This window comes from Amblyomma maculatum, chromosome 1, assembly GCF_055883805.1.
Source record: "Amblyomma maculatum isolate TAMU_Amacu chromosome 1, ASM5588380v1, whole genome shotgun sequence".
Classification (NCBI taxonomy): Eukaryota; Metazoa; Arthropoda; class Arachnida; order Ixodida; family Ixodidae; genus Amblyomma; species Amblyomma maculatum.
Genome location: NC_139344.1, coordinates 16,708,411 through 16,852,589, shown reverse-complemented (window position 1 = coordinate 16,852,589; position 144,179 = coordinate 16,708,411). Strand labels below are relative to the sequence as shown.

The 144,179-nt window shown below is 47.0% G+C and overlaps 1 protein-coding gene across 1 annotated transcript; it reads left to right on the top strand.

Annotated features, from left to right (window-relative positions):
* The first annotated feature begins 31,512 nt into the window (after nt 1-31,512).
* On the top strand, nt 31,513-143,951 carry LOC146201839 (uncharacterized). Its single transcript, XM_084587796.1, has 6 exons — nt 31,513-31,624; nt 82,899-82,964; nt 137,887-138,216; nt 139,353-139,796; nt 140,393-141,184; nt 141,713-143,951. Exons 3-6 carry the CDS (start codon nt 137,893-137,895, stop codon nt 141,914-141,916), a joined length of 1,764 nt encoding a protein of 587 aa, XP_084443922.1. The 5' UTR covers nt 31,513-31,624; nt 82,899-82,964; nt 137,887-137,892; the 3' UTR covers nt 141,917-143,951.
* Nucleotides 143,952-144,179: the final 228 nt, after the last annotated feature.

Below are 144,179 nucleotides of genomic sequence, written 5' to 3'. Positions count from 1 at the left end.
ACCCTAACAAATAGAAATAATACAACGAGTACACGCAGTTAGCACGTGTAACCGCTCTTGAATGAGCTAAATATAAAGGTACTCTCACTTTGGAGAACTAGCTGACGCTCCAGTCTGATTGCCTCTTGAATCATCATCGAAATAGAATGCAGAGCTCGAGATGTCGATTTCAAATTGTTCGCTACTGCTGTCTTTCGGGAAAACCGAAGTTGAAGCAGTCGAATCACGCGAATCACGCTGAATTCGTAGGCCATCAAAAGGCGATTCTGACGCCATTTTTATTGATATTTGAGACCGGCCCGCTGTGATAATCGCCGTGCGCCCCTTTTGCTCTTAGGTGATTAGGGGATGCCAGTATAAAGACGAAATCTCTGGGTGGAGCGATCTATTCACAGGCGCTGTGCTAGTGTGTGAAACTGCTTATCAGGGTGACATTTGTGGGCCTTGTACTGCGCGCTACAATTTTTAAAAATAAAATTTATTTTCGTGTCTGTACTGCCTCCTACCTGGTGTCCGTCGTAGCCATCAGTATATATAGCCCCGGGGCTAAAATAAATCTAAAGCCAATTACCTTTCTCTTAAAATGTTGGGCCTTTAAAAAAAAATACAAAGCGGCCGGTATAATTCGAATGCTGCAAGTTGCAGCGCCGCATTGCCAGTCCGAAACTATGTAAAGCAAGTTGCACTTTACCACGGCGAGCTGCAAAACTGGCAGCGTCGCGTTTATAACTGTAGTTCTTTGAACTGTGGAATTAAATAGGTGGGACTAGTTATTTCCATGTGAAGCAAAGGTTAGTGAAAATATGAAAGCGCAGGGGTGCCCCTTAGTGTGGGAAATGGTTTACAAATGTTTCCATTGACATTAAATGCTGCCAACCTCCGTCCGACAACAGTCACGAAGGACGAAGAGGGTGTTTTGAGGAAAGGAAAGTGTGGAGCGGGGCTCTTGCTCGGAGTGCGTGCTTTGTTCGTTCAAAGAAGGGAAGGAAAAGGCGAAATGGGTGAAAAATAGGAGGGAAAAAAGAGTGCAGACATATACCGGTCTCGGCAGTCTGTATACGTATGCTGGCCGCCAGGTTCATCGTAATTCTCTTGGTTTGATGGACTTTCAGACGTTATCATTACCGACCGAGCTACCAGTCACACTTTTTTAAAAGTGCTTTCCAGGCTATCGTGGTTTTCCTGCGTACAGGAACACACACAGCCAGCATTGAGGGCCCACCAGCTACGTAGCCTCTAGAAGTGGAATTCTCTTTTCTTCCCTTTTACCGACCGTGTCAAGCTCCTCCTAACTAATTTTGCGCCTTTGGTAACAGGTCCATTTACACGGCGTTTCACAAGACTTAAGCTGAAGGTTAAAAAAGAAAGTGGGAAACCGAAGATTAGTGAACCAAATAACATACCTTTTGCCGTCGTTGGGCTATATACTCATAGCATTCCTTTTATTCTACTTAATTACCTTTTTACCTGAGATTGTGCAAAAATTTCGATATTTGAATAAGTACATACAACCACGCGAAAGAGCAGCAGGCAAAGGAGAAACCAACAGTAATCACTACCTAACCTGCCTTTCTCTGTTATTTTTACGAAATTTTTGATATTCGCTTTAGTGCTGAGTTCGTTATGTCAAGTTTTGTGTGCATGTGTGTGTGTGAGGGGGGGGGGGAGGTTACAAACAATTAAGTGATACAGTTTTTCTGGCAACTTGCCTCCTGCGTCGCCGTTTTTTTTTTTTTTTCTTCTGAAATTTAAAAAAAGTTTGCGAAATATTACACACACAAAAAAAAGTCAGCCTTGACTGTGCTGACGCGCTACCATATTCTAGGAGTCCCAGATCTCCCAACTGTCTCTTGAACAAATGGCCGCCCGCCGCTCAATCCGTAGGACTGCATAATGATACAAATATCGGAGGTTACCTTAAACTGCGCAAATGCCCTGCTTAACTGCTTTAGTTCACTGATTCACAGCGCGATCATCCTTTTAGGTAACTCAATACAATGAGGTGTATACAGACCGCGCGATCGCAGCCGGACACACCCCGAACATATCCTTTGCAGCAAGATATGTTGTTCCTAAGCCGAGGAATGTATCTCGTACTCGTAATCAGCAAAGTTCTAAATATTTAAATCAACATAATTGTGCTTCAAATTTTTTTTTCAGAGGTTTAACGTGCCTAAACCTAGTATAACATGAGAAGTTATCTTTGGCAAACACAAAGGCGACGAACTTTATGATCAAAGGTCAAGGACTGAGATTTCAAAGGTCCAGGCTTCCCACATACCTCCTGGTTTTCCCGTAAAGTAGTCACTAGCAAGTTAGCTACCAGTATTCACAAAATCGCAGCTACAAGGCGAAAGAGGAAGTCTTGTAGCTTTCACAGAAACTTAGTGCCTGAAGCAAAATGCATCTGTGGGCACTTTAACTCCGCCTTTAATTGCATGTCGCGTCAGTATTAATGGTGCCCGTTACAGGCTCATTTGAGGATCCGCATCATGAGGATCCGTACAGCAAAAAAATAATTTTGGAATGATGAATTTACTTAAGACGTTAATATAACAGAGCTCTTACACTTATGATGAGAAATTTGTGTAATATACACAGGCGCCACAAATGCAAACGATTATCATTCCCAATAATTACGCATAAGTAAGTTATCTAAATAGGCGATAGCTTGAGGCATGTGCTGCGCTCTTGCATTATGAATCTGGCAGCGCTGAAGCTTGCTCCGCGGCTCTAACTGGGGCTTGGAATGACTAATACTTCATCAGCAAAACAAGCAAGTTTTGGGTACGCGGCTTCTTTATTTCTTCAAAGCTGCACTAGCTCGAACTCTGGGGGGGGGGGGGGGGGGGGGGGGATTCTGTGGCCAAGTATTCGTTGAGCTCGTCCCTCAGGCTGTGTGCCTTTCACGGCGCCGGCCGTTGCTGAAACGCCTGGGATGAGAAACAAGCGGCAGCTCAAGTACGGTGGATGTTTTGACTATAGGCGCTACGTCCGGCGTCCGCCTAGGCTATATCGAGGTAAGAACAAGCCACAACATAGGCGCGTGACAGGCCACAGTGCGGCACGAGTCTCGAAGCGGATACCTAAACACCTGCACCGATGTTGCCGAAGCGAGAGACGCGAAAGTCGGAACTCAATAACCTACAAGAGACCCTCCTGCTACTCACTGACGGGCCACGTGCGCATTGAGGAAAGGAGGATTGATGTAGGAAGAGAAGTCGATACTCTCGCGCAGGAAGGACACAGGAAACTATTCCTGCTGTGCATTTGACGCGTCCAGTGCACTAGAGTCATGTCTGCGCTTTCGCAAAGTTTTGTGTACTTAGTTTAAGGTAGCCCGGCAGACTAACGCATTCCGCAGCATCAACTGCGCGTTGTGGGGAAAAATCCACCATTTAGGTAGAACCTGAGCTATGTGTAACGCAGCCGGTGCCAGAGTTGTGCAGAAGTATAACGAGTCGGATCTTTAATTGCGAGCTGTGCATTGCTAGCGCCTGTCTTCATAGGTCGTTAAGTCGCCACCCATCACAGTTGTCTTAATATTGCCTTTCTCGTTCGCCGCATAGCGTGTCGAACCTTGGAGATTCACCCATAAGGCCCAGTTAACATCCATCATTACGATCCAAAAACGGCCATTAAGAATTACTGTGAACTTTTGTTATACCGATTCCACAAAACCTTTATTCGAAAAGCTTTAGATACTTCTATCTTAACTTTTGCGCTATAAAAACATAAAAATACGCCTGAATGTGTACATAATGCCCTAAGGTATAACCTCTCCTTCCGTAATCATCATCATCATCACACCCACTTCAGGGTAAATGCCACTCCCATATCTATCCAATTACCCGGCCAATATATAGTGGTCCTGTCTTGAAAATAGTCTGGAAGTAGCGAGTTTAAAAATAGAAAAAAAAAAATATTTTAGAAACAAACTCTCGCCGCTGCGGACACAATATGCTGCAAAACTCCTTCAGTTATCTAGCTAATTAAATAAACCTCACTAAATAACCACGGCTTCAGTGAACGAAATCAGCTGTGGCTGTGGCTCCACTGCCCCTTTCCAGCGGCAGGCCGATATGTCTGCGCTGGTTTCTTGGTCCGCTTCAGGCAGTCGGCGGTGCTAGCTCACCGCGCTCCCTGCAACCATCGCCAACATATCAGCCTACCGCTAGAACTCGGCTTTCGAGTCTTTGCCGCAGCTAATTTCGTTCGCTCAAACCACGAATGAGAGCACAACATTCGTGGCGCGCGAATGCGTAGTCACGTGATTTTTTTTTTTTTTTTCGCGGGCTTTCTTTAGAACTTGGAAAAGAATACACGTGAGGCTTTCTTTATCCGAAATTAATGGAATGGGAGTTTTAGAAGGGTGCTCTCCAACTTTGTAAATCACATTCAGTGTCTAAAGGCAATAGTTAGTGATTTAGAGAAATTACCTTAATTACTGACTAGTTAATAGCAAAATAAAAAATTGCATGTGGTGCGCTAGATGGCTGGCAGTTGTAGCAAAGGTTTCTCTGGTATACCTCAAATGTTCTATTTTTTAACCCTTGGCTAAAATTAATTTGGACACCCTAAATATATATATAATTTCTTTTCAAACCTTGATCATCGGCAGTGTTCGACAGAATTCTTTTTTTTTCTGTATTTAATTAAAGTACCTTTCACTCGTAAAAATTATTACAGTGCTAATATATCAACAGCAGAAATTAAGGAACAAAACAAAAACAATCCCTAGGCCCTATGCTTTCGGTGGCCTCGCTGACTGCTGGCTTCTTTCATTTGTATAAGACCATTTTATTTAGGAGGTCGCCATTTTGAAAATGTGGCGCCGTCTATGTTCTGTTTTTGTCCCTAGAGCCATGCTGGTATGCGCGCACACATTTGTTGTATACCCACAGTGCAGGACGGCGGTGCCGCATATAGACGTTTCTGTTCTGGTTTTGTCTGTGTTTGCGTTAGAAAAGCTCCTGGATTACGGCAAAGCATTTTCTAGCAGTACTGACGCCGTTTCGTGGAGCGATGGCCGGAACTTCGGCAGATGACGGGGCCGGAGGCAGTGGCACCGGCGTTCCGATGATTGACATAGGTAAGCGGATTTTGTTGAGTTTGTGAACTAATGCAATACAATTGTCGCACTACTATCTACGACGGCTGTCGAGGAAGCGACACAGACAGCGCCAAGCTTCTTTTATGCTATTTAATTGCGTTCGATAGGCTACGATTGCCAGCCAGGATAACACAGCTATTTCATGAATGTTTACGTTAGCGGGACTTCACTTTGCTTGAGTACACTTGATGTGTGTATGCGATTTTTATTGTTTGATCAGTCCCGATACTGAACTCGTTTCGTGAAAGCTGACCGGTATACAATTCATGATTTCGAACACGTACTACAGTGCACTTCTCGACGAGATACGTGTCGTGCCAAAATCAAGCGCTCGATCCTCTGTGCGCTCTGTGTTTCAGCGCGTTATCAATGAGATAAATACTCACTAACGAGCAGATCCAGTGATCGGTACGAGATTGTTTACTCAGCTAGAGCGTGTAGACACCGAGCGAAGGCAACGTCTACACTTGTTGGCGTCGCGTATGTCACCGTCGATAGTTTGGGGATTTGGCCACTGAGCGATCAATGACCGTTCTCTCTGCCTCGTTTTTTTTTTTTTTTTTTTTTTTCTCGTACGTAGCGTCCTCTTTTCACTTGATGAAAGAGGAGTGTTTCGGCCGTAAATAACTCACGCTGAACAAGTCAAGTTAGATCACAGGTTGCGCAGCTACTAGCTACGCGGCAGTAGAAATTCGCCGCGCCTCCCTTTCTTCTATTGTGTTTTGGCGAGCACTTAGAGCGCTTGCAGTCCTCTCCAAGTTACGCTTTTTCACACGAGTTTTCTAGGCTTTGGTATCTAGACTGGGGCAGTTAGCGCACTCTTGTTTTGCCAAGGCCCATTGTTTGCGGTAATAACCTTGCTGTTACATTGCTTCCTTGGCATGTAATTAGGTGATATAGCATGCAACGAGAATTTTGAAGTGTTTTTTTTTTTTTTCTGTTTCTCTTCGCTACTTCCTTCCATTGCTCTGATTATGTGCCCTTGATATTTGTCTGCAGGTGACAAGCTGTGCAGCCATCCAACTGTTGTCACTGACTGGAGTGACGACATAAAGAAGTGACCGCGCGTGCAGATGCCACACATTATTTTTTACCTCCTTGAGAAGAAAGCGTGTGACCTCAAGGAGGTGAAATCATTCAGGAGCATGCAGTCGTACTCGTATTTGCAGAGTGGTTGGGTTGGGATGGTGCTCATGCATACAGTAGATGAGCAATTGACATTGCTGAAATGCCAGGCCTCACAGTCAGTCAAAGTTCTTCACGAAACATGGGTGTGTTGCACAATAAACCTTCCGTTCATAGCCCAGCTTAAGCATAGGTATGGAGTTCATGGCAGTACGTTGTCCACCAACAAAGTGTTCCGAGCACACACGAGAGGCGGTCGATGGCACAAAATCCTTTCTGTTGACGCTAGCCAGCCAACGCCGTCGCTCGTCTTCATCGGACGGAAAACGATGCAGTTGAAACAGATCGCACCCGCACTGATGCCGCGGCTGTTGATGCTGTGCACATGGCTCTGCGCCTAGTTTTTTTCGCTTACGATAGTTGTTGGAGCAGCCAACAACGGCGCAGGGGTATCCTGATGACCTCGGCTCACGATTCATGGTCACAGTTTGCGTGAAAACCAAGCAAAAGCTGTTTTATCGCGCAAAAAACAGCACGAAAGGCAAGTTCTCAATGCAAATGCTATGGCCAACTTGCCGCCCGCGCATACCAGCGAGAAAGGGGAGAGGAGGAGCGGCTCCGCGCGCGCCGCTTCGAGGCTATTTTCCTCCTCGCGGCGAAAACGGTCTATAAACTTGACTCGTAAGAAGGGCTGTCATTCCCTTTTTTATTGTTGCGGTCAAACGTATGCGTATTGAACACTGTGCCTGCTGAATACTGACAATAGAACCTCAACTAGCTTGTGGGTATTGGTCCGAAAAGTGCTTGAAGATTTTGTAAATTTTCTCAATAAAATAAAATCAAGCAATAAAAAAATTGAGCGGTTTCACCTTCTGCACCCTTAGGTATTTCCAGCGCGCCGGATCCAAGCTGATGGCGGGGGCTTGCCGGACGTTAAGTCATGAACACTCAGGGGGCACCACGCGAACTCGAGGCATTTCTATCAGCAAAGTTGGCGACCGATAAGCAAGAACAGCGCAAGCTGGAATATTGGCAACAGCCTCCCTCTAGATGTCGAGTTACATTTTAAGACCTTGTACGCCCAAAGGCTTGTTGAACGATACGAAAGCAGTTCAGACGTAATGGCTTCCGACTGCCGGCTTCCATTGCGGATCCTCGTTCATGTATTGCTACTCACTTATTCTCTAATCAGATAAGCTATGTCTATATTCTCTCTCACGCACCCATTAGCATAAGTCGTAAGATACCGTGCTATACGAATGACCACGCGACCTTGTTATAAATACCCGCTTTAATCAGGCCACACGTATATGCCTGCGTGGCCCAGCAGTAGTATGTCCAACTCGGAATCAAGGATCCTGGAAGGATGCTCTCCGATCTCACCCTCCAATCTCAAAGGCGACGTCCGAGTTGGCAGCGCCTGATTAATCGGCCATGTCACGTGGTCTCGCGACGTCACTCATCCCAACGACCAGTAAGTGTACGGCTATGTCACCTGTTAACTAGCACCCGTCGTAGACACGTCCGTGATTTTTCGCACACAACGCCGACGCCAGATTTTCAGGATAACGGGGCCTTCAGCGCTATTGCATCCTGCTAACATCCGGCTGCAGTTTGATCCAAGGCGCACACCGACGGGCGACGAAAAAGGAAAGCAGGCGAACGCCGTTTTACCTTAAGAGAAGCTTTTGTGAGCAATAATCAGGGCGAATATGAAGGTGTATAGCGGGTGTTCGATTTTCACTCTAAGGTGACGCACACGATTAAGGGCACTCTCACTTTCAGAGCAAGGTGTGGAGAAGGATAAAAATAACTAGTTTTGTTGTTGAATGTTTCACCTTTGATCCTCTGGATGCTGTTGTAAAGCCACCTTTAAGTTGTAAGTATGGGAGTTGGGAGCAGCACGGCGGTTCGGATTTCGAAAATGGCCATTCAACCACAAAGTGCCAGTAACTGAGAAAGCGGATTTTAAGGAAACGTAATGTTTAAAGGCAGCGAATATATATGAGTATACGTACGGCGAATCAGTCTCAGCGGTAGTTAAAAACTGGAATGTTAAATTGTGCGTTATTTCATAAGACTTCTTTTGCTGCATTTTTTGCGTATTGTTGCACTCTGACTTCTGCCTCTTTCCCAGGTAATGCATTAATGGCTTGAAGGAATGATAAAGAAAACTTAGAAAAATGAAATTCCCATAAAGTGACTAAATGCGTTCTAATTCGTAAGCTTAAAAATGACAAGAAAGAAATGTAGCCGCAGTAAATAAAGAACTGCCTAAGATAAATATTCTTGTAAACATACTTTTGAGGGAAACACGATGCAGCACGTGAGGTAGGTTTACTCATTGAAAGTCAAAGAAATACCAAGAGGCCGGTCTAAATTATTTATTATCGCATGAGCGCTTGAATCCCCATCTTGAAAAAATATGTCCGTCCGTCTGAAGCTTCGGATGGTAGGAAGAAGCGTGGAGAAGCATGATACCCTCTTCACTTTTAGAGGGGAGGAAAACGGGTGATGGGAGCGCACATACAGACAAAAAAAAAAAAAAAGACTAGGAACAGTGGAGAGGAGGCACGCCATGTCATACCGTGATTTCTGGTTTGGTTTGTCGGGAGAGTAGGGCAGCGGACGCGCCAGTGCGGTTACTGGACCGCATCGCCCCACCAGCGACCCTATCCGCTACTCTGGATCGGGGAAGGGCCACAGGCGAAACAGCACTTCTAGCGCTGCATTGTCCATCTCTCTCTCTCTCTCTCACACACACACACACACACACACACACACACACACACACACACACACACACACACACACACACACACACACACACACACACACACACACACACACACACACACACACACACACACACACACACACACACACACACACACACACACACACACACACACACACACACACACACACACACACACACACACACACGCACGCACGCACGCACGCACGCACGCACGAGATTGCAACAAGACCTTCACACCAATGATGCGCCCACTGCTACCAACTGGCTATATGTGTGGTATGCAGAAAAAAGCATGACACAGAACAAGGAAAGGAAGGGTATAGGAAGAGAATATAGGAGCCGCAAGCTCGTCCTGGCAGCAATTCGGAAGCGAGCAATCAGCGTCCTCTTTGGCGATAATGCCATAATTGGGGGTGGAGTTGACTGGATCGCTTCCTTGCAAGTTGGTACCCGCACTTCGAAAATAAACGTTTAGTTTCGCGGTTTCGACGACGTTCCTTCGATGTAGCGTTTGTTGTGCTGCTTCAAGGCTTGAGCTGTCTTTAACTGCATTTTCTGAAATAACAGCAATGCTTAGCGACGTTACAAATCGCAGAGCACAGAAAACAAAAAAAAAAAAAAAAAAAACAAAACACAGGGAATCCTCGAGCTCGGCCTTTAAGGACAAGGCGTGATAGCGTTAATGGATCCGGTACGCGCCTCCTCTTGCGATTTCTTCGTTCGAGTGCCTGCAGTTGTTACTTATGCTTCTAATATTTCATACATTATTATTAGCACAAAGTACTAAGCTACCACCCAAATCAGGCCTAATGTCCCGCTTTAACCAGACCGTATGAAATCGGCATCCAAGAGCACCGGAAAGTTGATTCTTATCCCACCCTCCTACCTGCAATGAGCAACCCGAGATGGCAGCTCGTTTCGTGTGATATGGGCTCATTAAGTCACACAGCCCATCGAAGCCGTGTGCGTGATTTGTAGCTCACAACGCCGACGCCGATTTTTTTTTCTTTTTTTTTATTTTTTGCAGAACAGGGCCTTTAATGATATCGCATTGAAACATTCAGTGCTAAAGCAAAGATGGCGCGCTGACCGCGGTGGTCATGCAACGTTCGTCTGTAATGCAATTTTGCACGGTGCCTGCCACTTATAATGCAAAAAATGAAAGATAATGACGTTTACTACCTATGCGATACGGCGACACTATTTATCTTTTTATTTTTTATTTACAGATACCGCTATTTGGAAGCTGTGGTAGAATTTTGGAACAATGGATAGCAACAAAAATGCTTGCTTGCAAGAATCAAAAGACAGCTGATTCTAATACAACAGAGACGTAAACGCGGGCGTCATAAATGGTTACGCTAGAAATATACATGTTCATGCGAGAAGAAAACAGAAAGCAAGCATTTTGCTAAAGAAAAAAAAAAACGTGCATTGAGCTGTGCACAGCAATCATAAGCACTGCTTACTTTACTTCATGGTTATCTTTTGAATACAAACATAGAAAGATTGCCGATAAATGTGGTGATCGATGAGGAATACAGAAGCGGGGAAACAGTTCCATTCGCGAAATGCATACGGAAAAAGGATTAACGGAACGTATTGATGTAGAACCTGCGTTCCTCCAGGTGTTTGTTGTGTTTGTGCCTGGTAGCTGCTGTCAATTTTGAGTGAATTATTAAAGAGCTGATAAAAAAGCTTTAAACATAAGAACTTGGCCTGCTCGCTAATTTTCGGTCACCCAGCCCATTGCCAGGAGTTCTGAAGGTGAAGTGTACCGATCATATTTGGCGTAAATAAATCTGACAGCTTTGCTCTGAACGCTTTCCAACTTAGTTTTACTTGCCTTAGTATATGGGATCCAACATGCTATATCATACTCAAACACCGGTCGGACCAGTGAGAAGTACCTGCAAATAAAAAAAAACATATACGAGTTATGTTAATCCCATTTCAGGTCTTCAGGGAAAAGTTTACCAAGATATTTAAGTTCGGTGACATTCCTTACTGTGGAGTTATGAAGATCATAGTGGAAAAAGATAGGCTGTTTTTTTTGTTTTTTTTTTTAGCTTAGGCATATAACATTTTTACCGGCTTTTATGACCAGATGCCATGTCTCGCACCAAGTTGATATCTGAGCAAGCCTTTGTTCAGAGCCTGTTGATACTAGGAGCTATTGATTACCTTATAAACGATGCAGTCATTGCAAACATACGGACAGAAGCATCAACATTATGTACGAGGTCATTAGCTAAAAGTAAGGAGAGAATTGGAGCCAGAACTCTACTTCGACGGATACCAGAAGTGACCACTGTTAAGTGAGAGAGATGAGCTCCTACAGATACATATTGGCAATGGCATGAAAAATAATCTTTTAGCCAATTTTATATATGATTAGTACCAAGAAGTATAACCAATTTTTAGAAAAACTTGGGATGTGAGACGGGATCAGATGCCTTAGATAAATCTAAATGTATGTCATCCACCCGTCCATGATGGTCTAATGCGGAGGCATGGATAGCTTCAATAAGTTGTGTTACTGTGGAGACGCCTTTTCTAGAGCCATTTTAGTAACTCTGAATTAAGCTATTAGTTTATACAAAAGACGTGATATGTTTAAATATGATGTGCTCCAAAGTGTTGCTTGTAGTCCATAATAAAGAGTTTGGTCTGTAGTTAGACAGAACATTGACATCACCACTTTTAAGGCGAAAGCCTTTAATGTCTCATCGTTGTCGTGGACAAAATGTGTCCCGCTTTTGTGGCGGCTCTGATTGGTCGAGACGTGATGACGTCACCAGCCACCAAATTCGAAGCGACCAACCAGAAGTCTTATGCCCAATCACCATTGAATCAATACTTAAAAAAATAAATTAATAATCCTTGTCTCCGACCGGGGAATCAACCTCCATCTCTTAGATCCCCAGCCCAGAGCTTTACCACTGCGCCACGCCCCGGATCGTGAAACGCTCTTTATAATTCCCCTTGTCTGCAGTGGGAATGATAACGCGATTCCGCGATTGACAGATACTGCGCCTTTCCTTTCCTGTAGACGAATTATAGAATGCCGGTGAACTAATTTAATGCGTTCAATGAAATGCTGGTTGGGTTGGACAAGGGGCGCGCGATGTACCGACACAACAGGTCATGACGTCACAAGGCGATTCATGCATATACGAAGCTGACCCCACCGGGCGTCCGATGCATGAACAAAGCAACAAAATTCCCATAAATATAGGTGTTAGACAAGGGGACACGGTCTCCCTAGTACTATTCACAGCTTGCTTAGAAGAAGTATTCAAAGACTCGGAATGGGAGCAGATAGCGATAAGGGTTGATGGAGAATACCTCAGTAATCTGCGATTCGCTGATGAGATTGCCTTGCAAAGTAACTCAGGAGATGAACGTCAAAGAATGCTTGATGACGTAAAGTTCAGCAAGGCTGTCGACTGGGCGAATTGGTATTGGTTCATAATAGAAACCAACCAAAAGACGATAAACAGAAAAGGTGCACACAGGACGAAGGCTGGACTACCAACTGATATTTTATTGAAAGGGATAAAAGAAGACTCACACAAAGGTGCGCGCGCACATGACCCCCGAGCAGTGAGAGAGCGGACATCGAACTACTGCTTGGCTATTGCCAAGAATTTTAAGAAGGTAAAGGTAAAACCATCATCATACAGGAAGCAGGCTATTGCGGGGCTCGAGGACAATAACCTGAAGGCATTGGGCTCATGGGTAAAGGCTGCCCGAGAGACGCATCTAGATGTCTTCTTCACAGCAAAAACACACAAGCCAGGTGTTTCGTTCCGAACCATTGTCTTCGAGCGTCATACATAGCAGCACGAGATCTCCGGATTTCTTCAGAGGCACCTCAAGGCGCTGAAGGTTCGGGATCCGTTTTCGATTCCAAGTTATACAAAGGTGACCAAGTTTCTCATGGACAGCAGCTCGGGAAGATGTTCTGCTATGAGCATCGACGTAGAGGACTTGTTCTACTCACTCCCGCAGGACAAACTTTTGAGGTGCGTGCAAGACTGTATCATTATAGACAACGATGATGTGGCGTTTACAAGTCCCTGTGGAATTTCCGTTGCTAGCTTCATAGATCTGTTATTTTTTTACCTCAGCTCAACCGTTGTTAGTTGGCAAGACGCATTCTACGACCAGAAATCAGGTGTATGCATCGGTTCTCAGGTCGCACCTTGGCTCAGCCACATTTTTCTAGCTAAAGTGGACACTGCAATACAACCGTGTTTGGAAGCCTTCGGCATGGTAGCATTTCGTTACGTCGATGACTACTTGAATTTTATGGGTAAGGGGGGCTCAGACATTTCGGCACAAGATGTATTGGACATCTTTAGGGCAGAAGGTCAAGGCCTGTCTTTTACTTCAGAGCTACCTAAGCGGGACCGAATCCAGTTCCTGGATTTAAACTTGCGATTTGAGAGGGACCATGTGCGTTGGAGCTATAGACCCAGATCGGAGAAGCCTCTTCTTGGTTTTGATTCGGATCACTTAAGGTTGGTGAAAGACGGGTTGGCATTCGGTATCATCAAGTTCACTTTAAGAAAGTCATGTCATCACCGTGCTGAGGAGGCATTCTCGGGGAAGATTACAAAGTTAATGGCAGCCGGTTTTCCGATGATGGTGTCGCTCCACAGCATCAAAAGGTGGTCGTGATTCCTTATCTGCATGGTATTTCTCACCACCTTAAGAAAGTTGCGAAAATTTTTAATGCTGATATGGTTTTCACAGCTAGAAACAAGATTGGCGGTCTTTGCGCTGCCGTCAAGAGGAAGCTGGAAAAAACCAGGAGATCAAGATCGCAGTGTACAGTGCCCCACAAATCTAGATTCACCACATGCAATAAGAACGTAGTTTACCACATTCCGTTGAATTGTGGTAGAAACTACTACGGACAGACAGGCAGATGTCTAAACGCGCGCCTTAAAGAGCACTCTAACTCTTTGGCGGGGAAGGCCAATTCCATTCTGACATTACACTGCCAGTCTCGGGAATGCAGGTCGGATGGCGACGCGTCTATGTGTACACCTGATGTGCATGGAACATCAGTTGTGTATAAGAGCAATCAACAAAGCTACCGAGATATTTTCGAGGCTTACTATATCAATAAAGCGAAAGACACGTGTGTAGCGAAACCGTCGGTTAATTTTCTCAAGAAAGAAGTTGCATTCTTTGATAATGTGTTAGAACAACGGTGAACAATGTTCGATGTCCGTCCTCTCACTGCTTGGGGGTCATGTGCGCACGCACCTTTGTGTGAGTCTTCTTTTTATCTCTTTCCTTCAATAAAATATCAGTTGCTAGTCCAGCCTTCGTTCTGTGTGCACCTTTTCTGTTTATCGTTTTTTGGCTGGTTTCTATTATGAATGATTGATGACCTAGACAGGAATAGCAGAAAGGTAGGCTTGAAAATCAATATGCAGAATACTAAGGTAATGTTCAACAGCTTCAGGAAGGAAACGCAGTTCACAATAGCTAGCGAAGCACTGGGAGTGGTAGACGAATATATCTGCTCAGGACAGATAGTAACCGCAGATCCAGACCATGAAAGGGAAATAACTTGGGGAATAAGTTGGGATGGAGCACAGATTATGACTAGCAGCTTACCAGTATCGCTCAAGAGTAAAGTGTACAGCTGTTGCATAATACCGGTATTCCTCTATGGGGCTGAAACGGGGAGGCTAACGAGAAGGTTCTACATAAATTGAGTACAACGCAGAGGGCTACGGAACGAAAAATTGGCGTAACATTAATAGATAGGAAGTGCGAAGGGTGGATCAGAGAAATAAAATTCGAGTTACTGACATTCAAGTGGAAATCAAGTAGAATAAATGGGCATGGGCGGGACATGTAGTGTGAAGAGAGGATAACCGATGGTCGCTTAGGGTAACAAACTGGATTCCAAGGGAAGGAAAGCGTAGCAGGGGGCGGCAGAAAGTTAGGTGGGCGGATGAGGTTAAGCAGTTCGACGGACTCAAGTGGATGCAGCTAGCACAGAACCGGGTTACTGGGATAAATATGGGAGAAGCCTTCGCCCTGCAGTGGGTACCGGCTGATGATGATTATGATGATGATGATTGGGGTTTTAACTCGCATGGTGTCTCAGTGGTTGTTTAGATTTTATTTGCTTTTGAGCTTCCTTAGCCTTGCTCTTTTACGCTTCAAATGAATAATGTCTCGAGTTATAAGCGAATTAGCTTTTTTGGTTCTTTTTTTTTTTCTGAGGTACGTAAGATGATAGACAGCGCTCGAACAGGCTTTAAAGGGATACTGGAGCTCATTTGTAGCAGCGAATTTTTGAAAATCCCCAAAAGAAATTTCAAACGCATCGAGAACTCCAACATCATCTGCTCTTGCCCATCATAAACACTTTATACTGAATTCGTTGTGTGCACTGGTAAGGATAGGGGTAAAGAGCACAATGTAGCAATATAACCAGGTAGGCCTTCTGTGACCTGATATGAAGTCTGGAGTTACCGTATCATTTACAAACGTCAAGTAAGCTGCTACTGGTCTCAGCGTGATACGTGTGGCATTTTGAGCAATCTACCTTACATTAAAATCAAACGCGTCTTAAAGGAGCGGCTCATCAAGCATAATTTCGCGGGGAATGTTTTCGAGGTCAGACCAATTTAATCCAAGCAGATTGAAATCGCTGGCTAAAATAATTTCTTTGTAGTCACATAAGTGCGCTGGATGTATGCGTGCCAATTTTTCATTGCTTCGGAGTCAGCATTTGGCGTACGGTATACTGTCCCGACGTAGACACAACACTGTTCGGTTTCAATTTTACACCATGGGTGCTTTGCGTCAGTGACGGTAGGTAATAGAGACATGTGCGTACGTTCTTTAGTTAAAATAGCTAAGCCTGCACCGCCGTGCAGGCGTGCAGCGGTGGTGCACGGCGGTGCAGCGCCCTAAACACCCCACCGCCGTGGTGGTGCAGTGGTTAAGGCGCTCGACTGCTGTGCCCAAGGATGCGGGATTGAATCCCGGCCACGGCGGCCGCTTTTCGATGAAGACAAAAAGCAAAGCGCCCGTGTGCTGTGCGGTGTCACTGCACGTTAAAGAACCCCAGGTGGTAGAAATTTCCGTAGTCCTCCATTACGGCGTCTCTCATAGCTATAGAGTCGCTTTGAGATGTTAAAAACTCCATAAACCAAATCATGGAAGCATCTATCCTTGCGCAGTACTTAGTAACCAAGAGAGAAAACGCTACTAATGAATATATTGAGAGACATCCGTGTTTCACTGATTGTAACAATGTCGGGGGAATGTTCAAGAAGAAAGACTTCCAGCTCTACTGCAAATAACAAATGTAGTCTCACGGAATCCGAGGTTTAACACTGATGACAAGGATATCTTATTTGCATACTTTTATTGTTAACCTGTCGTTAAAGGGCGGCCGCCCGTGCATGCACTTTTATAAGTGAGGTGATTCCACTTTGCTTATCTCGCCGTACTTGTAAGCTATAGGGTAAAACTATGAATGGCTAGCGGCGCTATCGCGATCTCGAAGGAAATGTAGGATAAACGAAAACAGCTGTCAAGTCCGGTCAATTGATCTCTACAATGAAGAAACTGCGCGAAAATCACGAAGCAAAGAAATATTGCGAAGCGACACTCACACGGTGCTGAAGGCACGTCACTTCTTCTGCGGTGTTCTTACGTTTTGTTCGGGCGGATCCAAACTTGAAAATTTTCCGAAAAAGCTAAGTATATTTTTCCTTCCGCTCGTAATATGCTTCTTTTTTTTTTTTTTTTTTTTTTTTCCAAGACATCTAGAGAGTTTCTTGTAAAGCTAAGGATAGCTCCTTTGCGTGGGCACATTTTCCTATCGCATATGTGAAATTTGATCTAAAAAAATGGTGATTGTAACTCGATCCTACCCTTCTCTGCAGTTCTGAACACTCCCAGCAGTAGGATACTGGTGCATGCGGCGTTATTCGTGAACGCGTACTGATTTGATCTTGCTTACAGCAAATGTTAAGAGATAGGAAGCGCGCAGAGTGGGTCAGAGAGATAACTCGAGTTAATGACATTCTAGTGGAAATCAAGGAGAAGAAATGGGCATGGGCAGAGCATGTAGTGCGTAGAGAGGACGACCAATGGTCGCTTAGGGTAACGAATTGGATTCCAAAGTAAGAAAAGCGTAGCAGGAGGCGGCAGAAAGTTAGGTGGGCGGATGAGGGTAAGAAGTTATCAGGGGTGAAGTGGATTCAGCTAGCACAGGGCCGGGTTAATTGGAGGAATATGGGAGAGGCTTTCGTCCTGCAGTGGGTATAGGCAGGCTAATGATGATGATGATGATGTTGATGACCGCGAATTTTTTCATGGCCCCATGCATTGTATATCCTGGTCCTTCGTTTTAGCAGCTTTTTGAGCGTTATCTCCTTGACACACGGAACCCCCTTTGTGGTCAAGAGTTTTCTCAATTTTTCTTTATCGTAAAGTATAGCCTGACTTCCAATAATTTAGTGATGCTAATTACATTTCAATACTTTTTTTATGTCTAGAAAGGAGAATAGGTTTTAGAAAGCAATAAAATAGCGATGAACGTCACCAAGTTTCACGGCACGCCTAGGAAATGATATCCCACGCGGTGGAAAGGACACTGCTGCCGGGCTTTAAACCCAGAAAAATCTGTTATAATGAAAAAAAAAAAAAGAAAAAGAAACTCTTGAGGCATAATTTTTTTTTTTTTTAAGAACAAAAAATAAGGTTACCATCCCGTGAACGTGTGCAGCGCCAATTTAATTTCCACAGTTTTTGAGGCATTTGTTATTTCTTTTAAATAGGGGTCTTTAAGTCTACACACACATTTTAAGATTTTTTTTTTTTTTATCGATAGTAGGACATAATGCGATTTTTTTAGGATTATACCAGATACATTGTTATGACGGTTGGATACGCTATTCGGCTGCCAAGTAAACGGGGACAAATATTCGGTCGTTTCAGCGGCCTCTTTTCGAAGCAGCGAACTGATCCCGAAGTTGGGGACTGCAGTGGTTTAGAGCGAGCAGACGCGAAAAAAAAAAAAAAAGAATATTTTTGCTTTTTGCTGCTGCATGATGAACGAACCGATGAATGCTCGACAAAGCAAGCATGCTGTTCTCACCACCATGGAAAGGTACAAAATACCGCCATTGAGTTGGCTGTGCTGGTTTATAAATGTGTTTCGGACCGCCGACCCGCGTGCTAATTATCAGCGAAGCATCTTGTTAAGGCCACGAGCCGCGTCAGCGAATTCCTGGTCGCGAATCGAATTAATGGGGGCTCAATATTACGCCACAGCAGCTGCGCGAAAGAAGTGCATGCAGCCGAACACTAAGCATGATGTGCAGCATATTGGGATCTTTCAAGGCGGGCGGACGTGCAACAGAAGGAAACCTTTCCTTCATTAGTTCCCGCGTCTACATTTTGCTGCATTGGAGCTGTGATCGTAACAACTGTCATTCAGATTTAGTCGATTATGATTAAATTTAGCTTTCTGGCCGTACTGTGGCTGCGATATGACATGAACTACACGGATTCCAGAGTTGCGTTTTCGTTTTTCGAACGTGATGCGCAGTGGTTCTAAAAAAAACGCAAACATTTTAAGGTAAATGTCGTCTCGTTTCTCTGCCATATGTAGTGCGCAACACACTTCGGGGGCTGATTTCGGCTGCTCCATTCAGCTCAAGTGGTCCTTTGGTTACTGCTTCAAACAACGGCGTTCACTGCATATACTATATATATATATATATATATATATATATATATATATATATATATATATATATATATATATATATATATATATACTTGGTATAAGAGCAGCGAGTAGTAAATACACTTAATCGCCGCGAAGGAACACGCCGCTGAAGATAACGGAAATTTCAAAGAAACAAATTCAGTTGAAGGTGTTTGTCGCACTTTACTGCAACAATTGCATTAGCTTTTGCGGCACTTGCGAACTAGAGATTCTACGCATGCTCATATCAATGAAAATTTATTTAGAGTCTCTAATGCAGGAACATCATGTACAGACTTTTTTTTTATAACTGATAATGCCTTACTGCTGCCTATTTAAAGGCTGAATCTCATACGAAAGATGACACAACGTCAAGAAGCAGCCCCTCTTCTAAAGACGTATACGCTCTACGGCAGCGGCGCTACCACCGGCTCGTCCTACATGTCGTACGGCCACCGCGCACCACCCATAGTATAGTAGCTGGAACGAACGACAGACCAAAATAAACCAATAGCTTGTTTCGTTTTGTGGGGTTTAACGTCCCAAAGCGACTCAGGCTATGAGAGACGCCGTATTGGAGGGCTACGGATTAATTTCGACCACCTGGGGTTTTTGAACGTGCAATGATATCACGCAGCACATGGATGGGCGCCTTGATTTTCGCCTCCATCGAAAAGAGGCCGCCGAGGCCGGGATTCGATCCCGCATCCTTGGGCACCGTAGCGACTGCGCCACTCCGACGGGTGAGCCTTATATTTCTAGACAGCGAGTCTGCGAACGAACAGAATATACAAGAGGAGAAGAATAAGCAGCACAAAGGAGCGGGCCATGTGGCGTTTATTTCAGCGTACCACGGTGTTGTATCGCCGCCTGGTGCATCTGCAGACAGGGGCCCCTGTCTGGCGCCAGCAGAATCCAAGGTATTAGCTTCGCATTGAATTCAGGCGTAGAACAAAAGACGCGCCGCCGTGAGGACGTACGGAACGAGAGGGCGCAGTTTGCCCGCGCTGAGCCAGCCCTCTAGTTCGCACGCACCTGCACTAGGCGGCATGGTCGCGGCACTGACGAGGCTCTACTTACATTACCGATCGCGTTACCTTAGCAGCACTTTTTTTTCTTCTCCTTTTTGGCCTGCTTGCAGTGCGTTCTGCGACCGGGCCAGCAGACGCAGACAACTGAGCATTTAATACTCGGACAAGTCTAATACGTGCACACAACCAAGAGCGCAAAAAATAACAGACACATCACGACGTCTGACCATGCTGGCGCGTGGCTATAGCGATACAGGAGCTCTTGTGTTTAGCTTTTTTTTTTTTACTCTACAGCACGAGCAGAAGAGGCTGTGGCACGACGTATACGACATGCTGGCGAAGGAGGATGTTCGCAACACGAGCATGTTTTTGTATTCAGGCGTACGCATGACCCCAGCGCTAGTGGTTTGCCAGAGCTGCCAGACACTTCAAAGAGAAAAGATTTCTAGAAGGGCAGCCCGCGATTGGCTTTATTTCCGTTTTGTTTTCAGCTCTGCCATTCCTCTTTTGACGCACTATTCCCCTCCCCGTCTGCTCAGTCTGCAAATTAGGCGACTGCCATAATTTTTAATCGGCTTTTTAGGGCCCACTGCCATTCCTGCTGAATATGTATTTAGAAACGATGGCGGCAAAGAGACCGCCCGCAAGTCAGCGTATCCCTGTGTCATTCTTTTAATTGTATAGTTCTGTGTTTTGTATTCCACTGTGATGAATCCATCAACAAGCCCGACAGTGCTCCAATTTATTATGAGACGCAGTCTGACGCAAATGTAAGATATCCCCGAGCCATTGTGCATTCCATGCTGAACATAGTAAATCTGTTGGGCGCCGAATCGAACGATTTGGAATTATACATATCCACGTGAGGCGCCCATCATGTGAACGGTAGGCCTCTAAGATAAGCCGTATTTATAAATAAATAAAAAATAAATTCATGGCCAACCAATATTAACTCGCCCCGCCGCGGTGGCGCACTGGTTACGACGCCCGATAACAGTGCCGGAGTACCATGAGTTCCAACTCGACCACCGGCGGCTGCGTTTTAATGGAGGAGAAACGGAGTGGCGTTCGCGTGCTGTGCGATGTCAGTGAATTGCGAAGAACCCCAGGTGGTCGAAATTTCCTGCGTCTCTCATAGCCTGAGTTGCTTTGGAACGTTAAAACTCACAAACCAAACCAATATCAGCTGAGGCTTTGTTCCTGAAGCCACACAAGTATTTGAGGAGTATCACGATGAAGGGCTAGATAATAATGCATGAACTTGAAGTAATTTATGTTCTTAAATTCGATAAAGGCGCAGTTCTTAGTGCGCATGCGCAGTGTTCTCGACGAAGGATTTAGGCTATGATTCAATAAGCAGTTGCAAGTCCGCGCCCGTCCTGTCCACGCCTTCCCCCTGTTTCGTCCTTTGCGTGGTTTTCGTTCTAAGTCTACAGAGACATGTGTTAAGGAACACTATGATCAACACTTTATGAAAGGTCATAACTCTAGAATGCAAGTTGCAATTTGTTTCATGAGTATATCATGAGTTTCCAACTGAAACTTGACGGAGTTTGGCACATATGAATGGCTGCCCTTCTATCAATGAAAAGCAAAAAAAAAAAAAAAAAAAAAAAAAGCACTTCTCTGCACGGAATTGGTGGCACGTCGCCTGTAGCAAGCGATAAACTGTAATTATCGGCCAGAAAACCGCTTGTATCGAGCTGCGTGAGTAGTTCCGGCCACGTGTCAACGGTGAGAAACAACTGCAGGGTAACCATGCGGACTAGTTGGTGTGTATAAAACACGATACCAGGAGCAAAACCGGGAACGGGACGCCGTCCTGGGCGCTTCTTGTTGTGTTACTGGTATAACGGCGATAGCATTAAGCGTCCCGTTCAATAGACAAGCCAGCGTGTCAAGACAATCAATATTGATCGAGCGACTACACGAGGAATCGAAAGTGAATAAAACATCAAATAAGCAGTCTTTATAAGGTTCCAACACAATTTAAACGTCTTTATGAGATTCAAGAATGCAAAGTAAATAGTTGCGCTGAAAAGTAGGGTATTTAGATGGGAGTCGAACCTGTGCCACGCCACCCCTAAGCCACCGACGTGTACGTTCGTGCCATTTTATTAAAGACAGGCCTCGTGTGCCTCTCGGTTAAAAAAAAAAAGAAATAATAATAAAAACAGTGTCCGTGTCGCGAATCGATATGCCGAGAGGACCCCAGGCCTCCGAAGCGACCCATTCTATCCCATGCTATCGCGTCATACCCTTAAAGGCGGTGCTAAACTGTTCCCTAATTTTTGCCGCTTTTCTGAATGTGTATCATATGAGGAGGGCGCGGTGCTAACGCGCGCGGCACAGAACGCTATAAACGGGGCCTCAGTCAAATGCTGCTGTCACGTACGTCGCTGAGATTGCAGTAAATCTCACCCACACGCATGCAGAATTCATCCAATTCATTGTAGCTCTTCCTTAACAGCCGTTACGACGCATAGATTTACGATTTTATGATCGTTCATACACAAGGGCCCAGTGATTAAAGTCAGGGGGTCTCGGGGGGTCTGAGATCCCTCTCCAATATTTACAAGGGGTCTGAGATCTCCCTCGCCAGAGAGTAGAAAACTGGGCAAGTTGGTATGGACTCCCTCGCCAGGATGTTGGGATGGCAGGAATCCGAAGACCATTTCTTATTCCTTCTTGTTAGTTGTGGTCGGAAAATTTCCTCTCGATTGTTTCGTAAATTTCAGTGTGATTTTCAGTCAGAATCATTGAATGTTTTCCAAACCCTGGGACGGAAAAGTAAAAAGTCGACAGTGGTACGCACAGGCTGCAAAGGAGGAACCCGGGCCCTCACAACTCGAGTAAGCCAAGAGCTAAAGCTATAGCCATGCAGCTCCAATGCTGCGCAACCATTAACAGTCAGAAACAAAACGAAAAGTCTCCACTCTGCAGTCTTCACGGGTAAAAGTTTCTAAAAATCTACAAAATGACTTGGAGCCATTTTGCAGATGTGTGGAATCTTTGTGGAATATTCAAAATGGCTTAATCGTTTTTGAATAGATTTCATATTGAGATTCAAATGGCTCAAGCCATTTCAACTTTTCTCCCACTTCCCGGGCTAGATTAGTTATGTTTCTATAGTTTACACATTTGTCTAGGTAGATTTTTTTTTTATTCTAGAAGTTTGCTTTCAGGCATAAGTTAAGAAAGGGGAATTAATTGAATGCAGGAGATAAAGAGTTAAAAGAAGGAGTGATGTCCAGTTTCGCTCGAGGTAGTCAGTGAGAGGTAGTCAGAAGGTGAGAGATAGGCAGAGGTCGGCGGTGTACTGGTTGTCCATTGTCCACTTCTCATAATCACATTCGCTGTTCCACCGCAGGCCCACCTTCATAGTTCGTTCACAATCATGCTGATTCGGTAAGTACTGATACTTTTAAAACGACTAAAATACTGCAAAATTGTGCTTTCACGAATAGTATTACCATCCCCGACGTTTTGTATCACTGTAAGGTGTTTTAATTCAGTAACGGTCAAGCACCCTGGTAGAGCGTGCACGGATTGTTTGTTCTAGGTCTGTGTCATAAACTCAACAAAATATTACCTGTAGAAATTAAATCTCGCTTTTTATGAAACTATGCATAAAACAGGCTGCTATTCGATTTGTCTCCATCCTTTTATTCCCCTCTCCACTTGTGCTCCAACCACTAGAAACCCCCCTGCGATTTAGCCAGGCTTTAAGCCCTGGGAGGGCCTCGACATGATTCAGTGGAAGGTTAGTATGCAGTGATTCAGGACGTCGACGCCGCTCAAGGTGCCGCGGCTATCTTAGTTCGAGTCTCCGATGGGTATGGATGGAATATAGGAGCGTCCACTTTCAAACGGGGTGGTAGCAGTTGCTATTATGCTCGTTTTTCTCCCTATATCTTAATTATATATTGTTTTAGATCGGTTAACTATAGCATCATTTCATTTATTGAATTTTTGTTTCTACATCACTAACATTATGTTATTTTTCTGCCCACCAATCTTTCAATCGTTTTTTTTGCTAGTTTCCACCGCCGGCTTATTCACCCGGCCACTGGTATCTCTAAACCCCAGGGCCTCAGGAAGAGTGTTGCGCCTGCATCGACTTCCGGATGGATACCATCACATTCGAGTATAAGATGATTGTTTCTATGGATTTACCACATACTGCCCATGTGTCATCTTCATGGTTAAATTTCTTTTTGTAGCTGCGTGTTCTAAGGCACCCTGATTAGCCTCAAAAAAGTAGGGCACTGCCTCTTGAGTTATCAAAGAAAACTTGCTTCCTGATCTATCTTTTCCACTTTCGGCATAGTTCCACACTGTTTCTTTTTCATATAATTTATCCAATTTTTACCTTCTGAGTGTTTCACCTGTTCCTTAACGCTCTTTATTTCTTCGTCCTTGTTACCAGCATACTTACTGGTTAGTTTCCTAGTTCAACTCGGAAGCTCGGCGCACCATTGACTTCTTCGCTTCACAGACCAACTTGAGAGCGTGCTGGGCCACGACACTCTTGAAGCCTTCTTGCTGAGGCAAACCCCCGGGTTTATGAAAGGTGCCCTTCATTTTTTGCGCGACCAGCCACTTCAGACCAAAAGGCTTTCAATTGCTGCTTCCGAATGAGCTTATGGGGCTCAAGAGACCAGTATCTGGTATTCTTGGTGAACCTTGGAGAGTTCGCAAGGTGATTTCTGTGCAGCCAAAGTTGTCGATGGAATTTTCACCACACGACTTAATAGACTATTTCAGAGTGTCATACAAAAGGAACGAATTCTTCGAGCACACTGATGACGTATTCAGGAAGGATTTTTCATGGAAGCCGAAGGCAGGAGCACGTCGATCACTGCCGTGATGAGGGACACTAGCGCTTGGATTACGAACAATGCTGAATTGGAAGAGCCAGTTGATCAAACCGACGCTGAACTGACGCAGTTACGTCAAAGGTGATGCTACACTTTGTACTTCGATGATCTGCCGAGTTAGTCGAGATCGACTTTTTCCAATGATACGGCACTGACTAAGGAACGGAACACAGTCGCGACACTTTCTGCGCGGAATGGCTAACAAGCCGCCAGACGAAATATTTACATTGTTGTTGTGTGCGCAAAGCTTGTCATTGAGGCAGCGCCCAGTGTGTCCCACATATTTCTTGCCGCAAGTCAGCGGATCGAATCACGGCCTCGGCGGCCGCTTTTCGATGGAGGCGAAAAATAAGGCGCCCGTGTGCTTTGCGATGCCAGTGCTCGTTAAAGAACCCCAGGTGGTCGAAATTTCCGGAGTCCTCCACTACGGCGTCTCTCATAGCCTGAGTCGCTTTGGGAAGTTAAACTCCGTAAACCAAACCAAACTGCAAGTCAGCGGGAAGCAATAAGCAAAGCCAGTGTCGCACTCGACGTATACTGTTCGGCGCTTTATGCCGCTCTAGTTTGAAAGAAGCGTGGCAATTTTTAAGATTAAAAAGCTTATTAAGCTCGGGTGGAGCAGTGAGCAAAAGCTTCACGACGACTTTCTTTTTCCTGTCTTCTGGAAAATTGATAATTGATCCCCGTGGAACACGGCTCCTAGACGCGCTTGACTGATTCCTCCTGTTGTCTGGTGAAGACTTCCAGCGTGGACCTCCAGTCACCATCTCAAATAGAGGGCCTCATTACTTCCTCTCTAAGTGAGAACACTCACTATGTTTGTGTGCCGATGTCAGTGTCCAGCATCGACGTGGAATTCGAGCGGCTTCGCGCGATCCGTCGGCGAGCTGAAAGGAAGTACAGAAGAACGAAATCCGCGCAAGATCTCGCACTTTCTCGCAAAGCTAGACGACACGTTCTACGCCACCTGGAGAGGTTAGGACGACAACGTTGGAGGCAGTTCTGCTCATCACTGGATCCCCGTAAGCCCCTGTCGCGTATCTGGCATGTTGCGAGAAGCTTGCGCACACCTCCGCGAGAAAGGCACCCTTTTCGTGCCCTGGCCCTTTATCAACGCCGCAATGAAGTTGACGTAGCTGAAGATTTTCGTAAAATGGTTGTGGGCACAAACCAGGCACAGTTACCAATTTCAGAGTTTTTGCGCCACCTTCGCCGAATGATCAATACGACGTGCCCTTTGAATTAGACGCCGCTCTTGCTTCTTGTCGGCATTCATCTGCACCTGGTCCTGACGGGATTACTTATTCAACCTTATCAAACCTAGGCAAGGATGGTAGAACTGCGCTACTTAATTATTTCAATGATATATGGGCTTCTAGTACTGTTCCTGAACACTGGAAGATTAGCCGCCTGGTTGCTCTTTTGAAGCCTGGAAAGCCTCCTGTCGAACTTACCTCATACCGGCCAGTTGCCCTAGCAAGCTATGTTGGAAAAGTTATGGAGCGAATGGTGCTGGCAAGACTTGAGTGGTATCTAGAGAGTAATGATCTTTATCCGAATATGATGACTGGATTTCGCCGCGGACACACTTCATGCATTGACAGCGTCATCGACCTTGTGGCGACAGTAGAACACGAAAAGCGTCATCGTCGACTAGTAGCTGCTGTCTTTTTAGATATAAAGGGAGCTTACGACAACATCCTCCATGATGCTATTCTTGATGCACTTGACGACGTTGGAGTTGATGGCAGGCTGTACTTGTGAATTGTAAGCTATCTCAGCGGCCGTTCTGTTTACATGACTACGCCTGAAGGAGATACTACCCGCTTTCAGGTCGGTCATGAAGTTCCACAGGGAGGAGTCCTCAGCCCAACTTTATTTAACCTTGCGCTAATTGGCCTGGTGAGTGAACTGCCAACTAACATCCACATAAGTGCATATGTTGACGACATCTGCATCTGGGCCTCTGGTTCGACGCGCCCACAACTACGTGCGAGATTGCAACGAGCTGTGTCATCGACATCGATGTACTTACGGCGTCAAGGTTTATTCTTAGCGGCAGAAAAGTGTGCAGTGATTGCGTTTACGGGAAAATGTGTCAGCCGCTACCCGATTACCCTTCATGGAGTCGTAATACCATACGTCTCCAGGCACAGATTCTTGGGAGTAATTATTGACCACCGACTATCTTGGTCGAAACATATTACTATGGTGAAGAAAATGCTGATTAATTTTTGCCATGTACTTCGTTACATAGCTGGCATCAAATGGGGTCCAACTGAGGGGTCCCTAATACGACTTTACGGAACTCTGTTTGTTGGCTACATCCGTCTTCCAGTACTCTCTAGTATGAACATTTCATGCTTGCGGACTTTAGAGAGCATGCAATCGCAGGCACTGAAAATATGCCTTGGACTGCCTAGATGCACCTCTAACAAAGGCACAATTGAAGAGGCACATGCTCGCCCAATATCCATATACTTGTCACACGAACCACTTCGTGTATATTTACGAGCACTTACAAGACATAGTTTTCACCCACTCAGCAAGATTCTGAATGAGAGGCCGGACTGCAGTTTTACAAGTGCACTCCGCTGCCATCAGTCGCAAGTACCGACAGGATATGCCCTCCCATATCGTCCCGCCCAACCACCATGGACGATGGATAAACCTTTGGTGCACCTTCGTGTTCCCGGAGTACTAAAGAAATCAATGGTGCCACTTAGTGGACTCAAACAACTTACTCTGGCGCAGATATGGTCAGAATATCCGAATTATATTCCCGTATACACCAATGGATCTGTGTCAGCACAGGCATCCGCTGCAGCTGGGGTCATACCAACTCAGAAAACGAATCTGCATTTCCTTTTGGGACATACCTCTACATCAACCGCTGCTGAACTTGTAGTCATTCGGGAATCTATTCGCTACATATGTGGGGAACCACCTCAAAAATGGTGTATATTCATGGACTCAAAGACTGCATTACATATTTTGGAAAACTTCTTACGCCACACTGCCTATCAGTCCCTGGCAATAAACATTATGGAGCTCCTCACATCTTCCCAGCTGCAAGGCCACAGGATAAAGTTTCAATGGATCTCTACCCACTGCAGGCTCCATGGGAATGAACAGGCCGATGTTGAAGCGAAAAGTGCACTCATCAATGGCCCTCAAACAGCTGTGCCTTTTTCAAGAGCGGTCACGACGTGCCTTCTTACGAGTTGTATGAATAATGCTACAGCAGCTTACTGGGCCCAGCCAGACGCCCGACACATTCGTCTAAGAAGGCTCGATCAAACACTAAAATTTTGTCCCGCGTGATATTCCGCGTCATCAGGCATGCTTACTACATAGACTTCGTTTAAACGGCTTTCAAGCACAAGTACTTACATTTAATTGGACAGATGGACTCGCCTGGATGTTCAGCTTGTGGCATCCCAGAGACTGTGGACCATATATTATTGGTGTGCCCAGCGTATGCGTGCGAAAGAAGTGTGCCAGCCGCTTCCTTGAAGCGTAGACAAGAGGCCTCTGTCGGAGGAACTGCTGCTGGGCGCTTGGCAGGACAAGAGGAAGGGTGTCCAGGCAGTGCGTGCTCTTTGCCGTTTTCCTGCGCCAGCTGACTTGATTCGCGCTTGTAAAACAAGCTACTGTGTCAGTATATGTATTTCATATGCCTTGTCCCACATCGTCACCCATCATGACCTTCTTTCTTCTCTCCTTCGCCTTCCCCAGTGCAGAGTAGCAGGCCAGATTTGAATTATTCCGGCCAACCTCTCCGCCTTTTCCTTTCAATAAATCCATCTACCATCTACATCCTTCTGTTGTCGTTCTTTTTTTGCAGTACACTTTTTGCGAACTATATACATATTCTGTAATTGCAAATAAGCAATTGCGGTGTCTGTTCTTTCTTGGCTGCTTTATTATTATTTTTTTCGAGATGCAGAGTCAAATATCTCAGCTGCTTGTATTACTGTAGGCATTAAAATAACTTATTTTGTAGCCGGGAAGATAAAAGAGCTAGACCTCTGGTTTCACAAGTATTTGCTATTGGATAGGCACGTATTTTGTATAGTACAAATTGTGTTTAAACTCTTTCTAATTTTGGAGTCGAATACCTTTGTAAGCTTTCTTTATTTTTTTTTCTATAAGTAATTATATCGCAGAAAGATTTGATAGTAACATACGAAACAGTTTAACAAAACTCATATTATTAAATAGTGTTGTCGTTGGCTTCATATTGATGCATACATGCAACTTTAAACCGCACAGTCGTTAGGGTAAAAACACATAGAGCCAATCTTTTTCCATTCATTTAATCATTCATTCATCCTTCATCTCATACCCTACTGATTGATGCCCTGAGGCCATATATATCGACTAAAAAAAAAAAAAAAAACATAGAGAGAACTTACAAAATACTTTTATTTTTTTCCACGTTATCTAAGAGTTAAAACGGAAGGACTTTACCCATGTGCGCTGCAGCCGTAGGCCAGCTTGTCCACCTTGCTCAATTTTTTTTTCAGTTGTTTGTTTTAGTCTTGCGCAGTGTTACACCGGGTACACTTTACGCCAGTCTTGTGTTGAATGACCGCTAAACGAGAGCGCGAATTACAACCATTTGTTTTATCTCCAGCCCGTAGACAACGTCGAAAGGCAGCAGTTCGAGCACTTCAGCAATCGACATGGTAAATTTACGACCACGTGGAAGCAGCGAATTCGTTTCGTGAGACGGAGCAAACTTACACCCCGAACTGGCACGATGCTTCGCATTACGCGCCTGGCGACAGCTGATGCGCTCCAGCCGCTCTTCGCAGCCACGTCACCGGTTTCACCCCCATAACGTTCCCTTGCCCCCAGGACGTTCCTATTTTTCCGTTCTTTTCTCGGCCCAGCCAGAGCACATCGTCGTCGGGCAGCGCACCGTGCGTCAATGAAGACAACAAGCGATGGTCCCCGAAGACGCGGGGCTCGCGCGGTAACAAAGCGATTACCAGGCCGGCAACACGGACAGCGAATGCAATTGACACCGTTCCAGAAATTACTTTGCGTGCCGGACTCCCTGCGGCGGTTGTCCCGCCGAGCCACGCGCGCGCTTTCCCCCTCCGGCTGAGAGCACCGCCGCCGAGCCGCAGCCCTTCCCCGGCGCGGGAAAGCGTGGGAAACGGGACTGGAGCGTACGCGACGCCCTCCCTCCTGATGCCCACATTGTGAGGGGGGAGCAGAGGCTGCGCCGAGCAAATTGGCAACTCTCCTCCTCCCCTCTCGCGGGCGGAGTTGACGCCCCGGGCGCGGGGCTGGGGTCCTCCTCTCCCCGCGTGCCGCCTGCCACACGTCTCCGACTTCCCCATTGTTTCCTCGACTTTGCTTTTCTTTAAAAACCCTCGCACCCACCAATGCTCTCGTTGGCTCCTGCTCTTTTCTTTCTGGGTGCCTCGTTTGGTTTCTTTCCTCTGTCCTCCGGGGTTTTCTTGCTCCCTCGCACTTTGTCTGGGTGTCTCACTGTGGCGTTTCCAGCATCTTGATGAGCCGCCGCTGCCCTCGTGGAGCTAACTGAAACGTTGCTCGTCGTGCATTCAACGACAGCCCTAGACATACACCCCCCCCCCCCCTCCCTAATTTGCGCTTTTGCCTATGCTAGTTTTTTTTTTTTTTTTTTTTTTTTTGTCCATTCGCAATATCAGGGTGGGGAAACTGCTTTGACTTCAGCTTTCTGAACACGCTACTAACATCGGCTTTTACGGCTGTGGGATTCTGCGTGAGACCGTAACGAATTATTTTCGTGGTCGATGGAAGCAACTTTTATCAGTGTTGTTTCTTATAACACCGTACTAGCATGTTCTTTCTGATATTTTGAAGGTAGCTTTAGTGTTTGCTTGGACTTGGGCATCACATCAGATAGCCGTCCGAGGTAGTATACAAAAAAAAAAAAAAAAAAAAAAAAAGGTGATTGTACTAGTGCAAAACAAAAATATGTCAAGCTGCCTGGGCAGAACAGCGTGATCCCGGTGCGACCGTTCATGATGTTAAATATGTTTCTAAGCAACATGGAATAGGCAACGCGTAACTGAACCGCCGTAAGCTTTCCGAGATAAACACCTGCAGGCCGAGTAGTGATCGGATATCCCAGGTATTAGACAACGCAGTTTGACTCTTCGAATACTCTAGACAAAAGAAGGCACAGCAAATACTAGGGAATAGGTCAATACTTCGGCCGATATTTTGTGGTCGTAGTTAAGCGAAGTTAAAGCAGGGCACTTCTTTCCAGGCGTTTATCGAATTAATTTCCTACAAGACAAGAAACAGCTCTAGCATGCCATTTCACTTTCGATTCACTAGTTTCGGATGCTGGAAAATCAAGGGCATCATGATTTCACTATTACTTCGGGTTTTATCATTTTCTTTAAGGCGCAGCTCGCCTCAGTTCAGTAGTGATGAGCTGCAGAAGTCGTTACCCTAACTCCGCTGTTAAAAAAATGTCAACGAAGGCTGAAGGTCCTTCGTCCTCTTATTGAAGCAACCGTAGACGCTGACGCACTTGTTCATTCCAGCATAAGGGCGGTATACCTGCTCTCGCGTACGTGTCTGCCGTGTCCCGTCGCTGGGCGCCCACAAGTTGTTCTTCGTCGGCCGGTATGTCGCCGGGGCTCCACCCTTGGCCAACTCTCACGCGGCCTGAGTCCCCGAAATCATTGCCTCCCTCCCGCGGCCCTCCTTTGTTGTGCGCTCCTCCGGATGGAGAGAGGGCGAGAAGGGGCCGTCCTTTCTCCGCGCTCCCTCTCCTCCGGCTGCGGCGTGATCGCGCACCGCGTGCTCCTCCTGCCCTCAGACTGGCAGGCAGACGCGACGCGCTCGCACGGCCCGGGTGCGCGCTCCGGACAGTTCCCACTCTCACCTCGCCGCCCGCCCGGACCAGAGCTGACTTCGCGCGCAGCTGCATTCGTCAAGGTGAGTTGGCATTGGTCGTCTTCGTCCTACCGGCTGACAAATCTCGCAGTGATTGGAGTCCGTTGTAGCATTTGTCGGGGTGGCGTACAGGGGCCGTGTGTGGGAACACTTTTCGAATGCGCGAAGTTTCTCACGGCGGTTGGTACCCGTCATTATGCTGGCGAAATCACCGCCTCGGATTGTCAGTGGACACGGGGACACGAGCTTGGTGTGAGTTTAACAGTTTCCGATGGCTGCGCGTAAATTTTTTTATGTGTTTGAAAACCAAAAAGCCCGTGCAAAAAAAAAAAAAAAAAAAAAAAAAAAAGAAGAGTCGGCCAGTGACAGGAGAAACAGCAACACATATTGTGATCCACACTGAACCCGCATGTATTCTGGAAAGGTAGCAGCGTCCCGGTGCGTTTGTACACGCAGGGTTATAGACCCATGCCGACGTTCGGACAAGGCAGATGCCGTGACGAAGTCCTAAGACAAAACGACAGCACCGTTGAACTGTGGCGGTTATGTGGCTACTTTAATAAGAAAAGGTAAAAATTGGGGGGGGGGGGGGGGGCGGATGGAGTTATGCAGTGTTATGCCGATGTGGAACATATCAAACGTTTATGAAGAGAACCACCCTCGGACATCGTAATTGTAGTTCTCTGGGGCTGCCTCATGCCATAGCTGCAGTGTTACTTTTCTTTGGCTTAAAGGTGGTTGTGATATACGTGCTATTGACCACGTGTCAGCATTCAATTGTGTAGCCCCCTACACAGTTCCATCGTGTGCTGTCAGGTACAGCTCTGCTGTTGTGTTGTGCGGTAGTGACAGATTTAATACGTGTTTTTTCATAAATACACGACTAAATCTCGAGTCGCAAGCGTACAATCTTGGTGGAAAGTCTTCAGGGCAAAGGCTTTTCGCTTGAGGCACATTATGCAACCACTAGGACCCCATCGAAGGCCAGAGGGCCTCTAAATAATTAAAAAGGGGCTCTCTCGAGGTAAAATAGCTTGCTGATCGACGTGTGCTTTGAATGCTGGCTTGCACGGAGCATTCAAGGGACATTAATTCCACTGCAAAGTGGGTGGGGTAGCCTGAAAACTTTTTACTTTCCTTTTGGGTAACGTTTGCTTCTGAAGTAGTTGCGTGATGGTGCGCAGATTTTTTTAATGTCAGCTTTTAATGCTTTCATATTGAAATTTATATTTATCACCAGATTAAAGAGAGCAGACAGAGGCCGTTATAAACTGCGCACACAAGCGTTTCCTCATACGATAGAGTAGTTTGCTTTTTACTTTACCAACAAGGCCGCTTTTATCTTTGCTAATTCAGAACATCTGCCTCCCCTCATAAATACCACAAACAGGAAACAACCCTTGCAAATCTTGTTTGTAATAAACGCGGGCGTCTCCATACGTGATAACTATTGTTTTGAATTCTTGCTTTTTTCTTTTCCTCCATCTCCTCCAAGACATTCGCGACGTCGCGAAAGGTTTTGCTTGTGCGAAAGAGATGCTTATACATGAAATGCACCCGACACTTATGTTTGGCAGCCTCACGGGCATTCCTTAGGTGCAGTGATGTAGAAATTTAGTCCTCGCATCAAGCTTGTCCTGCGCGATGGCTTTGGGATTGGGGCACTCGATTGCTGAGCTGTGATTCCGGATTCGATACCGGCCGCGTTTCGATTGAGGCGAAGCGCAAGATAATATGTATGGTGCTATGTCAGCGCACCTTAAAAAAAAAAAAAAAAAAAAAAATCCCAGGTGGTTGAAAACTGTACTACAACGCCCCACAAGTCGGCATTCAGTTGGTGGGACTTCTGCGTCCAGGGTTATGAGACAAAAAAAAAAAAAAAAGACACTTTTTTAGCATTACCGAAAAGCCAGGACACATAGTCTACGCATGCATAATTTTGAATTGGCCGTACAAATTACTGATTGACAGTTAGCAGTTTCTTTTTGATGAAAAAAGTTAAGGCCCACGTTCTAATTTTTTCCCGCAAATCTTGAACGTACCCCTTAGGAAGTCAGCCTCGCTGAACGTCTATTCATGCTTTATAGTTCATAAATTTGAACCTCAGCTGTCGCAACTGTTAATTTGTTGCATGCCTTTCAGGTTCACCGTCTGGGGGGGTTCTCCATTTGTTTCGCGACATTGCGATGTGCACTGTGCGAGGCTGTTCACTTGCACGTACAGCGGCAAGATCCGTGCCATCATATTCGGTTAGTTTTGTTTACGGGGTTTAACGTCCCAAGGCGACTCAGGCTATGGGAGACGCCGTAGTGGAGGACTCCGGAAATTTCGACCACCTGGAGTTTCTTAACGTAAACTGACATCGCACAGTTCGGTTTCTCTTTTTGCTTGCTATATTTATTGCGATAGCATTAAAGGTCCCGTTTCTCAGGAAATCTACGAAGGCGTCTTCGCTGCACTTAGTGATCGAAGGGTTGCGCGATGTCACGTGACCGCGTTATAACATGACCAGTTTGGCAGGAGCTGCGAATTCGGGCTTCGCCACTGAGACTGCATATTGAGAGGAAAATCCAGCCTTCTTGGAATCGGGTTAGGACACGCTCGTGCTGGTTGGTCAAAGCTTGGATGTAGTGCTTCATGTGCCGTGGTGGCTTGCAACAGCATGCTAATTAATGTATGTGAGATAATAGAGGCACAAATTAAGGTATTAGTGATTAATTGAGTGGCAAAGTGCTTTAGGCGAACGGAGATCTGACAAAAGGGCACCATCAGTGCTGTCAGGTCATACCCACAAAGGCAGAGCTGAGTCCCCATCATATATATATATATATATATATATATATATATATATATATATATATATATATATATATATATATATATATATATATATATTTAATGATACCGTTTACCTTCGCTTGAGGGTTGTTACATGGAAGGTATATGCAGTACAATGTACAACAGACAAGATTAATATCTCAAAGCGTCAAGTTGGACGTCCTCGATCGACACAAAATATTAACGGCGCGCTAGAATTCATGCACATCTGGTTGTTCGGCAACTTCAACGGGCAAATAATTTCAAGTTTCAATCCCGGCCACGGCGGCCGCTTTTCGATGGGGGTGAAAAGCACGACAGACGACAGCCATGTGCTGCGTGATGTCAGTGCATATTAAAGAACCTCAGATGGTGGAAATTTTCGGAGCCCTTCACTACGGCGTCTCCCATAGCCCGAGTCGCTTTGGGTGTTAAACACCATAAACCGAACGTTTCAATCACATCGGGGAAAAAAGAGTAAAGGAAAACATCAACACGTGTATCATAGGGCTTGACTGATCTTGTGTGGTTTGTTTTCGCGCTATGTTTTCCCGGATACTTTTTTTATTATTATCATTGTTCTTGTTATCAAGTAACTCGAGCCCACATGAATTTAGTATCTCTGTCACCGAGTCTATTCTTCAGTATCTTGACGAAATATATATAATTGGTTCACTGCTCTGTGGACACCTGAACCGCGCCGTAAGGAAAGGGAGGAAGGTGGAAGTGAAAGTGGAAAGAGAGAAAGGGGAGCCATAGTGAGGGCTACGGAGTAATTTCGACCACATGGGGATATTTAACGTGCGCTGAAATCGCACAGCACACGGACGCCTCTTCGTTTCGCCTCCATCGAAACGCAGCCGCCGTGGTCGGGTTCGAACCCGGGAACTCCGGACAGTAGTCGGGCGTCTTACCACTGCGCCACCTCGGCGGAGCTGACGAAATAAAACGAGCCCTCATTCCTTGAATTCGTTCTAGTTCATCTTTTAAAACGTTTTGGTGGGGGTTCCAGACAACAGAGGCGTATTACAAAGATGGGCAGATGAATGTTGTGTAGGCAATTAATTTTACATCTCTAGTTGCATATTCTACGTTCTTCCTCAGAAAGTTAAGTTTTTGAGAAGCTGGTAGGGCACACGTATTAATATGTTCAGCGACAGAGTAACACATCTGAGTGCGCTGCCAGTATCTGTTTCTGGATCACTGTTTCCCTAACAGACCGATCCCCTCACTAGTTTAACCACGCCGCCGCTGCCACAGAGTTCGTAGCACACGTTAAACGACCAACCGGTTGTTGGGGACGCCGATTGTTTTAGCCATGAACGACTTTAGCTTAGTCAAATTGAAGGCCTTTTAGATAAATTTTTAATTGAAACTACACTAATTGCGCGTCGCGGTTTCTCGCCTAATTTCGCTAGTACAAAACAAAAAAGCACTTAACATTTAATTACTTTCTTGCTTTACAAAACACTTCTCGATAGGTCCCAAATAGTTGCACCAATGGGACAGTGATCCGTTCCGCCTAACATAGATTCCTCTAACATAGACAAACAACAATATTGAAAGACAAATTGAGAATAACTAGTGCAGGTATTGATGGTCGAATCCAGGCCTTTCGAAATTACGAGACGAGCACCCTGCACAAAGGCCACGAAGGCTCGTTGGCTTTCCGTATTAGAAGGGGGCCCGTTGAATGCGTTGAGGTCTTTGACTTCGTGGCGTGTCTTGAAGACGCATATACGGATTCTAATTGTAATTAGGATCCATTAACGCCGTCGTTTTCCGCTCCGCCGCGGTGGCGCAGTGGTTAAGGTGCCCGACTACTGTGCCACAGTACCCGGATTTAGATCCCGACCGCCGGCGGCTGCGTTTCGATGCTGGCGAAACGGAGTGGCGTCCGTGTGCTGTGCGATGTCAGAACCCGTGGAGGTCGAAATGTCCGGAGTTCGCCTCCACTATAGCGTCTCTCATGATCTGAGTCGCTTTGGGACGTTAAACCCCACAAACCAAACCAATCATAATTTTAAGAAATAAGTTTACAGACGGTAGAAAAAAAGCAAATAAAAAATTAGGGAGACATGCATGTCGCGGCGACGTTAATGGCTTTTGTTTGCTGGCTCCTCTTGCGGACCCTTTCTGACGTGCATGTACAGTCTTTGTCAAAAGTGTAGAGTCCAGGGTGTCTGCTTCTAAGCCGAATAGTGCCGCTGATTTAGCGTCAGTGGAACACCTTCCCATTGGAAAGGGTAGGACAAAAAAATCTTGTTATCAAGAAATTCGGAACCCTGGAAATGCATTACAAGCCGCACGAAGTGGCTCAGAAGCAGACCCCCTGGGCTTTGCACTTTTGACAAAAACTTTACCTTGCTACTCCGTACATCAGCAACCTTTCAACTTTGTGTCTCTGTTATCTGACACATACTCATTAGCGTACACTCATAAGCTGCCACATTTCGTGAAATACCACCCGAAATAGTTATAAACCTTCGCTTTAACGAACCCACCCCCAACGCGCCAACGTGGCCTATAGGGGCAGCGTGTCGAACTCCGGATAAGGCTGGATTCCGATCTCACCCTCTGACTCCAAAGGAAAAGCCCGAGTTGGCAGCGACTGCGTACTAATAAGCCATGTCATGTGGTCTCGTGACGTCGCACAACCCGACGAGCAGTCAGTGCATGGCCTGATACGTCGACGTAGGATTTTCGGAAGAGCGGGGCCTTTAACGCTACTGAACTAAAATCACCCTATTGGAGTAAATTCTAACGATTCGGGAGGTGTAAAGGAAGCACGCCATAACCTCGTGGGACGCCATCACTTGTCTCCCGGAGGGCGATTCGCACCAACCATGCCGCAGTTTCTTTAAAATATTGCACTTTATACGAGCAGGACAATGCACTTGTCGCCTAAATTTTACCTAATTTCACGAGGCACCGCATTAATAATAATTGGTTCACAGGAAGGGAAAGGCACACTTGCCATATCTGTCACACTTGCGCTGTGGACACCTGAACCGCGCAGTAAAGGAAGGGAGGAAGGTGGGAGTGAAAGTGTAAATAGAGAAAGGAGAGTCGTAGTGGAGAGATACGGAGTAATTTCGACCACCTGGGGATCTTTAACGTGCGCTGACATCACACAATACACGGACGCCACTTCATTTCGCCTCCATCGAAACGCAACCGCCGCGGTCGGTATCGAACCCGTGTAGTCCGGCACAGTAGTCGAGCGTCTTACCACTGCATCAGCCCGGCGGGGGCACCGCAATGCGCCGAATCGAATACTGTTCACGATGTCTTTGTTAGAGTTGTTTTTCTTAGCAGTTCGTTACCATATACGACTCGGATTTTGGATAGTTTTGTTTTTAATCCATAGTGTCCACATTAACCAGCATAACAGTATGTTTTGTTGCAGCGTTACTACAGCAGTCTTTTCCGATTAACACACCCAGTGCTTCCCTTTGATGGTACTTTGACCGATGAAAAATTAAGGCTAGTTAGTTGGTTCAATAGCATCATCGGCTATGAAGGACGTCGTAGTGGAGGGCTCCGACAATATCTGCAACCTGGGGTTCTTTAACGTGCACTGACACCGCAGAGCACACGGTCGTCTTGCGTTTCACTTCCACTGAAACGCGGCAACCATGGGCGGGATTGAACCTACGCTCTCGAGTTGAGCAGTCGAGCGCCTAAACCCCTGAGCTACTGCGACGAGGTACAAAATTAACATTCCTACCCAGGCGTTAATTCAGCAAAACTCAATTTACAGCTCGCACGTTACCAGGCGGTCACTTTACTCGAACGTTCACACGGAGTAGTCCTCGAAGAAGCCGGGATAAGTTGATCGCACACAATTTCAAACTAAGCACGCACTGGCCGCCCATCGAGAAGCTGCACATGTGCGAAGACGGGCCGAGGGATTCTGACCTTCGCGGCACACTGCCATCGCCCAAGCGGTGTACTGCCGAGACTGTACTGTTTAAAAATGTCGATTCAAGAGAAGCTGACGCCCATACGCTGTTATGAGCTGAGATCCTCCTTACAGCAGTCAAAACCTCGCATGTTCCACCTCGCACCGATCATTGACATGAGCGCAGTATCATTCTGTGCAGTGCCTAATCCTTGCGGAATTAATTCCTTGCACGTGCTTCACGCGTCTTAAGCACATTTTCTTCTACAGCGCAACTATTTGTGATGCTGCATTAGTCCGCTCTTTTGTTTTCACTTCAGTATGTCGACTTGCCACTGTGCAATGTGAATTTCCATTTCTTTGCAGTTTCTTTTTTTTTTCTTCGGTTCGGTGTTGGTTGAGGAGACGGCGTCACTTATCCGGTACCAGCAACTACATCTCTGCCTCATTATGAATGCAGCGCCAAAAGACGAAAAAAAAAAAAATACGGGGAACCGCGACTCTGAAATTTGGAACGCATCATTTATCGTTTCTCCTTTTTAATTTTCAAATTGTTTCGGTTTTTTTTTTTCTTTATTACACGCTTCGGTGCGCAATCCTCTGTCGCCTTGGTAAAATAAGGATAAATAACTTAAATGGGAGGTTATCAAGGACCTGTAGCGCAGCTTGAGGAGGATTTTGCGCACGGGGCTAAAGAGGAGAGCGCGGGCAGCTCTGAGCGGGCAGGCGCCTGAGCGGGCCACACATGCACGCAGCTGGTCCGACGCGTCAGCCCGACGCTGCAGCCATTGTCAAGATCAGTGGCCATATTCAGCAGGCGGGCAGGTCATTGCCGTGTTTACCGTGGCCACTTTTTGTTTCTTCTTTCTCCCTTTCTCCCCTTCTCGTTCTTTTCTATTTATTTTTTTTTTTTAACGGCTACCACGCTTTTTACGGGACTACCCAAAAGGGAAGTCGCTTTGTTTTTCGTGCGATTTAGTTTCCGTGCTCTTTAAGTGGGCCGATGAGTGCACTCAAAGTTAGCGCAAGGATTTATCGGTCGCTATCGGGTAATTGCGATCATCGTTAGCAGGCGCCTGTGAGTAATTTCTATTGCTTCGTTCGTTTTGACTTTACAGCTCGCGTATTAATTAAAGAAGCCGTTGCAAGAGGATTTCATTTTAGTACTTTTTTTTTTTTGCTTTCGTGCAGAGATCACGCGCATAAGATGGTGCATGCATGCGTTATGATGGCGCGCTTTTTTTTTTTTTTTTCGGAAGGTTGGCGTAAATTAGTACCAAGCTGAATAACCTAGTTACTTCAGTCTGAACCGGTAAGGCCCGTCACACAAAGGTTCTTCTCACAAAAATGCGGGAAGACAAAGTCGAATCATGCTAAATTAAAATTTAGTAAGAAGCATTAAGTTACGGAGGTAAAGCGCAACTTACGGAAGACCAAAAAAAAAAAAAAAAAGAAACAGCAAATGCCGTGGAAAGTAAAGTAACTAGTCACGCGCCTATTTTACTTGGGAATAACTGATACTGCGCTCAATGCAGCAAACAGTACCGTCGTAACCGCGATTTCCGCAATCTCTAGAGAGGCAAAAAAAAAAAAAAAACAACACAAAAACATTTAACTCTGGGTAAACCGATTACGGCGTCTGAAAGCACTGTTCGGCATGGATTGAAAAGATTTTTCTTGGCAGTTTAGCATCAAGAGACTGGCACAAGAGTTTAACAAAGTGTTAAACGTCTTCAATTGGTTTGATTTGCTTGGGGGGGGGGGGGGGGAGATAAGGCGCAGTATCTGTCTCACTCCTCGGTTGACACTTACATTTACAATTATGGCATACAAGTGGAGATGCATAGGTCGTCGGTTCGAACTCCTTTCGAAAACTTGCCTAGCAGATGGATGCCAAATGGGGAGCGAAATGATTACGTCACCCTGAACCCTACACAAAGAACTTTGGAGTCACACTTTCGATACGAAATCACGTTACAGTTTATCACACAAGCGTTAGACGATTTTACTAGGCAGTGAACCTCCGGATTGTTGCTTTCGCGCTAACGAGAAATGTGGAAAGACGTTCGCGACAGCAAACAACTGTGTTCGCTGCCCAACGAGGTGTTTGTCCTGTCGGATGCGGTATGCTCGATGAGAGGTATATAGTACCTGCGATTCTGCGCACACCTGCGCATGACACGCAGCCTGCGCTCGCTGTAACGCATGGCGAAGAATTCTGGTAGCCGTAATGGCACGACGAGAGCCTCACGCTGATTGCCTGTTTTCTCTCGTATGCATGTACAGCAGTGTGCAGACCTCTAACGCCATTGGTGAAAGATTATGGTGTATCTTTATGTACTGCTAAATGTTTATGTCCGAGAGCGACAGTGTGGAACATGGTGCGTACCGTTATAGTGGACGGCTGCAGCTTAAGTTGGGCCACCTGAAATATTTTACCGTGCTCCAAAATCTCAGCACACTGCTTCTCTGCATTTCGACGAGGTCGAACTGCGGCTGCCGCGGGCGGGATCCAATCTGGAACTTAATGATGGTCCCTCCAAGGGCGTAATTTTTACGGAATCAGCCGTAAGTGCAGTAGATTGCGCGGTAAAAAAGCTGGCTTTAGGCTTATTCACAACATCGATACTGAGATAAATTTAAGCCTTCGAAGGATATAATCTGCAGCCTAAATCTTTGAAACAACTTCTCCGACCCTCGACCAAGTGGCGAAAAGCTCCATGTCCGCAGAACCCCGTGCACGAGAAACTGGCTCCCGCAAGTGTAGTTGCAGGCGTTCGGGCGACACGGAATGATTTCGCTCGTCTCTAGTTTTGTTTGGTTTTGTAACGTCCTGCGCTCCAATCGGATTCCTCCGCGTGCTTTTTTTTCTTCGTTGAAGCTGTTTCCAATGGCGTCGATGCGTAGTGCAGTAGCACGCAGCGCGCCGCACCAGTTGCAAACATAGCAGGGCGGCTCCGCACCGTCTAGCGCGAGCACCCTTGGCCCCCATCGCTTTTCTTTGTCGCGGAGAGACTTTGACGCATCGCGCGGTGCACCCCCGTAACGAGCCCGGCACCTCGCTCCGCCTTCGTTGACACAAGCGTGCGGTATGTCTCCTGTCGCCGCGGAGCGTGGTCGCTTTTGTTTTTAGAAAAGAAGAGAACACGACAGCTGGACCGTTGATGGCTGAGCGACGAGTCGGCTGCGCTTCGTCGAGGGTTGCTCTCCGAGTCTTTTTAAGTTGAGCAGCCGACTTGGGATTGTATAGTGGGATCTGCCGCTGAGGGGAATCGGGGAAAAGCGTGCACTCGGGTTGCTCGCTACACGCGGGTGGTGACGTTAACGAAGAGAAAAAGGAAAGAAGGGGCGGAGGGAGATGGGTTCTGCCGATTATTAAAGCAGGAATACGCGGCATGCCGCCACCGTTCTGCGTGTGCAGGGATGTATGCGCGACGAGTGAGAGCCCGCCAAAGGCGTGAGGGGCTCGCGGGAAGTTTTCCAGACGCTAGCAGTTCTTTATGCGCGCACTTCTTTTTATTTCTTGCTAGAGAGCGCGAAAGGAAAAAAAGAAAACGGAACTATTTCAGTGAGAACGGCAAGGAACGGTCGGGACGGGTGGGAGAATCGTCTCTCCATCGCACGCGCGTCGAGGAGCGGCGACGGACGATCCCAGTGAATCGCTTTCCGTTTTCTGGCCCACTGGACAGAGCTGCCCATCGATTCAGAGCGCGAAAGCGGCGACTCGTGTGTGCCGCTCTGGAGTGGTGCATATCGCGTTTCGCAGTAAATATACGCGCGTTCTCACAGAACCCGCGGATATCCTTGGAGAGCGCTCAACGTCTGCTGCGCTGATGCGTGCGGCCCTCTTTTCGCCACCTGTCTGTCTGCGTCTGTGATATACGATGCAGACGCGCTTTTGGGCTGCGGTGCTTTGAACTTGAACGGCCTCTAACCAGCTACGACCGGTTGTCTGGCTTTCAGCGAGTAAATGTCCGGTCGAACCACACGGCCCAACTTCAAAATTATGATAAAAACAATGGCAGGATGCAAGGGATGGCAGTGAGGTGAAAAGTTTTAGCCTGTATTATTTTTAATGTAAGTCAGTTTCAGCTGCCTATTAGTGCGATTCGCAGCAACAGAAGCAGACGTATTCTTTTCGACGTGTACTTATTTTTATCAGCATCGCTTAAACTTGTGCACAGGCCCACTCTGCGATTTCTTCGTAATGGATACAGTTATTCAAGGCCTGCTTGCTTGAAGGTACGCGAAGAAACTGTTGACCATTTAAGTTTCCTAATATTGCAGCGCCTGCCACCAATAAATCTTGATAACGGGGAAAAAAAACTAAAGCTTCTGTGCAAGCCTGTTACCGAACCCCACTGTTGCGAAAGAATCAGAGACATCCGATGTACCGGCGAAACACGTTTTCGCACTTTAACTTTATTTCCTGCTTCGCGGCGACCTTAAAGGCGAACCACGCGGAGCCTGGGGAGTAATCTTAAATTTGTTTTTGTTTTTTCGTTTCTCGTATTCGTAGTCGTTTCTGCGTATTTACTCTTTAAACCCCTTCCGCTCCGACGACGTGCTAAAGGAATCTTCGGGCATTTCCGCAGACTTGTTCGTCAATAAGAAATGGAGTAAGGATGCAGCCTGCTGTGTACCGCCATCTTGTGCGATTTAAATTTGCAACGTATACGGAGCCATAAACTGCCTGCGCTCACAGTTACCGCTGGCTGATTCATCCTGCGCGTTCTACAAAATTTCTAATACAACTGCTGGATAACGAAAGCTGAGAAATGAGCGCAATTATAATGGCGCCAAATGTATTTAAATGTTTTATTTGCACATTGAGAATGGTTGGTCGGGAAGGAGCTGAGGGGGGCTTTTTGTATTATGCAGTATCCTGTGCAGAACCGCGCCATCCGCACGAAACTGGAAAGTTGTGTATTACAGTGTTTCCTCCAGCAGTTATGCGCAGCGGTGGTACTTCGAAAAGTTATGGAGCTGATGTGTTTCTTGTTGAATTCTGCTGGCGACCATATAGTCATCATGTGGAATATGGAATTTTTTACAAAACGCGCAGAAAAAAAAAAAAAAAAAGAAAACGAACCATGACCAGTAATCTGGCGAAGATCAGTCGTCTGGCTGAGACACTGGCTAATGCACTGATTCTCCCTACTTGCTGCTCACTTTGGTCAGCCGAAAAAAAAAATCCACCTGGCAATTCAGGCAGTATTTACTATAACGCATAGTTTCAGATTTGAACTTCCAAAGATGACGCTGCAAAATGGTCAGCGATATATAGTGTCGGAATGGGGAATGTCGGTAACTGTTCAATGTGTCGAAAGACGTTTACAAAACCACCGCAGTGTTTCACAAACAACATTTCCCGACTTGTTTATGGAAGAGCAATAAATGTGTTAGCGGGCAGAGGTGCGGAAGGAGGACTGAAACGTCACTTACTGCAAAAGCTAACCATATCCAGTAAACAAAAATTTAAAAAAAAATAATAAAAATGGCATTTGAACAGGCGCTTTGTTACATCAACTGGCTGTGGAATGACCCTAGTTTTGGTTTTTGTCATCATTTACCTTGTTTATTCCTCCTACTCGGTTCGGGAACCTTGGCGCCTTCAACTCCCACTGAGGCGGTTCACGCTGTTGATGTTGAAAACGTCCGACCACCAGAAGAACGCACGAACATGAGCCGCCACTTTAGGCGTTGTCCAAAAGCACGAGTGTCCCAAGGTTCGTGTGATGGAATTCGGAAGAGAGGAGTGATGGGGCGAAATAATACGACGTCAGCAACGGCCAGAAGCCCACGCTCTGCAGATGCACCGAACCTTCCCAGAGTCTTAATAAACATTTTGGTTTCAACTCGGCATTCAGATGCGCTGTAGCCGACAAGATTAGGACCATAGTTTTATATTAAAGGTAGTAATGACATAATACTGAAAGCTACTTTAATTTGACATTCTCACTAACAGGGAATTTCAAAAGTCATTCTGATTTTGGCGCCAGTGACGATGGCGCTTACTTCTAGCAGCAATGAATTGATTCGCTTGAACGGGAATTAGTTTGTTTATAGTCTCATAGTTATTTTTCTATTTTTCGTTGCCATATTTTGTAAATGCGTTTCTCCTTACTTTTTTTTTTCAACGAACATTTTTGTTAAATCTCGCCCGTCTTTACTTTTTCCTGTCGCATATAGCATGTCGTCTGTCAGCCACCGCAGCGATTCGCCCGCCGTACGCAGTTGTAGATTGGCTAGAGAGGAAGAGCGAGCGAGGAGAAAAAAAAAGTAGAAAAGAGTTGTGGAGATGAAATAGCTCGCAGCAGGAGATGAGCGAAAACTGCTTATCAACTTTCGACGCAGACCGGCCGTGCGCAAGCATACGGGCAACGTGTCATCAGGCGGGAGCGAAGGGAGGTGCGGCGAGTAAACGTTTTCGGAAGGGGGATCCATCCAGGAGACGGTCTGAAGTCCGGAGACAACACCATCGGCGGATCGCGGACGCGCGCGCGCGCGCATTTTCCGCTTCAGTCGATAACGAGCAGTCGTTAGGCTCGGGTCGATCCCTCCCCGCCCAGCGGCTGTCCCCGCGCGCTGGCCCTTCCGCGGCGCTCCAACTGGGGCTGACCAACGCCGCCGTCGGCTACGTAAACAACGGCCGCCAAACAACCCGCGCGCCCGAGACGGCTCCCGATAATTGCACCTTCCCATCCCCGACTGCTCTTCGACCGGGAACAAAAGGGCCAAGAAGCGCGGGAGCAGCAGCGGCGGCGAGCACGTGCGGCCGCACGCGCGCGAACGGCGCCCTTCCGGCATACAACAGGACACAGTCGTTTCGTTTAGCTGCGCTCACGGTATACGACACTGAATCTGGCGGCACCCGAAGATCTCAAAAGGGAGTCAGTCTTCTCCTCGTTGGCCGTACTAGCGAGTTAGAAAGCTTACTGCAAAAACTTGGAGTTGTTTTTAGGCAGACTTATCGTTCTCATACGCGCCGGGGGCTCTTAATTGAACATGAGCTTGGCAAATGCGAATCCCTTTTCGCGTGACGGTTCGAGTGAAAGTGCATTTCTCAGTCCTATTTCTACTTAAGTATCTTGTGAGATGACTAAAGCAGGACGTCGCGGCAAGACGCTGCTCAGTACGCACTGGGGGTTGATATACGCTGATTGATAGTCCATCTACTTGATCGCGTGGCCAGTCTTTCCCCGCACGGTACAAGCTCGGTGAATAAGTTTGTGCCAAGCAAGTGCCAATGGCTTTAAGGCATACAGGTCTCAAAGTTTAAGGTCAGCGGCAAATATATCTGAAGTTTCGTCCGTTTGACGATGCCGGTTCCAGCCACAGGACAAAACCCAACGCAAAGGAAGTCGCTAGGGGGCAACAGGCGCACTCGTAGAAAGGCCGCAGTTCATCAACTGTAAAAAGCAATTTGTGCACTCTCTCCTCTCAGCTATACTCTGGAAGTTGGGGCGTGACGTCAGAGGAGCTATATTTTAGACAGGGGCGACCAGCATGGTGTGGTTTGGTTATCCTTCGAAGTCTGCACGGCGCAGATTGTTCAGTGCTTTCTGCAGTTCGAAGTAAGGGCAATGTCTCTCAACAATTTCGAGACGCAGGGGAATGAAGCTGGCGCGCCAACAATCGTAAAGTTCCCGCGAAGACGCCCCGCGGACGGAAAAAAAAAAAAAAAAGAAAGAGATAGGCTTCGACTGTAGGTTGTGGCACAGGTTTCACGTAACAACGACTACTGGTTTCGTACACATGTGTTCGTTCTCTTGTTCGCGTCTGCGTACGATGGCGTTGCTGAAACGTAGTGGGTGGCATTTGTGGAGCGCAACCGATACAAAAGGAACTCCGATGGCGAAAGACACGGAGCAGCTCGCTGCCGAAATGAGACGGCAAGTTGGGCGGCAGCTGGGCTCGGCAAAAAACATGGCAACATGGCTTGTATAAAGAAACAGCTTGTGTCAGTTCCGCTCACACGGTATCGGCGACCACCAGCACTGCCTCTCGTTCTCCGTGAGAAACCCACGAGCCGCCACGCATGAGGGGTGCAGAACGAACGGCCACGTGAACGAAACGGACGACAGGCGAGCACTAGCGAATACGAGATCAAAAGGAGACAGATAATATTTGGCATATATGAAATGACCAGAAAAAAAGTAGCAAAAAAGAAGTCTGATATTGGTCTTGTTTTTATTCTAGCCTGACATGACCCTTAATGCTCTTTTGTATGACCAGAGCTTGCACCCCGCCCCTCCCCCTCCACAGGTTTACGCTTCTTTTAAATTCTTGTGTACGCATGATTTTCACTCGGGCTAATAACGAGACACTGAGGCATCGGTGCGCATGCCAGCTAATCGTATCTCCATGCGTGTCCACGGTGACAACACCATTTACGAACGGCGTTTCGGTACGAATATACTTGCTACACTGGTCGTGTCCCTTCTAAACAAGGTTCTGTCGGCGCGGTGGCGCAGCCATCTGCCCAGTGCTCTTCCACGCTACCAGATACGTGCACAGCGCGCAGCCACCGGCTTGAAACGAAATAAGCGTGGCCACGGCGGGGCGGCGCAGGAGTGCTTCGATGGCGGTCACGTCCGCCCGAAGGAGCGTGTCGGTGACACAGTGAATGCGGCAGCAACAGCGCGCATGTGACATATGCCGAGAAAGACCGACCACGCGGACAGTGAAGAAGACACCGCGTCCTCCTGGGTTCCGCAGGTCCGCCAGCCCGCTCCGGGGCTCGCGGTGCGTCGTTACCGGGGCACAAGGACGCGTGCTCCTGAATCGTTAATTCCGCTGCCCGCGACCGTTGACAGGCTGCAGCGTCGGTGTGTAGCAAGACCAACGGGCGTGTCCCCCGGAGGCATCGCGAACCGTCGATATGACATGATATGCTGGGCTGCGAGGCCTGCACATCAGGGAAATGGGAGAAGTCCGGTGGGTGAAGCTGCGGTGAGCATCCTTTTCTTTCCATTTTGAAGCAGGTATACTAAAATGAGCTTTGTCTGGAGACTGGAGTTCATCATAGAGACACAATGATATACAATTTCTTCTATTTCTTTTTCACAGAATTCACCCACACATGATGAAAAAAGAAAGAAAGAAACTGCTTGTCTGATCACTAACAACACCTACACGTGCGAACATTCTGACTTGCTTGACATTCCCATACCATTGCCAGCTTTGGCAGATGAAGGGTTGAGATCAAGTTCTGCGAGCATTTGCAGACAGAGTAGTGAAATTCAATGAGGCCAGAGGAGAGGACAGCATCGACTAACTGCTCAAGATTATTGTTTTTTATTCTTGTGTTCGCATGCCTGTAGGTGCTTGTCATACATAAGCCACGTGATAGCATGATGAGAAAACAGCGCGTCGAGACAGACACGATATTTTCGAATATAAGGCTGATAGTGAAATGTACACCATTTTTAAGTCTTCCAATCTGCACCAACTATCCTAAATGCGCCCTGTTGAGACGTATTTCGACGTTTTGTTTGACGAATTCCCCGTTTTCTGAAGTCTGTGTCGCAACTGCCTAAGCTCCGATGACAGAAAAAGAAAAAAAAAAAAAAAAACACAGATGCCGACCAAGTTCAGTAAGCCTCTGGGCCAGAAAGCGCGCTGCCTTCCATAACAGCTACGCCGCAGGGGACGTGGGGAGGGGAGTGGCTCTCGGGCCCCGAGGAGCCACCTCGGCTGCGACGCTGTAGTCGAAGCGGCCAGCAGCGGGGCGGATAACTCGCAGGGTTCCTTAACGGCGGCGTAATCGGGGCCGACGAAGAAGCGTCACGCTGAGGCGTGGCGGTCACGCCAGATTGGGGCGCGCACGACGTTGGCCCTGACTGCGAAAGCGTACGACCCCTGGCGCCCATTAGTGCGCTCCGTCAGCCAAGGTTGCCAGGACGACGCAAGCCCACTGCCCACTTCGGATGTCCGCAGTCTGCAATGCAAAACGGGTTGGAGCCTCGCAAGAGAGTAGTAGGCGTCGAAGCTACAAGAGGCGGAGAGGCGAGCGAACTATTCGCACTTTGCAAGCGAATGAATTTCGCTGGCAAACGCTGCGTGATCTAGCTGTCCTAAGTTCCCGGGACACCCGTGCCAAAGAAGTCTCTCGTTGGGTAATAAAGAGGGAGAGAGACGAGCGTGCCGAAGAAACATGGTTTCCGGTGGTTTCTTCCAAGCCCATAACAATGCTATAGGCTCGTAGGTATAGGGTTGCAATAAGCCAAATGCTCTGTTCTTTTGTGATTATCCGTAAGTGAACGGAAACTCGCATAATACAGCGCATTTATGACGTCTGTGCGATACTTTGAAGAAACAGCGTGGGGGCTGGAGGCGTGAACGGGAGTACATAAATACTCGTCACCGTTGGCGCCTTCGGTCATATATCGCCCAACTCAGCGGCGAACCTGTGCGGTTCGAATGAATCCAGGACAAATAGGGATGACAGCACATGAAGAAAGACGATGTTAAGTTTAAAGTTAACTGCCGCTCTTAGTCAGCTTGTGCGGGAAGGAAGTCGAAGAGTGGGCTTGCGAGGAAACTGAGAGAAACTTTTCTTTTTTTTTTTTTTTTTGGTAAGCATTCCTTGGCATGTGTTAGAACGGAGGGAGGGGATGTCGGATGCAGCCCAGTTCCAGGAAGCATACCACAGAGTCTACATGACAGCTTTCTAATTGTCTCTTATCGCATTCAGATGCAGAATTCCAACGTAGGAGGCCACCTCCCATGCAGAGTTGCCAGAATTGCACCAAACCGGCTACGTTATGACCCTGTGTGGCGATAAAAATTATTTTTGACGCCCTGGATACTTTTTGGCTACTTTGAACGATTTTTTTGGTGCAGTTACTGACCGCTTTTTACTAATTAGAGATGCAATAGCAGACAAATAAAGACCACCCATCATTTCCGAGCTTTGCTTTCGTGGCAGGCGATGCGCGCGCGTCTTCCCCTCCAGCGGGCATGTATAGCGCATCGATGGAATCTTGCGCTCGTCTAGAGAGCCTATACCAAGGAGGTTATATAGAACTTCTGGAGTGGAGGCGGTGCGTGAAAAGTGAAGCTGGCGTCCGCCATCTTGCAAGGGGCAAGAAGGAGATATCGCCAAGGGGCGCTTCCATATATAACATCCCATTTGCGGCTCTACGCTACTTTGCACTTGTCTGGATATCTTCACGCTCTTTTGGATCGCATGGGATACAACTTCAGCTAAAAAGTTCTGAAAAAAAAAAATGTGTATATTAATGAGCAGCATTATTGGATCCTAGGGCACAGAGCATTTATACAATGTGTATAAATGTGCTGTGTTTATTATGCCGAGTATGAGAGCCTCAAGTGTTATGTCGTTGAATAGCTTATGTCGAGTATAATTGCACTACACGTATTGTAAGTCGTAATTGCTATCAATAATAAAATAACATAAATAAATTAGTTCTTTGTATTAAGTTCAACTTTCCGCTACAGCATCAAGTCGTATATCGTTAAATAGCTTGTATCGAGAACGAAATATTGCACTATACGATTTGCTGGTATTAGCTAATGAGCTTTAATTAGGTGATTTCATTAACAATTCAACCTTAGGCTAAAACATCAAGTCATATATCGTTTAAAAGGTCTCTACGAGTAGAATTCAAAATCAAATGGTAAACCACGCAAAATGATGTAAAGCCGAACTAACGCGGGTCTCACTAGGTTAAAATAAATGCGTGATAGAAGCGAAACTGTCTCAATGTTTACAGATTCACAGCACCTAAGGAGTGCTAAAAGGGCTCCCGATATTTTTTTTTTTTTTTTTTTTGACCGCTTGAAAGAAACCAACATCTGGCGTTGGCACGTGCGACCCCTCGATTAGCTATTGGCAGAAACAACTGAAAGAAGACACTCGTTTTTTCCTGCACTTCATAATTTCTGTAGCATCATCATAACACTTTTGCAGCTTGAAACATTTTAATTAAAAGGCTGTCATTTTTCCTCACAGTGCTGCCCAAAATAGATTGAAAGATGTCGCACTAGTTATAGAAGTCGCAGCGTTAATATAGTTTTCAATTGCTAATAATATCATTAAAGTAACAGACTTAGTTGATTCGGCGTTGGTAAAGGAGGCAACGAATGCGGCTCATTTGGACAGAAATTTTTATACTGTCAGCGAAGCATACGTGCCGCGTGCAGATTTGAGGGCATCTTCTCATGCCGAAACAGTGTTCGTCAACTGTGTGCTCTAATTTTGAAACTCAGTTTACGGATGTGTATGTGCGCTGCAGCGCAAGAGTGTTTTTTGGACCAAGAAGCTGCAAAAAATCTGGAGAACATTATGATAGCTCTGCCCCGGTTACATCCACTCTTATCACAATGCAAGGCGTATGAAACAAGAAATTGGCAGTCTATAAAATGGATTTTGACGACAACGTGATTTCATTAGGATTTTCTTAAATTCGCATGCGCGCAAGTGCTCGCGAAACGCGCGCGATGCGCTTTCACTGGCCGGCGCCGCGTGCTTTTTGCCCCTTGCAACATGGCCGCTGCTGGCTCGGCCGGCTTCACCCGCTCGCATTGGCGTCCATGGGGGACCGCCACTCCAGAAGTTCTATATAACCTCCTTGGCCTATACATACGCCCGCGGCACCATTACGCGGCGCACCATCTGGAGAGCACCGTGTATCTAAAGTACTTCCTCCGCGAGGGTCACGCATGCTAAGCCTCGTAAGAACGCTAAGCGGCTACCAAGGGTAGTGGTAACCACCCTAAAATTTTATCAGGCCGCACAAAAATATGCTGAGAGCTTCGTTCGAACCCTGGTTGGGAGAAGATTTCATATCCTCCCGCAGCCTTCATTTGACCATCGCGGATTATGTGAAGCTTTCCCAATTACCTTTTATTGTTCCTTTATGCGTATAAAGAGCCATTTTTACAAAGGTAACATGACTGCCCGAAAGCGGGGCACTTGATGAAACAATTTGAGTTCCTGGCGCGCGACGACATCGTGCAAAGATGCTTGCGTTGAGTGCAAAGGCAACTCCTGGACAAAGGCAACTTTAATATTTTCTCATCGCCTGATGTTTTGACTCCTTTCTCTGAGCCCGAGTTGTCTAATCTGAACTTGACAAAAGCAGAAGTGCGTGGCAAAATGAAAGTAGACATACTTGTGACATTTGTATGACTCAAATCCGATCTATATGGGTCCAAGAAAAGGCAGCGTTAACCTTCTAGCGGAGCTGTTGACCAGATTATGGTAAAATTACTATGGCAAGAACACTGTAAGTATGTGGATGCGCATTGCACGCTTGGCGATGTATCTTTATTTTTGCGATGCCTCCGTGGCGAAGATCAAGCAAAGAGGCCAAACTTTGGCGCTCTTTATGCTCTGGTATTCGGTTACAAATTTGGCGCTAAGGTCACACGACGTAGCTACGTTTGGCTACATTTAGCTTCACTTGAGACACCTTTTAGTATCTGCCAAAGTCAACCCCTCCACCACCCCAAGGAAGTGTACGCGCACAGAAAAGGTAGCTGGGCACATCCGTAAGGCTGGGAACACCCGCAGGACATGAGCCCCTTTGTTTCGTTAGTTTAATCATTCACGGGCCAAAGCCGTCATGCTTGGCTCGCCAGCAGCCAAGTCATTCTAATGCTGACAAGCGGCACCACATCCCGTGTTACAACACAGCGAGCACTAGGCCGAGCGAGGCGACAAACGCGTGTTGCGCATTCAGCTCCATCAGCGCCCCACGTGGCCCGGTCGGACGGGTCCCTCTTCACCGCGAAGACGGGCCACGGGCGCCTCTGTCGCGGGGCGAGAACGCCCTCCTGTCCTTCCGGCGTTGACGCACGGCTTGTTCCGGTCCGCAGTAGAGTTCCGGGCGGAATGCGACACCGACACCGGAAACGGTCGCCAGATGCGAGCGCACCCACGGCTGGCTTGACGCTCGCGGCTCTCGCGAGGACTGGCACGCCGGGCCCACTCGGCGGCTCGCGGCCTCCGAGCGCGCCGACGGGCCCGGGCTGTTTGCTCTCGACGCCGGCGTGACCCCGGGGCACCGACGCCGGCGTGGGACGGCGCACTTCGAAAGAGCGTGCATTTCGGAGCGAACGCGCGTACCCTACGTTCGGCAGAATGAGGCGGACTTCGTTTTGCGTTCCTTTGCTGGCCACGCGTTTCCGTTCTCACTACGAGTACTTAAGCACGTTACATTGACTGCATCTAGCGCCTTGTGCGAAACGGTTCCGCTCTGTTTATTTGTCGGAGGGGTTTGAAGGCCAGATTGGCGAGAGGGGAGCACGTATTTCGAAGGGAAGGGGGGCCATGAAAAATCCGTGGAGGAACCACTCGTTAAATCTTAGGCGCCGAAAGCAGCAAGGTGGTAAATATTTGGACTGGTTGGTGAATCAGGTTTTGAAGGAAGTGCAGCGCAGCAAAAAGGATTGAAGAGAGCCACAGGAGCTCTGCACCAGTACTTATCGTGTGGATTCGTTTTCTGAGTAGGGAAGTAAAGAAGTGTCTGGGTTCCCTCGCTATAACGACCGATAAGCGAATGCACTCTGTTGTGGTGTCCCAGCCAAGCTTGCTTGTTTTTTTAGACGACCTACCGCACGTAATTGTCTTTGCAATCCGAACCCGTCTCTGATTTTTTTTTTTTTTCTTCAAAGAACACGATGTCCACCACTGGAGGAAGACGGGCCGAAGATGCAAGAACGTTATGCTGGGCGGCAAACCCGAGTTATTACAGTGAAGCACTACATCGTTAACAAAAACGGAACAAACAACAACTCTATAGCTATAGGCGGCGTAATCACTCAGGTGACGAGCTGCAATGCATGACTGAGGGCGTTAACAAGCAAAGCAGAGCGATAGGATTCTGAAAATAATGTGAATCAATCTGATGTATTCGTTGAACAGCCTCGGAAGAGCCCGGCGGTTCATTATATAAGCGGCGAAGTACTGGAAGCTGTCTTATGGCAGGTAGCCACCGTGTACTTGGAATCTCTCTAGCGAAATAGTAATAAGCCTGCGGTGGAGTGCATTCGACAGGAACTTCAAGGTCATGAATAGCAGCTCACCAGTGCCAATCAACAAGAAACTATATGCAGTACTCATCTATGGAGCAGAAAGTTCGAGGCTTATATATGAAAGGGGTTCGGAATTAAATTGAAGAGAGCACAGCGAACTATGGTATGAAAAATGACACGCGCAACGTGAAGATATATAGGAAGATAGCGGACTGGGACAGGGAACAGACATCAGTTAGTGTTATCCTATAGTTATATAGTTTAACCGCCGCGGTGGCTCTGTGGCTTCGGCGAAGGCACCGAGCATCCCTGAATAGATTCTTAGAGGTGCCAAGTGCATTAGAGAGCCAAATAGATTGGTCAGATGGAGAAGCCTGCGAGGATAATGAGGCCGCAGCGGGTACGGGATAGGGTTAATTGCATAGGGAGGCCTTTGTCCTGTAGCGAGCGTGTTAGGCTGATGAAAGCGATGTCTTTCGTCTGATTTTTCCGCGTAAAGAGTAACGTACACGCGTGGTTATTTGGCCTTCACATCTGCGTTTACAGCTCTTCAAGTCAGAGATAATTACGCTCGAGCCACAATTGCACTTTCGTTTGTGTGTGAATAATATCTTGGTTAATATGTGAGCAGCCGTGACACTGGTTTAATGGGTACCAAAAAATTTTGCTTTCTAGCGTTCTTTTCTGCAAAAGTTAGCCTGCCTGCGACCTTTGTCTCTGTTCAGGTTGTGCACCGACCGTGATTGCTAGACCGATGGCTGTTATGCGTGTATTTAATCCCCCCCCCCCCCCTGAAAAAAAAAAAAAATGAAGTGCGTTAAAGTCAAGTTTACACGGTGGGAAATGGTTCTGCGCACCACGGGGCATTTGGATGTACTGCCTTAGCCAAGTAGACTCTGGCGTCAGGAATATGTGTGAAGTCTTTGATTATATATGCGCGCAAGAACAATTCATCGCCAGTAAGAGTTCCTAGTTTGATTCAGGAGCTAAATCGAACTTTTTTTTCGTTATCTACAGAATCCCTCTCAACAAAATGCATTGCGGAGCTATAGTTAGTGAAGCATTCTTGCGGCGTCCATCCGTGAAAAATAGCACAAATAGCATAGAATTTCTTCTTAATACTTTTACAAAGTGTTTATCTTTTTTTTTTTAAAACAGTTTATTTGGAGGAAGAGAAGACAGGCACTTTTCTCGTAAAAATTACTTTCTTTCGTCACGTGTTAACCATTTCGTTATCCTTACCGCACGAAAAAGCCTTTGTCAACTGTTTGTGATTTCATCAGCATTATGGGGGCAATTCATTGTCTACTGTTGAGAATGAAAATCAATTGTTCGACTGCAACACAAGGTGTCCGTGGATATCCTTCCCGGGTGAGCAAGGGGAAATAATTCAGTGTTGCATCGCCAGCGGGCTCGCGCAAGAGGTACGCGTACGAGTCGGCGTTCTGCCTCGCAAGATAGGCGCGTCCTTCTGTCGCATCCTTCGGCTTTTCGGTGGTACACGCCACATAGCCCCGAGACGAAATGAGGGCCATTGGAGGACGCAAATCCTCGCCACGGGTGCCTTTCACGCCAACGGGCGCCGCCGCCGAGCCCAGAAAAGCCGAGTAGCGAGTCGAGCGCGAGCCCGGGCGAACGAGCCCACCACGCAAACGCCGCCAAATCCCTGCCGAGGCTCGCGTGCGTGCGCGTCTAGGGGAAAACTGCGAGTGGAACAAGGGAGGGGCAAAGCGATAAAAAAGAAATAATAATAAATAAACATACGCGGGGAAGGGAGACGGAAGAGGGTAAGCATGCTAACTAGGGAGAGGGGCAGAGTTGCGGAAGAGACGCTTTTTTGGAGCAAAAAAGAAAGGAGGGCACGGCGACATCCCGAAAGCTGCTCGGCATTTAAACTGAGGAGCAAACAGAAAGGAGGTTGGTGGGGCCCCGTAAATGATACGGTCCGCAAACAAATGCCTCCTGACTTTTTCCCTTGGCCGGAAAGGCAAAACAAGATACAAATATTTCAGAAAGAGGGAAGAAAGTGGCGACAGTTTTCCTCGCGTCGAAGGCACACGCAAAACGTACAGAAAAGCGGCATTTAAGCTGCGTGAGTCAGCAGTGCAGCAGAAACAAGGCCGCAATATAGCTGCGCGGATCCCGGGCGCAATGCCGGGCAGCCGGAAGCTCGCGCCCTGTGGCAGCCCTCCCCGGACCGTCTTGCTTCCCGGAGCACTGCACCAGGGGTGGTCTGGGCTGGCTTTTGCTCCGGGCCCGGCCCGTCCTGAAGGGGGGGGGGGGGGGGGGGGGGGTCCCCCGGCGAAAACGCACAGGGCCGGCACTCATTCTGTCGCCATCGATTCGGTAATCCCCGCGATCGGGGAGCTGTGATGGATTGGAGTCAGCGCCAAAGGCTTGTCACGCGTGCCGTATGCAAGATTAAGCGAGCCCGGTAAACAAATAAAGCCCCTGGAATGCGAACGCTGCGCCGAATGGACGCGCCGTGAGGAGTAAAAAAAAAAAATGGGGGCAAATGTTGCGCGCTCATTCCATCCTTTCCGCGCGCGATTCTCTCAGGCCGCTTTCGTTGGCCGGCGCTCGAGGCTGCGTAAAGGCTCGCGCGCCCGGTGTCGGTCATCCATCGTGACGACAAGTAGCATGCATTTCTGTCGGAGGGGCCCTTCTCGGAGTGCACCGCTGGCTTTTAAGTGTGGCTCCTTTTCAATCGCGCTTTTCCTACTTCTTGGTGGATTGCGGCTGAATCCTCTAGCAGCCTCGCACCGAGGGGGGCTGGGAGCGTGCTACGGTGAGAAGAAAAAAAAATTAATACACGCATTTCCGGCCTCTGCTATGCTTTAAAAAACTTTGTGCAGATGAAAACATTGTGCGTTCATAGCTTACTGGATTCAATGCGTGTGATGTCAACGTACGTTATCGGAATTCATCCTTTCTACAAACTCGCAACAGAACGCCGCTGCTCGAAAAACAAAAAGCTGAAAAGAAATGGGCCCAACCAGCAGTTCTGCAAGAACGCTAAAACAGAAAAAAAAAAATTCTAAAATTCCATCGCCATTGATTTCGCTGGGGACACGCATGACAAACGCGCACAACCTTGCGCGCGGACGTGCAATGCGTGGAGAGGAGCGGGGATAAATCACCGCAAGTTAACAACAAAAGTTCGAAGGAACTTTAACCTAAGCGTTCTTTCCAAGATCTCGAAGGTTAGCGTGCGAAATTCTGCTTTAAGGACAAGAAAAAAAAAGTGAATTTAGAACAGAGAGAAAGAACACGTCAGGGGCTCCGAGAATTGGAACGGTGGTGGGCGCAGGCAAAAAGAAAAAAAAAATAATAGAAGGGATAATTTGATCTTGTCAAGAAGCGATCGAACCTTGGGAAATGAGTTTCAGATTGAAGTTAGAATTCCGAGAAGATTCGGCTCCCAGTGGCAGACAATTCTGCGGAGCAGGGACCACGAGGAGGAAGCGGGAGCGCGGTCGGCCGCGCATCGGGCGGATATAGAAGGAAAAACACTGTTGCTAAATGCTCACGTAAGTCATCGCTTACTGCGAGGTTGCTCGGATTAATGTGCGCATTTCACGCTGCTTTTCTTTTTAGCATGTTTGGTGGAAACGGCATTACCTCGCGCTCCGTGCCCGTAAGTGCACAACACAGCTCGCTCATGCACCGCAGACTTTCACCGATTCGCACATAGCAAACCTAACTTCATTTAGCCACCTATACCCGGAGCCCTCCACTATAGTACCTTTCTCATCTCTTCCTTCTCTCACTCTCTCCTTCAACCCGGCCGGTAGAGGCGTCCACCGAGATGGCAGTGTCACTGCGCCTTTCCTTTCCTTATAAGCAATCTTTCTCTTCGTTCTTTTTTTAACTTGCTGTGCATTAAGCTAGGTCCCAACTTCATTAGCACTGTGTTGAACAATCGATGTTGTCGGAATGTGCACTACCAGTGCGCCTGTGGCCAAACAGTACCCGAAGCGTTGCATCACTGCTCGTCTCTCGGTTTACGGGCTGTCGTTGCACCTCAGGCCGCGACTGTTTGAGTCATGCGTGTACCGTTAGTGTTACTGCTCAACACGGATGGAGACCTGCTGCCCCTTTTAGCCAGAAAGCGCCATTATTTCGTCTTGTTTACTCCCGAAAATATTCCGGGGAATTAGCGAAGCTCTCCTATATATATATATATATATTTCTCAGGTTATAATACAAGCTTACGGTATAGGAATGCCCACTCAATGATAGCCACACATAAATTTTTATGTGTACTTCGTTTTTTTTTTATGTGAGTGTGAACGTGGTATTTTCTTGATCAGATTTCAATGCAAGACGCATTGTAGCTCCTACTTTGAGGAGTTGGTCGTAAAGGCGGACACAGTTCTTTTTGTTTTTTTTTACAACTAAATTACGTAATGATGAATGTGTGTGTGTGTGTGTGTGTGTGTGTGTGTGTGTGTGTGTGTGTGTGTGTGTGTGTGTGTGTGTGTGTGTGTGTGTGTGTGTGTGTGTGTGTGTGTGTGTGTGTGTGTGTGTGTGTTCGTGTGTGTGTGTGGAGGATGCACAAATTCTAAACAATGCGCGGACGAGATTGAAAAAGGCCTTAACTGCAAGTCATGCGGTCACCTTAGTACGTTGTGACGTGTGCCATCAAACAGATCTCGATTAATATACTGCTCGTTGTCAGCACAAATCTACAAAATCGTCTTTGTTTTCATTTTGAAAACCCAGTTGAAATATAGAGCGAATTAGCCACTCACTTATCCCATACATTGCGAGATTGCCCCGCCGCAGGGGAGTGCTGTCCGTGTGCTGTGCTATGTCAGTGCTCGTTAAAGAACCCCAGGTGGTCAAAATTTCCGGAGTCCTCCACTACGGCGCCTCTCACAGCCTGAATTGCTTTGGGACGTTAAACTCTAAAAACCAAACATTGCGAAATTAAATTATTGTATGACTTTCCTTCCTTTTCTTTGTGTTTATTTGTTGTACTTTACAACACTCTGGTAAATATTATCGCTCCTTTCCCTGAGGACAAAATTTACTGGCCACATTTGAACTATTAATTTGTACCAACGCGAGGCATGCTTCTTTATGCGTGTTACGAAGACCTGTGCTTTCGTCACTCGACTCTCGTCTTCTTGAGACGCGCTTAGCAACGCAGTGGCATCGATACCTTTACAAGCCGCATTGTGGTGTACTGATGCTTCCGTTGTCCATTGTCGCAGTTCCCGACTCGCGCTACCCGAGTTCGCTGGCTCATGCCGCGGTAATGAGGACATCTTTCGGGGGCCGCCATAAAGGCGGTGATGGCATCACGCTGGTCGAAGAGCCCGGCGAGACAAAGATCGCTGACGGCGTTCCTTTCCCGGGGGGGACTTTTATTTTTGGTCTCGGCAAGTTCTTCTTTCAGGGCGAACGCGATGTAACAACTTCAATCGGCGCCTGAAAAGGGAGTCCCGGGAGTTCAATGGTCTCGGCAGCGTCGGGTTTTGTTCGGCGTCGCATAGGCCGCATTCAATGCGTCCAATGGAAGTCCTTTTCTGAACGGCGTCCTTGATGCGACACTCGGCAGCGGGAAAAAGCGCCTGCTTCCACTGGAAAACAGCGCCGTGTATAAACGCCGCTCAGCCGTGATTGCTTCGAGAAGAATGAAATGTGTTAGGGGAACAGAATTAGGCGGAAAGAGAAAGAAAAGGAAGTCGTGGCGGCGATTGATAAACTCGTTTGTTGCCGCCCCTGTTACGAGAGCGAACGCAACGACTCGTCCAAGAGGTTCAAGTGATTTATGTAGCCGAAGGCGTAAAGAGGTGAAGACTCATATGATAGTGTTCAGAATTGGAGGGAGAGAAAAACCTCAAGAGTAGCCACTGCCCGCAAATGTGACAGGGAGGCAGTCAGATGAGATCGCGAAATTGGCTTAACGACTTGCCCCAAAAAAGTACAAAGATGAGGCAGCAAGGCAGGGATAAGAGATGCTATATTCCTCTTCATAATGACTATCATGCAACGAAGATTTGCAGTTGGTACAGTAGCTATAACACACTGCGCGATTTTCGCGCGATCACAGGACGCACGCGTCATCCCTCCATATATTTCAGAAAATGTGCGGAGCCTGTACAGCTCGCAGCTGGGCTGCATTATGCCCCAGCATACATCGAGGGCATGCTAATGACGGGCTAAAATACCAGAGGCGAAGTTGATAAATTTATCCTAAAAGGCAGTTGCGCCCTCTTCCGCGGCTGCGAAGAAGCTTCGCACTACTCAAACACCTTCCGCCGAAAGGTATTCTTCAAGTACAAACTCAGTTTTTTTTTTTTATGTTGTTGTTTATGCCAAAAGCGGACACCTTCAAAACACGACGAGGAGAAGGTTTTTTTTCTTTTTTTTTTCTTTTTTCTTTCTTTTTTTTTTTTGCGATTTCGAAGCCGTCCACTGGAAATCGGTCAAAACGACGGTCATTCATACGCATCGTTCTGGTGGTGGCAAAACGGCTCGCGCCTTTGTGCACGTGCGCAAAATTTGCAAGGGCCGATGATCTCGAAAGCGTCGGTCCGCCACGGCCCTTGCGCGCAAATTCTTAGCCCGACATCATCTTTGTTGCCCTTTGGCGCGGCCAAGTGTTTGTCGGGGGAGTTGGTCCCGCTATGCACGGTACGGTAAGGCGCTTTCCTTTTACGTGTCAACAAACGGCAGCCACGGACTTCCGAGGCGGCAGACACTGCGACGAACTCGACAGACCAGAACGCGGCCCACTCGAAGCCCTCTAGGTGGTCCGCCCAGCGCGAGAGGGGCCGCGCATTCTTGCTCTTCCCCAGGGAGGCCTCGCCTGGGGCCCCGACCGAGCGAGCGGGGACCGGTCCGGGGCTGAAACCTCCCTGCTGTCGCGACAAAGAGGCTGACACAAAAGGGATGTCCCCCTCGCGGCAGCTGCCTGCTCGCGGCGGCGACCGCGCTCTGGTCCCGCGGTCGGTGACACACCTGGGCCCCCGCGTCCGCCCAAGCCTCCGCCGCCTCCTCGCGCTCCCATGTCTTGCGCGGGTGAACAATGGGCTACGTATGAACAAAGAAATTCCGCCCGGGGCGCGGGAAGATGTGCCTCGCATAAGGCGCCGGAGGGAAGTGGAAGCAATGGACACCCTTCCTCCTCGTACCCTCCCGGCTTATGCTGGTATACGTATATAACACGTTAATGCCCCTCGGTCAAGGCGATACCAGCAGTGAGGTGTCGGAAATTCTTCCGCGTGGCGCAGCGTTGGAGGCTGTGCATTTACGCACAAAAGGAAAGCTTTTTTTTTTTATTTTCTTTCTAAGAATGCGATTTTGGGGTGTTATATATAACTGCGAAGAAAAAATAAAATGAAAACTGGTTCAAAATAAGGGGGCGTTTGGAAGAGGACAGTTTGCGAAGACCATGCAAGAGGCCACGCGGCGTTCCCATGACACGCTTTTTGATCGGTGCAGACAGTGACTTAAAATCGGGCAGGGAGATAAGGGGAAGGAACTTATGTTAGCTGGGCAGGCATTTTGTACGCAGTTATTTTGGTCTAGTTTGCCACACCATCAGCAATGACATTAGGAATACGACTTGATAGCCATATGCTTTCAATATTTTTTTAATGCCAATAAAACGATAAAGTGCTCTATCTCTACGTCACGCCCGTCTGCGTAAATAACAAAAGACGTTCTTTTCAGACCAAGAAATAAATTAGCGCGCGATACTGACCTTTCACTTAAAATTGGATCAACATCTTTAGAATTTGTCCCTTTTGGGAAAAGTCGTGTAGTATATTTCGAAAAGAATTTATCTTGGTCAGCACATGTCGATAAGTCTGCTGACAAGTTATCTAAAATAGTTGGCATATTAAGTAGACTGCGTTGTTTTCTTCCGTAAAAAGTAAAACTAATTTTGTATAATTCAATGTTTGCTTCTGTCCTAAATTACTGTTTTACTGTCTGGGGAAATACACCACATTCAAATCTCAGCAGTTAGAATACAGAAAAGAGCAACAAGAGGGATTTCAAACGTCCCTCGCGACGTCACAACTAGACCTTTTTTTTTTAATTGTTTCAAAATATTCAAATACCTGAATTATGCAGTACCAGCCTATTAAAACGTTACAAAAGAAGTAATATCCATCGAAAGTTCTTTCAGACATTGGCAGCTTAAGAACACACTCGTACCATGCGAAATCCCAAAGAATGGTTCATTCCACAGATACGGACTAATTACGGAATAATTACGGACGTCAGATGCTCACCCATGTTTTGCCAAATTACTGAACTCCTTGCGTTATTTGTATCAACATATCTTATGTCTTATTTTACTGTGTCGACGTTTCTGTGCATTACTTTTCTCTTTTCTGTAAACAGTGTCTCGTTCATTATCTCCTCAAGTGAAATGATATCGTCAAATTGTTGCCAGTTAATATAAGCTATGTACCAATACTTGAACCCTTGTTCGGGGACACAGGCGCGCAATCAAGCTCCAAAGTTAGCTTTTTTGTTTGCACCCCTAACGTCTGGATGACGTAAATAAAGATTTGAATTTGAATGGCGAAAATAACCTAATTGGGGCGCAGTGAAATATGAGAATAAACGTATTCGGCAAACGACAGCGCACAGCTGCACTCCAGTTAATTGCGGTCCACGAATTTTGACAAAAAGTGCGGCACACGTGAATGAAGACAAACAGGAATAGACCTACGTGGGTCATGTGACAGCCCATTTTCTAAACGAGTGCAAACCGCGACTCATTAAAAATTTATCTCTTTTTTTTTTTTACGTTCACACTTCACATATTTTTTTCCCAACAATGCATAAGCGTTGCCGTTTCGTATCGAGTAAGATAAGAGAACTACTGAATTTTTTATATATTTCAGCTCTTTTTTTTTTCGCCTGAAGTGCGAACCTTTCTTTATTTTTTAAAATCTTACTGCCTTTGGCGACCTCTATAAAATTTTCTGTCTGCTGTCTGCGATATTTTAAAAAGGTTTGAACTAGAATACAACAAACTTAGTCTCAAAGAAAAAAATGCAAGGACTGCATTTTGTTGTGTATTCGACTGTAAATATCACCTCGAGGTGGTCCGTGAAAAAAAAAGAAGTCTGGCATTTGATAGCCGCTATTATTAAAATGTCGATCAGCGGTTGCTATCTGCTCAGTTTTTGTTTTAGGCGAGAAAAAATATTTACAGATAATCGGTGCGATTCAAGCGACAAAGTATGCGCTTGCATTAGTGTCTCGATGCGCGAGGATGAAGTGAAATCGTTGGCACTGGGACAACGTTTCGGTTTGAGACATCATTTAATGTCCAATTTTTGAAATCGTCCCGCCGTGGTGGCGCAGTGACTACGGCGCTCGCCTACTGTGCCCAAGGACGCGGGATCGAATCCCGGCCTCGGTGGCCGCTTTTCGATGGAGGCGAAAAGTACTGCGCCCGTGTGCTGGGCGATGTCAGTGCACGTTAAAGAACCCCAGGTGGTCGAAATTTCCGGAGTCTCCACTACAGCGTCTCTCATAGCCTGAGTTGCTTTGGGACGTTAAACCCCACAAACCAAACCAAACCAATTTTTGAAATCAGGCAAGCCAGTGAAATAAAGTAAGATGCATCTGTGATCGGAGTGAATGGCGGTTCCGAACTAAAATCAATGATATCTATCGAGAGATGTCTACCGAGAAATGTCTGCGGCACCTTTCCTTTTTTTTTCCTCGAAACCGATTTTCTCCTCCGTCCCTTCCATCCACCACCAAATAAGCTGGTCATTGGGTCACCTTTTCCAGAACTTCAGAGAGCCCACGTTGCAGTGAACAACGCTACGGCAGTGCTGCTCACTTGCGCTCTTACGCATTCATGCTTCGGGGACACCCAAAGCGAAAGACTGCGGCGTGTGGACACTTTCGTATGCATTCATAGAGGAAAAAAAAAAAAAAAGAGCTGTGGTTTAGCTTGTGGTTAAACCTGTAATCATACTCTAGAGCTGTCTGCATGGCTACGCATTGGTCATTGGTTCGGCTTGAAAGTAGACTGGTTTTGCACATAGTAGTTTACTCTATGGTTTCAGTTTTATTTATGCCATACGAGGTACTTTTGACCACTAAAGTGCGATGAGGCGAAAGTCTTTATCGCGCGGTGGTCCGAAGCCCTCCACTACGGCACCTCTTTCTCTCTGTTTCCATTCCCAACTTCGCGATGACGCGATAGCGTAAGCTACCAGCCGACATATAAAGCCCCGCTTTACCCGAGCCGTATGAACGTGCCTGCGTGGCCTAGGGATAACGTGAATGCAAGGGTCTTGGCAGACTGGTTCTGATATCACCCTCCCATATATGAAAGGAGAGGCCCGAGTTGGCAGCTCCTGCCTAACGTAATGTCTGAAAGCTTTACGTACACTTAGTGATCAGCCATGTCAGCTGCCAGCTACTGCCTCTCAGTTCTTCTTTTTCTTTCTTCGCTATTCGGACAGGCACGGCGAAATGGCGAGACTGTGGCAAAAGGCGCATGTGGAGCGAGACCGTATGGTGCGGGAAGTGGCCTACAGGATGGTTAGCTGTCCATTCTCCGACGACATTCCCAGTCTGATTACAGTGTCTCCAGAAGTTAATCAACTGATGTGAAATCTACGTCAGCCCTCTCGCCATAGAGCAGAACAGCGAAAAAGTAAAAAAGAAAAAAAAAAAAAGAAGCCTTCTGCCCGAAGAAAGAAAGTACATATACATACAGCCCTTTGCATGGCCTATAGGCTTCAAAGTCGGCTCCGTTCATTCTCACAACGGTGCCTTGTTTTTGAAACAACGCTTTAGTTCGTTCGGAAGCGCCATTGACTTCAAGTTGCCAAAAATATCACAGAACAGCGAGAATATTGCGAGTTCCTTGTCTCCACAAGAGCAGCGGTTTCCTGGCGGTTGGCTGTCGCACTCTGACTGGGGATACGCAGTGCAACTTGTAGAAACAGTCCCTCATCTCTGACTCCTTTTTTTTTTTTTTGTTCTTATGTAGAAGAATAAAAGGTGTCAAAGCAAGCATTGTTCGACACCACCAGCGTTTTTGTCCACAGCCCGTGCTTTGCTTATAGCCCATAGCCACTTTGACTCGTCCTTTCGCTCTTCTCCACTTTCCAAAGGACAACAGTTACAAAACTAATGCAAGCTACTTTTAAAGACCCCGCAGGAACATACACATGGGGCGCTTCCATACGAACTGCTATAAGAAAGTCCCGGGACGCAAACGCCACCGAGACTCCACCACAACTTAACAACGCATTCGGAGCCCATATGTAATCCTTTTTGCTTTTGTTTCGTTTTTTTTTTCTTTGCGATAAATTTGTTCGCTTGGGCACTTTGACTTCCTTCATTCGGCACTGGGGAGCTTGGCTCAATACCGGCGGCGAATGAAACTGAGTTACTTTGTCGCGCTTTTTGGGCGCGCGTTCTTAAAATATCTATTTCCCCCGACTAAGCGGTGGAACGAGAAGAAAAATGCGGTGCTGCCAAAACAATGGGCTGTCTTCTGAAGTCGACAAGGGGGATGTCGCAGGGGCCCTGGAATGTAACCTTTGCACAGGTGCCGACTTCTCCCTTTCTTTGCCAAGAAAAAAAAAAAAAAAAGAGACCAATAGAGAGAAGAGCAACGAGCGGAACTTTATCCCAAGTTCAGCTGTCGCCGGCACCGCGAGCGAGGATCGCGTCGCTTGCAGCGATTTCGTGAAACGCCCTGTCCGTGCAGGTGATATTGTTAAGAGGGCAAGTCATGTCCCTGCCTGCAATCGATTGCATTCTATGGGCGATGCCCGAGAGCTTGTCGACAATCAAGCATTATACTGCACACCCATTTCAATCCGATTCAGCCTTTGTTAACAGATTCCAGTGCGTAAATTACAGCAACTTTTGTTCCTCGGCAAGCAGTCCCATAGTAATTTTTTTTTTTTTTTTTGGGGGGGGGGGGGGGGGTGATGTAAGGAAGCCCGCTATTAATATTTAAAAATAGGCTTTTTGACGTGTAAACGGAAATTCCTGGGCACGATATTACCAGTGTTGGCGGACATGAGAATAGACGTCTATAATAATAATTAGTAGCCTGGTGAACTAATTTGTGATAATTATCTTTTTAACTATTACAGTTAGGCGTCTGGTCGCAATTATACATTTGTAGCGAGCTATTAGTAATAATCGTACCAGTGTTTAGAATTTCGAGAGCGGGAAAGTTTGGCTATCATCGCGCCGAAAGACGCTCACTTTCCAAAAAACCCGCGCTCTAAGCGCCGCCCCTCAGAATGGTCACTCTATTGCTCAAGTGTAACGTGGCTATCTCTCTCTCGAGCCGAGCTCTGGCATGCACCTCTGTGCAGGCGAGATATTGAGGGTGACGCGGCACTTGCGGCAAAGAGAGCCCATTGCGCCACAGTGCCCATGATGGCCACGTTTTCAAAACTTAAAAACTGATATATGCTATTACTGTTGGCCGGCTGCAAATCTCTAATTGCAACTATGGACGTCTTGGTGTAATAATTGAAAAGTCGAAAATATAAGTAATTAGTTAATCAGCTTAGAATCTAGCAACTTTAACATATCTTTTTATGCATCCGTCAACACTTGTACAATTGTTCCCAGTAAGCCGCTTACACGCCTCAAAAATACTATTTTTAAATATTATGGGTAGGATTCTTTGAAACACATGTGTTCGCGCAAACCAGCGTTGGGCGCATTTAGCAAAAATGTGTATCCACTGCAAGTGGGCTCCACTGTTTATTCCTTTCTTCTTTTCGGGAGGCCGCGAGTGCATCACGATGCCAAATTAGACACAAAGTGTTGTTCTTTTTTTTTCAACAACTATCTGATTCTGTTACGGAGGACCGCAGTGTTCATACCGTCTCGTTGCGCTCCGCGAATCGCCTTCCGCTCACTTCTCTATGTGAGTCCTTCTTTAACCCCGAAGCGGTGGTCTACTGGCTTGAGCATCGATCGCTTGCGTAGGGTGTGCGGGGTTCTGCCCCCAGTTCCTTGCTCTGATGCAGCTCCCATGGGGAGAAATACTTCGAAAACGAGTCTTTGATCCCACCTCAAGCCGGCCGAGTACCTTGTGCACCATGCCGTTCTTTGGCCAATCTCTGTTCTGTTATTCGTTTTTCTCCACCTGTATAGCATAGCCCAAAGGCATGTTTCTGGGCCCAACCTCTTCAACCTTCGTTACACAAAGGAATCCTGCTTTTTTTTTTTTAAGATAACCACTGGGTTTTCGTGAATAAATAGCTGTAGTTGCAGACAACATCGCCCCAAATTAAGATTAGGTAAATAAATACACGCCAGCACTGTGCTGTAGCGAGACTCCAACGTCATCACTCCGCAGTGGCCAATGAAAACACTATTTTCTTTGAAGACACCCAATGCGCCCTTTGGTGAATGTTTTTGGACGCGCCGTAAATAACAGTCGGGTAAAACCGTTACAAATGTGTGGCTCAGGCAACATTTTAGTGAAACAACAAGCCCGAAGCAAGCGAGCTATGTCAATGCCACCTAGATACCATTAAGGCCTGGTCTGTATACTTTGGTAACGGAGGAACTGTAGTCGGGAAAAGTCGCATAATCACATGACCTTGACGTTGACAGTGTTGGCCTACGTGACTGCCCCAAAGTGACATGGCGACCACCAGGCTTAACGCAGAAGTTTGACCTCTACATCTCCATCGAGGTGAAAACCGTGCATACCCGACGGCTCGAACTACCTGGTGTAGAGAAGTTTTCGCTTCAAAAAAAAAACGAGCCTAATCTATAGCATACAACGTCACGACCTAGCAACCTAGCTTGCCAGTATCTTTCTATTATGGGCTATGTCGTTTCGTGCTCGAACGCTGTTAATTCAGTGCTTATTTTTGCGCCGGAAAGTTTTGCGCGCTGAAGCTGCGCTTGTTATCGCGGATGGATGAGTGTCCATTGCATTTTTAGGAATTTCCTGCTTGGCTATTTTGGCCCGAATTTTCTCACAGCAAGCAAATCAACCACGGTTTAGGCCTAAATCACGGATGCGTTGGGCTGTGTGCGAGTGAGTGGCTACGAAAGCGAAGAAAGGAAGATGCATGATATGGGCTCCAGGGCATTAACCACCTTCCAAGTGAGGACAAAAGCGCTTCACTTTCCCGGCGATTGACTGAAATGCACTCCACGTGTTGCTTTGGCTCCTCCTACCCATAGCAAGTTAAAAAGAAAATAAAAAATAAAAAAAGCAGCAGCCGCTGTGTTTGATCCGATTTTAATAGGGAAATTGGCCACATAGAACGAGGAGTCCAATATTATACGGATGCTCAGAGCGTGCAGACCGATTTCCTACAATAAAACGACGATCGCAAAAGTGTCTTTAGTGTACCTATAAATTCTTCCTAGCAATACAAGATTATCACAAGGCTGGCGATGGAGAAAAGAGGTTATTGAGAAAGCATTGTGCCAGAGCAGCAACCCTGATCTTGCTATAGCCGCCGACCACCATTTTTCTCTTTCTATTAAGGGATAGCAGGGCAGCGAACCACTCAAATCCTTCGCTCAGCGGCTTCGGCTCTCCACCACCCGTTATTAACCTCGAAAAAGAAAGTTTTTTTCTTTCCTTCGCTCTCCGTTGAAGGCGCTCTGTTTACGAAAGCCACAGGCAGCAGCGGTCATCCCCCAACACGGCCGTGCCCACGAAGAGACTCGGGAAGCAAAGACGGATGTCCTTTCCGGTCGGAGGAAAACGATATGGTCTTGCATGGAAAGACAAGCAAGCAGAACAAGGGGAGCAAGTGACAAAGAAAAAGGGAACTTTTATTTGGAGATAAGGAAACGGTGATAAGCAAACCAAAAGGGCCCATCGAAAACTGCGAGCGCCGCAGCCATCTTCCGTCACCTGACATTCGGCGGAATTTTTTTTTTTTTTACTTTGCACTCCACTCCTTACGTGATACCCCCAATGAACTCTTTAATGTTATAAAACCGCGTATAGGGTGATGATGATGATGATGATGAGAGCGCTTTTCTTGATCGCTTTCTCATCACCTTCTTTAACTTCATTCAAACTTAAATTAATCTGTTTTCATCATCTTCAGCAAATGCGACACTGGACAAGCCTTTAGACTGATGATAGATACTGGTGGCAGTGGGCAGAGTAGGTAGTTGGGTACGAAGCAGGAGTGACGATAACTGCCGAAGCATTGAACGAAGTCTATTCTTGGACATGGTACAATATCACACGTCTGCGCGCAGGTTACTTTAAATGGCTGTCGAGAGCCGGACTGGACGCTTTCGTATGAACACAACACGCCGCGGCGCACACTCGCAAAGTATCGCAGTCGTATGGGCGCGCACACCACGCACTTTCTGGAGTAGCCACACTTTTTAGAGCAACCAGCTTAAGTGCGACAGCCTGAAGGCTTGCTGAGGACCTAATTTGTCGCCAGATAAAGTGTCTCTCTCTCTCTCTCTTCTACGTCGCAAAAAACGTTGAGAAACGCGAGGAGGACATGTGCCTCCTCCTTTTAGAGCGAAATCACTACTTCAAAAACCAAATCTTTAATTCGGGTTCTCCAGTTCCCATTCCCCGTCAAGTACAAGTGCGAGAGCGCCGCACAAAACTATATACAAGGAAAGCCTTTGAACAATAATACACACTCGCACTGTCCTGAGCGCACAGAAGAGTTTGGAAAAGCACTTCTGAGTCATAAACTACGTAGTCAAAACAAGCAAAAATACAAATAACGCAAAAACAGCAAACATCAGTTACAATATTTACGTCAGCCATTTCACTTATACAAAAATAATTTATGAAACTCACGAGCAGAAAGGGGTATTACGTTAGTACCCATGTGATGAAAGTTGTCCAGTGCTTTTGGAAGTAAATAACGCAAGCTGGCATCGCCGTAGTTGGTTCTGGAATATAGCCTTCCAATATTCTGGATGTCGTGTCGGATATGTGTATGAATTGAGGCGGACGTTCTGCTAATCGTGTTATAAAATTAGCATTACTTTTTGTTTCATTTCGTAGTGACTTGGACAGGCGATGGTTATAAATATTGTTCATTTTGATTAAACCAAATTTTTGAAGTAAAAGAGCTACAGGGTTGTCTGTCGTAGAATTTGCAATCACTCTTGCAATCTGATTTTGATGACGCGTCAACTTCTCAATATTTGTAGAAGTAGTGGTATACGCCATATTAGAAAACAATATGAAATATGCGACTAAAAAGAATGAATGGTAAACTAGAAGCCTTGCTGATACCAACTGTTTTTGCTCATTTATGTAATATCATATCTATGTGTTGAGTATTACGTATAAAGTTTTGATGTTATTAGCTATTTCAGTACCTTGAGTCGCTTTGGGACGTTAACCCCACAAACCAAACCAATTAACTATTTCAATGCTTTTGCCATTTAAATTGAGAGAAAAATTCTGTGTAAGTTATCGGCCTTTTGCTCGGAAAATAACAGCTTTGATTTTTTTTATGGTTGATAAGCAGCCGTTTGCAGGCTCACCAGTCCGGTAGCTTTATCAAAATCCCATTCACTTCACGAGGTCTAACCGTCCCACCACTCTCTGCGTGCGTCGTCGCCCTTGGTTGTGAGTTTTCCAATCCTAGCACATACCAACAGCTCACCCGTAGTCTTTGTACAGCACAGTGCACTCATGTCCATCCAAGTGTCACCTTGACGTGGAGGGCATGACCCTCGAACCCATTGAGGATACTTTTGGCGGATGTTGCCGTGAGACATAGCCAGGAACTCATTGGTCGTCGGGTTGTGTGACGTTACGAAGTCATAGGTCACGGGCGAACTGGCAGGCGCTGCCAACTCAGGTCACACCATTGAAAGGGGAGGGCGAGATCAGAACACAGCCTTGCAGGACAGTTGGATCCAAAGGTAGGCATGCTGTTTTCAGGCTGCGTAGGCACGTTTAGTAAGCCTTGGTTAAATCGGGGGCTTATACCTATGTCGATGATGGCAGGTGACATTGATTGGCACTGAGTGGCCTGCGGTTTCTGTGGAGCCGCCTGTCTTAAAGTTATTTGTCTTTGCGTTTGCTGACGTTAAACATGTGTGTACCGTCAGCAGTGACTCATATGTCACGTTTTTCAACCGCATAAACTCGAGTGATGTACAGGGGGAAATTAGTCCGCGCCTGAGATACGCCGTGCTAAGCGGCGTGAACAACCGCAGCTGCGCTGCTTGACAGGCCAATGAAATGGGCTTCAACGCAATTCGCTTTCACATGAGCACTCCTGGGGCCTATGTACAACCAGACGAATGTACTTAGTACGTTGCACATGGAATACTTCCGCCGCACGAATAAATCAGAAGAAATCGGAGGGAGCTTTTTGAGGTGCGCCAAATAGTTGCGGTGGAGATGCCAGAATTTGTCTACCGGACATGCAAAAAATTAAAACATCGTTCGATATGTACCAAGAAATGACCCCCCCCCCCTTTTCTTTTTTTTTTTTTTAGCTAGAGTTTCGAAAGTTCATTCTCATTTTCTTGGAGCTGGTTTCCAATGCATCGGTTGCACGCATATTCCTGAACAGTTATTACTACGCATCCAATTCAGAGGGAAAGCTGTCGTTTCTTCCAATGAGCTAGCACGGCTGTCCGCACGAAGCCGAGCTGCATCGGACAACGTTGATCTGTCGGAATGGCGTAGTACGTCTGCTGCCTGTGTTCCTGCGAAAGCTCCCAAAGCCGCCAATAGACTCCCTGCTTCCTTTAGGGACTCCCGAGTGCATCGTAGAGTCATGCAGGGCACGAAGTCGGCGGCGACCTGAAGGAAGCTCATCTTGATTAGTCCTCGGGAGACTTCATGCCACCATGGTCGGGTGGCGTGGCTAAACGCACTAAAACTCGGGGGGTCGCTTATCGGTTAGGCTTATCGCGGTGTGGAGGACCGTACCGTGCGCGCTGGGCACGCTGCAGTGCGCATTTGCTGACGCATTCCTGGAGGATTTCGGTCATCCCTAGAGGCAGGACACCGAGGGCGGGGCATAGAAGGCACATCGACGGCCGCGATCAGTGAGGAACTCCGCCGTGTGATCCCTGCCCATCTCATTTTAGATGCGCCTTCCTTCACCAGGGATTACTCGCCGCTCCGTTAGATTCAATCTCGCCAAAGCCTAACTCCGTTGCTCCCTGCACGCTAACCACGATAGGCGATGCCTGCTTCTTTTTGTTTGCCTCACGCGTACCAGAAAAAAAAAAAAAAAAAAAAAAAAAAAAAACAGAAAAGGGAGCAAGGTGAATTGTCGTCGCTGAGAGCCAGATTGAGCCAATTTCCTCCCTTCCGCCAGAATTAAACTTGTCTGTCGGCTTTGCGTAACAACGCCCGAGAAAAGAGCAGCGGTGGAAAAAGAGCGAGAAAATGAGTGGAGCGCGCGCCGTGAAACGGCTGCCGAAAAGTCTTGCTCGCGGAAGAAGCCGGCGCGGCCGGCACTTGCACATAAATGAAGCCGGAGGACATGCTTTCCCATGCATTCTCCTAATTAGGCCCGAGACATGATTTAACCGGTAATCAGTGCGAGGAAGAAAAGAAATGACCCGGATTGCCCGACTGCTAGAACGCGCTGCGCGGGTCAATCAACATCTCATCTCGGCGGACAATTTTCGCCCGGCCTTTACTCCACTCTGCGCCCGGCTTTACAACGTCCCACTATGGGTGTTCAACGAGATTACTGATACTTGACCGCTGCGGACATGAAGTCTCTCACGCGTGCAACCATAGCTTTCCGGTTGGGCTTTACTGTATAACAGAATTTTTTAAATCAACGGAAGATATTATGATCATTCATTCATTTATAAGATTATTGGTATAATTGCTTGGTAACGTCGAGTTTTAATGCCGTAAGGGTGTCTGCGGCCAAACACATGCTTACTGGCCAACACAGGCGTATAATGTATTCATTTATTGATCCGAGGTGATTTCGTGGCATCAGAAAGGCATAAGGCGTCAAGCAGCTAGGGGCTACGAAAGGTTGATTGAACAGATGCATATGGAACTATTTACGTCACTACCGCTTAGGGTGAGATTTAAAGATGTCAGCCATACGCATCCTCGTTGTGGTCAGCCATTCATCTATCATATCGTTTCAAACGTTGCGTTCACTCTATGTTCAAAGTTATACTTTCAGGATTTTTAAAACAAAGGGCACTGTGCAAAAGTTGTTTTTGTGCATGGGATACGCTTCCAGGCGACGCAAACTGTACGGCTAATTGTCATCGTAATATCAGTTATTAACGTAATGAAATAATTAAACATTTATTAACTGTACAATTAGCATGCATGTTTATATTGAAAACTTAGAGACAGTGGAATTTGATGACTACTCCATTTCGTAGAACTTTAGAAACGTGCCTGTATCCTAAGGTATTTAAGCACATATATGTCATGTTTCCTGAGATATGCGTGCATAAAATTTCAGCCCAATGCGTCTAATTACGCCCGCAGCACTTGACAGCAAGCTTCTCCCTGGTGTGACGCAGCTGTTGCGTATGGTGCTTTGCCAGACAAGAACGTGGATTTACAGCCAATTGTGATAACTTTTTCATTCCTGGTAACCAATCGCTTAAAGAAACCACCCTCGCATCGTTACTTATACTCACAGACATGACTTGTTCTCGCTGGCCAAGGACGAAAACTAATCACCGTCGCCTGCCGCTCCACTTTGTTGTCAGTGCACGGGCGCGTCATGCGCAACAGCTGCGTCACACCAGGGAATTAAAAGCTTCCTGCCGACTTCCGCGGTTTCTTCTGCGCAGTTAGACGGACTGGGGTGAAATTTCAAACACGCATGTCTCAGACACTGGCGCGTCACTATAATTGCACAGGATAGAATAGGCATCAAATGTCACTATCCTAAAGTTTTCAGTACAAACATGCATGCTAACAGCAGTGAATACAATTAATTATTGTATTTAGTTAATTACTGATATACAAAAAACAGTTATCCTCACACTTTGCGCCCACATATGCCATGCACAAAACTACATTGAACGCGATAACGTTAAAGGCCCCGTTCACCAGAAAATCCGGCATTGGCGTCGTTGTTGTCGGCGTTGGCGGCGTTGTGAGCGAGAAATGACGAGCATGGCGCTGACAGGTAGTAGCTGTCAGTTGACAGGGCCGCACACTGATTGGACGTAGGGTTTACTGTAGTTCTTTTCAGTTTTTTTTATTATTTATTTTTTTTTTGTAAATCCTAAAAGTCTAACTTCGAACGCTCTGTATACAGGCGCGGCGGGCACGTTTTTTTTTTTTCTCTTTTCTTTTTTTTTTCTTTTTTGCAGCCAATCACTCGTCCATCTTTGTCTCAAAAGTTTTCCGGTCTCGCCGCCGCCCACGTAATGTTTGTGTGCGAAGCATGATTAACGTCGCTTGCAGCGAGGATATGTGCCCGCAGGCAACCGCGCGGCGGCGGTGAGAGGCTTTGCGAGGCCAGGCGGTTGGACTGGTGTTCGATATGCTATGTTTTCTTTTTCTTGGCGGGCTAGATGGAAACGAGGCGGGGAGGGTCTTGACAAGGGATATTGCTGCAAACGTTGTGATGCATGAAAGTGCACGGCGTACCCACGTTGCTTAAACTTTCATCAGAATCGCAGTTTTGCTTTTTTGAAGCGTTATGTATCTCCGGTAGTCCTATTTTGTTCTCCTCGACATTGAGATGCATGCAAACGCTGGGTAGAGAGCCCTCATTGTGGGCTGCACGCAGGAAAGGCCGTACCAAGCCTCTCTCTATTATTTTGTTTTATTTTATGGTATTGCAATCCACAAAAGCGAGCAGAGTGGAAATGTAACATAGCACAAAAGACAATCGCATCCAGCAGAATAAAGCAAAGTGCACTGCCAAGAGTTAGCTTTTTTGTTAGAGAAACGCAAAAACGTTTGCTGCAGGAGTACGAATACATTCTTGCACGCCCTGCTGGAGTAAGGTGTATTGGATCTAATTACTTTTTTAATTTAACATGCGATGCATATTAGGAGTACATTAATACAGACCACAACCAACCAGATGATATCATCAGTTGCCAATTGCGGCAACAATCATAAGTTTTGCTGTCTGTGGTAATAAAAATAGTTGTATTAGGTTCATTATGCACTTTGAATTATTCCTGTCTTGCGGCGCACGTGCCACATTCTTTGCATTGTCTACAATTAATTGTGTGTGTGTGTGTGTGTGTGTGTGTGTGTGTGTGTGTGTGTGTGTGTGTGTGTGTGTGTGTGTGTGTGTGTGTGTGTGTGTGTGTGTGTGTGTGTGTGTGTGTGTGTGTGTGTGTGTGTGTGTGTGTGTGTGTGTGTGTGTGTGTGTGTGTGTGTTTGATTGCGTGCGTGTGTTCGCGTTGGCAGCTTCTGCCAACTCACTCATATCATATCGTCTAGCAACGTCGTACAACGCCCAAAGTCAGCATAACACACTGCCAAACATCAACACGATTACTCTCATTCTTTATTCAGACAGGTAACGACTAGAATAACATACCTTCAACTTGCGCATCCATAAATGACACAAAACGTTTCAAAAAACGCGACAACTAACGTACTGCTCTAGTGTCTTCTACCCTTATTTTCGTTTGAGTGCCTATTGCACCTCATTGCTTGCGCTTATTAGTCGTTGTTTCTTTGATTTTTGCTCTTTGTAGCCTAAAGGTGATTCGCTTACTGACCTCATTGTTTACTCTTATTTTTGTAAATGTTTGCCCCTTCCATCTGAAATATATATGTATTATACCCTGATGGTACCACCAAAAAAAAATTAGCTGGGGCTTAGCTTTAGTTAAGCCCGGTAGGTTGCGAAAGCAATAATAGCATGGCTACGCTATAGTTCAGCTCGTAGTGTAGCCAATTGTGGTGTACCATGTTGACCGTGCGATTAACACAGGACACACATTGGAGTTCACTATTTCTTGACTGCTCAGTTACCACGTCGACAAAGAGTCTTCACTGTTCAAAGCGTCCATTACATTCCATTCGGAGTCGTCACCGGTTGAGGACGATTCAAGAGAAGCGCGACACGCTCATCTAGCTGCATCTTGAGCGCGCCGTCGAGCGAAACGCTGTTCCCGTTCTTCATCTGTCTCTGTAGCCCGCTGTCGTTTCCTGGCTTCATCGAGACGGCGTGACTTTTCTTTCTTTTTATCAGGATGCATAGCGAGTACCTCAGCTGAGCAACCGCGAGCATTTATATACCCATCGTTTTCCTCCTCCTCTCAAATTCGAGAGGAGAGGGGATAGCAGCGCCTCCACTCGGTAGCAGCTCGGCTCCAGCTGCAGCGCGCCGTGCCTACAGACCGCCGTCACCCGACGACTCGACTTAGTAGCCCATCTCTCGCAGCTGGTGTGACGTCACATTGACGTCATAATCTCCGCCGCCACCCGAAGACTCGACTTGGTACCCCATCTCTCGCAGCTGGTATGACGTCGCAGCCATCTGGGATCATTAAAGGCCAACGTGCCTACCTACCGTGGCTACGCGAAGGGCTGAAAATGGAAGTAGTATTGTTTTCGGAATAATAAATAAATAAAATCTATGCCTGGCTTTGTCATCTGCCAGCTATAACCTTCAAGAGACACGCTCGACATACTTCCAGGCGGCGAGGCCGACACCACCGGAAAATTTTTTTCGGCATAACGCTGTCGTGTTAAACGCCCGTAGTAGCGGTCTCTACTCATCATTCGAGATGGTGGCTCGGCGATGCCAGCGGCCGCACCGCTATAGCTGCGCTTGCTCCCGACACTGTCGCCTCGTCGGCGCTCGGGCATTCTTGTCAGTCAGCCGGATCCGCCCCCAAAGGCATCGCACATTCTGGAGGGCTAAGGTCACTCAAGTGCAGGCCGACGTTTGTCGCGAGAACTTCGCTGTCGAGTTTGGAAGCGGGCAGGATCCATGGCTGGTGCAACGAGGCGACGACAGAGGTGGCGGTCGCTTTCATTTCGGATACTGCTAAACCGCGCCGCATGCCTCCCTCGAGCCATCACGGAGTCCGTGCTTACGTCACAATTTGCGTCATCTTTCGCACTGAGTTTGAATTAGAGCGGCGAAAAAAAAAACCAACTTTGAATACAGATATCTGCCTCGGCATCAAATGCCTCTTTTGCTGTTTTACTTTTGAATCCCCTATTTCCTTTTCTTTCTCAGCCTCGATACACTATCGGTGCGGGGAATACTCAAATTACTCATCTACAATCGATTGGAGTCTCACTGAAAATCTTTTGAACGAGTGACATAAAAATCACGAACTGCCGTATTATCGGGTTTCGCTCGCATAAAAATCGTGATAGAGCTGCCCTCAGTGTCTCTTTCAAGGAGGAAGAACAGAATGGCTCAAAGCGGGCGCAGGAGTGCAGCTCTGACGAACGTTTTGCCTGCGTAGAAAGCGCCCTCTATACGAGGCAATCTTGTAAAGATTAGGCTAGTAACGATAGTGGCTTAGTTGCGCCGTAAATGCCCTTATTTAAGCGCGGAAAAGGATCGTGGCAAAATGCGGAGCTAAGGTGGGTGGAGGACGGGGAAGGGGGAGGCGTCATTCTCTTCTCGTCGAGTCTCTCGTGTCATCGGAGGCGCCTCGCCAGAGACTCAGCTGCTCCGAGAGCTGCAGCCCCGGGGTCGCTCCCCCAAATGGGGCGCTTCGAGGAGAAAAAATCCGCTCTTCTCCTTCTTGCTCTGACCGCGAGGCGTATTAGCGGAATTAAACAGTTCACTGACCCCCGGATAACTCGCCCCCTTTCGTGCGAATACCCGGTTTCATCGGACAAGTGTTCCACTATATCGGGCAACTCGCGAAAAGCACGCGGTTCTTTTCTCCCCGCTTTGCTGGGATACAGTTACAGAGGCACCAACGGCTCCCTCGGTGTCGCAGTGTCAGAGGAACACAGAGCTGGAGAATGGGCGTCCGAGAAATGTCCCTAATTTTGTTTATTTCTTCCATTCAAGTCTCCGGGCGAATGGGAAGAAATAAACGGAATGTATACAGTAGCACGCTGTGCGGTCGCAGCACACGGCCACATTACTTGTAAGGCTCAAACCTGACCTGTGCACAACTGTCGACAAGTCTTCGATATTGGGATCTTCGTCAATTCTGACTCATCGATCCCTCTTCGCGCGTTTACGTTTCTCCGAAGAAAAAAAAAACATTTTTTTTTAATACGTTAAAACCCCGCGCGAAGCAGGCCCTACAGTGAACGCGCAGTCTCATTTTCTAAGATTGAAGAAATGTCGTCCTGATATGAGAATAAAAATGCGATTGAAAACAACATGCACGCGTGTATAGATGGACTCGGCAGCGCGCACATTCCTTTCTGAAAAGAGCGAGAAAGCGTTCTAATTTTCCCCATAGATTTGGCACAGATAAACAGGGAAAAAGAGTCGTACGTTTGCTAAAGAGATTGAACCCCAAGAAAAAAATAACTAAAAAAGAACTCAGGGAAAGAGGAAATTGAATATGGCCCTCCTCTGCGAATCTTGCGGCACTTATTCTAAATCGTAATATGCAGAGCTATTAATAGTAATACTAAGGAACATCAATTTCTAGCCGTGTAGCTTCTACGCAGCTGCACAGCGTGGCTACCTTCGCTAACTGACGTTATTAACGCGCTAGTTTGCAGTATTAACAGATTATATGACTCACGCTTCAAAGACAGTGAAATGTGGGCAGCGACAAGTATCGCACAGGTACCGACCGCTTGGTGCGGTTCCGAAAGTCGTTCTCCGGGTCCCGCAACGAGCCGCACGAGACGGTGGACAGGGGACCAGGAGGCACCCCTACCGTGTGTACATTAAAAAAAAAAAAAATAATAATAAAAAAATAAAGAAAAAGAAGAAAGAAAGAAAAGAGAGAGAACACGCTTTTCCGCATGACATTCGGACTTGAGGAAGAAAGAAATCTTCATCTCTCTCTTTCTCTTTTCTTTCCCCATTTTTTCTCCTCGCGCTTCGTGGTGCACGGTCACCGAGGCGGAGAAATACGGTCCGGAATGGCCAGGGTGGCGCTTGGCGCGACCCGCAGGGTAATAAATACGCTGCGCCGATTTTCAAAATGGCGGGCCAAACTCGCAGGCGTCGGAGCGTGTCGCCTCTCCATCACGTCAGGGTCTGGTGCCAGAGCCCCGCGAGCGCCCAGATCGAGGCACAATTTCAAAAACTCCTCGCTCTGACCATTTTTATTCCGCTCTAGCCACGGGCTCATTGCTATGGCCAGAGCGGGCCTGCTCCCACTCGCTCCCAGGAGACCCTCCTCTTTCCCCGCTGTTGGACCTGCCCTTCCTCCCTCCCCGATTTGAGGCGTTCAAGGAAGGAAAAGTGATCTAGCCCGCACGAATGCTTGGAGGGACCCGCCGATGGGGCTGGTAGCAGTAAGCGCGTCCAGGTTGGTTGGTCTCCTGGGGACTCCGGTTTAATGGTGACGGACGCGGCTGCTGAGCCAATGCGCAGCGTCAGCTTCAAGAGCGCCGGGTAAGCTTTTTTCACGCCGCGAACCCGGCTGAAATAACCGACCGCGAGCGGCGCATTCAGCGTTCAACGATTAGGCTTACACCAGCGTCTCCCAACCACCTTCCAAGCAGCCGTCTTCCGCCCTCGCTAATATTCGACAGAAGCCGTCGTTCCGTGACCGCGCTCGAATCGGCCAGGTATCGAGGCACAAATTGACCGAGTCATCTCGCGCGTCCAAGGTTCCTCACAGCTCAAGCCGTACGGGATCCCTCCGGACTACCCGTAATTAGACGTATGCAAAAAAGAAATGAGGAGCGCGCTCTATTTTACATCGTGCGGGCCGTTATCGTTGCAGAACGCCCGCGCTGTTCCTTCCGCGCCCGGAGAGAGAAAGCAAGGGCGCGCATAGCTTTCGAAAATGGAACGCCCCAGAGTCGGCCCGAAACTCAGTCAAGATCCCGTTGCCCCACACGCCGGCTGCCGCCCCGAAGGCTTCTCTCTCTAGTCATCTTTCCCATCCGAAGCTTCCCCCGACCATCGCGGAGTCAATGGCGCGACCAAGCTTCTCTGCCGCGCGCGCAACCAAAATAGCCGCGCGGTGGCAGAGCCCGCGCAAAGGACGCTGACATCGGTGACATCCGTCGCAGATTTGGAAGCGCGCGCAGCTACTAGAAAAATTGCACGCCCAGATGAGCGCTCCCGAGGCCCGCTGCTCGCTCGGTAGAAGACGCGTCGCGAGAGCGGCACGGTTGGCCGGTCTCGCGATGGTCTGCGCGCTGCCGCAGACCGTTCGTCCCTCGCCCTGCCAATTAGGCCGCAGGAATGCTCGCGAGGACATCGCTCCGCCTTCTCGAGACGCGTCCCCAAACCGGGAGCCCCATGCACGAAGTGCACCGCTTTCGGCCTCCCGATTCCATTTGATGGTTCTTACTTCAACTGGAGCGCATTTAGACCGCACGGTAGAGAAGTGAATGTTTCGAGCGATGCTCAAGCGAGTATTTATATACTTGTCGCAGGATCATCAAAACATGCCACGTTGTTGCCAAAAAGTACACATAGCTTGAAACATAAATGAAGAGGGGCGGATGAGTTTAACATTGCGTGGGCGTAAGGAAGTTCTTCGGCATTCCAGTCCATGCCCGTTTCAAGAGCAGCTGCTGCTGTTCGCAGTCGTTCGGCATCGAACCACGTGTGAAGTTTCCTTCTAGAGCCCACCTAGGGCGTGTTGGCGACGTGCTTCATTTGTTACGAGTCATTACCCACCGCCTACGCGCAGCTTCTTCGCAGCCGAGATGGCTCAATATAGCGCACACGTGAGATTAGGAGCGCCTCGTGGGCTTCCTTGCAAAACGGAGTCGCGCGAATGCCGAATCCTTCATCGTACGTCTTTGTAAAGATGTATGTGTGAAAAGTAACCGAGCACGTGTCACGTGCGGCTGTCCCTGAAAGTGAGACGTATTCTGCGCAGCCAAGTCATGTTCAAGCAATGATTCGTGCGCAGCACTGAAATTGTTACTACCGATTGATTCCAGTAAAACTTTACTGCCTCCACTGCGCACCAGTTATATATCTGTTTAGGTGCTGTTTAATGTACTAGTTCAAGGGACCAGTGTAGCTTTATTCGGAAATGTCTACCGGGGCACTACGATGTGGCCACGTTTCATCTACTGTTCCTACAATTGCGATACTTTTGTAAACGATGAAAAGACAAATGATTCGTTGGCTGATCGGATCAGTAAGGCCAGCCGAGAGACTTGCTGATCGCATGTTTAAAAGAGAGTAGGAACGCAGCGCCCTGGGTCTCTGCTCTAATCTTACCATCTGGACGTCATGGACGCTTCGTGGCAAACTGAGTCGCTGTGTTTCCGCTTGTGCTTCATCGGGCTCGCGTTCGAACCCTAGCCCCCGTCATGTGTCGAGGAGCACCCCATCCCTGCCATCTCAAGGTGCCTAGCTCCGGTCTCCTTTCGAACGATAGGCCCTGTCTGTGCCTTTCCGAAAAGGATACCTGCCTGCTGAGGCGTTTGACGGGTGACGCGTCCAGAAGTCCCGTTTCGTCGATCCCCCGGCTCGGCTGCTCTTGGAGCGTAAATGCATAAAAGAATGGAAGCATCAGTGCAGATACCAGTGATTGATTGATTGGTTGATTGACTGACTGGTGTAATTCAAAACATTATAGAAGGGCGGATTTTCTAAGTGCATTAACTATAAAAAGTAATTTACAACCTTCAGCTGCAGTAAGAAGGAAATTTAATAGTGTTGCTTCATGGTTATATCTCAGAAAATCTGAAGGCATATCTTCCCGATAGCGAGAAATTAGCGAGCACTAAAAAAACGTGACATATACACATGAGCATTCCATATAGCCCGAATTTTAGCTCGAAGCAATAGGTTTGAGTTCAGTTTTTTTTCCCGAAAACTGTCGCGGAGTGGAATCTCCTTTCTTCGGTCTGATGTCAATCAAAGTATTTCATGAACAAGTTGGAGGATTTTTTTCTACCGCTCCTATAGGCAACCTGCACTGCCAAGGCGGCGCTGCAATTGTTCTATAGCTCGCTTCAAAAATGCGCCTGTCAGCCGCTTGGTTCGTTTGGTTTGTGGGGTTTAACGTCCCAAAGCGGTTCAGGCTATGATAGAGGCCGTAGTGGAGGACTCCAGAAATTTCGACCACCTGGGGTTCTTTAACGTGCACTGACATCGCACAGCACACGGGCGCCTTGCTTTACGCCTTCATTGAAAAGCGGCCGCCGAGGCCAGGATTCCATCGCGCGCGCGCCCTTGGGAACAGTTGTCGAGCGCCGTAACCACTGCGCCACCCCGGCGGGGCCGCTTGGTTGGTGATAAACGACCGAGCATATTCAGCATTATTATAGATACGCGTGTGACAGATAACGTCCTTGTCCAGGCGCTCTCGATGTAGTCCAGTTGTCTGACACACACCATGTAAAGCTTCGACAGAGCATGCAGTCTGATTCCTGTAATGGCGTGAAAACGCCGCCTCAAAAGTACTTGCTCTTCTTGCTATAGCGTTAGGGCGCGGCGATCGACGCAGCTAACTTAATTGCAGGTTGCCTATAGTGCTGGTGTTGCGATGAATCCTGTAAGTGTATTGCGGCTGATGGTTTTATGGTTAGTTCAGTCCTCAGGTAAATTGAAGTGCAAGCGAAAGACGGTCCACAAGGAAGAGGCAAACACAAGGACAGGCGCTAACTAACAACTGCTTTATTCTTCATGATAAATGCTCAGCCACCATGGCACAAGCAGTTTTGCTCTGCTTGTGTCATGGTGGCTGAGGGCATATATATGCGTTATCATGAAGAATAAAGCAGTTGTTAGTTAGCGCCTGTCCTTGTGTTTGCCTCTTCCTTGTGGACCGTCTTTCGTTTGCGCTTCAATTTACCTGAGGAATAATGCACCAACTAGCCCCAACCGAAATTTTATTATAGTTCAGTCGTGTACCGCTCCTGCTTGGGTCAAATTTAGAGCTCGCAGTATGCGCCAATAAAATTATCTTGCACTTTTCGAGAGCCTTGTCACGCTCACAATGCTCCGCTGAAAAGAGTCCGGGCGCTGTTACGACTGCCACTTCCGTAACCAATGTTCGATTGTTCGCAACACTAGCTGCACCGCGCACACCGGCCGCCTCGCCTGGCGCTCGCTAAGCGAATTACCGAGTCAGGAAAGGCGCTGTCTGAGTCACCACCAGATCGAGATCCCCGCTCGAGTATCGGCGCAGCTCCTGCCTGGAAGCAGGCAGACCGCAACGGCTGCCTGCTCCAGACAGCGATCCTGGTGCTCTGGGCGCACGCTCCGTACCATGCACTAGAGACGGCTAGCGTCAAGCGGGAGCCGGCTGGAATCATTACTTATCCCTATAGATTCACGCGTGCGCGAATTCTGAGCCGCCACCATAGCGATCGCTTTGCAACATTTCCGTGAAGTTTTGATGGAGTGTACGCCGCTTGCGGTTTGCTGCGAGCGCGCCTGTTGGTACGCAGGATGCGTGCGATCTGAGCAACGCACCCAACATATGCTGCCTACTTTAGCGTGCTGTTTGACATGCACTTATTGCGGCTGTAAAACGCCTCTATTTGTGGCTCTATTTGTGCCGTTATTGTGCATTTCTGGTACAGTGGAGATTATATGAATGGTTATTGCCGTGATCTTTTTGCAGGGATACCTGAACCGACGAATCCGAATTATGGTCACCATCAAACCCCGGCGCTGACAAGGCGACCTGGTAAGTTATCATCGAATTATTGCGCAAGGAGGGAATATGAGAATCAATCGTTCAATTAGATTGCATGCATGTCCCGACAAGCACATTCTTTTTCTCTAAAAGAGTATGCTTGTTCGAACATTATAAGCGAACTAGACTTTTTATTCGTTATGTGAAACAAAGCCTCATACTGCCTGAAAAAGAGGCACCTTGCCAAGTGTAACGCGACCCTATCCTTGACTTTGATTTTCTGCATGCACGGCTTGAAATAACTATTGGTTTCAGCGCTCGCAATGTACACAACAATCAATTTGAGCTCAGCGTTGGCCACCTATACCTTTTTGGCTTAGCTCTCTTCGAAGTGACCACGTAAAGGCTACGTACGTACGTCCAAAACGTGGCAGAAAATTAATAAGAAAGAAAGAAGGAAAACAAAAAGAAAGAAGAGGACGAAAAAAAAAACAATTACGAACTGGCGCTACAGGAGCGGCGCGAAGTATCTGGGATCGTCAATCTGTCAAACGCGTTTCTTCGCCTCGTGAGAATGTGGCGCAGACCGAGCGCTGCGTATAAAGAGTCAAAATACAAAACAACCACCGTAAAAGAACACCGCCGACAAACGACTGACGTGGATGAAAAGCGTTGACTTCCAGAGGCAGCGGGCGCGCTGAACAATGGCCTGTCACGAAGGGAAGCTGCACCAGCCGGTCAGACGGGGAACTCTGCTGCGGTGTGCGAAGGTGGTCTTGTCTGCCGCTGCGGCCAAGCAGGGTGGCAGTGCGCGCACACCCCCGCGGTTGTGCCACAAGCGAAATTAGCGTCGCTGATCGACGGGGGTTCGCTGCGCCACGTTAGCGCTCAGCGGTGTGCTCATATGCGCTATGTACGGCAGGCGCTCGATGTAAATAGAATAAAGCAAGGCGGCGAGGCTTTAAAATCGCGGGGTGCTTCCGATGCTAGATTTTCGTGCGCAGACCGTTTCGTCGACTTACACACTGGACAGCATTGTTCTTTCGCGATTTTTTTTTTTTTTTCGGGCCTAGATTCATCGCACTGGCTCCCCACGTCGGCTCCGGTTTACGACGGGGCCGTTTGCTTACGCATTTCGTGAGGCGGATCTAAGAGCTCCTAGAGTAACATACCTGCGCAAAAGTTGGGGCGAGACGCTTTGCCGTCTCCACAGCGTTTGTTTTCCTTCCCTGACACCGTGTTCCCTGCGAACCTAGCGTATACCTGAGCGCGTGACGTCAGCACTGGCATCTGATCCAGCGCTTGGTTTAGACATGCTATCGGAGTCTCGTTACTTGTGTGCAAATTGTGCTCCATGTGTTCGTTCCTGGAGTCCGCTGGATGCCGCGACTGCTTGTCACCAGCGGTCTTACCTTTCCGCTTAGCCATTCTAAAAGTTGCAGTAGCACACACTTCAATCGTCCTCTTGACTTCAGTGCACCAGGTGTATATTCGGAAGCAGCCTCTTAACGCGGTAGCGGAATGACCCCCTGTACGAAAGGTATCGCGGCCGCTAAATGATTCTCGGTGCGAAGGATATCACAGGATATCCCATGGGACTCATACCAAATATCGAAGTGTAAGGCTGGCATTTGCTGGATTGCTGGCGTTGGTCGGCTGGTTACCAATAAAGGTGGAGAGTTTGAAAAAAAAAAAAAAAAGAGGCAGAAAGATCGATTCGAGAAAAGGAGCAGACAGTTTTTATTTTATGGTTCCTGGAGGTACCAGCTTAGGTATACCAGGTCGAAAAAAAAAAAAAAAAGGCTTGGTTTGTAGGGGCTTAACGTCCCAAAGAGACTCAGGGTATAAGGGTCGCCATATAGTGGAAATCTCCGGAAATTTTGATCATCTGGTGTTCTTTAACGTGCCCCGACATTCCACAGTACATGGATGCCTTGCTTTTCGCCTCGATCGAAAAGCGGCAACTGCGGACGGGATTCGGTCCCGTGTCCTTGGGTTCTGCAGTAGAGCGCCCTAATCACCGAACCGGGAAGAAAAACTTGGGACGCTTATGCTCCGCCTAGGAGTCAATGCAATAGCGAAGGCTTTTCTTTTTTTGCTGCTTTAATTTTACTTTTTATTTTTACATTTTCTTTTTGTACGCACTACAACGCGTTCAGCAGGTGCCCCTCTGACGCGTCTGGTACCGCATACTGATCTGTATCTGTGTGGTGTTCTTTAAGCAGACATATAAATAAGATTAATAAAAAGCCCTTCGCGCCTTATGGTTTCGTTGCCCACCTGGCATGCACAGGGTCCGAGCTCGAACCTCAATGGCGGAAAATTTATCTTATTGGATTACATCTGTTTTCTGAAATACCCAATTAGAGGAACCTCCTCTACAATTTATGGTTGCATTTGAATCATCCCTCAATTCGTTCGCTTTATTTGAATGTGGGGTGTTTGAAATTCCTGCGCGAGGTCAGGTACGGTTGTGCGACAATATGACCTTGTAGATCAATCAGGAATTTTTCCGACGTGTTAATTGGCGACCGTTACGGTGACGACTTCTCGGCACAACGTGCCCAATTGAGTAAAACCTTGGGTAGCAGTTAACTAGGGCTATGACTTCGAAGCACTGTGCCACCGCAGTGATGATTCCATCAAAGTGAATAAGGTCGGTCTTTCGAGCACGCGTTATATACCATTTGTGAAAGATCAGTGCACGAGCAACGTCTTTAGCAGCTGCTTATACAATTATCTGAAAGTTCACGTTGTGGCGCATGCTGGCTTGTTTCGACGCATGTTACAGCGAACCGAATATGCTGTCTTTTCCCACTCGAAAAAAAAAAAGAAAAACAACTACAGAACCGTGTAAAAAATACGATAAAACAATTCTGTAGTTCTGACGTTTACGCCAGAAATTCTGTCTTAAATGCCAGAATTTTCCTTAGTTCTGTAGTACCTGCCAGCGGTACTCTTTCTCCGTAGTACTTTTCTGCAGTCTGTAGTTCTGTAGTACTTTTTAATTGAAATAACAAAAAATTCTGATTTTGAAAATTTTGCAAACTGCAAAAAAAAAAAAAAAAAAAAAAATGAGAGAGAGAGAGAGACTAAAAAACTGCGCAGAATTTTTTTTTTTTTTTTTTGTGATTACAGGAAACGCTACTTTAGTAGGCCTTCAGTGAAGCTCTTGAAGAAATTCGTGTCAGCATATGCCCACCTTAACGCGGGAAAGTCGGAATTCAAGCAGTGCTTTCTTTCAGCTCGGTTTAAAGCGCTCTGCAGGTGGAATGAAAATGAGAAAAAAAAAACGCATTCTTTTTTCGTTATTGAGAGAGGCCGTAAAGATGAAATACTTCATTGTGGAAGGAGTACGTGGTTGAACTCTTTAATTGTGTCGTTTTGCTCATGACTACGAGGAAGAAGGACAGAACGGCTTGACTTCAGCGAAAGTGCTTGAAATCACTCGAAACAAGGAAGCGACTTGCATTAACCCCCCCCCCCCCCCCCCTCCCAGTTTTTAGCCTCTGGCGTTCCCGGTGGTAGGTTCGACGTTCGTAATTTCATACCGCGCTGCACAATAACTACTCCTCCTAGTTCTTCACCACCGGGAACTTTGAAACGGTCGGAATTCTTGTCAAAAAATTTCTTCCAGCTTCAAAAGCGCTACCCGCCGCTTATGAAGTATAGTATGTCCAATTGGTGGAGAAAGAGAAATAATTAGTCAGGCGCCACTTGCTCTGGCAGGAATGCTGTTTGCGTCGGTTCTGTAAATGGACAGCGACGAACTATAGGAATGGTTCGTCGCTCTGGAACAGTTCGTTGCTTTCGTTTAGCAGGGCAGATGACCAACCAGAAGTTAACTTTCACCGGTACACTGCGATCAATCGCTAGCTTTTATTCTGTCAGGTTTAACTTTCAAGCTAGATTTTTGTTCGTGGAATGCTTTCGGCCACGGTAAGGTCAGGGTTTAAATTCCAAAGGTCTAGCCAAGCTCGGCATTTGGCCTCGGGCCGACCTTGGCCAGGCTGTCGAAACTTGTCGATCTATTCACGTCGGCGCGGTGGCCCAGTAGTTAGGGCGCTCAACTGCTGTACCCAAGGACGCGGAGTTGAATCCCGGCCGCTGGGGTCGCTTTTCGATGGAGGCGAAAAGCAATAAGGTGCCCTTGTACTGTGCGATGTCAGTGCATGTCAAAGAACCTCAGGAGGTCGAAATTTTCGGAGTCCTTCACTGTGGCGTCTCTTGCATCCTGAGTCGCCTTGGGACGTTAAACCGCGTAAACTAAACTGAACCAAACCAAACCACTGGACACGCGCAGCAGACTTTGCGAGTGGTGCAAAGCGAGATAGCCAAGTGATAAAAGAATTCAGAGCTACGCATTAGGGAACAGCAGTCGCTAGCGCCTTGCAGTTGCCATCATGGTTTGAGTGATTGTGCTTAATAAGGCTACACGCACTGTACAGACACGATCACGTTCGTGTAGACCACTCGAGCGGTGCTCTGCGGAGGAAATGAAGCGACATTCTAAAACAAGCAGCAACTTCCGCTGATAATACTTGCGCTGGAGCTCAGCCCAGTAGATACAACAACCGCACAGCCACCAGCGGCTTGCCCCTATACAAAGTGTGTGCGATAAGATTTCAGCTCATTTCCTTCGCAAAGCACCACTCGAGCACTCAAGTGTGGTCGGATCTGCACTGCACGCTGAGGAGGGAAATAATGTGATTAAGCCGGTTCTATTATATTTTCGGCAGCCAAGGTCCCATCGTTGAAGTGATATGCTCCATCGGTGCAGTTATGAAGTGCCATCTTCAGAAAAAAAAAAAAAAAAAAACTGACTTGTTTGGACCTGGCGTGTTTGGCACAGTGTTTTGTGTTCCGAGAGTAGTGTAGCTATGCGGAAAGGCTTTAATGACACGCAAGAGGCGCGCAAGAAAAGCCCTCCGACTTATGTCGTGTCGCGGGGCCGTCGGATGTGCGGTGTCGTTAAAGGCACCATTGATCTAACACATCAAGGACGCCGAGTAGCAGCCACCGTGAGTGAAACATGCTCCGCGATCGTCGCCTCCCACGAAGCACTCTTCGTCATTCGACCAACAAAAACTTGCTTCTCTCTCGCGGACGCCTCATGAAGCGTACCGCACGCGTGAGCACAATGCGACGAATGCATAGGACTGTATTGTTGCGGCACGGGTGTTGTATAGTGCGCGTGTCATCATTGTGTCGGCTGACACGTGCTTTCCGTTTTACGAAGTACTCTTGCGCACAGGCACGAAACCTTCCTGTGCGAATTTACTCTCGGGAATACGGTATAGTCGAGCTTGTTTCTAACGAAATGAAGGGGTTCCGATACTCGTTCGTTATATCAATTGCTTTGTTATAGCCGAGGGAGAAGTCGGCTACAACTGCTCACGTCAACACGTGCTTATCAAACAACATCCAGTCACTGAGTGCTCAGACAGTCGTGGCCATAGTGCTTGTGTTTTCAGAGCAAGTGAGAACGAGCACCCCCCCCCCCCCCCCTTTATTATTATTATTTTTTTTTTTACTGGCTTAAGTCGACTTCATCGCACAGAGCATGATGGGGCTAAAATATTGGAAGACGTCTTTTCCTTGCCTACAATTTGCCTCGATTTCTTGAATGAACCCGAAGCCGATCGATACGGCCCGAGGCACGGTGGAAGTGGGTTCAGCCAAATGCAGGCGCGCGACAGTTCTGCCCCTAGTGCTTCTGCTGGGGGTGCACAATGCAGTTTCGAGCACACTGATCGGAACAGTTCCACTACGCAGTTTCATTGCAACGCAGCATTTTCTTGTGGAGGAGAATGAATGCTCCAGACCGATGTCAATTAGTGCTTTGATGACGGTCACTTTTTTGGGCCCGGAAATCTCTTTCGTTTCGGCAGCTGTCACTCATCTTGGCACTGTGAAACTCGCAGGCCTTCGGTACAGTCAAGTACGATAAGCACTCTGCGAGATGGTCATATCACCGTGACCACAAACCCTAAAACAGGAACTCAACTGCCGACGATATACCCGGTGAGCATAGCACGCTCAAATTGTTTGTTGAGTGAGGAGGTTTGGAAAATGTATCAAGGGCGGGAAGAGGAAAAAACCTTGGCAACTATTTGTAGGCGAGCGGGAAACGCGCTGCTCGAGATCATTCAGCGGGCGGGCCGCTCACTCGAGTTTCAGCGCAGGCGGGCGCGCGGACTTCAATATTTTGTCTTGTCTTGACCAAAGGATCGTCCATATACATGCTGCATCCAAACCTATCTCGTAGCGGGAAAAATTTTGCTCGTGTATAGTGTGGTCCAGAGTCTGTTATGCGCGATTTGCCTTATCGAATGGCGAAGAACTGTTGCACACCGTTATCTAATCGATATACTCCTTAAGATATTGTTTTACTGTTGTTGGCAAGACTCATAAAACAATGAGTATTGCGAGCAAGATAACATCCCGCGATTAAAGTCAAGTGTATCTTTTGTCAAGCCGCGCTATAGATGCAAACAAAAGTGCATATTTTGTAGCTTCATTTTTTTTTTTGCTGATTTTCAATTAATTTAAGGTGGCGGAGTGCTGTTAGGGGTGGGTGATTAATTGCGATATTACCGTATATATATTCAGAGTGAAATGGCTGAAGTCAATTCGTCTGATGTTCGTTATATTTTTTCGTAGGAAAGCTTTACTTTCCAACAACGAGGCATCAGATATGTGGTCCTCCATCAGAGCTTCCAAAGATAATAGTTATCCCTTTGATATATTCTTTATTTTTTAAAGGTAGTTTTGTTATAGTTTGTTTATAACTATGGTAATGACATAATTATGCCAAAATTTCCTCATTCCCACCCCAAAATTTATAAAAAATGCGAAGTAGAAAGATATTTTAAACCGACATTTAGGTCAAAACCCCTCAACAGAATAAGATAAATAACTTATGGCTTCTCGTTTCTAACATCTGACACTTAATACTTTTATACTGGAAGGCAAAATGTATACAGTTTCTGTACGTGAAACGGGAATCTATTTATGAAACCAAATAGGGGTATGAATTCCTGTTTCATACACGCGTCTTTATGGTGAGAGCAGTGGATATTGCCGCAAGCCATTCAAATCTTTATTCGTTCTTTCTTTCGTCAGCCGCCGGCATGTGGACTTATCACTCTGATTCCGGCGCGCGGATCAATTCTGCATTGTTTGTTTGTTAATGCTCGTTGTCGCGGGACGCAACTTTATCAGTTCCTTTGTCGCCCAAGATGAACCGAAATGTGTCTCGAAGATTCCGGCCACTCGCGTGTGTTTCTGCAGTGTTCCAGGTTGTGCCAGTAGCAGTTTGCGGCTTTATCTAGATGCTTCTTCGTCGCCTTTAAATTAAACGTTGACGGGTGCGACGGACATTCTTAGTTAGACGACCGATGAGCACGTTTGTTATCATCGCCGCTGTCAATTCGCTTAGTTCTTTGGCGGGCGCAAGTCAGCGCAATTAAGAGTTTCATTTAAGTGCAACGCCAGTGGCTTTGTGGCTACCGGGGCTTGTCATCGCTACATGTGTTATATATATATATATATATATATATATATATATATATATATATATATATATATATATATATATATATATATATATATATATGTGAAGGAAAGAAGCCAACAGTCGGCGAGGCCAAGGAAAGCGTTGGGGATGGTACTTGGTCTTTTTTTTTAATTGTTTACTTGGATAATCACAGAAATTAGTAACGTAGTGTTTATGGGAAAGGTAATTAAACACAAAGTAGAAGAAAAAACAACGTGCCGATGGTGGGAACCGAACCCACGACCTCCGAATAACGCGTCCCGTGCTCTTCCAGCTGAGCTACATCGGCCGCTGTCCCCCCTGCTACTTGCTTGGGTATTTATGTTGTCTGTATACGAACCTTGAGAGTGTTCACCAGCGCCACCCTCAACCATAGCGGCGGACGTAGAACGTCCTTTGTTACCGCCAGCGTCACGTAGAACGTGATCAAGAGCGAGGGCGAAAGCTGTGCTAGAACCCTCTTACGCTACCTATGGCTTCAAGACTGCCAGAACCGAGACCCCCGTAAGCTACAAGCAGATCAATTAAGGGGAAATGAGGGTGCTCGTTATAATACATGAAGGAAAGAAGCCAACAGTCGGCGAGGCCAAGGAAAGCGTTGGGGATGGTACTTTGTCTTTTTTTTTTTATTTTTTTGAATTGTTTACTTGGATATATATATATATATATATATATATATATATATATATATATATATATATATATATATATATATATATATATATATATATATATACACACAGAAATGTACAAAATTCTTAAAGGATAACTGCCTTTATATTAACTTCAGCTCTGAGAATACGTTGGGGCTACTGCGGACACCAAATGAGGCGTAATTGGAATCAGTTAATTCGCTATTTAATTAAATACGTTATTTTTTTTTTAATTTTTATTCTGCCCCGCCTTGGTGGTGCACTTGTTATGGCGCTCGACTACCGTTCCCTAGGATGCGGGATCGAATCCAGCGCAAGCACTGAGAGCGAGGGTAGCTATTCAAGTGTACGCATAGTTTTTAGTTGGTGACAGATGGCATTCTCGAGGCATTGCAGATGAAGCTATGTGATGTTAAGAAGATAGTGAGAGACCGGAAAGCGTGGCGTGACATGGTCCATAGGGTCACGAAGAGTCGGACACGACTGAACGCCTGAACTGAACTGAGCTTAAATCCATTGCCTATTAATAGAAACGCTCATAAAATTACGATAAACATTTTAAAACATTGTAATTGTCAAAAAATGTATGAGTAATATGAAGTGCCCTGTTGTCGAGACTACACACTCGCCTGCCGGACAAAGTGTAGTGAGTTCCCCAAACTCACTTTGCGCTGAGTGTGTTCGGCAGCGAGTGTCATTATAGTTCATCGTGTGACACGATGGGAATGACACTAAAGGCGAGTGCACTCGTTGAAAGTGACACTAAACTTGCTCGTCTGACCGGGGTATAAGATGCGAATAAAATACTTCTTCGCCAACGGTGGCTTTGAGCACAGTCCAAGGCAAACAGATAAGCTTCGCTTGCCACAGCATTAGACCACTGCGCAACCTCGGTAGCCGGTTTCGATTAAGTTCCAGTCTTTCACGATCAGCTTCGGGAGCCATCTTCCTTAATCTGTTCTAAAAATGTTACTCGAAAGGCCGGATTGGGTGGTATTCATTTTGAATGTGTGACTGTGTTTTGGCGCCTGGCCTCCAGGTGGCGCATGGAGAGGACAACGTTGGACAAGTGTATAGTATAACATTACTTGAAAAAGAAAAGACGAGAGGAAGTAAGGCGTCCGAGATCATGAAGATTCCGGGCGACATACGGCACATGTCACGGCTCTGGTTTGGATGCCCGGGTCGGAAATGTCAGGGTTTTCCGGGCAGATGCGCTAACCTTTCGGGACATACCTGTACACTGGTTCAATATAGGCTGTTCGCGCCATTCACACCAGTCGCATTCCCGAAGAACTACAGGATGATTTACACAAAGCTCTTCCCAAACTACATCCCACACCGTCACACTGAGGCGGATCCCTGATCATGCTGAAATACCAGGCAATGAGGTAGTGCATCGCCTCGCCCGCGAACTTTAACACTGGGCTTCTGGGATTCCTTGGCCTTACCCACCCACGTGGAACGCTACTCTTCACTACAAATAGAAATCGGTCTTCACTATGACAACATTACAGAAACTCTTCGTACACTTCCACTTCCGGGTAAATCCATCACTGCCACGCCAGATCCTTTGACGCATACACCTAAATACACTCTTTACTCCTGCCCGATAGTTTCACTGCCGCATCAGACATTCTTCCGCGTGACAGAATTGCCCTGAACCCTATGCTAACTTAGAACACTGTATTTTTTCCTGCCCTGCTGCAATTAAGTCACCTTAGTTACTTTCCAAACCTTTCTCCCTCAACGTGGCGGGCTTCGTTAGCCTCTGACCAGCTGAAAGACCAGTTGGCCTTGATGACCCTGGTCCAGGACATTCTCGACGCTTAATACTGCGTTTCATTATAGTTTTTTCCTCCTCCTTCTCCTAACCCATACTTCATTCCACGTATCAACTGAGGGATCAGGCAGGAGTTCTGTAGGAGGTAGATGGGCCCGACAATCCCAAATTATGTGATTTAATGTTCTGTTTCGCAACAGAAGCGACAGGTCGGGCTGATTTATCAGTTAAAGAATCATAAAATGAGTTATGGGTTAGGGAAGGTATAATTTTCATCTTTCCCCCACGGTACCTGTTGCTCTCTGCAGGATAGTGATCTGTGCGCTGGTGGGTAGGTTATTCTCCCGAGTATCTAGTGTGGGGCGTAATCGTGGTATTAGGTGAACGCCAGGGCCCAGGTCCTAGGCGAAGTTCACAGCTCGGTCGGCTTATACTCGAGTGTGTGTTGCCTGGGTTCCCCACGTGTGCTCGCACCCATATTAGATCAATTATATTAGATATTAAAGACAATTTTTGTATGTAAACAAAGGTGCCCTACGCTGTTGCGATGCAGAATACGTGGGTGACCGCCGACACACCTTTGTGGCTCATGTTAAGAAGTTGAATCCATTGAACGTTTTGTCCTCTTTTGTCAGCGTTTCACACTTTAGAGAAGGAGGAGGAGAGGAACTTTCATTGAGGGATGAAGCGGGTGGTTGGAGGAGCAGGGGGAGTTCTCACTCAACGACTCCAGTGGCTATGGCCGATGCTGTGAAGATAGTGATCATCGCCTCCTGAGCTTCCAGGGTGGCTTTGGTCAAGAATTACCTGGAAGTCCCTTTCTCAAGGTTAGGGCTCCCCTGTCACTCCCACTTTTATGGCTAGTTCACACTTGAGCATTCGGCGGCGAGAGCGAGCGAATTCTGCCGCCACGGGAGAGAATCCGCCGGAAATCTCGGCGGAAAGCCAAGTCGGTCCGAGACCGATTCTCGCCGCCGGATTCATCAGCCAATAGGAAGGCGAGGAAGTTGAGCCGGCGCGGCTTGCGACGTCAACCGGTTAGCATCCCTCAGGGGCCAACATGGCAACAGCGTACTCGCCATCGACCCTCACAATTAGTGACGGCCACAGCCGAAATGCTTTCGATGCCGTGACGCCGTGAAGCTATATCGTGTATCTTTTTTCGAGAGTTTCTACGTTTCGTTACGTCTTTCCGAGCGTCTCGAGAGAGACGATGATCGGTGCGGCTGACTTTGTCTCATAACAAATTGGCGATTAACGTACAACTAAATCTGGAATTGAATAATGTAGTCTACATGCACAGCTGTTCTTGAGGTCACTCTAACACGATGATTACTGCCAAAATGTTCACTGCAGGCCTACGCATCAGAGAGCGAGCCCGCACCGTGGCCCAGCATAAACAGCAGGGGGAAAAAAATAGATAAAACGAGGAAGAGAGTAATTTACCGAGTGATGGGCCCATGAAAGAAAAAAAAAAAACAAAACAAAATAGAGTGCTTGTAATGCACAATACTTTACGTGTTTCGAAAGCTTTTGGGCTCCTTCTTGCAATGCGTATAAACAAACCGATCCCTCGGTCATCGCAACGCTTCCCGAAATGTTTACATACAAATAAGATTTAGTTACCAACAAACTAGTGTCCTCGCTGCTGCGCTTGCAGGTTTTGAAGCTTCGTCGCATTTTTTTTTTCCTTGAATGTTTGTGCTACAGCTCCGTGTTCAGCGAAAACTACGTCCACGGTAGCAGAGCATGACCGAAGAGCCGGCGCTCCTAAATTTGCCAGCGCTGTGTAATTCCACATGTTAAAATGATTCCAGTGCACAATATAGTGCGCATATATGGTATTCAGAACATATGTTGCAACTCCTGAGAGTAGGCAGCAAGCTCTGATGGTCAAGAAGTTGCATTTTTTAGAGTGGCAGCAATGGCCTGTACACCTCGAAACGTGAAGAATTCCGTTATAAATGAGGCCTCGACATATAATGAAAAAAACATTTCTTAGCAACTGATATCTCGGCGTGGCCGAGTGGTTAGTGCAGGACGCTACGGAGCAAGAGATAATAAGCTTTGAGCTTAAATCCCGCTTGCACTACAGTTTTTTTTTTCTTTTACAAATTGATTTTTTTAGCTTTTTTTATTGTATTTGAGGGGCTTCGTTACCTTTTAGTTTTTACTTTTATCCGAAGCCCTTTTTCGCCGGGAGACCAGCGCAATAGGCAAGGATGCAATAGGGGAACAATGACATTTGCAATAAGATCGACGCTGTCCTTAAGTATGAGCGGCAGATATGCACCTTTTGTTTACCATGCCTGCTAATAGCACGTTGAAGCTCTTACTGCCACATTACGTGGCTCAAATGTGCCATGATTTAGTGAACAATTGAATGATAATTCATTTTTCCTTCGGCACTTAGCATAGCTGTATGCTTTTCGTGGCATTCGTAGCTGCAGTCGAGCGGTCAGGTCAGGGTTAACGGGTGCTTGCAGTCGAAGCGGCGACGGCGGCGATATGTTGGCTCAGAGGTGTGAACGAAGGAGCGTGTCGGCGGCAGCGTATTTCGCTCATGTGTGAACGAGGCATTACTGTCGTTCGGTGCGAAAGCCAAGGGATCTGTTTTGGTTGTCATTTGTGGAATTTTCATGACTACCTAACTGCATCGGGTGGGTTCACTTGTTATTTCCAAAACTCTTGCAGATGTTTAAAAAACATAGGAGGCCTTTCTTTTGCTTCAAAGCTGTTATGGTTTTCATCATCATCATTAGCCTGACTATACCCAATGAAGGGCGAAGGCCTCTCCCATATTTCGCCAGATAACCTGGTTTTGTGCTAGCTGCACCCACTTGACCCCTGCGAACTTCTTAACCTCATCCGCCCACCTAACTGTCTGCCGCCCCCTGCTACGCTTTCCTTCCCTTGGAATCCAGTTTGTTACCCTCAGCGACCATCGGTTATCCTCTCTTCGCACTACATGTCCTGCCCATGTCCATTTCTTCTTCTTAATTTTACTAGAATGTCGGTAACTTGAGTTATTTCCTGACCCACTCTGCACGCTTTCTATCTCTTAATGTTACCCCTACCATTTTTCGTTCCATAGCCCTCTGCGTTGTCCTCAACTTAAGTAGAACTCTCTTGGTTAGCCTCCACGTTTCAGCCCCATAGGTGAGTACAGGCAAGATGCAACTGTTGTATACTTTCCTCTTGAGGATACCGGTAAGCTGCTAGTCATAATCTGCGAGTGCTTACCAAATGCGCTCCATCCCAATCTTATTCTTCTTGATATTTTCTTTTCATGGTCCGGATCTGCGGTTACTACCTGTCCTAAGCCTACTACTTCCAGTGCTTCGCTACCTAACGTAAACTGCTGTTCCTTTTCGCTGCTGTAAACTCCTGTTCCTCCTTTATTTGACTCTAAATATCCTTCCACGTTTTTGCATCATTGCACTATTTCACGTACCCGCTTCGCGCCCACAATTTTCTTGCAATCGCCTCGGGGAATTTTCTTGAATGCACCACCACACCTTGGTCACTAGCCCCCCCCCCCCCCCCCCCCCCTTACCTCCTCCGTAGGTGCGTACCATATTTTGCAGAGGCTAACAACAACAAACGATTGTGCCTGCTATTTCGCTTTAGCACGGAAGCTGGCCCGGAAGCTCATTTTAATTGCCTGATGTTAAGTGTCGCTGCGCTTGTCGACGGCAACAGCAGCGGGCAAGACGACAACGGCAGTGGAATTCACCACATCGTACGGTTGTGGCTCAGCAGACCAAAGCAATTCTAAACCAGGGCAAGCAGTGCTACTGCACAATATTGAGAGCTTAGCTACGCTATAAGCACAGTTTACCATTTCTTTTTTTTCGGCTGCGACTGCTTGTAGTTACGTTTCCCGTCACTCGCGAGCTCCCATGATAACAAATATTTCCCTTCTAAAGGACTGTAGCCAGTGCAGTCGTCTGCGAGTATACCGTGACGGACATCGATTACCAATTGGGCAGCTTCTTATCAGATAGAGTAGTTACGTAGGATTGGAGCGTGACAACGTGTGACGCTAAAAGCAGACAGCCAACCTCTCAGAGCAGCACGCTCGAGTTTAGCAGAATGAAACGAATGAGTAATGCTGAAACTTCGCATCATAGCGTCACGGGAAGAGCGTCTTCTTTCAAGTGAAGTTTTATTGTGATAGCAATACTGCGCCAGGTTTCGAGCGTCGCGTATCTTTAAACAATCGAAAGTAAGCCTTATGAAAGGTTCGATAGTTCTTCATAAACCACGAGGATTATATTTCTCCCCAAATTTAACAGTTCGTTCGAAGGAAATGGAGTGAAATTCCATTTCCGGCCTCGGTAAATACGCGCATTATATTTCAATTTTCGAAGTGACTTGTGCGCTGTCAAGCGTTGCTGCGCGCGACCGTGAGGAAGATAAAAAAAAAAAAAATCCGCCTACGTTCCAAGTGACTACCAGCGCGACCCACTGGTTTCTCGAGGCGCAACAGAATCGTTAGAATGCGTCTAATGGAAAAAGTCTGTCTCTTCAAGGTTTAACGAGCGCCCGGGGTTCAGCGACAAACCGGAGCGCGAGCGAAGAAAGCCGCTCAGTTCCTTTCGGAGGCGCAAGGATGGACCGCAATGAGCCGCCCTCATTGAGCGTGGCACTGGGCGCCTCATCGATTTGCAGCGAGCGCCAGAGCCGGGCGCACAAAGGAGGGCTGGGCCGCGAGTCAATTGCCACCTACCACGGACCCTGACGATTTCGCGCTGAGCAGTCCGAGGAGCCGGTCGCGACATCTTGCACCGCCAAAAGGGCGCGAGCCATACATCAACAAATGGGTCCCTCCGAAACGGAACTCGCGAAATCGGAGGGGCGGCACTTCGCGGTGTTGGCGGCGTTCCATGAGATGGTGATGGGGGATGGGAAATTCGTCATAATGTGTGAGGTGAAGATATTTGGTCCACACTTGCGATCGCTGGTCAGCTTTCCGCAATGGGCAGTCTGGTTCTCGCTGATGCTATTTTTTTTTTCTCATTACGGAACGCTACAGCTTGTGACAGCCATAGACGTGCACTACCCCAACAGCATGTAATGAAAACTCAAATCATCAGCTTGTTAACTCAGGCCAGTTGGTTACGCTCATTTCGTATGTTGCAGCGGCTCAGAAAAAAGAAAAAACAAGCAAACCAGAAACCAAACAGGTAAACGAGCAAACAAACGTTTCAGTTTCACCTCCGCACTCGAATATGTTTCTTTTCTCCCATTGGGGTAAAATTCAGCGGTGCTTAGCAACTATTTGATGCACGAGCTCATGCAGTCAAGTCCGGATATATCGACCACGGATATTTCGAATTTTCGGCTATATTGAATACACAGATTATTCCTTTGAAAATCTTGTGTAAAAGTATAGGAAAATCGCGAAGGTCGGTCTATCAGCATATTAAAATCGATTTTCGAAATACGAAGTTTCACAACTCTAATTTCGAAATCTCATTTATCGAACGCCGTGTCTCTGTATGGCACTTTCCCTAAGAACGCGGAGAAGCATCGGCTGCGCTGCCTTGGGCACCTGGCGGACGAGATGAATGTGGGGTGCGCTTGAAGGCTACCGTAAAACTCGACTTACGCTATGCAACGCAAGGTATTGGAGCCAGGAGGTCTCAGTGTTGTATATATGTCAGGTGTCCCAGCCAAATGTAATGGAAGATTTAAAGAGGGCGCGTCTGTTAGTATAGCAAAACTAGATGACGGCTATCGAAAGCCGACTCACCCAATATGCGATATTTGTTTCGTTCAGCAAAGTTAATAACTGGTAAATACTAATTAGCTCGCCTTTTAAGTATTGTCACGAGGAATAAAGGGCTGATGTAAAAGTCATCTTGGAAAACAGCTAGCTATGTTGTTCACGCCATGCCAGCGTTTACTTAAAGTATTCCATATACCGGCCGTAAACGGTAGCTAACTCATTAAGGGGAGTTGGTGTGGGTTCACTGTTAAAAAAAAAAAGAAAAAAAAAGAAAAAAAAAAACTGCTCATAAACGACAACAGACCAGAAGAAAGACAGTCACATGAGGAGCGTTTAACTCATAACTAAGGCTATATCGATAAACCTGGGATATATAAAGGAAGAAAGGCATGACACGTGAAAACGAGGAAAACATAAGAAATTGAAGCTCGAAAACGGCCAAGAAACACGAGCTCATTGTCAGATAAAACAACGGGAGGTTTGCTAACAAAGTCATGTTGCAGCTTCGCGATAAAATATGCTTCTGCCACTTCCAGCGCGGCCGGCATGGGCCTTGTGGGCGCATGTACACTTTTGAAGCGAAAGCTTCACTGGACTGGCGGCGACGCCTTTCGCGTACGCCGCAGTTTGAACTTCAGCCACCTTCAGCCGCGTGCCTGTGCCTATCGGCGCGCGGCCTCCTCGCCGCCCACTTCTTCGCACGTGTGGTGCACGCTACTGTTTCGCTTCTTCTTCTACATCACACACCTGGCAAACTTATTATTACCGGTAGATATCGCCGGCCTCAGCGGAGCGCCGCGAGTGTCGTCATCACTTATCTATGCGCCTCACTGCGCATGCGCGGTGATATATATATATATATATATATATATATATATATATATATATATATATATATATACACGATGAGACTGCGGCGAGTTTGTAATGCATGCCATAGTGCTATGATGCCATGTAATGCTACGCTTAGTATAGGAGCGCTCGCTACGCTCGCCTGCAAGCCGAATCTATATCCATCCTGTAGAAATCTCTCGCGGTGAAGAAGCGGCACGTAGGAAAAATCAAGCTGAGAGAACTGAACGAGCGATGGAAACTCCTGAAGAGCGAGAAGAGAGACTTGCAAAGCGACGACGCAAGGAGGCGAAAAAGAAGGTGCGACAAGAATAAAAACAGACAAATGATTCGGTCTCACTACTGCTTTTGATTTGTATATCCTGGCTTAGCTGAGTTAAGACACTAACAATTTTGCAGTTGCACATCAAGGTCGGTACTTACTACTCGATACATCCCCTCGCTGGGAGCAGCTACCCGCCGCCTTTGTATAGAAGGCGCAGTACGACGATAATTCATTTTTTTTTTTAATGCGTAAGCATTAAGTGGGCATGTTTCCAAGCTTGTGTCACCAGAAGTTTGCCCGCGGGATTACGTTCGAACGAAACGCGTTATAAGAAAACGAATGGTTGCACTAGATAGAGGAGGAAAAATCTCGCTGGGGAAGAAATTTGGTGCATGCGGAGTAATTAGTTAATTAGAGCCAAGTAAATCAGACGTCCAAATAGCCAAGGGGGTAATGTTGGCGTCCAAGCGAAGTCACGTGGTAACTAACTTCCATGGTGTGTTACGTCATAATGTGACGTCACAAACCGGAAGGGTCTTCTTCTTCCGTGTCTCTTCTTTCTTCCAGAAAGAATTTGCTTGGGTGCCGCAGTGACCTCAAACGTTGATTATTTTATCCTTAGTTGTGATTTCCGCGCTCATCCTGTGTCCACCGCTCTTCTGGTCCGCAGCCTTTTATGCAGTTTTTTTTTTTTTTTTTGCAGCAATGAACAACAACAACAAAAGAATTTTCCACGTGATGGCGGCGCCATTTCAAAGTCTCCGAGACGCTTCTCAGATAAAAAATAATCCGCTTTTCTCCGGAGCGCTGTCTCTAATGAAGCTTTGTATGCGCCCTGGGCGAACTACTTAGGCTAGTAGCTGGTTACATGACAGCTTTCTTTTTGAAGGACAATAAATAAAGTTACATATATCGCAGTTTAATGAAACGAACATAGCTGGCCGTTTTTCGAGGCTATCTACAACGTTTTGCATTGACGCTTTGTTCATCAAACCAATAAATAAAAAGTTAGCTGATTAACCGTTAGGAATTATCTTTGAAAATAGCTGAGATATAGAATAGATGACTGTCAACAGCTCTCAGTTAATTTCACTTTGGCTCCGGCACACTGTAGTTTTCTTTATATACATATATATATATATATATATATATATATATATATATATATATATATATATACAATATCGGCTACATTTAGCTGGGATATTGTTGGGCTCATGTGCTCGCCAACGGTCGGTTGCCCTCTGCATGGTCGAGATAAACTGCCTGGAACCGAGAAGCGGAGGCGCAAGCCGCTGTTCACCCAAGACCGACAGCGAACTGCAGGGGTTTTGCCTTCATCCGGTTATGCGGTGAAGGTAATCACCGAAAGGCCTTTTGTTCGCTTTACTTGCAAAAGCGCTGCCAAAAACCAACTGCACCTTAAATTTAATTAGTGAAGTAGTATTTACTGGTTGTTAAATACCTTTCGATTGACAATGGCCACTTCCAAAGCATCGTCCGCAGCTGCTTCGCTGCGAACCAGCTTAGGCGAGAGCGATGCGCAGCCAGCTCGCTATAGCGCGGATGAATGTATTCTTGCTTCTAGGTTGCAGACAAGCTTATGTATTGCCACTTCTATATATATATATATATATATATATATATATATATATATATATATATATATATATATATATATATATATATATATATATATATATATATATATACTTGCCAAATTACTAATGTATTTTACTTCGAGATTTTCTTCCTTCGGATTCGATATATTCTGGTTCGGCTGTCACAAACCTCCTGCGGCGTACCGAGAGGGAGCGAACGTTCCCTTCCAGCCCTTTTTCTCGGCAATGGGCGCAAAGGTAGGGAGGCTTTAAACGTGTCACTCCGCCGTGTAGTTCGAGCGCGCGGCTTTCGGCCTGCATGGATGTTGCAGATCATTTTCTTCGTTTGCTTCGACAGCCAACGTCTCTTGAACTTGACTCGAATCTTGTCTGGTGAAAACGCTTCCAACCCTTGCGGAGTAGACGACATAAACAACCGGAATTATCCGAACAAGCGGCTGTCGCCATCTTGTTTGTAAAGTCGGCGAGTCTCGAAAACCCGCGACAGACATCAGACGACAAAACCCGGTGGGACCAAGAAAAGTGTTTTGGGCATGACAGCTTCATCTCGGAAAATTGGTTCCGTGATAAAAAAAATATACCGTGAATAACTAGCACTATGATTTCAATTTGTTTTTGCAGAAATTGCTCACATAACTAGGGACTATATTCAGCTGCGCAGGAGGATGATTCTTTTCGACTCCGTAGCTTTTGGCTCCATTGTCAAGAAAAAGTGTCCCCGAGTAGATAAACGGGGAAGATCCCGGAGATCCCTCCACGTCGCGGCAGTTGTGTGGTTCGACACGTGACGTAGTCTGGGCCATCCGCGAGCTCCAGACCTTACCTCAGTTTTCTCGGGTCGCACACGCCCATTGGGAGTGTGACATTACCGGTCCCTAACTCCGACAGTCTTTTCAAGTCACGATAGCACGAAACATCGCTTCCGCATAGACGGGCGGCGGCAGTGTGTAGGTGACAGACATTAACAATGGGCCAAACGTGACAGAAAATACATTCTGCACGCAGAATTCTCCATGTTCGAAGGCCACGTAGGATGACGCTCGTTCATTTCCGATACGCCGGCGAGGAGAGTCTCCCCGCGAATGTCTTTCCTGGGAGACTTTACAATGCCGCTTTTCTTCTGAGCAGGCCCATCCCGAGAGCGAATAATTTGTGGGTGGCGTTCAGGCTTTCGAGGCTGTTTCGCAATTCCACTATGAATCGCCCCTTCTTTCGTCATTAACGCTCTTTTTAGCAGCAGTTTCATTCTCTGCCGTAAGGCCCATAGGAGGAGCCGCTGCTCGTCCTGAAGTATACGTGCGCCGAGGTTCTGGCGCTGACGAAACTCTTCGCTGTCCCGCCACGTCACGCAAGCTATATCGTCTCGCCTTAGACGAATTTTGTCACGGACACCGCTTCCCACTCGCAGCACGCCATCCTGGGTAGTTAAAGGGACCGTGAAATCGTGATTGATATTCGAAAGGCGATGCACTCACGAATACTACGCCCCCTACACACTACCGACTTCTGAGGCAAAAAAAAAAAAAAAAAAAATCCCGGCAACCTGTACCTCACTCATTTTATTATTGTGCTTTCATAAGGTCGCATTTACTACACAGGTTAAGCTTAAGTAAGTTCCCAGGGCTGTCTTTAAACCAGTACAATGGACTCGTAATTCCACGCGTGCGATAATTTCCTTTACCTCTCTGCACTTCGTGAAAATTGGCCTAGATTCAGCTGACACGCCGTGTTAGGAAATACGACGTTCCGGTCACTGTGTCAAGCAAGTAGCACAAGCCCGGCGCTCTGACCATAGCTCCCTCAGCGGCTGCTTGTTGTTTAACTCTAGAAAAAAAAAAAAAAAAAAGATTGGAGGTACACTTCAGTTCATACCTTTCAAGGTATCATGCGGCACTTTGCTGCTCGCTCATTTTATTAAAAAAGCAAAGCAAAATTAGCTTTGCTTTTTAATGAAGGGGGCACTTGAGTGAGCGCAAACTTTATTAAAGCATGCTGAACACTCTTGAAAGAAAATCGGTTATTTTTTCACGAGATGAGGTGGACGTGGTGTACTACACTGATAATGTCAGCGTTTCGCCGCTATTATAGTGTCTTCAATTTGTTTCATGTTATCTTCAGGGCCATATTAAAATTATAAATCCTGGTTCTTCGGTCCCGTCCTCATCCCTTAATCCACTATCTCACCCTCGCATCTCAGACAAGCTGCCCAGTTTGACAGCGTCAGCCAACTCGGCCATGTCACGTGGTCTCGCTACGTCAGACAACTCGACGACCAATCCAGTGTCCGCCCATGTCGGCTGCCTACTATACCACCTGTCAGAAGCATGTTCGAGATTGCTAGCTCACTAAGCCGGTCTTTCGCAGCCCTCGGTTGACCCATGGTTTTTCATATGGCTTTCGGAAGGAAGAAAAAAAAAAGAAAAAAAAAAAACTAGCAGAGCACGCGCAATGAACCCCTGCTGCTTTCGAGTCACAGGTACAACAAAATTTAGCGTATTTGGAAGCAGCGTTAGCCTGATGGCAGCACAACGCGCCGAGTTGAAACCACTATCATATCGACGTCATTTAGCTCGCCTAACCTTATTTTATAAACTGTATCATCATTCCACCCTCCAAGATGACTTCTTTTTTGCCGCCTCCTGAACTGTTCCCGCACCGTGATCACAATAAAAAAGTAAAACGCATAACTTGCCGCTCATATCTTTACGCAAGATCATTAATTCCGCGCACAATAGTATAGACTAGAATAATCTCCCATCAGCACATCGCTACTGCAGAAAACTTACGATCATTTCAAAATCTTTTTGCAACAAAAAGGCTGCGTAATGGCGTATTTAATATTAACTATTGTAATGTTTTGTGCTTTTTCGCTATATTTTGATTATGAAGTGTGTTGGGTGAATTTCAGTTGTTCAAGTGATATCGCTGTATTTGTTGTATGTTTTCGTGCGCCCCCTTATGCAATACCACGCAAGAGCGCCTTTAGGGGTACTGGAAATGATAAATAAATTAATGCGTTATTACACAAACGGAAAGCGGACCGTCCACGTCGACTTGGTCTGCGGGCGGGCGTCCTCGAAAGTACGGAGACAGCGCCGCGTGCCGTGCGAAAAGCGCTTGCTTCGCTCGGTGTGTGGAAAAAGGAGTGTGTTTCACCGTCCAAGCGAATGCTCGTCATGGCGAGTCTTTAACATCCCGATGGCATGCCGACGAAAACTTCAACCACGAGGGGCCGAGACGACGCGGCAAAAGCGCCAGCAAGACGCAGAGATGCGGCAACGAAATGCCGGGGCGACAGCGATAGAGCGGCAGCCATGGCGAAGTAAGGAGTTAGCATTTCGCACCTAAACAGTCTTAAATATCTCTACCGACTTTTCTTTTCTTTTTTTTTTTTCCTGTTCAGTGTCAAACACAATTCGAAGGAAAAACACAAACTGAATTCATTATTCTTCCCCGTTAGTAGTCGAACTGTTATGCTTGGAGGTAGCACTTGTGCACTACTTGTCACTCGTTTAGGTTACGCTACGGCCATGCAACTCTGAGGATGGCTTAATGGATTGCAAAATCCTAATCACCGACCCAAATTCGTATGACAGCTAGCCGTCACAAAAATAGCTTCCATGTGTCCCTAAATTTGTTAACCTTCTGTTTTCATCTGTTTTCTTTTTCGCTTTGTCACCGCGTTTTGGTTGGCGTTGCGCACGCACTCCGTCCATGTGCGCTCCTTGCACTACCTGGGAAGAAAAAAAAAAAAAAAAACACCGTCCTCTGTTAGTTACGCGTCCGATGGACGTTGTCACAAGCATGTCTAATTATCACAGCTATGTCTCTCTCGCACGCTGACTCGTGAGAACAGTTCCCTCGCCGGTTGCGGTACACTTCTGTAGACATGCGTGCACACTGGTGGCACGGCGTTAAATTTTCGACTCACTCCGACCTGGACGCAAGTTCGTTAAAGGAGGCTGCTCGCTCAACCAAAGAAAATCAATGCTGCCCAGAGAACAACGCACCCCATCGATCCCCGTTTCGTCTGCCTACAAGAACGCTCACGCTGATCTTTCTCGCGCTTAAAAAGCTGCTGCAGCGCTCGCTTCCGTTCGGCGACGCGATGCCAGAGACGGTTCATTGGGCGTCGTCGCCACGCGGCCAAAGCCACGTTCGGAGCCCGGCGTGTGTGTGTGTGTGCGGCTGGGGCCGGAGTTGAGCCAGCCGGGGCCTTGGCCGGTCTACGGAGAAGAGCGAGACCGCAAGAAGAACAGCGCGCGATCAATGAAGCGTCGACGGCGGGAGAGGCGCGCAAGGTATCGCCGCATAAAGCACGTCGTCGAAACGCGACGACCTGAAGAGGGCTGCGGGGAGGAGGAGGAGGTCACGTCAGGAGCCTCTGCGCTGCCCCACCCTGCAAGGGCATCAATAATGCAGCGCCCGGGGGTCTTTGGGGCACCGCCATCTGCCCCGCCGTCGCCGGCGGCGCTGCGTTGCGCAGCCGCCGCGTCGACGGCCCCCGCGGTTCCTTATCGCCCCGCGTTCTCGGCGGCTGGCGGGCCCTCGTACGTGCGGGGGGGGGGACCTGGCCACTGCGCCGCCGAGTTCCGAGGCCGACTTCCCGCCGATAAGCGCCGGACGCGCGTTTACAAACACGCGCGTCCACGACGGGATCGCATTGCACCGTCCAGTTCTTTGCCTTTGGGACCAACACCTCGCGTAGCATGCATGTTTGGTTTCGAAGACGAATTTTAGTCAGCAACTCCTCGAATAAACTACACTCTGAATTGACCCTCAGGCATGTTTTTTTTTTTTTTTTTTTTTTTTTTTTAAATAAGCACGTCTTGCTCGTGGCAGGATCTGTGCAAAAAGACCGAAGGGCCGCACTGGTAAACAAACAGTACAATAAAGGGACGATGAGAAGGTATGTGTGCGAAAAAGGCGACCACGAGAGAAGAAGAGAAAGGATGAGGCTTCCCATCCAACTCACCCAACGTATCCAGCTGAATAAAGGGACTTCATGTAATAAAGCCACCGTACTTCGCCCCATCGAAGTACGAGGAGGCCGCGGTGTTAGGGCATACTTCATCTGTATAAGTGCGCAGCTCTTCTGAGTGCACTTAATTTTTTCTCTCTCTATCTCCATGGTATTTCTGACATGGGACAAGGGCTGTTTGCCGTCGTGACACGACACCGTGCTATAGCGCCGTGTCCATCAACGCTGACAGCACAGAGTGCACATGAATGGAAACCCGCGCAAATGTAGCAATGATATGGTAAGATGGAGGCATTGCGTTTTTTTACGATCACGAAAAGTTAGCCTCACTACGGAGGCAACATCTGGTCTGTTAAAAAAAAAAAAAAAGAAAGCTGAACCTAAATTTTTCGATATTTCAAGCGGCAGAGGGCGGCAGGCATCCCAGTACTGTCGACGTCTCATGTCTCTGAAACAAACGTGCCACCTTCGGCTTGCCGCGCTTCGACGTCACGTAGTGGACAGAGCAACCAAGTACCAACCCATAACATACACACTGACCCTTCGTTGAGTCCGTGCGCCTGTTCTGTGCTTGAATTGGCTGCGCTGGTAACACTACCGACGCGGCCATATCGTATGCGGCTGTCTGCGCCTACCTCTGAAATGTGTGGCTATCACGTTGCTTACAACGCCACGCATGTGTTCACCACAGGGAGCACCCGCAGTGTCCGTCTTAAAAAGCGTACATACACCGTCCACATGGGAATTTATGGCCATCGCTATCAGCAATTTTTGGCATTGCTTTAGTGAATAATTTCCCGAAACCGCGTGCGTGGCTTCGAACAGCACTGCGACGGACATATTGTTTTAACGACCGAGAAGGAAAGCCTGCATGCAAGGCTTGCGTGTCGCTGCGCATCTGCCCACACAGCGGTCGGATGGCAAAAGTGAAAGGAAAACTGACATCACTTTTTATTTCTTTTCGTGCTTCGCTCAGTCAATTAAGTGCCTTACGTACGTGCGGAAACCTGGGCGCACACATACAGGTTCGCTCTGTAGCAACGTCTGTTATCCGTGCGGCAGCAGAGTCGAGGTCGCCGTAAGCAAGCTCCGAACGAAAGCGGCGACAAAAGAGAGAGAAAAAAAAAAAAAAAAAATAGAGAGTTTGCAGTTCGAGGTAGAATCCTTAGTGATGCAACGGGTGCGGTCGCTGGAATCGAGGGTTTCTGACGCCATTCCCCAAGACGGATGAAGGGGACATGGACATATTGTATTGCGACAGTTGCCGGTCCCAAATAGGCGATCTAGGCATTCTGGAAAAGAGAGAGAGAGAGAGACAGCATTTATAGATGAACCGGCCCTCTGAAGCATATTTCACATAGACTCGAAGAATGACACGTAAACACTATTTTTACAAAACGGTTTTTGCTGGAACTCACTGAATTTACTGTTAGTTGTTAGTCTGTAAGCTAATTATACCGGTGCATTTAACGCCATCAGCGGCCTTGTATTCATCTCTGTGCGTTCTCTTCGCCCTCCCTTTTAGTGAGAAAAAAAAAAAAAAAGGAGAACCTTTTTCCTGCTGCCCACTGTATCCAATGCAATTTGCCAATTTGCATTTAAGGCAGACGGGAAAGATATATTACAAACCTAGGGCGATAAATCACACTGTGTTGCTACTTTAGAAAGGTCCCTTTTGCAAGCTATGTTTGCGCTCGCCACTCAAGATATTTCCTTCCTTCAACGCTGCTGGCAGACTCAGCGACTGAAATCACATTTTCTGTTATTGGTAATTACATCGTAACGTTTAGCCTTTTTTTTTTTTTAATTTCTGGTTCACGGCAAAAAGCCCTTAAACATATGCTTAAACCTCGAATAGAACATACCTGTAATAGAAATACGGAAGTTTGCATTGCGGGATATTTAAATAATAAAGTCTCGGTGGAGAAACTGACGTGGCAATTCCGCACGAACAGCGATAAGGCAACCGCATTATCTGTGCCTTTGTGTAAACGAAATGATTGTAGGTACGGTCTGCATAGTTTGCTTTTCACGAATCCCAAAGGCGGGTCACTCCAGGCAAACTTTTCGCGCAATAACAGATCTCTGCATGTTGTGCTGTATGATTGTGCGGTAGTCGACGATACCAGTTTGAATGTTTGGGGAGGTCATTCACAGGCGCCCGGACGCTAAATTCGTGGGCAAGCGCACGAACGTGCTCATTTCCGTGGATGCCCTTAATGTCCAGGGCCCCATGGAGGGGTGATTGGTTGCTGTGGAGCTGGTAGCGTAGATAGTATGCGAGCTAAACTTATAGGAACGGTGGCTTTTCGGAAGAGTCTGTACGCAGCTTAGGAGTCTGTGAGATGGTCGTGTGGTCTGCGTGCAGTGTACAGAGATGTACAATGGACATATCTATGGCCAAGCATTCTGACTCTGCGATGTTTATTGCCCGGAGTGTCGCTGCTGTTCGGGTATGTGACGGTGTCAATAAAACCATTGCCCCGAAACACGAACTTATCACGAAGCTCGCAAACAGCAGGGCTGGCCAAGATACTTCAAAAAAAGTATCTTCGATACCGGTACTCGATACCATAAAAAAAAAAAAAAAATTGTATTTCCGATACAGATAAAAGATACAGAATCGAAATAGATTTTCGATACAGATACTCGATACTGTGTCGTCGATACTTCGATACATCAGTGAAATCCCAGTATGATAAAGGCGGTAATAATATTAGCGAAGTTATGAAAGTGCACCGTGCTTTCTGAAACCTTTAGTGGATTCCTTTAGCGCAATTGTTTTCTGAAATAGCTTAAACGAATCCGAAAGTACGGGTTTATTGAAGCTTCGCTGTCTGCGCAGCTGGCATTGTCAAAACTTAACATTGAATTGAAGCCATGCATGGTTACGACGAAGCGATCGCTTCCACAATCAGCATAGCGAACAATGTATTGAAGCTAGTGTTCATACTAACCGACCTGTGAGCACTTGGCTACATAAAAATAAATCTGAAAGTTTTTTTGTTGCTTTTCATTTCATACACTACACGTTACTTACCCGGTGGCCCCTCCGTTTTCAATGCGCTCAAATGCTCTGTGCTGCGTGCGCTGGGGGAACTGAGCAGTTATTTTGTCATTAGTACGACTACAGACTTTTTAAGCTGTGCATTCTTTGTTAAAAAGCAGAGGAAAGCAAGAAAAAATAAAATGGCTGAACGTGTTTATTAGTCCCGAAAGAACCCTGCGATGTGGGCGTTCTGTAAGCAAGGCAAATGGGAAAAGCCTCTCTACGTAAGTAGACGAGCACGCTGTACCGCAGTATTTGATGTAGGTGCATTTTATGAACCGATAAGAGTGAAGCATAGCCACGTCGACTCGAGGATGCCGGAGGTAGTTAAGAAAGTCAAGTTTTACTATCGTCGCTTGAGAACTACGGGTGGCTGTAGATAAAAGATAGAAGTGTTCCTTTCCATTTTAACCGAGTATGATATCAGTCAATTCGCATATTTCAGAAAAACAATTTTTTTTCCTTTAAGATACAAAGTTATCTTTACAGGTTTTATTCAAATTTTGCTAAAATGTTTTGGGGAAAAAATTACACCAAAATTTTTTATTAAAACTTAGGGCTAGAAAAGTGCATTTACATAGCTTTCATCTCGTGTATTTCATAAAATTTTAGACGTGATAGTTATTACAGAAAAAAAAAAAAAGCCTAGTGGAAGCCTTCCCTTCCCAGCGCAGTTACAAAGAATGGATTTGTTTTCAGTCAAACTCTGTGAACTACAGGAACACGGATAGTCGACAGCATCGTGACCGAGTGAGGCCTTTGAAGCTCGTGTTCTTGCCGCCAAGCAGAGTCGACCCGCTGAACCCAGTGAATTGGAGAGCTAGGGTTGTGCATAAGTTACTGCGTTCGTCAGCACACTGAGCCCGCTGGTTGACGGGAATCGGGTGGCTCAGAGACGGACAAGGGGGCGGATGGTAAAGGGTGGGAGAGCGGCTAGGGGTACAGCAGCATGCGTGATCCTTATAGTTCGTGTTTGCCATCCTTGCGTTTTCGTTGTCGGCTTTGTTCTTTTGTTTCTGTGTGTCTGTTAACAGCTTAGCGGATTCGTGGTACGCACTCGGTGCTCACAAGTAAACAACCTCATAAGAACCTACTTGCCATTGGCTCCTTCAGTAGGGAATATTCATGAATAGGTCGATGAGGCTGAGGAGACGGGGCGAGTTTGTAGGAAACCCCGAGCAGGAGGGAACTCAGGCGGCAGTGCAAGCCTAACTGCCTTTCGGTTTGTACTACCGCCTGACTAAGCGCGTAAACCCCAATGTCTGATTCACAGCAACTCCAATATTGCAGTATTTTTTTTTTTTTTTTAGTATTGAGTATGGTTATAAAATACACGATACGCTAAAAATGTATTTTCGATACCGATACTCCGATACTTACATTTTCAGCACGCGATACCTAATACCCATACGCAAAATGTATCTAAAGAAAGTATATCGAAGACACATGTATCTTCCATGTATCTTCGATACTGCCCATGACTGGCAGGAAATCACACGCTTCCCACCTCACAAAGTTATGCAACACAAGACAAGAAGTCCTTTATACAGACGCAGCACTGCACCCTCAAATCGTAGACGCCCACACACCCGCTTATTTTTTTTCGGCATTGAGAGACTGGTACAGGGTTTGGTAAAGTGTTAAACGTCTTTAGTTGGTTCGTTTTGTGGAGAAAAAGAAAGACGCAGTATGTGTCTCACTTCTCGGTCGACACCTGTACTTACAATTAACGGCGCACAATTGGAGGTACATACGTCATCCCTGTACATATGTATCCCTGTCGCAAGCTATAGCCCCCAACTAGAATAGCAGGTATGCGTAAATGGGAAGCGAAATGTTTCACCCTGAACGCTGCACAAAGGACGGTTGCGTCGTAATTTTGACACAAAATCACGTGCATCTTTCTGGCGACACTTTTGGCGCGATGCCAGGTCACGGAAACGGCGAAGCCTTTTTGACAGACCGAGCTGTATACTCTAGCGTAAAGCAACGCGATTACCCTAGTGCTCATCCATTTTCACCGCCGAATGGTACGCCGCTGTGAAAATAATATTGAATTAAAGACAAATATTGAAAACAGTATTATTTACACAGACTCTCCAAGCGTAATCACGACACTGCACCCTAAGAATACAATAGAATCCACTATCGTACACAATGCAGTAACAGCTGACGCACGGTGAGAGGTAATAAGTTTTGCTGGGCTCTTAGCAACGCGTCAGTCACCATAAATGAGAAAGCCGATGAATGCTCTACACGGGCCCGTAACGCCGTAATAAAACAAATCAACATGTCTCGTAAGGAATGCATGAAGTTCGTACCGAGTAAAGTGACCGCTAAATGGCAAGCTTCATGAAAAAAACAAAAAAACAAACAAGATCTGTCTAATTAAGCCTAATATCGAAGAATGGAAGTCATATGGAACCATCAAGAGTGCTTTGTCAAAGTAATGCTACGTCGTCTTCGTCATGGATACACACGCCTCAGACACAACTTCCTCAAGCAAGAAAAGCCCACGCGTATGCGAAGCGTGCAGTGGTGAGCTCACAATCAACCATATTCTACTATCGTGCACAAACCTTGACGAATAATAATAATAATAAAAAAAATTCAATGTCTGCATAATGAACACATCCCGTTCCATCCAAGCTTTCTGCTGAGATAAAATGCCCTTGTTAAATTTCCATGCGTTTTTAAAGAAATCGATCTGCTAAACAAACTCTGACTTTCCTATATATATATATATATATATATATATATATATATATATATATATATATATATATATATATATATATATATTTTAACACACCAACAAATGGACCCTGTGTTTGTCGCATGATGACCTCAGTCGTGTTGTCTTCCCTTGACCAGCATTCGATCATATCGCCACAACAATTTGGCAGTGTACTTAGTCGAAGCAAGCTGTTTCTTCTGAAGGAATTTTCCGACCTCCTTCGCGAGTGCTTTGGCGATCACCTGTTTACGTGGTTGGTCTCTTAGACTTTCCTGAATCATTCGGCTGTGTGAACCGCAGTATTCACCTGCTGGGCTTTTATGGTCCAATTTTAGACCTGCTTGATAATCTTTTATTAGGTCGTTACAAATTTGTACGATGTAGAATAAATTAACACCAGGAAAATCTAGCTCCGAAAGGTAGTGCCGTCCGGTTTCATTTCGTTGCCCCTCTTTTTCAATCTTTTTGTTTACGATTGTTCTGACCACCTGCCAAACTGCACGATTTTTTAGTACTATACTAATGCTCTTGTGGTCACCTAACATAACAAACGCAGGGCAGCACTGAATACCCTGCAAGATATCGTTACGCCAACTGTCAAGTGGTTCTGCGAGAACCGCATTCGCTCCGAAGCCTTTAACCCAAAGATTATGTGCTTTGGATCACATCATATATATAGGCAGTTCGTAACGAATGTGCTTTTGTTTTTGCATACTGTTGTGTGTTCTCCTTGTTTTTGTAGCCCTTTGCAACAACTGGACTGTCTTAAATACTCGGGAGTGTATTTTGACAGCGATCTGACATGGCGCACTCATATCGCGTATGCATGTATAGTAATTAGCTCCGTATGCATCATGGCTGTTGTCCAATGCCAAATCTATCGCTCCTTTTTCTGTTCCCAAGATATAGTCGCTTTCGTGCTATACTACAGCACTGGGCGTCTTTTGAAACTGCTCAGCTCGTATTAAAAGAAATGGCTGCGGCTCAGCTCGGCTAAGTCTGGTTATACAAGCGAAAGCTTTGTTATGATGTGTTGCAAAGCCAGGTCAGACTGATATAGATGACCTAGTTTACTGAGGGGAAGCTCGATTAAGCATGGACGGTCTGTGGACGCCAAGGAAACGCAGCCGAAGCACTGGTTCAAGCGCGCGACTCCTCCATGGCTGTCTGCAAACCTCAAGGACACCACAGCCGGGTCTAGACGACACGAAGGTGTCGAGAGCATTTTGAAGGCTTAAGTCCCAGGAGGCGAGCCAGAGGGGTAGCGGTGGCGCTGTAGTAGGGACAATGTAGGCAGCGGACTGGAAGGATATGTGGCATTGTGCGAGGCAATGTTGTATATTTGAGGAGATGGGTAGCGGTGCGAATAAAGTTTACCAGATGTGTGAAGAAGTAGCAGCAGATGCGCGAAGTAGAAGAAGAAGCCAGCGCCGCCGGCTCCGCGCGCCACATCTGAGGTCAAGGTCATTCGACGTGCAAAGTTCTTTCCTCCTCTTTCTCTACGCGGCTAAACTCCCTCGACTAGACCAGTGAAGAAGAAGCGTGGGGCAGAGGTAATCTCCAAATCAGTATATAAAATTTACATTTCTCGCATTAATCTACCGCCACTCTTTCGCTACCCTTTCAGGTGAAGAAAGGAGATAGTCAAGACCAGAATTAGTCCGAGTTTGTTGTCAGGCGCACTTCGTGTGCGCAGAAAACAAAACGAAACTTCCCATAGAGGGCCTTCCTCCGGCTTTGACGGCGAGGCTTGCGGAAGACCGAGGGAGCCAGTGAGCAGCGGGCCGGCTTGCATGTCGATCCACAGATGAACTGCAAACTGAGCTTATGTCAAGTAAAATTCGCTGAATATGATATCTTGACCGACCACTTATGGAAACAGATTAACATATTTGCGTGATAACGCAGCAGTTGCTGCATCACACATCAACCAGAAAAAAAATCACAAGACCGCGTTTTACTGTGCTGCTTTAATGCGCTGATCGAAAGGGATAAAACTGTGTTCCATGTACTTCTGAATAGAGTGAAACCCTTTTTTCAGCGGAAAATAATCTCTTTGAGAGAACATAAACACAGAACAGGTATGAAGGCGCCTTGAAAACACCCAACTTTTTCCTGAGCCATAAGCGTGTAGATTCAAAATTGACCGATTGTGTCTTTAACAAATCACATTGAGGTGCACCAAGTCGTTTGACAAGGAATACCTGATACGGCATGCAGCTGGTTGGTCCGTTGTGGTTCATTAATTCTTACTGGTAAAAGTTCCTTCTTCACCGCATCCAATTTTATGGCGCAGTTGACGGAAGGCTGCAATGTTATTTTTATCAGCAAAACATGTCTCAGTGGTTCGGCAGTCTCAGCTGCGACATCGAGGAATAAGTAGTTAGAATCACCGAAAAAAATCCCATAACAAGTCGCACCACAGACGTGATGAGACTAATGTTTAGTTGCATATTTAAAGGTAGGCCAATGCGCCCGTCTCCAAGAGAAAATTACATTGAGCAGAGTTCATTGACGACAAAGTGCTATTAATAAAGCCCCGTTTTTGGGGCGATATTAAGTTCACTTCTCTTACAACGTTCCGACATTGTTCCCATCCCACCACTTGTCCTCAGAGGTCATGCTCAATTATGAGGATGCCAATGCGGGTGGAGACGACTACTGGCACACGGCGATCATTGGTGGCAGGTCGCGTACCAGCACAATTGCCCCCGCGTTTCGACCCATCCCTCACATTCGAGATGTCTCAGAGTGATGTGAAACCAGTCCACTCTGGAGTAGTAAGGCGCATGCAGCAGCATACAGGGGCGGGCGACGAAGAAGACTACGTGCCTCAATCGTTGCCCAGGGAGTCCAGGTGCCCGGATGACTACTACGTCGAACAGATGGGGCCCACTGTAGTTGCCGTTCCTGCCCAGGCAGCGCATCCGCTTCTTCAAGCGACAGTGCACTGGGCGAGGAGTTTCCATCGCTGTGCGAGGCGATGCATAACTGCCAGCCCCACAGCCGTGGAGTCAGCAGCAGTGCGGCGTCATATGCTAGCAGGAGTGGGACCTCAAGCATGACATTGCATTCAGTCACACGCTGTACAGCCTATCCACTCTTTCGCCCTCCCGTCAGTTCAGGATGCCTTGTACCCACAACCAAGATGAGACAAGCGCTTGCGCTCTATCTCCTGCCGCTCGCAGTCATCCTGTTGCAGGTTTCTTTTGGCCCCGACGCTCCTCGAGCTGTAATAAGTAGTGCACCAGATGCTATTATGCTGCGGTGGCTTATAGGCTTGTTCACCGGCTCTTCCTGGACAACATGGGATCCAAGGAAACAGAGCGCAGTGGGTGCACCGAGAGTGAGGTCTTTTCCGAAGGCCAGGGAGCCGGGCAGACGCCTGGAGGAATGTTAGCAATGGATATACATAAGTTCTTCCTCGTCTTCTCTGACGTCGTGGAGGCTAGACGGCACTAAGGCACCAAGCGCACCATTAGGGTGGCCGCGGGACGGAATACTTTAGAGCCATAATGATCGAGGTAGGTCCTGAGGCAATATTGCGAGTACATCGGCACCGCGGTAGGCTCGTGACGGAAGCGCTGATGGTGTACGCACACGCAGGTCTGCCGCGAGGCAGGGGATGTCAGCAGCATCCTGGACGAGGTTTTCCATAAGTGCGAATGCTTCTTCATCTTCGATGGTGTTGGAGGCTGATGAAACGCGCATGGCAGGTTCCTCGAGATCGGGGTTTGTCGTAATTCTGAAGAGTCATCTGGCAGTCTTGTCGAGAACCAGGAGCACGATGCAGTCACCCTCGCAGCAATGATGGTACACCCTGTGCAGCGGCTGCCGTGACGCTCCCGGTGTAGTCGACGATGAGGTGGTCTCCGGCGTCGTCTCCAGTTTCGACCTGACGTTCGTGCTGACCAGACGGTTCCCCTCTGCTGTTAAGAACAGGCAATCCGATTTTGTGGAACGCGGCAACGAGCTGGTTTTTAGCACAGCAGCGGCAGTGCTGAAGAGTATACGTAAGGACAGCAGGGCATTCTTCGAGACACCGCGGAGTGAAGATGAACGCCTGTTACGCTTCTTGTAGGGTGCGCATCCCCTTGTAGGACGCCAGAGGAATATGTGGCGCAAGGTGATGTCTCCAGAGCCACTATGGGTAATGCCGCTTAGTCCTGTTGGGGTGGGACGCCATAAAAGGAGGGCGCACGACAGCCGACGCCTGGGCAGAGGAGGTCCGCCGGGAGCCCGGGCTGCAGTGCATCGCCATGCTCAGATGAGAAGGGCTCCGTTGTCTAGATTGTGCGAAGTGGCCGTACTGCTCTCTCTAAGCGCCGGAGCCGTCGGTATTCGCTTAACCGCACGGTGAGGCATCGCCTAGTTGCAGTAGATTGGGAGGCAGCCCACAGCGAAATCGGTCGATGAGGGATCACGTTTTTTTTTTTTTTTTTACGTTGTTGGGATGGAGTATATTTTTGGGATGTATTACTACGGACCATAAAGAAGGATTTTCAACTCGACTCGCACGGCATTCGATATTTAGGCATAGAGAATGAGGATGGGGGTTCCATTTGACGTAATTATGCGTATGGGCAGACTCTAGTGTATATATGGCGCTCCAGAATGGCAGACTATTACTGTGTCAGGGATGCCAGACCTGCTCGAATTTATTTTCGAGAGAGTATGGAGTGGTTTACTGCCATTCAAAAAGTGGCTGCGGAACCTCCCGAATGGCTCTCAAAGGCCTTTGTTAAGCGACGAGGCCAGTCTAACATTGGCTGATCATGACACTCATTCATGTGCATTGCCTTGTGTGTCTTTTTTCATGTTTTGATCGGAGTTTCCGTTCGTGTTATGTCATGTGCCAAAGCCAGGCAATAACGAAAAAAAAAAAAAAGAAGGATGAGGCGGCGCAGGCCTAAGGGTCACAGAGAAGCTTGAACGGGCGTGGCACGTTCGTTCGGTGGCTTGCGCCAAAAGTGGCTCGAGGAGATGTATGTCGCGTGCTGAGCGTGATTTGTTACTGATATTGTTGTCCTCATAAAAATGGCGCATACCTAAAAGGAGGATTGGCCACGACCATGCGATGATTACAGTTACTGAGATTCCATTCTACAGAACGGAGTTTAGAAATTTGAGCAAATCCGGTTCACTGACAATGATGGTTTAGGGTGGTGCAAGGGCTTGCTGAAATTTAATGTTTGTGAGATTAAAAAAAAAATTATAACAAAAAGGAAAACATAATTTGGAATAACAAAAAGTATATAAAAATAAAGGACAAAGAATTACAACAAACAGTTATGATGGAAAATGTTTTGATTCTAGAAGAAAATTTTGTACGGCAGAGCATACATTCCCACCGGCACGTTCCAGCATAGAAGCGCCAAGAGACAGTACAACCGCTGACGACAAGTGCAAGCTAAGTTTCGGTAATGGTAAAAGAACAAAAAATGTTCAACTGTTTCTGACTCATCACAATATTGGCACAAAGGAGAGGTTGCAAGACCAGGCCTGTAACGGTAAACATTTAGCTGAGGAACGCGACAACGAAGTCGCGTCAAGGAAACCTCAAGTTTGCGGCACCGTCAGGCTTTACTCCTCCAAAGGAATAGAAGGTGATGAAAATCATGCAAGGAAATAAGCGCAGAGGCGCCGAATTTTCCCATTAAAATTAAGGACGGAAACATGCTGCCGTGATGATCGCACAGGTTGGAAGGAGGCCAAAGATCGGACCACTCAGGGCTGCTTTCGCTAAAGCATCAGCAGACACATTAAAATGAAGGCCCCTGTGGCCAGGAACTCAAAAAGTCGTGATCGATTGGACATGAAGAAGGATGAGAAATTTAAATGTGCGAACTAACTGCGACTCCTTAGACGTAGATAGGGAAGTGCACAAAGACAAAGAGTCTGCAAGTATTAAAGCCGTTGAAAAAGAATGTGAGGGCTTACGGAGGGCAAGAACTACTGCTAGGTACTCCGCTAAATAAATAGGGGTGAAATCTGAAAGACGGGGGGAAAAAGACCAGTCAAGGGACTAAGAGAAAATGCCACCACACCTGCCTCTCCTTCACACACCGAGGCATCAGTCGCAATTATAACATGTGAGCATGAGGTCCTCTAGTAATCCTTTAGTATGCTGTTTATCAAAGGAATATGCAGTAATTTGACATTACGTGGATAAATGTCATCGACGATTTTATTAAAAATTGACGTGCTTGACTCCACCGGAACAATTTCAGACCTTCGCACATTTAGTGGACCCAGCAAGGAATCAACGAAACCAATTCGAGGAGACTGGAAGCGAGACCACCTTACACTAAAGAATTCCCCTGGATAACTAAGGAAAATCGACTTGGTTCCATGCCACTCCGAATCACATAACTTTCAGAATGCTTGGACCGTCAGGAGTGAAACCTCGAGGAGATGGCAACCGTGCCTCAATATATAAAACATTGTTGGACACTAACTTAGGGAGTCCCAGACTGAAACGAAGAGCTTCTCTCTCTCTGAGTAGAAGATGCCGAAGTTTATATGCAGCGGCTCCAAAAAACAGGACACTGCCAAATTCTAAAATTGGGCGAATATACATTTTTATAAATAATCAAAAGAGCGTACCTGCGCATACCGTAGCCGGATTGTGAGGAGATTGTCCTTATTTTCCTCGCGAATCCAAAAAATGGCCGTATAGCTGTGACTTCTGTGCTTGGTGCGCATAGGCAAGACATATATTGTTAATTAAAATTTTGTGATACACTAAAGATCCGCATTTAAAGGTATGACACGAAGCAGTTAATGGCTCCCGTTAACCAGCTCCCCTTGCGGATCCTTTTTCGCGTCCATTCACTTTGCTATACTCGCTGATCACTAACATTTTAATTTGTGCCAGCATTATATCCCACACATACTCATTAGCGTACACTCTTAAGATGCAACCCGATCTAGGCATCAACGTATATATAACATCATAACAATCATCATCAATATCATGATCAATCGGTCTGCACTCACTACAGGGCAAAGGTCTCTTCCGCATTCCGGGCAAGGCTGTCTTCCGCCCTGCCTACATGGCGAAAAGCAACTTTGATATCGATGTCTCGTTTGTGACTGGGCGTTGCTTTCACTAAGCAAAAGGCATTCCGTACTTCCTTGGACGAGCGGAAGACGAAGAGCCAAACGGTTACACCGATTGTGGGAGCTAGGGATGCTAGAAGCACGAATTTTTCAAGAAAACTAAAATCGCTCGTACGCCCTTAGCACCCTTGCACCCCCGTAGCTGAAATTCCCTTGTATCTTTGAGCCTTTGACTAAAAACGTGCATGCATTTTAGATGTTAGCGTTTACTGTTGAAATGAGATAGTCCCTGAGCTGACGAACGAAGCTCACCACCTTAATTGGTTTTCGCCTTATCCTAGCATCTGGGTGGCAATCGAAGCAGGGCTGGGGATCAAAAGCGCCGGAGAAAAAGAAGGGGGGGGGGTCAGTGGTTTAACCAGGGATACATCCAAAGGTGGAGCAATAATTCGGGCCTGGTTAGACAGTATTCCAGAGTTGAACGCAACGAGGTTCAAACCCGAGTGTTTATTTTCTCAAAACAGATGAAACGCGAGAGGATCGAGAGCGCGGAAACGAAGAGAGAGAGAGCTTCTATTGCGCTTGTTGATACCGGCATCGGTGATCCCCGCACTCTGGCTGCGCGGCGGGATGGGACTGCAAAGCATCTAGGGTGTTCGACGAGCGAGCGGTGCGGTAGTAGAATTCCCGCAGCTAATAGCGGCCGACATACCTGCGCCGCCATTCTCCCCACGTTCTCTACAGGCCGTGGGCTGTTTTCAAGGAGAAGTCGCAGGCGTTCGAAGAAGTATGAGAAGAAGAAGAAATGGAAGAAGAAGCCAGCGCCGCCAGCTCTTCGCGCCGTACTTGAGGTCAAATCTGGCTTGCCGATGACCTTGGCTCCTGCTAGGCCAGTAAAGTTTTCGCTTTAAAACGTTTTTTTTTTATTTTGCTGCGCTTTAGTACACTTTTTCGGCTTTCTCTTTGTGCAGACTGTCATCGCGTGCTACTTTTGTAGTTGTGAGTTCAGAAATATCCTTTGTCGTACGTTAAAAAAATCCTCATGATATATTGCTTTACTCCACGCATTTCGCTAATGGAACTCGGACGATATATGTCCCGACTGTTTTCAATTACCTTCCAGGCGGGTACGTCCAAGTCGATTCAAGTCCAAGAAAAAAATTAGAGCACTGCAGAATCTGCATTGAAGTAATGCGAAAGCACGGATGCTGCTTTTGGTTGCTTTTGGTTGCTTCTGGTTGCTTCTGGTTGCTTCTTTTTGCTTAATTCACTTCTTTGCCCATTTTATGTTTGGTACTTTCAAATTGCGCGCTAATCCCTTTCTATGCCCTTTTTCGGCTCTACTTCCGGTTGCGTGACGTCACATCATTTACCTCACATTAATTTATTTGTTTACCCATTTTAGTCCTTGGTACTTTCAAATTGCGCCCCAATGCCTTCCTAATAGTTGGTCCATAGGAAGGGAAAGGCGCAGTATCGGTCAAACTTGCTCTCTGGACACCTGAACCGCGCCGTAAGGGAAGGGATGAAGGCGGGAGTGAAAGTGGAAAGAGAGAAAGGGGAGCCGTAGTGGAGGGCTACGGAGTAATTTCGACCACCCGTGGATCTTTAACGTGCGCTGACATCGCACAGCACACGGACGCCACTTCGTTTCGCCTCCATCAAAACGCAGCCGCCGTGGTCGGGTTCGAACCCGGGAACTCTGGCACAGTAGTCGGGCGTCTTACCATTGCACCACGCCGGCGAATCGCCAATCCCTTCCTACGCCCTTTTTTTTTTTTTTTCAGGTCTACTTCCGGTTGCTTGACGTCACATTCTTGACGTCATATCCACTATGACACCTCTTTATCTCTTTCCGCTTTCACTCCTACCTTCCTCCCTTCGCTTACGCGCGGTTCAGGTGTCCAGAGAAGAAGTGTGGCAGATACTGCGCCTTTCCTTTCCTGTGAACCAGTTATTCTAATTAACTACCTAATTAACTTATTGGTCTAATTATTTTTCAGCAACAACATTACGTCACCCTCTATCGATTGACACCACTCATTAACCACTACCACTTCTCAATTACTCACAACTGATGCGGACACAATTTTGCGGACACCTTCAGCGGACACGGTCTGGGGACAGAAATCTGTGAACATAGCGAAGTAATGCTTTCGCATTAATAAACTCTCACAACATGGCAGCCGAGACAGTTTGCGAGTCAGCTGCCTCGGGCAAGCATCCAGTCATTGCTCCGCGACAATTGCCCGCACAAAAGCTTTGCAATGCCCACCATGCTTCTACCATATGTCACTGAGCATTGGACACCCAGCGAAGACACGTGAGCCTGTCGGTCCACGTCGGCCAAAATTGTCCGGCGGCATCGGTGTTAGCCGTTTGAAGCTTCGCAGCCTCGAAAAAACACTTGAGATTCTCCTTTAAGGCTACGACGCGACAGCGTTAATGGCTCCCGACTGCTGCTCATCTTTCACATCCTCGTTCGCGTACTTTGCTACGCGCTTAATCACTGATCCATTATATTGTTCTCACATGCACTCTTTAGCGTATTCACCCGCAGCGTACCACGTGATATGACGTACCGACATAGATACAAATCTCCACTTTAACCAAAGCCGTGCGAACGTGCCTGGGTGTCTGACTCCGGATGAAAGGATCCCGGAGGGTTCGATTTCCCTCAAAGGAGAAGCCTGAGTTGGCAGCTACTGCCTACGCGGCCGCCTCATGGGGTCTCGTGACGCCACATCACCCTCCCAGCGGTTCGTTTTCGTGCTTAATTAGGCTTGGTTTGGTTTGTTTTTTAGAATTTAACGTCCCAAAGCGACTCGGGCTATGAGAAACGCCGTAGTGGAGGACTACGGAAATTTCGGCCACCTGGGGTTCTTTAACGTGCATTAATCAGTAGCTTTGTCGCAGCTATTTGCCAAGCACCGTGCAAAGTTTATGCCTTTTCGATATGCTCCTTTCTAGTATACTATAGGTCCTGTTCGTTCACGTTCTAGATGTTGTGCGCTTCTGAAACACGCACGCACTCGCACTTGCACACACACACACACACACACACACACACACACACACACACACACACACACACACACACACACACACACACACACACACACACACACACACACACACACACACACACACACACACACACACACACACACACACACACACACACACACACACACACACACACACACACACACACACACACACACACACACACACACACACACACACACACACACACACACACACACACACACACACACACACACACACACACACACACACACACACACACACACACACACACACACACACACACACACACACACACACACACACACACACACACACACACACACACACACACACACACACACACACACACACACACACACACACACACACACACACACACACACACACACACACACACACACACACACACACACACACACACACACACACACACACACACACACACACACACACACACACACACACACACACACACACACACACACACACACACACACACACACACACACACACACACACACACACACACACACACACACACACACACACACACACACACACACACACACACACACACACACACACACACACACACACACACACACACACACACACACACACACACACACACACACACACACACACACACACACACACACACACACACACACACACACACACACACACACACACACACACACACACACACACACACACACACACACACACACACACACACACACACACACACACACACACACACACACACACACACACACACACACACGCACGCACGCACGCACGCACGCACGCACGCACGCACGCACACACGCACACACGCACACACACACACGCACGCACGCACGCGCACACGCGCTGCGTTGCGTTGCGTTGCGTTGCGTTTCCTTTTAGTCTGTTTTCACGCCTTTAAGCGGAAATTGTACAAAATGTATGTTGATTAGGTATACTTCAGTTAGCCTTGTTTTCTCAATTCAAAATAACAGTCATGCGCAAAGCGTAAAACAAAATGTAAAACTAATATCATCAACGCATTCCGATTACGAGCGGTAGCAAGCGCTCTGTATGAATGATTTTCTATCTTGGTGCCTTAGTGCGTTTTCTAATCTGACGTCAAGAATTTTCACACACGCGCGCGAACGCAAATACCACTCTGTGGAATCTGAACGCTAAGTTTTATTACGTTTATTATTTGAAGAAATTAGTGCGTGTGCTCCCAATGTGGTTCAGGGGGCTAATAGAAGTAAGAATAATATACTGAGGTGTTGACACCCCCCTCCCTCCGCGCGCGAGCGCGCCGCCTGCTCGCGGCCACAATATGTTCGGGGGAGGGATGGGTGTTGCCATGGCAACCGGTGTCCTAAAGGCTGCTGTGCGGTCACTATTTGGGCGTTGCGCCCATCCGCTCGAGAGGGCATCCCTCTCCCGGCCTACGTCACGAATGACGTTCGGAAGAGGGGCGAGGGAGGCGACTGCCCCTTGGTGGGCAAAACATTCCGCTGCTGGTGGCATGGTGCGGAGGATTTGGTCTCGTTTGGTGACAACTTGCTGTATTTTTCGCAACGCCGTCAAGATCCCGCGTGGTGTGATGCGATATTCGATCGCAGATGACCAACTACATGCTTCTTTCGTTCTATACGCGGTCCAAATGTATTTTTCAGCTTTGCAAAGAACCAAGCGACAAACGTCGTGCGCCGGCAGGCCTCGACATTGCTCTCGACCGTAAGCACGCTTTTGTGGTGTGCAAGTGCGTTCGCGTAATTCCGGGGGAAAAAAACAAGCACTTATTAGCTTGCTTTATTGCCCTTCCGAGCTAATCGTTCTGAATGCTGGCCAATCGCACTCTAAAAGGTCCGGGCGGCATGCGACCAATTGAGCGCTTTTAGAACGTCTTGCTCGGCATTGAATTTATTCCAGTTCAGTAGACCATGTTGAAGGAGCTAGCTCTCTCACGAATTGGCTCCCAAGGTCATTCCAGAGGCATGATCGCAGAAGTACAACAGCATCCCTTGACAGAATCGTTATATAGCTCGTTCGAAAGCTATCGTGTCCCAAGCGAAACGTGTTTTTACTGAAATCATTTAAGCGCCCTTGTGAATATTTGTGCGCCTTGCATGAATAGTATTTTGTGGTACAAATCGCGCTTTGTTACTTTCCATACCATGGGACTCATTCGGGTATTATTGCTAGCTTCCTTGTAACACAGTTTTGGTTACAGTACTACATGACTAGGCGGAAATATATATATATATATATATATATATATATATATATATATATATATATATATATATATATATATATATATATATATATATATTTGTCTGTCCGAACATAAAAAAAACCTAAAAATGTCTGTACTTCTCATGGAAATCATCCAGCCAAGCGCGAAGCTCGCGCGTGCGCTGCTGTTTTCGCTCATAACTGCTTACGCTTCGTGGGGCTCACAGTCGATTTCGTGAAGATTAAAAAAAAAAAGAAAATGATGCTTGTAATTTGCCTGCATTGACCCGTTTTCCAACACGCTTACGTCCTACGAGTTTCAAGCGTTTGGTAGGACTTCAAGTCGTCCGCCAGCGGCCGTGCCAGTTCTTGAACAAAAATAATTGCATGCATGCTTGCCGAGCCTTGTCATCTTTTTCAAGGCAAAAATTGCTAATAGTTGCGTGTACTAAGGAGTGCCACATATTGTGCCGGATGCGAATATGGCTATCGCAAGATTTGAAGTGAAAATTGCACAACAGCGCGCAGCTTCCCGCCACTCCTTCCAACAGGGAGACCCGGCTGAAAGGAGCGCTTTTGCCCACTAACTGTGTTTTACGTGTTCAAAACGATTTTGGCTGTACGGAGAAGCGTCGGGAAGTCGGCACCAATCTGCTGCTTGATGCTTTGTGAAGTATGCTTGCGATGGTTGCTTGTTATCGTTGCTTCGTGTGATGCCTTGACTGATGAGTTTATTGGGATTAATCGTTGTACTCCGAACGCTCTCATTACAACCGTACGCGGACGGCATTGTTGTTAGTGTTCTTGGCCTCTTTATATATAGGTTTGAGTTGTGGGCACACAACCACGGCGGGCTCGTAACCAAGTTTTAGTGCCGAGACAAGAAACAACACATTCTTGTTCTGTGAATGGAACGATTACCGTAGAAATGGCTGAGAAAGCTAAGAAGGTCTGTAAGATTTTTTAGGGAAAGTGTAACAGATTGGGCAGTGTTATATGGTACAGAAAAAAAGTACAGACACAATTTGAAATGAAATGCCATCTTATGTGTTATTCAGTTTCCCCATTGAAGCAGTATAAGGGTAGAAGGATGGAAGTTTTCTGCACTTTCTGCAGGACAGTCCTCATGATATTCTCTAAAAAAAAAAAAAAAAAACTTACTGTGAGCAATAACAATAAAGAGTAAGAGTATCTGCAAGCAAGCTCTCAGTAGCAAATCACCTGCACGAAAGTATATAAGGCTCCATGGATTCAGCTTTATCATGCGGCTCATAGAGGATAGTGTGAACCTTGGGGTGCAAATACATGGCACAAGAAAAATGTTTATATCTTCATGAGAAACATGAATGCTGGTACTCTCAAGTATGACTCAAGGAACAAAGATTTTACTGATACTCATAGCAGGAAGTTGTGAGCAGAAGGTTATCAAGTATGTAATACTTCTGTCACACGAGCACTTTCAATCCTCATTGAACTCAATCTGCATTCAACTCGTGCAATCGAGCCAAAGAATGCTTGGATCAAAGCTGTTCCTAAAGCGCTGTCTAGTGTTCAAGCACATTCGAGTGCGGGCGTCGCCACCCTCGATGTCACCTAACACACATGAAGGAAACTCTCAATGTTCATTCAAAATGGCCATCAGCACCGGATGCTTATATCCTTCTTGAAAACCTCAATGCAGGTCATGTTCAATGAGGATCACAAGTGTTCGCGTCACAGACGTATAAGATGGAGCAGGTAACCTCAGTTTACTAAGAAATGGGCTCTTGCATTCCACTCAATTCCACAATATCCTTGCACCTGGTTCCAGCATAGCTCTTTCAAGTGCATTAGAATGAAAAACTAAAGGTAAGTGCAGAAAATAGCATCTCGCAAGCTTTTGGACTCTGAATACGAGTGGTTTGCACATGTAAGCACTTCAGGCGTCACGTAAAATCCTGTGAACAGCCGACCAGCAGCAATGAATTTGGCTGCAAATATTGTCGTGTGACATAAATTTCCCTCTTTGTCTTATGAACAGCAAAAAGAAATAAAAAAAAAATAAAAACATTCTTATCATAATGGCAATAACATGCACCCATGATTTACTGCAGATGTCATGTTCTCATTAATGCATTTATCTTTTTTGTATTTTTACTTCTTGATTGTTTTCATGGTTGAAATTGCCTACTAGTATTTGATTCATTTGAAAAGCTCACTACACATATCTTGCTTTCTGAATGCTGAAATCAAGTTCGATCTGTGCAGGTAGTTGCGTTTGTTCCTCTCCGTGTAGTGACCATGCATGCACAGATCTCCGTGTAGTGACCATGCTAAATATTCATGCATGCATATTTAGCGTCGGCGGCGCCGGTTTTGAAAGCGCGGGGCCTGTAGCATGAAACGACAAGGAAAACGTAATAAAACACAGGAGCAATCGTTACAGTGTTAAAGAAGACCCAGATTTCTTCGGTGACTTTTTTTTTTTTTTTACTACTCATAAAACTTTGGCGCCGGTCTGTGGAGAAGCTTCGTGCACATCTTAGGATGACTGCTACAAGGCACCGCGTATTGATGATCGCGCTGGACGGTGAAAGTGCAGGATATACTTTGCTGCTTTAAGCCTGCCTCGGTGCTTCCCGCGTTCCTTTCGACGTTCCCCGCCGTATATAACGCGTCGCGCAGCAAGCACGCGGGGAAGCCTCACTTGGTCTCCTTTCGACTTGGTGTGGATTTAGGCAAGTCGAATCGTTTTATTCGTGCTCTCTTTTTATCAATGCGTTAGAACGCTTAGTCGAGTGGAAGCCGTCCGCCGGTGGCCAGCCTTCGTGAAAGCACGAAAGGCAACTTGCCATACTGATGGCGTCGAGTGGGATTCCAACATGCGGCGCCGCGTGGAGCTTCGCTTGCTGCCGCTTCTTTAAACTACATCACCCAGCCATCGCCGCAGTCAGCATCTTGCGCTGTCATTTGATTGTCGTCGTCTTCATCAACTTCCTTCCCTGCTTTAGTCGGTCCAAACACAACAGGAAGTGGCCACGTGCACGTGCAAGCCCGAGCTCGACCGCGGGACCGATTTTGTGCGACCACTCCCAAATGGATGGATGGATGGATGGATGGATGGATGGATGGATGGATGGATGGATGGATGGATGGATGGATGGATGGATGGATGGATGGATGGATGGATGGATGGATGGATGGATGGATGGATGGATGGATGGATGGATGGATGGATGGATGGATGGATGGATGGATGGATGGATGGATGGATGGATGGATGGATGGATGGATGGATGGATGGATGGATGGATGGATGGATGGATGGATGGATGGATGGATGGATGGATGGATGGATGGATGGATGGATGGATGGATGGATGGATGGATGGATGGATGGATGGATGGATGGATGGATGGACGGATGGACGGACGGACGGACGGACGGACGGACGGACGGACGGACGGACGGACGGACGGACGGACGGAATATAGGAGCGTCCCCTTTGAAACGGGGGGGGGGGGGGGGGGGGTTAGCAGTTGCTATCATGCTCGTTTTTTCCCTATATCTTAATTATTGTTTTAGATCGGTTAACTATACCATCATTCTATTTATTGAACGTTTGTTTTTATATTACTAACATTATGTTCAGTTCAGTCGTTCAGTCGTGTCCGACTCTTCGTGACCCTATGGACCATATTCCGCCAAGCTTTCCGGTCTCCCACTGTCTTCCTAATATCACATAGCTTCATCTGTAGCGCCTCGAGATGCCATCTAACCATCGCGTTCGCTGCTTGCCCGTTCTCCTGTGACCCTCAATCTTTCCCAGCACCAAAGTTTTCTCCAGCGACTCCTCTCTTCTCAACAGATGACCAAAGTAGCTGAGCTTTAACTTTAGAATTAGAATATCTCTTTGCAACATCGGACTTTCCGGTCGCTTCCCGACATATCCATAGCTGAGCGTCCTTTTGGCTTTCGCCCAGCCGCTTCATTCGTCTTGGAGCTATTAGCAATCGCCCTTTGTTCATCCTCAGTAACACGTGGGACGCCTTCCAACCTGGGGGGGCTCATCTTCCGGCGCCCAATCATTAATGCTTTTGGGACTGGCCGTAGGGTTTTCTTGGCAGAAAATACTGGAGTGGGTTGCCATTAGCTTCTCCAGTAGATCACATTTTGTCAGAACTCTCTGCCGTGGCCTGGCTGTCATGGGTGGCCCTACACAGCGTAGCTCACGACTTCATTGAGTTTCGCAAGTTCCTTCGCTACGACAAGGTAGTGATCCATGAAGTAACATTTTGTTACTTTTCTGCTTTTAAGCCACCAATCTTTCAATCGTTTTTTGCTAGCTTCCACCGCAGGTTCATTCACCCGGCCACTGGTATCTCTAAACTCCAGGGACTCAGGAAGAGTGACTGCGCCTGCATCGACTTCGGGATGAATACCATCACATTCTTGTATAAGACGGTTAATTGTTTCTGTAGATTTACCACATACTACAAATGTGTCATCTTCATGGTTAAACTTCTTTTTGTAGCTGCGTGTTCTAAGGCACCCTGATTTAGCCTCAAAAAGTAGGGCACTGCCTCTTGAGTTATCAAAGAAAGCTTCCTTGCCTTTTCCACTTTCGGTATAGTTCCACACTCTGTTTCCTTTTTTCACCTGTTGCTTAACGCGCTTTATTTCTTCGTCCTTGTGACCAGCATACTACTGGTTAGTTTCCTAGTGCTTTTCCTCCATTGTGAGTCAACACTTTTTAGGTATAGGTATTTATATACTTTAGCTGCCCACCTGATAGTATTCAATTTCCTCAGGCGTTCCTCATATAATATTTTACTCTGAGCTTCCTGTACTTTGAAAGATACCCAGTCCATATCTCCCTGTACCGCCTCATTTGTGGTTTTGTCGTGGGTATCCAGTGCTAATCGTCCGACGGCTCTCTGATTTATTTCTAATGTCGACTGTACCTCTGATTTTAGGCACAAAACCGCATTTCCGAAAGTAAGTCCGGGCACCATAATTCCTTTCCAAATACCCCTCAATACTTCATACCTATTGTATCCCCACAATGCCTTATGCTTCATTATCCCGGCATATTCCTTCGCCCTTTGGCCTTAAGTGTTTGCTCATGCTTTCCAATGTATGCCAATCCTTCGTTTACCCATACCCCCAAATATTAATATTCTGCTACTCTAGGTATTTCAAGGCCTTGTATTTGAAGACCCTGATCAGTTGAGCCGTTGAAAATCATCAGACCCGACTTAACTGCGCTAAAACTGAAGCTTAGAGCGTCCCTTCGTCTCCGCAATACTTAACTATAGAGTTTGCAATTCTTCCTGACTCTCAGCTAGCAGCACAATATCGTCTGGATACATTAAACCGAAGAGGCGCTGCTCTACCACCTTTCCGCCTAATCTATATGACAGGTTAAAATTTAGGATACTTTCATGTATCCTCCGTTCCATATTTATCATATATAGCATGAACAGCAGCGGTGATAGAGGACAATCTTGTCTTAATCCTTTGCATACCTTGACAGCTTCCGTACTTCGTATCCCTTCCAATGTAATTTCTACTTTGTTATCCCGGTAAATTTCCTGTAGGAAATTTGTTATCTCATGACCGATACCTTTTTCTTTTAATACGTTCCACTGGAGTACAAAGGTCTATTTTCCACTCTAGATATTTCCATGCATTGGGTAAGCACGAATAGGTTATCATCTAAGCGCCTACCATTTCTAAAGCCGTTCTGAAGTTCTCCGAGTATCATGTTACTTTCTACCCATGCTTGCATCTTTAATTTCCCCGCCTGCATGGCCAACCTGTATATAACACACGTTATGGTAGTCGTCCTGTAGGTTTTAATGTGCATCCTTTCTCATTTCCCTTTATAAACCAAATTCATTTTACACTGCCGCCAGCTGTCCGGAATTTGCTTATTCGTTATGACTGTTTCCAAAGATTTTAACGTTTCCTTACTTCTTGGACCAAGTTCATTAATCAGCTTGATCGGAATTTCATCTATTCCTGTAGATGTGCTTTTAAGCATATTTTATTCTGCCTTTTTCCAGTTTAGATTGCTCAGTTCTAAGCTGCTTTGTATTCGGTTATCTTGCGTTTCTTCCTGGTTTGCGGTGATTACCCTATCGTCGCTCTTAAATGACTCGGCTATAACTGATGTAATGTAGTTCCCTGCGTTGTCTCCCTTTAAACAATTTCCCTCGTTATCTTGAATCCGGTACTGCTTTCTTTGGTTCTTTTTACCTAGCGAGCTTATATGGTTCCAGAATTTTCTTGGTCCGCCTCTAGTGGCATCGTGTATGTCAGCCATCCAGCGATCGGTGGACGGCTTTATTTTGCTTTGGACAAGGGCCTGTACCTCAAGTTTCTTTTGTCGATTATCATTTTTGGTCTATTTCCTCCTGAAATACCTGTGCTTTCTTTACCTGTGTTCCCTTGAAGCTGCCCGTCGTTGTTCAGTGGCTTCCCAGATTTCCTTATCCCACCAGCACCGTGGCGTCCTCTTTCCATTCCAGCAGTTTGCTACTTTACCCTCCTTAATTTTCCTCCTTATGAGTAGTTCTACCTGTTCATAATCCCAGTCTTCCATGGGGCTTTTCTCTATTGCTTCCTCTATGTCTGCTGCTATCTGCGCTATTTTATCGTCGTTTAATCTTGCGTTTACTCTTTGTATAAGTTCCATTTCTCTTTTCATCAAGGGCTTCTCTGCAGACTAATAGTTTATGATCACTTTCCAGAGTACACTCCCCTTCTTCGTCTATTTTCATTTTTGTGACCTTGCAATAAATGTCATGCGACATTAGACAGTAGTTAATGATCGTCTGTCTGTTCTGGAATTCCCACGTGATTTGTCCCTCACATTTTGTTTCTCTATTTACAGTAACGTAACTAGGTTGTGTCGTTCAGAGAAATCTAGCATTAGCTTCCCGTTACAATCCGTGTATCCATCCAGATCGTCGATGTGGCCGTTCGTGTCCCCCAGCTGTATAATATCGGCCCCGTCTCCAAACTGGCTATCGTCACTGAGGCATTCAACAAGATCCTTGTTTTCCTGCCTGCATTGATGTCCTGTTCCTAAATAAACTACCCCTAGCCATGTCCTTATGCCGGCAATTGTTCCCGATACCCAGATACGTTCTTTGCAAGATGATTTTATTCTTTGCCAATTTGTTCCTTGGTGTATCAACATACCTACCCATTCCTCCTTTTCCTCCGTTCTCGTTCTGTTGCACCCTTCCCATACGTAGTCTTCTATAAACGGCGGATCTTCTAGATCCCTGAGATGAGTCTCGCATAGCGCGCACACCCCTATTTCGTCGTCCTTCAACTGCTGTTTTATATCTAGCCATTTCGCTCTCTTTCTACCATGTTTATGTAGCTGATCCTAGTGTTAAATCTCTTTTTCGTACTTTTCTCTAGACCTCCTCTTTGCCATTCTGTTGGGCTCAGGCTCCGTTATTACCCTTTTTTTCTGCTTCACTTCCAACTACCCCTGCACCTATAGCCCTGGCGGACTCCCTAAAAGAACTACAGCCCTGCCTGCCAGGCGCCAGCCGATATCTGCTCTCACCCTTCTGTTGAAATGGATGCCATCTCGCTTAAAAGCGCTGCCAAAACATGCTCTATGCTCCTCCCTGTTTACCTCGACCACTTAGAAACGCTTCTCCAGGCTTAACTTTCTTATTTGATGATTCGCACCTCCGGTACTGTGCACACAACGATCTGCGCTTGCTGTGCTACCGCCCTAATATCGTCAACTCCCTTAGCTAAACTTTCCACCACTCCTGCAGCGTTACCGTTTAGGACATCGTTCAGCCCCGCGGCTACTATCACCATATGGCGCTCTGCAGAATTTTTCGACCGCCTATTTTTGGTCTCTTTCAGCACTGCGTTCATTGCCATCCCTGGGAAGGTTCCAACTAATACTCGCTTTTCACCCTTTACACGTTCCATGATATCTCGAAAAAGAGGCGCGAAGAAGCGCCATTTGACGAGCATAGAGCAAATCACACAGAAGGGCTGGTGATTTTAACCGCTGTAGCTGGATAACATAAGAGGCAAATCGCGTCATGAACTTAATGCGTCATCATAAAGCGTTTAAATCGGAGCCCGCATGCTAACACGTTCCCCGCTGCATCAGTCGCAGAGGTCACCCGTGCACTTTTTATTTTTTTGCCTGCTTATGCATGCAAGCGCACATTTCAAGACAACATGCATAAGTGTACCGTCGATTTATATAATAGCCAAACAACTGGCACACCTGGACCACACGTGTAACTATTTTTTTTTCATCCCTTCCCTCCCTTTTCGTTTTGTTTTCGTTTTTCGTGATTGTGTCTATAAAGTTTCCTGCTTTAGCACCATGTATATGTTACTCAGCATGCACGCCCATCCCATGTATCGTGCTCTACGCGTTTCTTGATGTTATCATGCATGTTTATTTTGATTTACTTTCACAACATGGGTATACATCATGTGTTTTTCCATTAAAGTTTAAGCCACGAAGTAGCTCCCGTCTTGTGTCTTTCTACCTCTTTGGTTCTCGCTTTGGCGCTAACTACATCATGTATCAGATTCAGCTCGCCCAACTTTCCACGTTACTACTTTAATACGAAAGCGCTACTTTTTTTATTTATTTACTGCCTGGCTTCGGCACGAATTGCACTAACGCAGCAATCAGAATAAATCTGAGCCCACGTAATACAATGGACGCGCTACTTATACACGTGGAACCAAGCCAAGAATCTGTGGCTTGCATGGCCTTCCCAGAATTCGACTTGAGCTGGTTCGAACCTAGGAATTTCTCGCGGGCAACAAGACCCGAATCTTAAACACACACACACACACACACACACACACACACACACACACACACACACACACACACACACACACACACACACACACACACACACACACACACACACACACACACACGCACACGCACACGCACACGCACACGCACACGCACACGCACACGCACACGCACACGCACACACACACGCACACGCACACACACACACACACACACACACACACGAGTCTTGAAAAAGACCGGACCCCGGTCGAAACGTTGACTTTGTTCACTCATATCACAACTGAGAGCACTACAATCGTGGCGCGCGAATGGGCTAGTCACGTGGTTTTATTTGTATTTCGCGGGCTTTCGTCTGAGCCTGGAAAAAAAAAGATATACGTGATGCTTTCGTTATTGCAATTACTGGAATGGGGGTTTCTGAAGCCGCTCTCCAACTTTCCCATTCGCATTTTCGGTCTAAAGTCGATATTTAATAAATGAGAAAAATTAACATAATTAGCTAATTAATTAGTTGCAAAACAAAACATTGCCTGTAGTGCACAAGGAGGCTGGCAGTATATACATGGTATACAGATATTCCCATAGTGCTCTACCAATAAGGTTATAATAATAATAATAATAATAATAATAATTGGTTCACAGGAAGGGAAAGGCGCAGTATCTGTCACACTTGTGTCTGTGGACACCTGAACCGCGCCGTAAGGGAAGGGAGGAAGGTGGGAGTGAAAGTGGAAAGAGAGAAAGGGGAGCCGTAGTGGAGGGCTACGGAGTAATTTCGACCATCTGGGGATCTTTAACGTGCGCTGACATCGCACAGCACACGGACACCTCTTCGTTTCGCCTCCATCGAAACGCAGCCGCCGAGGTCGGGTTCGAACCCGGGAATTCCGGACAGTAGTCGGGCCTCTTACCACTGTACCACCCCGGCGGGGCTCCAATAAGGTTCCCAGTGACCAATAAGGTTCCCAGTCACCGATTTCGCCTACCTTTGCCTGAAGCCCTACATTGAAACCCTAGGCTCAGAATGAAGGCAAAATTAAATATGACGTGTCTAAGCACGCGCTTGGGTATCTGACAAACTTAGCTAAATGTCAACATTTTTTTTTTTTCACTTATATGGCTATTAGTAATGGCCGGCTGAAAATCTATGATTGTAGCTATAGGCGAGTAACTGTAATAGTTAAGATGTTCATTATGAGATATTAGTTAACCAACTTACTAATGAATAGTATTCCCTTGTTTTCCAATTTCCGCCAAGGCTGGTACAACTGTGCCTCAGAAGCCGTATTCATACCTCAAAAAGTCTATCTTTAAAAATAGTGGCCGGCTTCCTTCAAATACCTGGTATAGGCGCAGCTTCATTGTACATGGACGTCAAATAGTCAAGGCCTAAATTACGAATTGCTGGAAGGCAATATCTTTCTCGACATATCATTTCTCTACTTATCCCAAATTTTCGCATTTCTGGGACCATAATGATTAAATGCTGAGGGTTCGGGGCTTTTATCCCACACTTTCTTTGGCTGTGCATTGAAAAGGTAAAACGAGATGTTGACGGCAGTGTAGCGACAGTTTCGTTACCACCGTTTAATGTGCTTCTAAGATGACTAAATGAGCTAAATTTAAAACAGTTACAGATTCATCTGAGCGGCGAAACTTACAACAGATATCTTTACTACGTATGAAGGAAGTTTATTAAGGCGTGCGCGAGAAAACGGGAGTAAAGGTGATTGTTGCAGTTGTTGTGCCCTCAGATAATGGCACATACCCACGAGGAGGATTGGCCACACATGAATCCAGTAGAAAGGGAGTTATGCTGTTAGATATGAGAGTAAAAAAAAAAAACAAACTAATACATATAAATATGCAATACGACAGAAAAAGGCCCTACTGATCAGAAAACAAAAATGAATAATTTCACCTCAATAAGAACCTGAAGAGGAGAAGCACCGGAATCTGCGATGGCAGTCCGCGGTCAGGCGGCAATTATTTATCTTCGTCTTTACAAACATAACATGCAGTCATTTTCCGCAGGCATATCGCACATAACCGTTAGGAAACTCAGCAAGCTAATTACATGGCATTTTATTATATTGTATAAAGTGACTAGAAAAAATATTCACCCGCGCTCTTTGCAAAAATAATAAAAAAAAAGTACCATAATGTAAGCGTTTCATTGCGTTGTGTCGTTTGTATGCTCATTGTGGCATTGTGGGGTATGAAAACGAAAGCAAATTCGTGAGTGCTTGATCAGTGAGGTTGCTGGAGGAATGCCTGCGTTTTTCCTCTGCTCATTACGTTCCCCAACACCCCCAAATTTGCGACGACCGAACGAAGAAATCCGTAAGCTTCGCGCGACCTATTCTGCGGCCTTCCCTTGCCCTTATTAATGCGCAATTATTAATAGGCTCAAAAAAGCGTCCGCAGAACGAGTCAGCAGAAAGTGTGTACAGAAAGTGTCTGTCCACACACCCTAAAATGGGCCTGAACCCTCAAAATTCGATTTGACAAAATTTGGTGTCCAACATAATGTGAGCCAACTCAATGGTGACATTCAAATTTGGGTAGGTCACCCCAAAATTTGATCTTCACCAAAACTGATGGTTTGGTTTGGTTTATGGTGTTTAGTGTTCCAAAGCGGCTCCGGTTGTGAGAGACGACGTAGTGGAGTACTCCGGAAATTTCGACCACCAATCGAGCGCCCTAAACACCAAGCCATCGAGGCGGGGCCAGAATTGATGTCCAATCTAAATTGACTATGGCCAATTCATTGCTGACCTTGAAATTTAGGTGGACCACCCCCAAAATTTAGTCCCTGGACCCCCAAAATTAGACTTCACCCGGATTCGACCAAGATTGGTGTCGGGACCAAATTTCATTATGACAAACTCAGTGGTGCCTTCCAAATTTAGTTGGGCCACACCTCAAATTTGCAATGCCGCGCGGAGGAGGCTAGTGCATCTTTGGAGTTTTATCCTGCAGAGGCTCTGTCTTCTATCGAGACGATCTTGTCCTCGCCCACTGCTTCTTCACATGTAGATAGCATTATGTGGTGTATTTTTCTAACGCACTCGGACAGAAAACCGCCAATGCCACGGACGCCGAAAACTGCAACAATAGACACTGAATGCATTTATGAACGAAATAAGTTTCAAATGTTTCTTGCACCGAAACAAACAGGCAACAACTTGTCTGAAACTGGGTGTACCCGATTACATTTTCTGCACATAAGATGTATACTCTGCTGAGTTTACGTCCTCACGTGTACAAGTCGTTAGATATTATTTCTACGGAAAACCAACAAGAAAGAAGCCGCAAGCAAGCAAGCAAGCAAGCCAGCAGTTAGCTCTGACGCGTTCTCGTCGGTTTCTCGGCATGCTGCAGAGGTGTGAACCTTCTTTCTTCCTATTGATTACGCCCTGGGCAATACCTGCAGTATGTCAGTGTATGTGTATTTTTAGCTGGCTTGAAGACCACGTTAACGCATCTTTGGCGCTTCTCAGAGGAAATATCAAACCTCTTCCACGCAAAACGACGCGCAACAAAGCCTCTGCCGCTGCTGGCTTGTATGAAAACCTCTGTTAACACTATCCACACTGCTAAATAGCAAGCGTCGTCCTGTGCCGCCGTGTTGTTCAGGAGCAGACTGCCCCATGACGCGACCCGCGGCTCAAATCTCCGCTTCTCTTGTTCCCGGAGGTTCTTCGGATGTTGTTGATTCGGGTAACCGTGATTTGCCGCGATTCGCTCGAGTGGTCCCCCGGGAGGGGGCGCGGTTTTCAGGAGAGAGACGGGGCAGGGATCAGGCTGCCGCAGCGTGCTGTCACGTGAGCGCGGTCGTCCGCTGTCGGCTCGCGGCAGAAATCCTGCGCGTCATCAAGGCTTGGGGGAATTCCACGAGCGGCATCAAAAATTCATCCGGGTCAGCCGTCGATGAGGGCAGCGCGCGTCTCGCAGCAGGTCGCGCTGCCGTCGAGTGCCGCGGCCTGCCAGTGGCGCCCGCTGGGCTAGAACCGTTGACTCGTCTGCAGCACTGAACATCGCAGAAGCCAATGACTACGCAATGAATTGAAATAACTTTTAGAACTTTTTTCTTTGTGATGCGAATGTGTTTCGGTTAGACAATAGTTGGAGTCTCGTTGCGCTGACTGTTATGAATCGGACTCTGCAGCCGTGGCCTTTATTTCCAAAACCAGCTTGCGATGTTTACTACGGACCATAGTAGCACCACAGGTCGCGGCGATGTTTGACAAAAAGGTAGATCCGACAAGCTGGTATCCATCAGTGGTGACTGAGGTATGGGTTTCGTCCTGCGTAATGTACGCGTAATGCGCACCGTGTGGCATGATCTGCCCTTGCCAGAAACGGAACTGTGTCCTGGGAAATGGCGCATTCACTCCTTCCACCTTCCACGCTCATCCTCCCCTCCTCTTTACTTTGCGACGGACATGATTTTAAACCCACCACTATTCATTTACCATTCATTGCCTATTTATGCATATCTCTCAGTGCTCAATTGAGTGGCTTTGTGGATGTAAGCAGCATTCGGGCGTCTCATCTTCCTCTCAGGCGCCCATGGCTTGCCGCCTGCTGCTGCTCCTGGTGTGGGCCCCGCTGTGGGCGGCCGGCGGCAGCAGCAGCTGGGACTCGTGGGTGGGCCGGGGCCTGCCGCGCACGGCCGAGTCGCGCGCCGAGGGCTTCGTGCGCTGCCCGCAGCTGTGTGTCTGCCAGGCCGTCAACCGGGGCAAGCGGATCACCTGCGACCTCGGAGGGCTGCGCTCCATCCCCGTCCAGCAGATGGACAAGGACATCCGGGTGCTCCAGATCACGGCTCCCCCGGAACACCCCAACGAGCTCGTCATCGGCAGGATATTCCTCCAGTTCACTGCCCTTGAGGAGGTGATTACCGATCGGAGATTCTGCGGCAAACGAAAGAGAATGTGTCACGTGCAAGGCGAACAGGCGCTTAGGATTCAATGCAAATTTATCTCCATACGCAGTGCAGAAGTGAGGGAAAAAAGTCCGCGAATGAGCAGTTAAGGCATCGAAGTACTGACCTCAAAGTCCCAAGCTCTATCTTGAGCAACGGCGGTTGTGCGCCTGTGAGAGGCGAAGTTGCAGTGGTTTCATTCCCAGTGTTAGCAGTATAGACACAAGAACAAACATGGACTTGAGCCTTTGCTACCTGGCGTTTTTGTATCCTATCTTGCAATTAGCAAGTTAATCAACGAAATTACTTCATAGCATCTTTATATTGTCAAAATGTTGCATACAAAACGGAGCGCCCGATTAGTCGCCGAAAAGTTTGTCACCAAGATTAAGCCGCTATGCTAAATAAACATTTGCATTCTGTGAATTATCTCTTGAAGTGCTGGTGGAGATTGACAGCGAGACTGATTGCACACGATTCATCCGACAGTGGCTGCACTGATTCAGTGTCACTACGGCGGCAGCCGCCTTAGAAGCCATATCACAGTTCAAACGAAACATTTCGTGCAATAAAAGGTACCATTTTACTCCCTCTCTCTGCGCCGAAAAGAAAATGGTCTTTCCAACAAACGCTTTTAATATGAAACTATTTCTATGATTCTATGAGCGCCGTGAACGACATAAAACTTTCTAAGCAAATACCTTACATCATCATATGTGACTAATCACGATATACAGTGTGTTATTTGTCATAGAAAGATTAATTTACCGAAAAATGTTTGCTCGAGGTCCAACGAAGGTAAGCAAGATAGGATATGGAGTATCAAGCATATTCTACTTGATATGAGTGCCTATATTAGAAGCCTACCTACAACGACAAGTCACTTGCTTTATGCTCGCAGAAAACGTTTTTTCTGGGTTTTATTCGGGCACTGGGCACATGTGCAATGCGGCTTTGCGTTTTTTGTGCTCCACGACCTGTGTATAAGATCAATGAAGAAAATACGTAATGTACGAGGCGATGTTTTGCTTTGAGTGCAAGTTTTTGGTGTTTCTGTTGAAATAGTTCGAGATCAAAATCCTCTTATCTATGGCGCTTGTTGCAGGTGCGTATCACACGCTCTAATGTGCCGGCCATCGGCGACAGCTCCTTTTGGCCGGGCAAGCGGCTTCAAATCCTCGACCTTAGCCACAACAATATCAGCATCCTGCGCGACTCGGACTTCCGGGGCCTGTCTGAACTGCGGCTGCTCAACCTAAGCCACAATCACATCGCCCGGGCACCCTCGGCACCGTTTCGCTTCCTTTCAAACTTGACTACCCTGATCCTGTCGGAGAACAAGCTCGAGGCGCTGGCGCCCCGCTTCCTGTACCTGCTACCGAGGCTGCAGAGGCTCGACCTCAGTGGAAACCCGCTCAAGAGCCTCGACCCGGACCACCTGAAGGATGTGCGGCCGCTGCGGGTGCTCGGCCTGGCCCGCTGTCAACTGACCAAGCTCCACTCTCTCATCTATCAGCACCTGTCCAACCTGGAGTCACTAGATCTGCAGGTGCGTATGCCAACCACTGATTTCAGACTTCTGGGCAGACATAATTTCATTTCTCCTGTGGGTTAAAGCCCTCGTGAAGGGTCAGAAACCGGTCAGGAACTTTCTGCACACGTTGAAGTATGTCACGGCAGGCGATGTGAATAAATAGCAAGGCCTGCAAGCTGCACCTCCACGAACATTATGTAGAGCTAGCCGTACTCACGAAGACAATCATGCCATGTTTACAAATGACTTATTTTATTCAGTAAAGGCATTCAGTAAAGCAGCTAATACGTAGCTGCTACATATTAAGCATGAACGTTTTCGAAGCGCGGTTGACAGAACGTGCAGGTGCTGACAGATGTTGACGGTACAGGATATTTCATTTTATGGGCAGCTTGCCTTCCTTATTGGAAGAAATGTCGTTTGTCCTTAAGAAAACGCTCAAGCGCCACCTACCTGTAGACACATACCACAGCTGGCAATCTGATCTAGGCAATGCGTCCAATATAGTATATAAGACAATAAGCGTGCTCCACTTATTTTTGTTCGCACATGTACGCTTTTAGTTTGGAAGACAAATGAGCAAGCTCGTTATCTGTGTGGGTGCCACGCAGGACAACCAGCTGGGCAAGCTGGCGCCAGAAGAGTTTCGACACCTGCGCAAGCTGCGGGTGCTGAAGCTGGACGGCAACCGCCTCGAGAAAATGCCCGAGCGGGTGCTGGACGGCCACTCGCTGAGCCAGTTAGGGCTATCCAGGAACCAGCTCTCGTCGCTCGCCCCGTGCGCGTTCTGCAACGCGTCCATCGAAGAGCTGGACATGTCGCGCAACAGGCTGCAGTCGGGGGAGGGCGACCCACTGCGGCCGCTGGCCTCGTCCCTTGACCGTTTGGACCTAAGCTGGAATCCCTTGTCTGGCGACGCCACCGCGGCCCTGGTGCGCTCCCTCAAGCGCCTTAGTGTGCTCCGCCTCGAAGGTCTCGGGCTCCAGTATCTGCCGTCGGAGACGTTCAGCAAAGTGCGCACCCTGCGAGAATTGGGGCTGCGGCACAATCGGTTCAGCAGCTTGCAGCCAGGCCTGCTGACACCTCTTAAGTCGCTAGAAAGCCTCGACCTGGCCTTCAACCGAATGCGCGGCATAGCACCCGAAGCGGTGCGCGAGCTGGATTCGCTACCGGCATTGTCGCGATTCACGGCGCACGACAACCCGTGGCAATGCAAAGAATGTCAAGTGATGGAACTCTCCCGCTGGCTGGCCGAGCGGCCGCTCGACTGCGGTGGCGCCTGCCCCACGTGCGTTGGCCCCGCCAATCTGGCAGGCCAGACGCTCGCCTTCCTGCCCGTCCATGACCTGGAGCCCTGCCGCGAACCACTCGTCCAACGTCGGCTCTCGAGGGCTGAGTCGCAGGTATGTGTACCTCACGAATAACTGGCAATAGATTCATTGCGGAACAGCGTGGTAAAGGTGGGACATAGGCGAAGCTATTAGTCTCGCCTTTATTGCTGCGTTGTTCCACAATGAATGCATACCAACTAGCCCAAATTTCTGCTTTACTCAACTGGCAACGGGACAGCCTCTCGCGAGTACACTGAGCAATTGACGCCAAGTTGACAAGGGGGCTTCAAGTTAGATTCAGGACACCACGAAGGATGCATTGCTCTGCATTACTGACCAGGCTATGCCAGAGTACAAGTAGCAGGCAGAATACGCAGCAGCAGCCAAAAAAAAAAAAAAAAAAAAACGTGTGCACTGCTGTATTCAGTCGGAAGGCCTATATGTCACTCTTGTGTGCAAATGTGTAGAAACGAACAATTGTCTCTCGCGAGTTGTGCACAGGTATTCATGCAGTTGTGCACGTACGCAAGGAATGACGTCGCGCTTCCCGAACGCGCACTGCGAATCATGGTGATCACGCCGGTCTCGTGTCTGTCGCAGGTGGGCCTGATCGTGGCCATCATCATCATCATGCTCCTAGTGACGGTGATCGTGGCTACGGTGGTGATCTACAGGCGCCAAGGCGCCGTCTACTACACGCACGAGGACGACCGGCGCATGTCCTGCACCGATGTGAAGCGGCCTTCGATCGTGGCCACTCCACCCGCCGACGACATCAAGGACTGCGCCAAGATCGTCGCCTGATGAACGCGGCGCGCCTCGAAAGTGTTCCATGTGATAGATCAGCCGCGCTAGTGCCCATGGTGGCGTGCAAGAGCTGCGGGCTGTGTTCCCCTAAGTCAGCAACCGGCTGCCGGCGGGAAGTGCTTTTCCCGCCCACCAGCTCTGCCTCTGACATAACGGTTTCCGTGCCCCAGGAACTCCTGTGAGTGCGCCTCCAATGCACTGCAACCTCAACGGTGATCGCAAGCATCGCTCCCTAAAGGCAGGGCAGAAGTCTGCGGGTCGCTAGCAATATAGAGGGAACTTTCCCTGCTCTGAGAGCGCAGGCGACGGCTGGGTGATGCCAGCCCTCACAAAATCAGCCTGGGACGGGACCTCGCTGAGGCCAGAAGCCAGCGGCCACTCGGCGAATTCAGTCGTTGTCACTTTGCGAACTGATACACCGGTACCGAGTCGGTGGCTGGATAAAGGGCATTTTTTCAGGACTGTTTCGTGAAACGCTGTGTGTGCGAGGCACTGTCGTCAGTCCGCTTCAAAAAAGGGTTTTTGATATTACTTCCGATCTAAGAAGCGTGACATCGTTGTTTGACAAATTCTGGGACGAAAAACTCAATGTAGCTTTTGGTTCTGTTTATTCAGCATGATATAGTTGCGTCGGTCATTCTCCAAGGTGTTCGCTTACCGTAATGTTGTTGTGTGAGTTACTATCATGACCTCTATACCTGATGTAAACGTTCCTCTCCTCAACGCGAGGCATTTATATTTAGTAATAGCCGGTAAGCGCCGTGTGTTAGTGCATTTACGTTGTACAATTTTGCATTTAACGGGCCATGCCTTACTGTAATATGAAGTTCGACAATGTCGATCTTGTTGCAAACGTTTCCGCCCTAACTGAAAAGGCGGGCGCTGATAAAGCGCAGTGAAAACTACCTAAATTCCGTCTCGCTCATTTCCCCACAAGAGTGCGCCATAGTTGATGCATTTGACTACATAGAAGAACACACTGTTTAACTTGGTGCAGTCGAAGTCTACAGGGCACTCTCCTCCATGGCTGCCGCAGCAGCAGTTTCTCCATAAATCGCGCCGGTCAAAAGAACTGCTCTGGAAACAACTCCGTCTCCTTGCACGGCTCCCCGTGCACCGCATATGTAAAAAAGAACGTTACCCTGCTGTGTGGTTTAATAGAACCCTACCTAACACTATTGCCTCTCCCGTTTCGCCACACAAAGTACATACATTAAGAAATAACGCGGGAATAAAAAGCGGTTGTCAAGACGTTTTCTAATATATTAATCCTGTAAATAAACAACTTCCAAAGGCATAAAAAAGAAAGACAAGTGAGATTACATAGTTAAGATTTCAAACTGAAACTGATTTCAAGCCCACAGCACAGACACCTTGCAATGTTGAATTTGTTTGTGACGCTATGCCGAAGGCTTCTTAGTCTTTTGTTTCATTTTTTTTTTTTTTTTTTTTTTGCGACGGAGGCAAAGATAATGCACGTGAGAACGAGTCACACAGTGACGCTCTGAAAACATTTGCTGCCTGATTCTTGTCTAGATGCTTCTCAGAACGCCCGTTACTATCGTGCCACACGCACTGCGCCGAGTCGGTGCGCGGCACTATGCCTTGTCGCCTCAATTAGATCTCCTTTATCGGTAGCGCCTTCGTAATTGTTCCCGCTTCGTGGAACATTTTCCGCTAATTGAGGGAAGAGTATCGGGCTGTAACGAGATTTCGGTCAATTTCGCAATTGGAGGCGACCGCCAAGGCGATACTGCGCCTATAGCGATGTGTTCTGTGACTTTGCTGTGCACGCTCTACAATTCTGGCTTAAACTTGCGAAGACTCTATAGCATTTCGAGAAGATATGTAGTGCGCATAAAGCTGTTCCACCCTAGCTACTGACTGAATGCGCGACAAAATGCTCACGAAATGACAGTGCGACATTACGATTTTCGAGGTGTCTCACCGATAAACTCGCTGAGACGAGCCTTCCAAAAAAAAAGCGAACCATTGACGCTTTACTGTAATCCCCACCTTTTTTTTTTTTTTTTTTTTTTTTCACTCATTTGTACTTGGTATGGCAGTGTGAACGCTTTTTAGCCAGCGAGACTCAACCGACTGGCAGTTTTTCGCAAGGGACTCTAAAGGCACGGAACTCTCTTCGGCGCGCGTCACAAGCGAATAACAAGCTTTGAATAAGCGCAGTATCTCCCGGTCCGAAGGTTCTCACATGGCACAGTTTACTGCTTTCCGTTGTTAAGGGTTCCACCCCTGGAAC

Excerpts from the sequence above, each read along its gene's own strand:
- LOC146201839 (XM_084587796.1), top strand. The coding sequence starts at position 137,893 with ATGGCTTGCCGCCTGCTGCTGCTCCTGGTGTGGGCCCCGCTGTGGGCG. Across the intron at positions 138,217-139,352 it reads AGTTCACTGCCCTTGAGGAG|GTGCGTATCACACGCTCTAA; the intron begins GTGATTACCGAT and ends CGCTTGTTGCAG. Across the intron at positions 139,797-140,392 it reads TGGAGTCACTAGATCTGCAG|GACAACCAGCTGGGCAAGCT; the intron begins GTGCGTATGCCA and ends GGTGCCACGCAG.